The sequence below is a fragment of the Pelmatolapia mariae genome, linkage group LG10_11 (genome assembly GCF_036321145.2).
Source record: "Pelmatolapia mariae isolate MD_Pm_ZW linkage group LG10_11, Pm_UMD_F_2, whole genome shotgun sequence".
Lineage (NCBI taxonomy): Eukaryota > Metazoa > Chordata > Actinopteri > Cichliformes > Cichlidae > Pelmatolapia > Pelmatolapia mariae.
The window spans coordinates 129,575-271,527 of record NC_086236.1 but is presented as its reverse complement, the minus strand read 5'-3'; the positions used below and the strand labels follow the sequence as shown (position 1 = coordinate 271,527).

The following is a 141,953-nucleotide window of genomic DNA, read 5'->3' as shown; positions in this document are numbered from 1 at the left end:
GGGGGCGTGGCTCCAGACAGGCGAGCACAAGCATAGTAATCTCCGATTGACTCCACGATGCCCGCCATCGTCGCACTCAGCATGCCCAACACCCCAGCAACCGTTATCACAGGCAACCCCCACTGGCCTATCAGAGAGAGACAGGAAGTCAGAGAACGTCATGGTGATCATCATGATCCTTCATTCACTGATGCTCAGCTTAGCGTTAAAAACACGCCCAGACTGTACACATAAAGTCTGAAGTTACACAAAGTAGTTTTCATAAAGTGACCACACCCCCTCTGAGAGCTCCACCCCCTTGCTCTGGGCCCCGACTCAGTGATTTTACAGGTTTTATGTGTTTATGTCGACGTTTTTGTTTAAGTCCCAAGGTCAAACCGACTAACCAATCAAAGCAGTACAAACTGGCGTTCCTGCTGTGGAACTTTCAGTGTTTACTAAAAGTCTGGTGTAGAACATTTCTTTTAAATATGGCATCAACATGGGCCCACACAGCAGGGGCGGGGCCTAGTGCTACCTGCTGCAGGTAACACAGTGACTGTGGATCAGAACCTCAGAGAAACTGAAGTGATCCACCTCACCACCAACTCACAGTCGGCGCTGAAACAACCTCGTAACGGTGACACGGTGTCATTCAAACCTCAAACCACCTGGATACAAAGCTATTACATGACTGTCATTGGTTGCTGCCTTACATGGGTAAGGCATCCTGAACCAGGGCGACAATGTCATGATGTCCCCTCGGGCATCAGTGCGGCCTTTGTGTCCATAGTGATCAGGGTCTCTTGGCAACAGGTCGGTCAGAGTGAGGACATAACAGATGAGCCACACCAACATGATGGCAAGGATGATCTGAAAGAGGGCGGAGCAAAAATTCAAATTACGTCATCACGGACATCATCATCGATTTGTGTTTATCTTTATTTACAGGAAACATCTTGAAGATCTGCACTCTGGTGGCCCTCAGGCCTTTCTTCCTGCTATACACAGGAACAGGAAGTGATGTCGCCCTTAGGTACTGCGCAAACAGCACGATCAGCAAAATACACCTGCAGAGAGAGAGAGAGACAACTGTTTGTCACCCCAGTGTGCTATATTCATGGATATGTAGTTCACTACAGCAGAACAGAAACATCTGTGTCCACACAGGTGTGTCCACATATCTCACAGTGCTGAGAGGCCCCAGTGGGACCCAGCTCGGTCTCCAGCGGTTGTGAAGACTGAGAGGCCGATCAGTGAGATGGTCGGCGTGATGGTAAGCGGGCCGATGTACTCCAGCAGTAACCCAGGTAACCCACACAGACCAATCACGAGCTCCACCAGGCTGGACATAATGATGGCACCCTGAATCTGCAAACAAATAACTCTGTTGTAAAGCAAGTAAACAAAAAAAAATCCACTCCACAGACATGACGACCTGGATCCAACCACGAGGTGCTGGTACTGATGAGTCCTAGAGAATTCTGAAACAGGTGGTACCTGCGGGTGTGGCTCTGGGTTCTCAGGAATTAAAGTGCTTTAATTTCATAGCGAAGCCTGTGAAGGAAAACACATCCTGGATTTGTAGAAGTGGTTCAGAATTCAAAAGGTCCAAGACCAAGCGCAGAGTCCTCCTGAACAAGGTTCCACCTGATTCAGGGGTCTGACTTCCAAAATCAGAAACTTTCTTTGAGCTGGAAGTTCACAGGGCCACAGGATTCTGACAGACCAGCACTGTCCAGACTGCTGGTGTCTTCCAGGAACCAGTTCAGGTTTAGGTCTGGCCTCTCACTGCCCTCAACCCACTGTGCCCACTTCAACCCACCTGGACCCACTGGAAACTACTTGCTGAGGAGCAGTGGCCGTACCTCTCTGATTCGAGGCTTCCAGATGTGTGAGGTGTTCAGGGGAAGACTCCAGTTCCCATAAATCTCCTCTGTAGAGGAAAAAACAAATCACATGAGAGCATGTTGTTTATTTACAAAAACCAGTAACAATCAGAGAGACTCCCACCTTCACTGGGACACCTCCACCTGTCCAGACTGAGGATTGCCTGAGCAGGAATGAGGAACGCAAATGCACTCGCCTGAAAGAGAGGAAGTCTACACACAAACACATATAACTGTCAGACTCCGCCCACTCGCCTGACTCCTTAAGTCTCACCTGACTCCCTCAGACTCACCTGACACCCACGGTGGTCTGGATGAGAGTCGTGATGCCAACGGTCGTGAAAATGGTTCCAATCAGCTGACTGATGGTGTTTTGGTCTCGACCGACACACATGGCCTCAGCCAGAAGAAACGGCACAGCCACTGTACCACTGAAGCACGTCAGGTAATGCTGCACAAGGTAAAGCAGGTAACATTCACCTGTCACAAACTTCAGACTGGAGTCAACAAGGTAGCGATCCTAAAAATGTTTCATCTAACCACCACCAAACCTGCACCTGTGATCAAACTACAAACAACCCCATCCAGTATTCCAGTTTAAACCAGTGTAGAAACAGTTTTACTTTCTTTCCTTTTTCTGGTTTCCTTTTCACTGAATAGTACAGCAAATAATTCAGTCGTGCTTTTGGCATAATGACAATAAAACATTCTTATTCTTACTGTTTAAACCAGTAGAATCCCAGGTTAAACCCAGTAATCATTGTTTAAACCAGTATAATGCCAGGTTAAACACAATAATCCCAGTATAAACCCAGTTTAAACCAGTGTAACCCCAGGTTAAACCAGTATAATCACAGGTTAATCACAGTAATCCCAGTTTAAACCAGTATAGTCCCCGGTTAAACCAGTATAATCCCAGGTTAAACCCAGTAATCCCATGTTAAACCAGTGTAACCCCAGGTTAAACCAGTATAATCACAGGTTAATCACAGTAATCCCAGTTTAAACCAGTATAGTCCCCGGTTAAACCAGCATAGTCCCCGGTTAAACCCAGTAATCCCATGTTAAACCAGTATAACCTCCGGTTAAACTAGTATAATCCCAGTTTGAACCTAGTAATCCAGTTTAAACCAATAATCCATGTTTAAAAGTCTTAATCCCACAGTAGTCACATTTTCACCTGTAATTCCAGTCTCACCTGTAATCCCAGTAGAATACACAGGTACCATGGTGGGACATCTTCAATGGTGTAAATCATGTCTGACCCCACCCTCTGCGCATCCATTGGTTGCCTCTTTTTGCTCTCTTCTGTCCTTGGCAGGTTAGGGTTATTGGGTTTGTAGCCCCTCCCCTCATGACTCTGATTGGACAGACAGAAACACCTGGTTATCAGGTGCAGCAAACATCATGATTCACTTATTAACCATTATCGATTATATATTTGTTGCTATCATTAAACAGATGTCAGAAGTCAAAACAACACAACACCAAAGAAGAAGAAAAAACAGAAGATGTCCTTTCTCTGCATATCACTCCAGGTCCACACATGGAAGTTAAACGCACACACACACACATTCTATCTGAGACAGGTCACAGTGACCCTGATGAACCCGTAGACACAAAAACACCCAGTAAATTAGTCTGAAAGGATCCAGGTGTTTCCAGGTGTGCGTCAGTACTTGTAGCTGTATGGAGGTCAGTTTACCACACCTGCTGTTTGTAGGTCAGTGCTCACTGTGTGTTATCACAGTTCAGTATACCCTTCCTTTAGCAAACCTGCCCTACTCTACTTGTCCTACACCCCACCTGCTAAACTCAGTAAAACAAAACTCAGTGATCAGTAATGACTTTACCTGAATGTCGGCTTCCATTTCACCTGCGGCTGTTTGACTTCGAGCAGCAAACAGAGACAGAAAGTTCAGTTTTAGAGTCTCAGGTGAAAGTCCACACAGATTAACAGAGATTATTAACCATCACACACACACGAGGACTCCTGTCTGTGAAAGCCCTGACCTGATTATAAACCTGTCTGTGTGTGGACCCCCACCTGATTCTACACCTGTCTGTGTGTGGACCCCCACCTGATTATACACCAGTCTGTGTGTGGACCCCCACCTGATTCTACACCTGTCTGTGTGTGGACCCCCACATGATTATACACCTGTCTGTGTGTGGACCCCCACATGATTATACACCAGTCTGTGTGTGGACCCCCACCTGATTATACACCAGTCTGTGTGTGGACCCCCACCTGATTAGAAACCTGTCTGTGTGTGGACCCCCACCTGATTAGAAACCTGTCTGAGTGTGGACCCCCACCTGATTAGAAACCTGTCTGTGTGTGGACCCCCACCTGATTAGAAACCTGTCTGAGTGTGGACCCCCACCTGATTAGAAACCTGTCTGTGTGTGGACCCCCACCTGATTATAAACCTGTCTGTGTGTGGACCCCCACCTGATTACAGCCCAGACCTATAAAACTGGTCTGGCAGAAGACAACCAGAGTCATAGAACCAAATGCACCCAGTATAACCAGTAAAACTAGCAGTATAAGAAGTACGTTACTTAACATAACCAGTAACAACTGGTAACTAGATATTTCTTCAGCTAACGTATAGGTAAGACACCCAGTATAACCATTAATTATAACTGCCTGTACAACTTCAGACTCACCTGTACAGCTGCTGCTGCTCAGCTGTAGGTTTGAATGTTTCACATTAAATGCTTGCATTGATGAAATGTGGCATTTATTTTGAAAAGAAAAGGCACTTCCTGCAGATTGCGTCCAATAACCCAGTGAGAGCAGACAGTTTGACACATGCAACCTTTTATTGCATTTTGTTTACAACTTTACAAGAAGAAGAATAATTTCCTGTTTGCATCATTTTAAAGACATAAAAACATGTGAGAAGCAAACCTCCAGGTAAAACACAGGTGTACCTGTGGTCATCGTGGAGACGCTGTCACAGCATTACACTGTTTCTGTTTCGTCACCTGATCATTAACCAATCAGAACTGAGCACACCACCTGTTACAGCTGCTATGCTAGCAGTGTCCATCTGCTTGCAGCCTCTGTGGCAAGCTAAGCTAACACATCTCTGCTTCAGGTGTGTGGAGGGGTGGAGTCTCATTGCCAGGTGAGGCTTCCAGAGGACAGTGCATTCACGTGCAGCAGTAAAGTCTGTAAATCTCGGTGACATCACTCCTTAAGCTACGAGCTGATTAGTTACTGGCTGATTGTGGAATGACAGCTGATTGGAGGACGCAAATTATAGCATTTGATGTCACTGATCTAAACCAGGTATCCACGGAAACGGGCAGTGTTCAGACCAGATCAATACATTTCTTATAAATATAAACTCTTCACTTAAATAATTATTGATTATTAATCATCTGTATCCATGTGACGATCCAGGCCCACCCACAGCCTCTCAGCCAATCACAGCGCAGGATTCTCAGTGTCAGCAGCTCTTCAGCGTTGTGCTGCAGAGAGAGAGAGAGAGTATTGATTAGGATCACCTGGTCAGACAGGTCAGCTCCCCTGTGATGTTAAGCAGGTGTTACACATCTGTGCTGATTGGCAAACAGCGTGGACACGCCCACCAAACGCTTTTAGCACCTGTGTCACATTCTCAGGTGAACAAGTGAGTGCCTGACACAGGTGATCATCAGCCTCACTGACCTGTGATATTGCTACTGATTAACTATTCGGACAGAAGGCGCTCGTTTTTCACTTCCTGTTAATAAACCTGGATTCACAAACAGGAAGTGACCTCATTGTTATGAACATTTTCACTTATTGCATGGATCAATATGTTAATGATCAGTGATTGGCTGAGTGGCTCGTTAAGGACATGCAGTGACTGAGAGTCACCTGCAGGTGGCGCCTCCTCGTTGTGGCGAGTCAGACACAAAATGACAAATCGATTCCAGCAGAGCTGGTCTCTGAGTAAAGTCACATCTGGATCTCGTGTTTTATTCACAATAGCACAGAAAACACGTCCGAGGTGTAAAGTGAGGACATTTGAATAGAACTGTGGAGGCAGGACAGTCCGTGTGTCCCCTCTAACATCAGCCTGTGAGCCGAGGACAGCGGCTGGTCTGAGGTTCCAGCTGCTCAGCAGGCCTGATGCTGCAGCTGGACTCTTTGTATAGATACAGTCGGCGGGTTAGCATCGTCCTGCTGTTTTTATTGTGAATAAAATACGAGACCATGAGACTCTATTTAACTGCCATTTTACTCAGAGAACTTTGGTTCTACATAAAAACCAGTCCCGGTGTGTCTGTGGGAACCAGTTTTTACTGGTTAACCAGCTCTGGGCTTTAGAGAGTCAATAATGCTAATCATGTGATCAAACTGAGACAGGTGAGCTGAAACCTGCAGAGTCAGAGGACGTGGACACAGATGAAGAGTGACTATGTTTTCTTTCAATCAATAATGATTCAAATCAATAACAGTTATTAATCTTTGATAACAGCTAACACTAGCAACACACTTCAGCTTGAGTAGCGGTTGTAGTTTTTGACAGGATCAGAAATAAGTCCATCCGAGTGAGAGAAGCTGATGGTCTGAGCATGTGCAGAGGAGGGAGGGTGGAGGATGAAGGTGGAGCTGCAGGCAGGAGGAGAGGAGGAGCTCAGAGGAGGTTCATGGATGCAGTGAAGGAGGACATGCAGAGGGGCGGTGTGACAGAGGAGGTGGATGAGCCTCCTATCCTGTGAACTAAAGGAATTAACCACCACCTGACCAGCGAATGGACCAATCAGCCAGAGGCAGATTAGAAAACAAGAGGCAAATGTGGGCGGAGTCTGGGGGCAGCTGAAGGACAAAGAAGAATGAGAAGATCAAAGAATCAGCTGATTAGTTTACCATAGTGTAGCCGGACCCACCTGTCCAGCATTTAGCCTGAGCCTGGCCTGTCAATCTGCTTATCGATCAGTGGTTTAGTCTGTTGATTGGTTGATTGATCAGCTTATTGATTGGAGTATCTGCTGTGGTCCCAAAGGTGACCCCGACCACACAGGTGTGTTTTTAAATGTGACTGTGGTTTTTCAACCTGCTGGCAGAGTCTGTGGTGATGATGCGATACTGTTAGTTGTCATGGTGAAGCTGGTGGTCTGTGTTCTACCCTGGTCTGTGAGGGGTGGGTGCTGACTGACAGAAGACTGACACTGTGACCCCTGACCTCTCTGGGAGCAGCGCCCTCTCACGGGGTCAAAGGTGGACGTGGCTTCAGTGACATCACCTGGCGGTCTCTGAAGTCCTGTCGGAGGTGTGCTGAGTGTCACCATCTTCATTTTTAAAACTGAACGGATGTGACACTGCTCGCTGATTGGCTAATGATTCGTCAATCACATCGTATTAAAAGGCTGAAGGAAAGCAACTGGACTATTAATAAGTTGTTACTATTATTAGCATCAATACTAATATTAAGATGATAGTGGATGAACAACCTGCCTATGGCACCAGCCCCAGAGCTTTACACGCTTAAAGAAGTCCAGTCTCTTACACCAACAGGAACCCGCCCAGCCACACGCCATCCACATCGTTAGCCAATGAGCTTTCCACAGATAATCCTTTTTAAACATAGTGACACTAACCCCCATAAACTGAGCCGGGAAGAGTTCACAGAGGTCAGAAAGCTGTTTACCCCCAGATGTAACGTCATTAGCTGTTTCCAGGTCCAATCTCCACTGCAGGTCCCAAAGTCAAACGAACACTGCGGCATCACTGAGAGTTACAAACTGTCTAAATTCTTTCATCTTTAATAAAACGATCAGCGTTGCTGCTTTACCAGGTGTAACAATTAAGTTTAACATCCATGAAAACAGAATGTATTAAATTTAAAAGAGTTAGAAGTTAGCAGGAAGTTAGCACGCTAGTTTCCACGTAAGCATAAAAAATTCAAACGTACAGCTCTGCTATCACTTCCAACATAAATGAAGACAGAAAACTAAACAGGGTTTGTAGGGTTACTGAAGTTGGGCTAACTGGTATATAATGATGTGCTACATGATTGCTAGCAAGACAGCTATGTTAGCATAGCATAAATGCAGTGAAGCTGGAGGATGAACGCTAACTTCTTTCCACTCGATGGTTAGGGACAAATGCAGTCGCATGTCAGGATGCTGTAAACGGACCAAACTTAAGTCAGGAGAACAACTGAGATAATCCATCCACAATACGAGGTTAGTCATTATATACTGCTGCATGGGCTGGGCTGTAGTTACATCGGAGGGGTTTAAACGGAGCTTTAAAATGAACAGTGGTAATAAAAACCGAGAGAGGCCGACAGTGATCACTGACTGTTTTTAGGGGCTTGTTCAGATTAAACAGAACAAAATACAAAGCACATTAAAAACACAACAGGCTTAATAAACGCAGAGGAGTTTGGACCCGGAGTTCATACATCGCCACATAAAGACCGGATAAGTGATGACGTATGAACCATAAATAGTTTTGTAACCACGGCTGTCACCATCAGGTGGGCTCCAGAAGAAACGCGGGTTGAAGAACTTCGTCACTGACGTTGTTTTTCAGAAGCAGATGCTGTTTTTTCAGTGTAGGCGGAGCTCAGTGATTGGATGCTACAGGTAACTGTGCCGACCTCTCAAACACTGACCCAGACCAGAACCAGGAACCCGATCAGCTTTATCTACACTGAGTCTGACTGATAACAGCTGATGGTTAATAACACGTGAGGACGCTGTGTTCACCTGCTGCTACCTGCTTCACCAGCCGGGCTGGTCCTGCCTCAGGTTTGATCTAGAGCAGGGGTGCCCAATCCCAGTCCTCGAGAGCTACCGTCCTGCAGTTTTAGATGGATCCTTGTTCCGACACACCTGAATCAAATGAATGGCTTGTTATCAGGGATTTGCCAAACTTGATGGCATGCTGAAGAGGCAATCAAACCATTTGATTCAGCTGTGTTGGAGTAGGGATGCATCTAAAAGCTGCAGGACAGTGGCTCTCGAGGACTGGGATTGGGCACCCCTGATCTAGAGGCACCTGCTCTAATGCTAACGGACCTGAGCGGCACACTCACGGGAACAAGGGCGTTTAGGAGATCACAGTCCTGGATTTTAGTTTCAGGGTCTGCGGGACCTGTGAACTAAACGAATTAACCACCACCACCTGACCAGCGAACGGACCAATCAGCCAGAGGCAGATTAGAAAACAAAAGGCAAATGTGGGCGGAGTCTGTGAGCAGCTGTGGAGACCCGTTTACCAAACATCTGTTTGCAGGTGAGAAAGTCCAAGGTCTCCGCCAGAGAAACACCACAGAAGAAGAGTGGAAATGATGAGGCCGAAGGTCAGAGAAGTTTGAGCGTTTATTCAGATTCAAACAGGAAGCAACACATGTACACACTGTTCCCGTTATTTTGTCCAGCAGGACTCTCTGATCTGCAAACAGACGGTAAACAGTCTGACAGCAGAGAACCTTCATCACCAGCATCATCATCATCAGAGAGCGTTGGGCCGCCCAAGCAGCCCGGGGCCTCGAACGCACCGTCCTGACAGCGGCTCAGCACGGCCACGTTTGGGGCCCCGGGCTGTGGGTTGGACCTCACTTTGTTCACAGTTTATTCAATTCTGTACGGAAACGAAGTTTCTAGAAAAAAAACAAAACAAGTTTTCAGTCTGTTTTATCAACAGGAAGTGACATCACACCGCCAGCCACCACCAGCCAATCAGATCAGTCAATCACTACGAGGAGCTTAATTAGTGTTTATTAATACTGTGACATCATCGCTCTGTCAGCCAACCATCAGGCTAAATTATCTACAAAACATTTCCCACGGTGCGGAAAACTGAAACGCCGCCAGTGACTGAAGATAGCCCCGCCCCCGACAGATTTCCCCCCCCCTCATAAATGTGAAACACACTCATCATTGTCCATCAGTCATTTTTAGCTCCTCCCACCTCCTCTGAAAGGGCGGGGCCTGTCTGAAAGGGGTGGGCAGTGAGGATAGGGCGAGTGGGCGGCGGCCGATGCTACGTCTCAAACTGCGTAAGCAGCGCCCGCACCTCCGGTGTGAGCTGCTTGGCAGCGCTGGCGGCCTCGGCGATGGCGCGGCGGTACGGGCCCTTCCGCTTCCTGTCGAAACGCGACTGGAACGTCTCCAGGAAGGGCGACAGCTGTGCGAGCGGCAGGAAGGACGTGGTGGGCGAGCCGAACCACGACACACGCGCCTCCTGCTGCACCGCCAGCCCCGTATCGCCGCGCCGCGACACCGTAATGCCGAGCACGCGCGCCGGCCACCACGGGAAGCCGTAGATCTTCGCCCACACGATATCGCCGACGCACACGGTGCGGCCGTCCGGGAGCGGACATTTTGAAACGGCCTTGGAGAAGACGGAGGATGACGATGACGAGGAGGAGGAGGAAGACGACGTGGAAGACTTACGGCGCCTCTTCAGGTCGTTGCCCTCCTCCCCAACGCCACACTGCACTTCCTCGCCATCAGCTCTGAGGGGAGGGCCAGCGGGCGGAGAGGAGGGTGGGCACTGTGGAGCTGAGGAGGGGGAGTTATGGGAGGGAGAAGAGGAAGAGGGAGGGTCTCCGGGTGGGGGGAGTTCAAAATTGTCTGTGGAGCTACACTCTGAGGGGGTGGAGTCTAGAGAGGAGGAGGAGGGAGGACCTCCTACTCTCCCCTCAGACGCTGCCTGCATCTCCGCGGCAACGCTTCCCATACAGGATGGCGTTGGGGGAGGAGCAGTTACTTGAAGTGGGGGCGGGGCTGTGGATGGGTTGGGTGTTGAGGCGGGGCTTAGTTCTGGTTTGGGAGGTGATGAGCGAGCGCTGAGTTTGGGCGGGGACGAGGAGGAGGAGGAGGAGCTCTGTGCCTGGCTGTCGTCGGTACGATACCTTTGGGGTTTGAGGCGCATTCTGGGCGGAAGCGGCGTGCTGGTGGCGGCGCTGAGGTGCTGCAGGCGGCGGGTGAAGTGGACCTTCTGGTTGTGGTTCTGCAGGGTGGCGGCTCGGGTCACAGCCTTGGGGCGGTCCTGGTCCTGGTCTTTGGGCCGGCGCGGCGGTGGCGTTTGCGAGCTCCTTACCAGCGTCTTGAGCACCTGCCGCGCCTTGGAGCGGTCAGCTGACCCTTTGGTCAGAACCTTCTTAGAGTTCAGCTTCAGGCGCATGCGGCTCGAGGTCGCCGAGGATGAGGATGAGGCCACTCCCCTCAAAACGCGGCGGGAAGAGGATGGTGACGAAGATGACACACGTATCCCTGATGACGAGCGCCGGTCGGCAGCCGGGGGCCGTCCTTTGTCGTCGCTCCTCAGACGCTTGACCTCAGCAGAGATCGGTCCTTCTGCCGCCTTCCGCCGCCGCGAAGTCTCGTCGCTCCTCAGGTCCACCGGCCCCCGCCGCGTTTCCCGGTGCCCGCCTGATGCCACCACCCCTTTGCATTTGTCGCAGAGTACCTGTCGGGGGCGGAGCTTAATGGCGTTCATGATGGAAGTGGGCTCTTCGCAGCGGTAGCGCCTCTTCGGCCGCTTAATCTTGCGCGGCGGCGGCTGAGGTAAGGCCTGGTTGTAGGTGTCCCTGATGAACAAAGGAGGCGGGTACGGCGCCCCCTCCTGAAACAGCGGTGGCGGTTTAGAGGTGCAGTCCTGAGGAGGGGGCGGAGCAGCGTTCTCTTCCTTTTTGGTGGGCGGGAAGTCGTTGCTAACCGGCAGCGGCTGCTGGAGAGACGTGGGAGGTCGACTCCGGTCGTCCCGGCGTGGGAACACGGTGATGGGAATCCCGTACGGACCGAACCTGGAAGCAAACATGGCGATCGTGAGACCATGACGCAGCTAGCGCATCACATATGGAAAACAGCCGGCAGTAATCGGTCACATGTTTAATTACTGCTCGTACACATGCAGTACTGTGCAAAAGTCGTGAGTCACCCTCTTTTCCTCATATTCAGACCCCCCCTCCCCCCCACAGTGTTGAGTAAGAATAAACAAACAGTAACTGACAATAATGATTTTTAAGTAATGACGCAGACAAATCTCTGCAGCACAACGCTCAGCAAAGTGTAACGACAAGTGATTCAAGACTTTTGCACAACAACAACACTGTATGTGTTTATATATAAGAAACCACTGTGAAAACACCACTGTGTAACTCTGACTGTGTGACTGTGGTTATGAAGGTTATGGGTGGTTGATTATCCATCAGCACTCATTGCACTGCTGAGGTCAGAGGTCATCACATGTGTTTTATCGCCCCTGGTGAGGCGTCTTAGTCTTGTATACAGTATCAATCCCTGCAGCCGTTTAATGTGGAGCAGGACGAGCGCCAAACCTGCACCCTGCAGGGGTGTTTACCTGACCAATAACCTGTTCATACAGGTGAGCTGGACACATTTAAATCCCTAAAACAATGACAAATAAAAATACTAATCATTTTCGATTGTTTCTAAACTGCCTCACAGATCAGGATCAATCACTAATCAATCACATCCATCCCCTGCTGCTAATAAAGGTTCACCTTTTTGAAACGTCCATCAGGACCCCGGAGAACACCTTCTCTCCCAGCCGGAAAGACACCACCAGCGCGTCATCGATGACGTGGTCCAGGCAGACCCGAACCTCGGACCCGGGACTGAGGTCCAGCACAGAGGCAGCTACGGCTCGATCCTCGGCGGCAGGCTCGGTCAGCAGCCGGCGTTTCGGTGAGCGGCAGGGCGGGGAGGAATCCCTCGGGCCTCGGGCAGCCGGCTCCTCGGGCCCCGCTGGGTCCGGGTCCGGACCGTCCGCCGTCCCGTCCAGCACAGTGTCCGTCGTGGGCCTCCGCTCCGCCTGCTCAAGGCTCGTGTAACCCCGTTCCCGGCCCGCGGTCTCGGCTCGGTCCGTGGTCTCGTTGGTGGTGGGTTCGGCAGGTTCGGCCAGAGACAGGCCGGCCTCGGTGACGGGCGGCGCGGCCGGGAATGAGTGCAAGAAGACAGCTGAGGGCTGCGGGTCCGGGCCGCGGTACGCCTCCTGCGCAGACACGTCTCCGCCGCCCTCCGGGTCCGCGGGCAGTCCGGGGGAGAAGCGGTCCGCGTTGACCCGCTCCGGCGGCCCGGAGCCGCTAGCTTCGTCGCTCTCCGGATGCGCGTTTCCCGCCGCGGGCTCCAGCTCCGGCCTGACATGGCGGCCCTCCGCGTCCCCTCCGTCCTCCGCCCGCATCGCGGCTAGGTCCGATGCCGGCCCGGTCTCCTGCGGTCCCTCGCACTCCGATCGGGCTCCCGGGAGACCCGGTCCCGCCGGGCCCTGCTCTGGCGGGCCCTCGTCGGTCGCTGTTGTTGTCGGAACCGCCGCAGCTCCTGGCTCTGCAGCCACGGCCGCCATTTTCTTCCGCTGTGCTGCCGAGCGGAGCGGTGCCCCTCCCTCCCGCAACACAGGCCAACGGCGCAGGCGCACCGCCATTCGCCGACACCCCTGTCAATCAAACGTGACGTGGCAAAACATCGTCTCTGATTGGCTGATTATGTCAGAGCGTGGTGAGGCTGCCAGAGGCCGCCAGGGGGCGTGTATCTTTGACGAAACAAAAACATGAGGAATAACCAACGCAGAGCGGATCGATGTGTGACCACAGAGGCAGAAAAAGGAGCAGAGACAGCATCATGGACGTCCCAGTAACCACAACACCCGAAACCTGTGATCGATGAGCAGCTGATCACCGAGCAGCTGATCAGCGGGCTCTCTGTTCTGTGTCAGTGACAAACATGACCGTATAGGATCACATCAAACACATTCCTATACTTTAAAGCTCTGAGAGACTTCCGGCCCCTCAGAAACGTCTGCTCTCTCTCTGAAATAAAACTTTCTGTTTTTACGTCCGGAGCCAATCACAGCCCTGATCTAAACACAGTAATCTGCCTTCATGATCCTGAATAACAGCGCCACCGCGTGGCTGCTCCAAGTCTCCCTGAATGCTTGAAAACACTAAGGGTTAAAAGCACAATCACGAACCCTTCAACCTTCCTCCAGCTGTCTCTATACTAACACTGACGTTTCCTGCCTTTTGTGACTTTATATGACTTCTTTGTTCTACTGTGAGTAAAAAAGAAGTTTACCAGACTCTGTTATTTACATTTTGGTTCAATTCAGTGAAACTCACCGTCACTCATCCAAGTTCATGATGAAGGTGACCTCCCAGCCCATTGTTCCTTCAGTGGGCTGGTTTCAGTCATTATGCAAATGTACTGTTTATAAGATTGAAACCTGCAGTCAGCTGAGACTGAAGAAGTCACCTGGATGGGTGACGAAACGTTTCTCCCACTGAAAACGTCCAGATGAACAGAATCAACTTTTGGAGATTTACTTACCTGGATGACAGAATGCATCAAGACATTATGGTCGACAGTATCGAACGCTGCACTAAGGTCTAGCAGGACAAACACAGAGATGAGTCCACTGTCAGAGGCCATAAGAAGATCATTTGTAACCTTCACTAAAGCTGTTTCTGTGCTGTGATGAGCTCTGAAACCTGACTGAAACTCTTCAAATAAGCCATTCCTCTGCAGATGATCTGTTAGCTGTTTGAGATTGGCCTATAATTAGCTAAGACAGCTGGGTGTAGAGATGCTTTTTGAGTAAAGGTTTAACTACAGCCAGCTTGAAGGCCTGTGGTACATAGCTGATTATTAGAGATAGGTTGATCATTGTAGGAATGGGGTCTAAAAGACACGTTGATGGTTTGGAGGAAGTAATTATTGAAGTTAACTCAGAAAGATCGATTGGAGAAAAAGAGTCTAAATGAATATCAATGGTGCTGAAAGTAGCTGTAGATAATATTACATCTGTGGGATGATTATTGGTAATTTTTTCTCTAATGATTCCCCAAAAGTTGATTCTGTTCATCTGGACGTTTTCAGTGGGAGAAACATTTCGTCATCATCCAAGTGACTTCTTCAGTCTCAGCTGACTGCAGGTTTCCAACCTTATAAACAGGACATTTCCAAAATGACTGAAACCAGCACCACTGAAGGAACAATGGGCTGGGAGGTCAGTTCCTTGATCATTAGTATGCAAATTCTCATGACCATTGATCAACAACCACTGATCAATGGCCATGAGTACCATTCACCCACAATAATTATTTTATCAGAGCTGAGCACTAAATCAGATAAAAAAGTCTGAGAAATCAGACAGAAACTCTGTGTAAGGCCCAGGTGGACGATAGATGATAACAAGTAAGACTGGTTTCTGAGTTTTACAGCTGGGGTGGACAAAGTTAAGCATCAGGCTTTCAAATGAATTAAAAGTCTGTGTGAGTCTTTGGTTGACTAATAGGCTGGTGTGGAATTATTCAATTCAATTTTATTTATATAGCACCAAATCACAACAACAGTCGCCTCAAGGTGCTTTATATTGTACAGTAGATCGTACAATAATAGATACAGAGAAAACCCCAACAATCATATGACCCCCTATGAGCAAGCACTTTGGTGACAGTGGGAAGGAAAAACTTCCTTTTAACAGGAAGAAACCTCCGGCAGAACCAGGCTCAGGGAGGGGCGGGGCCATCTGCTGTGATTGGTTGGGGTGAGAGAAGGAAGACAGGATAAAGACATGCTGTGGAAGAGAGACAGAGATTAATAACAGATATGATTCAGTGCAGAGAGGTCTATTAACACATAGTGAGTGAAGAAGAAACACCCAGTGCATCATGGGAATCCCCGGCAGCCTACACCTATTGCAGCATAACTAAGGGAGGATTCAGGGTCACCTGGTCCAGCCCTAACTATATGCTTTAGCAAAAAGGAAAGTTTGAAGCCTAATCTTAAAAGTAGAGATAGTGTCTGTCTCCTGAATCCAAACTGGAAGCTGGTTCCACAGAAGAGGGGCCTGAAAACTGAAGGCTCTGCCTCCCATTCTACTTTTAAATACTCTAGGAACAACAAGTAAGCCTGCAGTGTGAGAGCGAAGTGCTCTAACAGGGTGATATGGTACTACAAGGTCATTAAGATAAGATGGGGCCTGATTATTTCAGACCTTATATGTGAGGAGCAGGATTTTCAATTCTGGATTTAACAGGAATCCCACAGCCTGATGAAAGGTGTGTTCACACCGAACGCGATAGACGCGACCAAAAAGCGCCAGACACCCCTAGCTTGACGCGTGCACATTCGCACCTCGACGCTTGTCCAACGTGAATTATTCGCGCGTCAAAATATGCAATTTTGACGCGTGTGAAGCGGAAATGTGGGAGGAAGTTGTGCCAGACGGTATCTTTGCTAGATGGCGGCTGTCGAGCTAGCGCTTGAAGAGAGAGTCTCCCTTCTCTATTTACTGTGGAGAGCAGAGCAGCAGCGTAAAGGACGTCCTCGCCGTACCTGGGTCCATCAGGTCCTCCAGAGGCGTGAGCAGTTTGGTGAGTTTCACCATTTGCTCCAGGAGCTGCGCCTGGACGACCGCAGCTTTCAGCGGTACCACCGTCTTTCACTTGCCCTGTTTGAGGAGCTGCTGTCCCGCGTCGGCCCAAGCATCACCCGCCTAGACACCAACTACAGGCGCTCAATCCCACCTGCAGAGCGCCTGTCCATCTGCCTGAGGTTAGTAAAAGTGTTTAATACGGTAGTCCTTTATTGACGCCTGTGCTAATATATGCTAAACTATCGTTTATACACTGCTAACATGGCTGTGGTATGCTAACAGTGAATGCTGTCGGTGTTTACTGATAGCAAACTGTGGTATGGAGACGACTGTTCATAATATTTCTAGTGATACTCAGAAGGTCTCATCAAGTCCTGATTTAATTGGATTTATGCTGTTATCAGTGTTTGAATGATAGCATGGCTGTGGTGTCATATCAGTGTATGCTCTCGGTGTTTGCTGATATCAAACTGTGGTATGAGGACCACTGTTGGTTAATCTTTGTAGTGATACTCAGAAGGTCCATCTTATGAAGTCTTTTTGTTTTATTTAGACCTGGTTTAATTCTGGTATAGAACCAGTTGAATATTTGTATATAATCCCTGCAGCTGTCAGACTCTATAACAGGGGTCACCAGCCTTTTTAAAACTGAGAGCTAGATAAAATTGTGAACAGTTTGGTTCATCTTTAGTTATATGATAATAACAATTCTATCTTGATATGCTGTTTTATCACAGGTTAATTTTTCCAAACAGGCCTGTGTCATGTAGCAGCCAACAACTCCTCCAGAGAGGCTGTCCTGGTGAGGGAGAAGTTCGTGGCCCACTTCTCGGTGGAGGGAGCAGCGTCTTGGCCGCCAAAAGAAAAGCCTATTTGAAATCCCAGTGACTTCCCCACAACAGCTCTGAGCCACCCACAAACCTCTAAAGAGCGTTCCTGCCTTTTTAAAATTTTCTTAATAAATGGAGCTCTACTCCAAAATAAACTCACCTCTCTTTATTCTCTTAAATAATTGGTCTTCACTATGTTCCTATATAGCAGTATATTTTGTCATTAGTATAATATGAAATTAATTCTATATGTGCCAATATTTGCTGTGTAGTAGAACCGAGACATTAGTCATTACAAAAATTTATTTGAAATAATATTAAAATTCTCAAACAGAAAAACATTAAACATAAATATATAAAATATAACTATTTACAGAGAGACAGGAATAAAAAGGACCCAGCTTAAAGTGGAAGAGCCTCAGGGAGAAGGAGGAGAAAAATAAGAAGATTGTTTCTGCCCTGGAGAGCTGCTGCCTCATCAGGAAACTACTGATTGCTCCAATGTTTCCAAATTTAACACAGCTGTGCTGTTTTCAAAAACTAATTTATAAATTTGAAATTTCACTAATACTCTCGTGTGAGGCGGCATGCTCTGCAGAGCAGGAACAAGGCTGAGGAGGGAATGCTCCGTTGGAGACTGGCGTGGCCTCTTCAGGGACTCCAGGATGGCCAGCTCCACCGCCGATGGACCGTCCTGGGACCCGTCCCTCGTCCGCCTCGGAGCTGTCCTCCTCTGTGGGCCTGTGAAACAGCACAAAACACAAAGAAATGAGAAGGCTGCTACTAGATTTTCATTTTCAACATTGAAAAAAAACCAGGATATAAACAGCTTGGTTGTAGATATTTAGTAAAGGTGATCACAAGGGAATCCAACAGAGTAAAAAGCTATCAGTGCTGCTGTACATACCTGTGGGTGCAGCAGCAGGAGCTCAGGGACTGGGGAGCCAGGAGAAGCAACAGGGGATGCTCTGCTGCAGAATCAGTTGGTTCTGTCAAGACAATATTAAATGTTAACAGGTTTTAAACAATAGTCATAGAGAAAGTATATACAGTGGTCCCTCATTCACTGCAGCAGGGGTTGTCAGAATAACTAGCCCCTCGCCACGCACTTTATACACTTTTTTCCCCACACACATGAACATTAGTCACAGTTCTCACAAGCTGATTCTCAAAGTGCAAACCTTTGTAGATTTCAAAACGTAAAACTATTATTATGCCGCGTTTTTTCTCCGTCTGCGCGCCACTTTCGTGCGCCTTTTTCCCTCCCAGTGCAGGTGTCTATTTCTGAATGAGGGTCATAGTTATGGGTGTTTTTGTGCTGTTTTTTCTATTGGACGTGATGGTTATCAAAACCAAACATGATAAGTTTGGCAAGCGCAGGAGACACGACACGGAGGAGATTTGTCAATCAGGCTGCAGAATGTAATGCGCACTGTTGAAAGCTGTACGGTGCAATAAAAAACTCGATTCAGTGATGGATGAACAGCGGGACCACTGTGTGCTGTTTATTAATAAACAAAATATTCCTATATGACAGCACGCATAAATTAACTGCCTACATTAATTCATTGTAAAAATACCTTCTGACTGGGACTCCCCTGCTGCCTCTGCGGGCTGTCCCTGGTCCTTGGGGGGGATGTTCTCCACGGTCCCCACCATATTGCTGCTAGTCTCCCGCGGGGTGAGGAAGGGGTCCAGAAACCCCATGACCGCGAAGAACTCCCGATCCTGCTGCAGACCCGCTCCTCTTCTCCTTCTCCGTCCTCTTCTTGTATGTGTCCCTGAGGCTCTTCCACTTTCTCCTGCAGATGTCCTCTGAATAAACACATTATCTTGTTAGCGGAAAGGTATTTGTATGTCAGTGGGAAAATAGCGGGGCAGTAGGCGGGCTTGCTAGCTTTTGCGCGGCTTCATCAGGTCAGTCAAAAATTTCAAAAGAGAAATGAATGAACTTACCAGGTTGCCCGATCTCCTCACTTATGTGCCTCCAAGCTCGGTCCTTTTTATTCCTGTCTCGGTACAGAAAGCAGATGGCGTCGTAAAGCTCTGGATGGTTAGCAACGGCGTTGATGAGCCTTTCCTCCATATTGAATGAAGAATGAAGGGATTTGGCTGGACCTGCCCCTTTGACCTAGGTCAGAGCCACGTCACCAGGCTCCTGATTGGTTGTCGCGGCACGAATTGACGCTGGAGTTCAGATTTTTCCAACTCGAGCGGTAGAGGCGATACGCGCGAATGCACAAAATGCAACACAAAAACTGATGCATGTATTTTTATTCACTCGTCAAATGCGCCAGACGCGCTACTTTGACGTGCTACTTTGACGTGCTACTTTGACGTGCTACTTTGACGCGCTACTTTGACGCGCGTTTGACGCGTTTTCACGACACAAATCTGCTTCTGAATTTTCGTGGGACCCCCAGTCGCGTGTCATCGCGCTTCTCCATTGACTTTACATGTAAACCTAAAACTCTGGTCGCGTCTATCGCGTTCGGTGTGAACGCACCGCTGCAGACAGTCTGAAAGTAATCAGATTACATTCGATTATGATTTTACACATTGAGATTCAGCCAGTACACTTTTAAAAGGTACAGTTTGAATTTTAATGTCTGAACGTTGAATGTCCTCTGGAAACCACCTGACTCAGTCTCAGAGGGTCTGACCAACACCTCCACCACCCTCATCACCTGCCTGTTGCACACTTTTCAGGGGTGTTTTGTCCAGTCAGGTTAAACTCAATGAATGTCACGGTTTGACATGTCTTCATGGACACTTTGCTCTTTGTTTACCTGTTGCCATGCTGACCTGTGCTATCACAGCTCCACTGATGATGGCTTTTGTGGTTGTAGCTCAGGAAGTAGAGCAGGTCATCAACTAATTAGAAGGTTGGTGGGTCGATCTTTGATTGCTCAAGTCTGCATGCCAAATATCTTTGGGCAAGATCCTAACCCCGAGTTTCTCTGCGATGGATGCATCACAGTGTCACTGTTACATAGAGAACACGTAAGCATAGAAAAGGAGCTTGAGGACAGTTGAATAAAGCTTCGTACACTATATAAGAACCACTTCCATTTCCAAATTAGTTTAGCCTAGGTGAGCAGTCGGAGTGGATTAAATGGATCTTTTCTTGCCCTGTAGTAAAAACTTTATCTTACCCAGCAGTGCTGGTGTACAAAGCTGGCAGCTTTCTTCCTGAGTGTCAGCTAATCAATATTCTTATATTAAATGTATATTGATGAGGAAGAGCTTCCCACACAGGAGCTCATTCCTGAAGCCTGATAGTCAAAACTCAGGAGCAGATTAACATCTTTATTAATGATGGTTCAATACAACAATAATGAGAGTGTTATTAATTATTGATCATCATCACTGTCTGCTGTTTTGATCTGATCAATTACATGAGATCAATCAATAATCACCAGTTAATTTACTCTAGATATCTTCATTGGTCTGTATCTTAAAACACCTGATTGGTCAACAGTCAGTCCCCTTTTGATTGGTCCTGATGGTGTGATGCGGCAGCGTCTTGTTGGTCAGAGCGCATTGAGGCCACTTTCTTCTGCTTCCTTGAGCTCCTTTAAAGCCACGCACTCCTGCTGTGAGGCGCTGCGTCTGCCAGACCTTTACAAAGACAGACATGTGATTACTCATCTTTAATTATCAGGTGATTGATCAGTCTATGAGAGAGCAACAGTAGGATGTTAGCATTGCAGCTAATTAACCTAACACAGCTAGTGATGCTAACACAGCCACTGAAGCTAATTTAGGTACCAGAACTCAGAATTGTGATTCCACCAGTGGAATGTACTTTTTCACACAAGTTCGCCTTGATAATGGAGTAAATGGAGAGAGATGGTCCTTTGGGTTTGAAAACTCATCAGGTTGACCTCTATCATTGCCCCCCTAACCTGCAGAGTTCCACAGGGCTCAGTTTTGGGTCCATTATTGTTTTCTTTTTACATGCTTCCATTAGCTGGCATCATTCAATCTTTTAGTGACATTATTTTGTATCATTTCTATGCTGATGACATTCAGCTGCACATTTCCTTTAAGCCTCATCAGCTGGACAGGCTGTCCAATCTAGTCTAGTGCTTAACCCAGGTTTCTGATTGGCTTTCTAGCAACTACTGTTTCTTTCATTTAAGGAACAATCTGAAGACCAAAGGGGGCGGAGCCTTTAAGTCTGTGGAACAGTCTACCACCACAACTATGTTTGGTTGACAATGTGGATTCTTTTAAAAAGCAGTTAAAACTTTTCTGTTAAACAGGCCTTCTGTTGATCAATGCTTGTTTTGTTTTTTAAGCTTACATTTTTATCTACGTGTAACCTTTTGTATTGTCTGTATCAGGGGCCACAACTGGCCCCCGCCTTAATATGAAAATTTAATGTTAGTGCGGCCCACGAGTTTGATATGTACGACACTTTACAGTGTTGTGTGCGGAGCTGAACGAACCTGCCAATCACGGTGGGATATGGATCTCGGGGGCGGGACATCGGCCGGACTTGATGCAAGCAGAGAAACATTTCTCATTGAGTGAAAGTTACAGCAGTGTTGCCCTGGACTGTTTTCTTTTCTGTGCCTGGCTGACTGCCTCGTTTGGGCACACGCGGACATTACCCCCAGCGTGCTGCGTTCACAACACTTCAAAAAAGTTGTTTTTTAAGTTGCTGCCCAGCGGGACATTATGGTAAAAAATGGTAAATGGCCTGCATTTGTATAGCACTTTACTTAGTCCCTAAGGACCCCAAAGCACTTCACACTACATTCAGTCATTCACACACTGGTGATGGCAAGCTACATTGTAGCCACAGCTGCCCTGGGGCGCACTGATAGAGGCGAGGCTGCCGGACACTGGCGCCACCGGGCCCTCTGACCACTACCAGTAGGCAAACATGGGGTTAGTATCTTGCCCAAGGATATTTGGCATGCAGCCTGGAGAAGCCTGGGATCGAACCACCGACCTTCTGGTTAGTGGCTGACCTGCTCTGCCACCTGAGCTACAGCCACCCCTATACATATATACATATATATATTTATACACGCATGTCATTGGGAATTTGAGAGTTAATATGAGGTCTCTTTCTGTGACAAAATAAATCAAAGTGATGCGCAAGCTGCATGATAAAAGAAAAGTAAGGATGCAGCCTAATTTACTCTGCAGCCACATAGCGACACCTGTTTATTGGCAATAACAGTCCGCGGTAACCCGGACTAATTACAGGGTCGCACCGTAATGTGTGGGTCGATGTTTTTTATTTGCATCACTCTGTTTGCATTGCCTCACACATGAACATTACATATATTGCAATATAATGTAAAAGTAGTACAAATAACATCAACAACAGCTGATGTTGCCAGTCTTAAAACAGATCTACTGAGGCAGCAAGATTTTTTCAAGAAAGCAACCAAAGAGAATAATGCAGCAGTCGGAGCCAGCCACGTGGTTAGTGAGATGGTTGCTAAAGCAGGAAAGCCATTCACAGAAGGGGAATTTGTCAAAAATGCATATTGCAGGCCGCAAATATAGTCTGTCCGGGAAAGAAAGGTCAGCTTAGCAACATCATCTTTTCTGCCAACACTGCAGCAGATCGCATTTCTGACCTGTGACTTATGACCAACTGTGTGAGAAAGCCAAATGTTTCAGTGCATACTCAGTCGCTCCTGATGAGACCACAGACACCACCGACACTGCCCAGCTCCCAATGTATGTCCGTGGTGTTGATGACAGTTCTGAAGTGATGGAGGAGCTGCTCACAGTAATTCCAATGCATGGCCAGACCACCGCTCAGCAAATATTTCACAAGCTGTGTGATGTCCTTGAGAATGTTGGTTTGTCATGGAGAAGGTTTGTTGGGATAACAACAGATGGAGCGCCATCAATGACAGGGAGGAAACATGGACTGGTGGCACTTATAAAACTGCACTGAATTATCCATCAGCAGGTCGTTTGCAGCAAGTGCCTGAAGTTTGACAGCGTGATGTCTATTGTTGTGAAATGTATCAACCAAATCAGATCCAGGGGCTTAAAGCACCAAAGGTTCAATTCTTTTTTAGAGGAAATGGAGTCAGAATATGGGAACGTGCTCTGCTTCACTGAGGTACGTTGGCTCAGCAAACGTATTGAAGAGATTTTTTGAGATGAGAGCAGAAGTGAAGCCTTCATGGAGATGGATGGAGTTGGTGTTCCTGTGCTAAGTGATCCCAAATGGCTCATGGACTTAGCTTTTCTTGTTGATATAACACATGAGCTTAATGTACTGAACAAGACGTTACAGGGCCAGGGGCAACTTGTCAGTGCTGCCTATGACAACGTGAGAGCATTCTCCACAAACCTGCGCTATGGAAAGCCCGGCTCTCTCAGACAAACCTTTGCCATTTCCCAGCATGCAAGGCACTCGTGGATGCAGGAAAAAAAGTATGTTGATGTCATTTTGAGGCTACAGGAGGAATTTGATCACAGATTTGCAGACTTCAAGACGAACAGAGCCACATTTCACATTTTTGCCGACCCCTTCTCCTCTGATGTGCAAGATGCCCCTTCTGTGCTTCAGTGGAGCTCATTGAGCTGCAGTGCAACTCTGAACTCAAAGCGAAGTTCAGGGAGGTGAGTGGAAAAGCAGACAAGCTTGGGCAACCTTTGAGAGAACTGAGCCCTAGTTTCCCTCGGCTTTCCCGAATGTTCGAGCGGACCATGTGCCTTTGTGGGAGCACATACTTGTGCGAAAAGCTCTTCTCCACCTTGGACTTCAGTAAGTCCAAGTACAGGTCCAGACTTACGGATGATCATCTTCAAGACATACTGAGGGTCTCATCTGCTTCCTCCCTCAGGCCAAATCTGGCTCGGCTATGCAAAGCGCTGCCAGGTCTCTAGCAGCAAGGAAGCCATGTTCAGAAGAGCAGTTCATGTTCTTCATGTTCCATTCATACAAAATACAACGACTAGTGACATAAAACAAATGGTTTTAATTACTTTTTTCTTGATGTTGGTCCTGGCTTGGCTAAAGAAACTTTAAAAACTGGACACCCTCCTAAAACTAAAACTATTAATGTAGCAAACTCAATGTTTTTGAGGGGTGTAGATGAAGAGGAAATTATTGATATAGTTACATCCTTTAACTCTAAGAAATCGACTGTGATGGCATAGAAAAGAACGATTGATAACTTTTTTGTTAAGTTAAGGCCTGATTCTGGAAGCTGGAGCTGAACACTCTTATAACTGTAGAGATGACAGTGGACTTCAGGAGACATCCCTCAACTCTGCCCCCCCCCCCCCCCCCCCCCCCCCCCTACCATATCAGACAACCCCGTGTCGACTGTGAAGATCACCATCTCCCAGGACCTGAAGTGGGAGACCAACATCAACTCCATCCTCAAAAAGACCCAGCAGAGGATGTACTTCCTGAGACAACTGGGGAAGTACAGTCTCCCACAGCAGCTGCTGATCCAGTTCTACACTGCAGTCATTGAGTCTGTCCTGTGCTCCTCCATCACAGTCTGGTATGGTGCAGCCACTAAACAGGACAGGAGCAGACTGCAGCGGACTGTACGGGCAGCAGAAAGGATCATCGGCGCCCCCCTGCCCTCCATCCAGGACCTGTACCTCTCAAGAAGCAGGAACCGGGCAGGGAAAATCATCACAGACCCCTCACACCTTGGACACAGACTTTTTGACCTGCTGCCCTCTGGCAGACGGTACACGAGCCTGCAGACCAGGACCCCCCGACACAGGAACAGTTTCTTTCCCCTCGCCATCTCCCTCATAAACAGTTGACCTGTCACACTGCTCCCACTGCCAGACTGCAGCTGCACCTTATGCACATTCTGTGGTATTCATTCCACTTCATCTCATTTCTGTCATCCTGTAGTTTATGTATATAAGTTTAGACTGGTTATTTATGGTTGGTTTACACAGCTTTGTGTATGTTTGTGTATGCATGTGTAATGTATAAATAGACACGTGTGTGTGTGTGTGTGTGTGTGTGTGTGTGTGTGTGTGTGTGTGTGTGTGTGTGTGTGTGTGTGTGTGTGTGTGATTTACATCGCTGTGCTTGAGAGTCACCAGGAACCAAATTCCTTGTATGTGTCTGCACATATACTTGGCCAATAAATACGATTCTGATTCTGATCCGTCTGAAATTCATAGCCAGCTCTGACACGGAGCCATCAATCTCTGAATGCTGAAAAACCAGCAGTGTGTCCAGAAACACTTTATATGCAGCGATAAATGCCCAAGTGTCCCCTCTCCCCACTGCCTCTCAGCAGCAAACAGGTGGTCAGAGGAGCCGATGTGATGATTAAGTTTAACATTGTCTGCAATATTACCAAAGAGTGCCAACGCACTTTCAGCACAAGCACTTTTTCACTAACTTATCTTTAATTAGAAATGTGCTCTAAATAAAGAACTTTGTGTTGACAAGATTGTTAGTTAATCATTTACAAATCAATATTGTCTGTATGGACAGCAATTTAAAGATCTGGTCGACCTCAGAACTGCACAAACAGTGTACAAAGCAGCAAATAAATCTTTGCCCCACAATAAGACCAAATACTCCTGATCTGAGAGGAATTCTTATGCTCAGCAAGCCAGTAGTAAGGACAAATGTAAAATATCACAGCATTACACTCAGAGGAGTTAGTGTGTGCAACACCCTACAGGTGAGATCAAGACAAGTACAGAAAACTCACACGCCTGTTTAAAAATAATAAATTGCATGAATATAGGAAATGTTCCTGTCAGTGACTGAGTCGTCTCATTGTGTCCTCATTTATAGATCGAGGTCAGAGTGGATTAAGTGTTCATTCAGGTGTTTGTCACATAGACATGAAATAAGCTCAAAGATTAAGCGGGTGTTAAACACAGGGTGCTTAGTTTATGTAAACATGTAGTTTGTTGTTGTTGTTGTTTTGTATGTTCATGTGTTACACGTGTACACAGTGAAACATGTATGGATCCATTAATGTTAATTCTGGATTTGGATTTGAAAGCAATGAAATTTGAAATCAGGAAAAGTGTAAACTTCATCCTGTTCAAGCGCTCACATTGTGTAAACATACTGTAGATATATACATGAAAACTTGATGAGTTTTAAGTTTGGTTTTTGTTTTTTCTCTTGTTATTTCACTTATATTTGCATGTCCGAAATAAAAACTCTATGTTCAGGAGGTTAAAGAACTGTTAATACAAACATTTGAATGTGAATACAGCAGATACAGAAGACTGAAGAAACCACATAAGGTCACTGACTAGAAAAATTGTATTATTATTATTTTATTTATTCATTACAGATTCATTTATTCTCTTAATCATTCGTAATTTGTTTATTTATTTTTCATCTTATTTTGTGTTAAAAAACAAAGAGATTTGAGAAGAATTTGTTAACAACGCCTTTCTTGTGGAAAACCTGATGCGGCCCAGCCTCACCCAGACTCCCCCTTCAGCGCCCCCCAGCTTATTGAGTTTGAGACTCTGGTCCATATTGTTGGTTTTGTTACCTAACGGTTTATTTTCACCTTTGTGTACAGCGCTTTGTGACTGCCTGTCTATAAAAAGCACTTAATAAATAAACCTTACTTACTTCCTTTTACACCTTGGGCGTCCAAGCTCCTTTGACCTTTGACCTCTGACAGAGAGCAAAGACTGCCACCACCTGCAGCGGTCGTGGTTCCTGTGACTCAGTGTTTGAGTTTGGTGGGTTTGAGATTTATTTTGGGTTTATGAAGTGATTTACGTTCTAGTTCTGTCACCTTTAAGTACATTTCTATGTTTCTAGTTCTGTTCTCTGGTTAATCTTAGCTCCCTTCTGTTAGATTGAAATTGTTAAATGTTGTCATTGTGTTACTTAAATTTGTAAACCGTGCCTTAAACTGCACGGTTAGATATTCTTCTGTTCGTCCGCTACACATCTATGATGCTGGGGGAGGTAATTAGCTGTAGCTGTTTAACTGCAGGCACGTTCCACGTGAGATCCTGGTTTCTTTATCTTCTGAGGGATGGTCACTCCCGGCCATTTAGGGGCTCGCCTATGCTTGCATATGGTGAACCATTAAAGTTAAGCCGTATACGGGTGTGGGGAGATGACCTTTGGATAACCAGGAAATGTGGTTAACAGTTGTAAGCATATATTGTGTGGCAGGAAGTCATGTATACACACACACACACACACACACACAGAATACAGACACTGATGTTGTTCAGATATGCCTGCTCAGGAATGTCACATGTAGTTGTAAAATGCATATTCATGAGTGTAACCAATAAAAGCAGCCTGCAGAGGGAAGCTAGTTGAAGTAGTTCGGAGGAAGCTACTTGCAACAAAGAGCGCTGTGCGATCTCGTTCCTGAGTGAGTGTCTGTTTATCCAGCAGTTTCAGGAATATATCCCTGACACCTTCTGTGATCCCTGTCTGTCTTCAGTGTTTGTCTTTGTTTTGATTTAGTGTAAGCTAAAACATGGCAGTACTACCCAGAATGCATTATGGTTCCCAAGCTCTATGCAGCTACCCCAGTGAGCAAAGCTAACCAGCCAATGAAGGTGGCTCTGGTAAAGCTAGCAGATAGCCGGTAGCTTACCACTTGGTCTCCACATCCTCGATGGTGTCGGGCAGCGGCACGTTGAGCGTCTCTGGCAGGAAGCAGGCGAAGCAGCCGGCGAGCACGGCCGAGCCACCGTATACCAAGCTAGGCAGAGCAGGGAGCACCTGGGAAATGTCGTCCCATCAGTAAAGTGTTTGCCTGTATTGATGACCTCCATCATATTCAAAGGACGGTTAGATTAGTGACATTACTTCATCTAGGATGAGGACGGCGGGCGCTGCCATGCTGCCAATTCTTGCCATGGTGGAGACGAAGCCCATTCCCGTCTGCCTGAAAGCACATGCACACATCACATGATCTAAATGTCCGCCATAAAACAGACATGCAAACAGGAAATGACATGATGTAGCAAGGAACCAAACCATTTAGCTTATCAGGGTAAGAAGAATTAAAAGTTCACGTCCTCAAAGAGCAGCTTCTTATGTTTGGCATTATGCTAGCAGAGGAGAGTCGTCTTCACACACTGAGGTTAATTATGGAGGTCCACGCGGTTCTGAGCCTCACCATCTGCGGGGTTTGTTCACCTGTGCAAGCTAATGTTAGCTCTGCTCCATGCTAATCCCAAAAGCTAACCAGCATTAGAATCATAAACACACGTTAGCCGTTAGTAATTACAGCTCAGTGCACTCATCTTTAACGTGCTGGTGTTTATTTTTAACCAATCACCGCGTTACACAGACAGTGTGAAAAAGTTTATATAAAGTTTGTGATTGAACAGGCTGCAGCACTTACGCCCGTGTTCTCATTATTAAAGCAACTCGACCCTCCACAACAGAAAAAACAACAATAAACTAAACAGCAAACAAACAAACAAACATGTAACTTCATAAAAACTGATACCGCATTCATTTAAAAACCAAAAGAGAATTACACATTTTCATACTTATTACTCTGTCGTTTAATTCAATTCAATTCAATTCAATTTTATTTATATAGCGCCAAATCACAACAAAAGTCGCCTCAAGGCGCTTTATATTGTACAGTAGATAGCACAATATTAAATACAGAGAAAAACCCAACAATCATATCATATGACCCCCTATGAGCAAGCACTTTGGCGACAGTGGGAAGGAAAAACTCCCTTTTAACAGGAAGAAACCTCCGGCAGAACCAGGCTCAGGGAGGGGCGGGGTCATCTGCTGTGATTGGTTGGGGTGAGAGAAGGAAGACAGGATAAAGACATGCTGTGGAAGAGAGACAGAGATTAATAACAGATATGATTCGATGCAGAGAGGTCTGTTAACACATAGTGAGTGAGAAGGTGACTGGAAAGGAAAAACTCGATGCATCATGGGAATCCCCGGCAGCCTACGTCTATTGCAGCATAACTAAGGGAGGATTCAGGGTCACCTGGTCCAGCTCTAACTATATGCTTTAGCAAAAAGGAAAGTTTGAAGCCTAATCTTAAAAGTAGAGATAGTGTCTGTCTCCTGAATCCAAACTGGAAGCTGGTTCCACAGAAGAGGGGCCTGAAAACTGAAGGCTCTCCCTCCCATTCTACTTTTAAATACTCTAGGGACAACAAGTAAGCCTGCAGTGTGAGAGCGAAGTGCTCTAATAGGGTGATATGGTACTACAAGGTCATTAAGATAAGATGGGGCCTGATTATTTAAGACCTTGTAAGTGAGGAGCAGGATTTTGAATTCTGGATTTAACAGGAAGCCAATGAAGGGAAGCCAATACAGGAGAAATCTGCTCTCTCTTTCTAGTCCCTGTCAGGACTCTTGCTGCAGCATTTTGGATTAGCTGAAGACTTTTCAGCAAGTTTTTAGGACATCCTGATAATAAAGAATTACAGTAGTCCAGCCTGGAATTAATGAAGGCATGAACTAGTTTTTCAGCATCACTCTGAGACAGGATATTTCTAACTTTAGAGATGTTGCGCAAATGGAAGAAAGCAGTTTAAGCCCAACAACAGAAACACATTTTTGTCTGATTCCTGCACTGAAAAAACACAAAGAAAACAAATTTTATACACAGTTTTGACTGTGTAATTTTCACTGTGCTTAGAGATAATAGTAATAGTAACTCGTTTAAGTTTCATAATGTGGACTATAGAAACAGCGTGATGGTAACAGCCAGCAGGTTAATAATTTGTATTGCACTTCTTTGTAACATAACTTTGAATTATTATTCAAAATGTCAAAGTTCCACACAGTAAGAAAAATAAGGAAGCACAGGTCAGCATTAAATGATAATAAAACAACAGCGCTCTCCCCCCGTCAGCTGGTCATTTGGTTTATAGAGTGCAAGGCAACATGTCTGAAGGTTCTCGGCCATCAGGTCATCGCAGTCTGAGGAGCTCGGAAAGAAAAGCGTCTGCAGGAGAGGTGGTCACACCTGATCTTTCAACTGAGAAGCTTCTTCAGTTCTCAGATGAAATGTTGGAGAATCCCAGTTTTTAAGCCCCGTGGGAGCGTCCCCTAAGATGGTCCTGGACCCACTATTGATCATGTGCCTCATCACATGAGTCAAGGCAGGGGTCGGCAGCGTGCGGCCCTTTAGTCTTTATACTGCGGCTCCGTGGTTTGGAAAAATAAATTGTAAAAGTATTTAGCTGAAGTGTATTTTATTTGCGTTAGTTCTTTTTTTTACTTGTAGTCCTAAATTGGAAGATTATCATGATCTTGAAATATAAAAATAAAATGATATTTTATTATTTTTCGTTGCTCAAAATAAGAGTCACACTCGCGGAAGCCGGTATACCTGCCAAAACGGCATGCATTTATCGAGCTCCTCAACCCCAGGTAGCCCAAGTATGGAGAAATGTAAGAAAAGAAAAATATCTGAAGAAAATAGAACATTTAATGACTTTAAGGCAGTGATTGCAGATGATGCTCAGGTGTGACCACCTCTCCTGCAGCAGCACTGCAGACCACGCCCCACCGTACACATTAACCAGGTAAAATAAATATTTATGCAGATATTTTGCAAATATTTAGGAGCATAGTGCTTTTTTCCAATTAGTTTTAAAATTCAGGTCAAAGCCCAAAGGGGATATAAGGATGACGGCTCAGCTTTGTTTGCTACATGGATCATTTAAGTTCATCTTTTTAATTAATTTAAAAGAGACCTTCACCTGGATGTTTTTCTTTTTAAGAGTTCAAAATGTGTTCATTACATAAATAAAATTTCATTTTCTTTGTAGCACTTCATGAATTTCATAAGCAACACACTATAGTTGTTTACACAAAGCATAACGGTAAAAAACAACGTGTGCAGTGTTATCTTCATTTTAGAAAGTTAAAGTATTTGCGGCTCCCAGTTTTCTTTTCCGTGTAAACCGGCTCCAAATGGCTCTTTGGGTCTTAAAGGTTGCTGACCCCTGAGTCAAGGTGTGAAAAAGGGTGTGGGTTATTTTTAGCAGAGGTTTCGGGTGAAACCATCGTGAGACCCTGCCTCATCCTATCAGTGAGCTATTGAGATGAGTCACATGACCCTGGCCTAGCTGCGATGTTTAGTATTCAGACCAGTGGTTATGAAGTCATCGGAACAAGAATATTACTCAAACTCATTAATTCGTTGTTTCAGCAATTTGATCCTGTAGATACGTGTTTTTTTGTTAGGTAAATTAACAATATTGGATATTAAATATGAGCCATTGGTTTTATTTAATCACCTGATAACAGTTGGGTACAGCTCACCGGTGTACAGGTAAACGGTGGTGAAGGAGGCTGAGGTGAAAGCTTTACCCAGGCAGGCCAGCGTGGTCCTCAGAGTCTGCATGTCTGCGGGGTTAGAAACGGGATTGGGAATAGGACCAGGATCAGAATTCAAGGGTTCAGGTTCACGATAGGACATAAGGTCAGAATTAGGATTAGGATTAAAGACCTAGATCAGTGCCAGAATCAAAGACTTGGAGAGGAATTAGAATTAGTATTGAAATTAGAATTGGGATCATGGTCCACATTAGGATCAGGGTCAAAATCAAGACCCAGACTTCAATAGAGATTGGGACTTAGATCAGGATAAAGATCAGAATCCAAAATTAGACTCTGGGTCGGAGTCAGGTTCATATTCAGGATCAGGAATAGGATCTGGATTAGAATTAGTTTTAGACCAGGATCAGAATCTGAACTGAAATCAGAGTCAGCATTAGGATTGTGACTGGGATCCTAATTAAGATCAGGGTCATGATCAAATTCAGGACAGGGAATAGGAATGGATTGGGGTTATGTTCATATCAGGGTCAGAATCAGGATTCGAATTCAGATCGGGTCGTTGTCAGAATCGAGGACCGTGATTTGAATTAGGATTCTTTAAAAAATATATATATTTTATTCAAATTGGAATTAGAATTGGGAACAGGGCAGTATCACAATCGGGATTAAGATTACAGTTCAGATTGGATCAGGATCAGATTCTGGATCAGGATTAGGGTTGAATCAGAATCAGATTTGGGATCACAATCCTAAATCAGTGTTATGATAAATTTGGGGATTTGGAATAGGATCTAAATTAAGATTGTGGTCAGAATACGGATTGGGATCAGTTTCCAAATTAGAATCGGGGCCAGGATCTCAAACAGATTCAGAATCGGGATCAGGATTAGGATGTACCTGTGGGGACAAAGATGTTGGCAAAGATGATGGCGGCAGAGAAGAAGAGACAAACTGCCTGAGAGACCCGCCTCCCCAGGTAACTGAGTATTCCCAATGCAAACAGTTTGGCGGGAATATCTACAGCTCCAAAGATGATCTGCATCAGGTAAATACTCACCTGCAACAACAAACAACCAATAGGAAGGAAGCACAGTAGATCCAACCAATAGGATGGGAGAAGAAGTTTAAACAGGTGTACTGAAACTTCAGCAGGTAAGTAGGAAGACAGGTATCGGGTTGCTCACCCCAAACTTCTGGAGGTCCATCGCCAGGCCATAGTATGCAAAACTAGTAGAGAACCTGCACACAGGTGAGTACACAGGTTTACAGGTGGATACAGGAGCTTCATTTTATTACATAAAAAAATAAAACAGATAGAAGAACCAGGTAAACAGAAGAGCAGGTAAATGGGTGAACAGGTAAACAAGTAAGCAGGTGAGACAGGTGAGCATATGAGCAGGTGTATGTCTGACCAGACGGCCATCAGACAAATGGAGATGCGTCTCATCCCCGGGGTCCTCAGCAGGTCGAACACCGTGAATGTTGAATGAGCCGACTCAATCTCTTTGCTCATGTGAGTGTGGAGCACCTGCAGTCACATGGTACAGAGCTCATAATCTGATTGGACAAATTGCACTTTTACACAGGTGGCCAGGTTACCTCAACAGTGATCTTATCGATCATCTCTGATTTCCCGTTGATCCGAGCAACTCGGTGAAGACTCTTCAATGCGTCCTCAGAGCGCTGGTTCAAAACAAGCCATCGAGCTGACTCTGAGTACCACCTGACCAATCAGAGCACAGAGAGAACTACCTGACCAATCGGAGAGCAGAGAGAAACACCTGACCAATCACTGTCTTTTTTTTAAGTCTGACTGACCAGCTGTAGGCGAAGGACAGGAAGTGAGGTGCAGAGACAACCATCTGCAGCTTCCTCCAGTCTCTCAGCCAATAGGCAAGCCCGGCCAGGACCATTTGACCAAAGGTGAAGAAGAAGGAACTGAGTGTGCCGACTACTGTCCTCGTCTTGGTTGGGATCCACTCAACCTCTGAGGAGACACTCAGTTAGGAAGACAGACAAGTGCCCAGGTGGACAGGTAAATAGGAAACCAGGTAGACGGGTACTTAGGGAAACTCCGTTGATGATGACCCCGGACACCGCCATCCCACTCAGAAACCTGAAGATGCAGTAGGCGGAGTATGTGGGGGAAAGGGCGGAGCTACAGCCAAGCACAGCAAGTTGCAGGTATGACCAAATCAGAACGGACCGCCTCCCAAACCTGAGAGATAGACAGAAGGGGTCTGATTGCACTGCTCACCTGAGACAATGAACAGGTATACACAGGTAACTCTCACCTGTCAGATAAGCTGCCGTAGACTATGGCTCCCGTTAAAACTCCGCCCATATAAATGGTTTGAATCATTTGTTTGAGAGGACGGAGGGAGCAGACCAGACTCCACTGTGACACACACACAGGTGAGAGATTGATAGGTAAGAGACAGGCGACCTCATTAACATATCTGTGGCAATGCGTGCTAATAGGCTCGCAGTGTGCCTGCCGCTACCTCGGAGACGGTGGTGGCAAGAAAGTCTGATTGCTCAAAGGTCCATCCGTCAATGCAGTCTTCAGTCTCTAGGTGGCTAACATTAGTGGAACTGTTAGCAGCTAACAGCTGCCACTGAGGATTCACATACCTGGACAACAGGTGCAACAGGAAATGATGTGACGGTCAGGTTAATTATTTAAACAACTGAGGAGAAGGAAGGAAACCTTACCTCCTGCAGCGGGCCAGTCTATTTCCTGAAGAATCAGGAGGGATAAACATTTTCAGCAGCTGCTTCTCATCCACCTGAAACAACCAATCACATTCATCTATCCCACTGAGTAGCCAATCAGAGCAAGGGACTGATTCATTGTTCTGACTAGCAGATTTATTGATTTAAGGAAGTAAAATTGAGAAAACTGAAGAAATGGGATCATAGTGCCTGCACTAAAATGCCCAGACAGGTAGACAGTCAGGCTGACAGGTCACCTGGTGAAGGTGCGACAGGTTGCTCAAGCTGTGATTGGCTGGTATGCTGCAGTAGTGAGTGGGGACTCCAGAGACAAAGTTGTTTAGCAGGTTCTGACTCGCCATCAGCAAACCAGGTAAACTGATCAGGGTCACATGGATCCACTGGTACCTGCCAAACCCACCAACCTTGCCATAACAACAGGAAACACATTAACCCTAACCCTACACACCTGTATGACACACCTGGACAGTGAAGTTATTTCTTGTATAGGAGGAATTTAAGTGTCTCACCTCATCCAGCAGCTCAGTGAACCCCATCTCAGCAACAACAACAAATAGCAGCAGGTATCTTCAGGTGCTTCCAGGTGTTCTCAGGATCTGAACTTTTGTTCCATCAGAACAAACCTGACAAGAAACCAAACAGCAGCCCTGAGCAGGTGTTTGGGTCAAAGGTCAGAGTGAAAAACATGAAAACGACTGCTCCGAGTTTCTTCTCGAGTCTAAAATTGTGAAATATTTGCATGGAGTCTGGTAAGAGCTCTTAAAGGATTACAGTCTGCAGCTGAGGAGAATGCAGAGGCAGAAAGAGGATTTACTCAGAGTACTTACAGAGGCTGCCGGACGGCCCGCTGACGGAGGGGCGACTGACGGAGCAGGCAGAAGACAGACTGAGAGGAAATGAGTGACTGGACATTAATCAGTGACTTTAGGACACTGTATGCTTTCCTAACTTTGTGTTTGTGTTAATATTTGTGAGACACTGGCGACATCGTCAAGGTCACCACCAACCAAACAGCCACCTTCAGCAGGGAGGAAACACTCACGATCACACTGTAGCACTCCATCAGAGAGAACTAATGCGGTCTGTGCTCTGACAGCGACCCGAGTACTTTAATAAAGAACAGGAAGACTGGAGCAGAAGATCAGGAACAGGAATATAATCATGTATCAGTAATAATAAGTTTGTATCTGAACGTCTTGAGACAGAAAACTGGATAGAACACAAAAATTAGACAACAATTAGACATTTAGATTTTCAAAATAAAAGACTTTATTGTGGCTATCTTAGTCATACTGTCGTGATTTCAAAAGAAAAGTCCATAACAGTTCATCAGGAAGTGTTCAAAACATCTGAAAACTGTGGAAACTTGTCCTCTGACCCCCCCCCGTGGAGTCATCTGTTTTCATGTCCTCGCTCCTCACTGAGATTCTCGCTGGAATTTGTCCAGCAGTTTTTGTAAACAATCATCTCAGCAGGTTTCCGAATGGTGGCGGCGGCAACTCATGAACACGCTGTGACATGTGTGTCAGTGTCCCAATCAGGGCACAGCAGAGAAGGCGACTTTAGAGTGTTTATGAAGCTGCAGAAAGACTGACACAGGTCAGAGGTCACAGCGTGAGATGTTTCTTCAGTCACAGGCTGAAGAAACAGGCTTCAGGCTTGAAAAGCCTTAAAATGAAACAGTCAGTGTGCCACACCAGACTCCATTTAAAAACTGTCTGATTTTAGATTCTATTCAAGCTCAAACTGCTCCTTCCTGTCAGTCTTAGTTCACATTCAGGCTCTGATCAAACAGACCAGACTCCATTTAAAATCTGTCTAATTTTAGACTTTGAATTGAAAATAAATTGAATTGTTCAGTTCTTGTTTGGCTGTTTCTCTCTGTGACAAAGTTTCTCTTTGGAAATACAAAATGTCTCAAACATGAAACTGTTTCTACTGAGTTTCTACTGATCAACAAGTCAACCAACCAATCATAAATCAGTCTGTGAACTACAGATCAAAAGAAATGTTTAGTGAACATCCCAGTGTGTGTGTGTGTGTGTGTGTGTTCCTGTCTAGCTATTTTTGTGAGGACCGAAATCTGCATTCTACTATACTTGTGAGGACACACAACCCGGTCCTCACATTTTTGAAGGTATTTAAAGGCATTTTTGAGGCTCAAAATGGGGTTTTAGTGTCAGGGTTACAATTAGGTTATGGTTAGGTTTAGGCACTCATTTTTAATGGTTAGGGTTAGGGGCTAGGGAAACCATTATGTCAATGAGGGTCCTCACTAAGATAGCTGAACGGGGTTGTGTGTGTGTGTGTGGGTCATTAGTGAATCTGCCTTGTTCACGATGACTCGACGTTGTTCCCGTCACGCTTCGCCGTCTCTCAGTTGAACATTACCGACCTCTGTAATCCATCACGCCCAGTCTGAGTAACCCTCAGAGGTCAAAGGCCAGACAGGCCCTCCTCACTGTGAACGTGTGCTTTTTGAACATCTGTATCATACTGAACACGGGTAGCCTACACACCTCTCAGGTGTGTCCCCTCCAGGTACGCCTCACTCACAGCTGGAGCAGCTGTGACGTCTCTGTGACCACTGACAACAAATCGCGCTTAAATATCCGGTTGACTGCTGCAGAGTGGCGAGCGTTCAAGGCTGGCTAATCAATGACAGAGACAGCAGGTACCTGAAACCAGCTGGTCACAGCACCGATGCTCAGGTGTGCAACCAGAACGCTGAGCGTGGTGAACGTGAAACATACGTGTTCAGGTTCGTTTCCAGCACGGAGCCCTGCTTTGACACAGTCACAGGTTTGACTGCGGCACGGCGTTTAAAGGAGTGTGGATAGCGCCATCCTGTGGCAGTACAGAACATGACGTCACCTGGTTGGCGCTAACTAACGACTGAACCAATAACTGAGAGGTAAATAAGAACTGTAGAGGCTCGTCGTTGTGCTGCCGCGGTCAGCCTCTCTGATGCCGTCGGTGGTTTCTCGCTGTGGCGAGCTGCAGTGAAACAGGTGAATCCACTCATTAGCTGTGATGTTCGGGTCTGTAGACACTTTCTGAATGAATCAGTGTGGAGGGGAGCCTGTTTGAGTCAGGTGACCCGCTGGTTAACCTGACTACACTGTCACGTCCTTTACCGCCACAAGACGGCGCTAAACATGCTCCAATAACTAGTTATAGTTATTTCTTAAATCCAGCTTCACAGAGTTAAACCTCCAAGCTGTAAGTGAGCCTGAGCACACACACACACACTTGTTTTACTGACATGTTGGACTTTGGTCTTTAAAAAAAAACTCAGCGTGCTCATTCAGTTTGACTTTATTCACACAGGAACCAGGAAACCAACGGTCCCTGAAGGCATCGTGGTGGGTTCAACAACACCTCACTGTCAGGACAAACGGGAATGATCAGACTGAAGGATAAATATGAAGCTAATTAGAGCAAGTAAATATATCATGGTCTCTCTCACACACACACACACACACACACACACACACACACACACACACACACACACACACACACACACACACACAGAGTTAAACTACAAAAATATAAAAAGTTTAAAAAACAACAACAACAACAACAAAAACAAAAAACAAAACATCAGTCGTCCAATCAGATGCTCCACCACTTCTCCCAGCAGCCCTCATTGGTGGACAAGCTTCACAGTGTGGTGAGAAACTCTCTGACCTGCAGATAAAATAAAAGTCCTGTTAACAGATTACAAAAGACTTTCAAAATAAAACCACCAGGTGAAAGTTAAATGAGAATTACATACAAGCACAGAAACATGTAAGCAGCACATACATGAACAAACAGCCAAACATGGAAGAATCTGACATATTTTACTGTCACAGAGTTTATAGTTTATTCAGTTAATTTTAGGAACGATGTTCAAAAACATTACACACATCTTAGACGTGTTACTTTATATAAACAGGCACATGTCAGAATATAAAATACAGGAAAGACTGCGATTTCTATTAAGAATTAAGATAATGATTGTTTGACGGTGGTTTGACGGTGCCCCTTTCCTCTCGTGGTGATTGTTGGGTCTTCAGCAGCCCCCCTAGTTCACAGACTCATCACCCCCCCACTGTTTCCTAGCCAACTTCCAAGAAACAGCCTTTTATTCAGTGAATACAAGCACCACCCATTGTAACACCCATATAGTCACAAAAGGTTAAAAGAGTGTGTGTGTGTATATACATGACTTCCTGCCACACAATATATGCTTACAACTGTTAACCACATTTCCTGGTTATCCAAAGGTCATCTCCCCGCACCCGTATGCGGCTTAACTTTAATGGTTCACCATATGCAAGCATAGGTGACCATCCTTCACAAGATAAAGAAACCAGAATCTCACGTGGAACGTGCCTGCAATTAAACAGCTACAGCTAATTACCTCCTCCAGCATCATAGATGTGTAGCGGACGAACAGAAGAATATCTAACCGTGCAGTTTAAGGCACAGTTTACAAATTTAAGTGCAACAATGGCAACATTTAACAATTTACTCTGACAGTGACGGTACTCCTGACAAACAGAGTCACTCATTATACAGACGAGGAGTCAATAACTTCTACATAAAAGCAAACAAGAAGTGGTTCATTGGTTGTTTGTAACCAAGAGATGAAACAGAGTGGTTTGGGACGTGTATGAAAAACAAATAAAACCACCATCATCAGAAGGAAAACCTTCAAAATAAAAGCTCAGACTGACCTTGTCGATGATGGCTTCCTGTTTGATGCGGTCGTTCTTGAAGTCGTCGTTGACGTCCAGGACGAGAACAGGAAGTTCGCTCAAATAATCAAAGTCCAACCTTAATGCAAACACACAGGTTAACAAGGCGCTCCTGAATGCACCGCTGAGGCTCTGAGCACGCTCAGTGGCATAGTTACCTGAGGTTCCTGTGGTGGAGCCAGGCTTCGTGTTTGAAGTGCAGCTGCTCGAGGTACTCCAGAGGAATTCCCTGCTCCTCCTGCCGGCCGCGATGGAGCAGCCGCTGCATGCAGCGCTGGAAAATACACACACAAACACGGCACCTGAAGGCAGCCGAAGGAAGGAGAGCCAATCACAGAGGGCGATGAGTTTACCCTGAGGTGGCAGGACTCTCCAGGTTCTCCTGTACGTCTCTACCTGTCTGTATGAGTCACCTGTAGGACTCTTACCTGTGGCGGGGCTCTGAGGTAGATGATGGCGTCGAGAGCGATGTCGGACTCAAACTGGTTCAGTAACCAGGTGTGCCAGTCCTGATACACACTCCACTCCGTCTCCGACAGGTCGCCACTCTCAAACAGGTTTGACGCAAACACGTACCTGTACACACAGGAGTCACATGTCTACACACCTGTCTGTGTTAAATGCGTGTGAGTTACCTGTCAGGTGATCAATGGTCATGAGAATTTGCATAATCAAGATTAAGGAACTGACCTCCCAGCCCATTGTTCCTTCAGTGGGCTGGTTTCAGTCATTATGCAAATGTCCTGTTTATAAACCTGCAGTCAGCTGAGACTGAAGAAGTCACCTGATGATGACGAAACGCTTCTCCCACTAAACGCTACGTCCAGATGAACAGAATCAAACTTTGGAGACCTGTCAGGTGAGTTACCTGTCGGAGTAGACGGAGCGCTCGTAGAACTGGACGGGGTTTTCTGCCTGCTGAAGTTTGATTGATGGAGGCTGAAGCTGAGCTCGAACTCTGCTCAGACACGCGTAGCTCTGCACACAGGTGAGACTCACTTGAGACAGGTACACATATGTCTGACACACAGTGCTGCTATCTTAGGGGATGAAGCCAGGTGTGTTACCTGGAAGGTGTAGGACCAGCGGCTGGGTTTATCGTACAGCATCTGCAGCAGGTTTCCTCCACTCTTTTGAGATGAGCTCAGCTCCTGCAGGTAAACAAGCAGGTAAACAAGAAGGTAAACACAGACTTTAGAGAATGCGTGCTGCATTCAGCTCACCAGGTAAACGTCATCGCTGTCATTCTGCACGTTGCACCACTTGCCGATGGGTTCAGGGATGACCTCCCAGTCCTCTGAAGCTGCCTGAAGGATGCGCACAAACGTCGACTTTCCTGCAGCTGGAGGCACGGGTGAGACACGGGTGAGACACACGGGTGAGAGACAGAAATGTGACAGATCTCTGGTCCTGCCTGATTGGAGGAATCACACCTGTTCAGGTAACCCTGACATGACACAATCTCAGGTTACCTGTTCCACAAAGAGAGCCAAGTTAAACTCTGAGTCAGTTACTGTGGTAACATTAGCTCTGGTAACGATGACCCACTTCCTGTTATTCTTCCTGAGCTCGCCTTTTCCCTCTTTGTCAGCTGGACCCAAGGTGGCGTGCAGTGTGGAGCTACTGATGCTCCACACACTTATACAGGAAATCAGCATTAACGCTGATGCAGTAAGGACTTCCTGTGTGGGTGGGGCTTAAGAAAAGGACCAAAACGGCTGACTTTTGCAGGAAGTCATGTGACCGCAGGATCAAGTAAAACCATGGCAACCATGAGCAGCTGATTCAACCTCTGATTGTCTCTGCTCACGCTGTCACCTGACCCCAACCTCAGTGATGAGGTCACATCCTCCTCTGGAGATCAAAACTCTGACCTGGACTTGCAAACCTCCATCAGTCTGGCTCACCTGAGCTCCGCCCACAGACGCCACATGACTAGCGTTCACCTTCAAACACCTGAAGGAGCAAGCTCCACCCAAATTTAAACCTCCACCTTCTAACCCCAGCAGCACAGCTCCATTAAAAACTGTTGATTATTGATCACAAACAGCTGATTTTCAACAAGCAGCTTATAATTGAGTTCAAACAGCTGATGATCAATCGATTATCGATCATAAACAGGTAAGAGACTGAAGAAGTCACTCGGATGATGATGATTACTGACTGTTGACAGCTAATTTTGACTATAAACAGCTGGTTATCGATCATCAACAGCTGATTATTGAACACACGCAGCCGTTTGTTCAATAATCAGCTGCTTATTGAACACAGGGCTGAGTATTGACTACAAACAATTGATTTGCGATATAAACAGCTGATTATTGAATGAACAGCAGATCATTGACAAAAAACAGCTGGTAATTGACCATGGACAGCTAATTGTGACTATAAACAGCTGTTTATCGATCACAAACAGCTGATTATTGACAATAAGCGGGCGGTTTTGGCGCCACTTGTTTCCGTGAAGGCGGGAGGCTCACGGACTTACAGACCCGGGCCTGAGAGCTCGGTAACCGGCGGTCCGGGTCGGTCCCCCGGGTCCGTTTGCCCCGGTCGGTCCGGGTCAGTCGGGGTCCGTGAGCGTCCCGCCGGTCCGGGGGGCGCGCGCCCCGGTGAGCTCACCTATGTTTCCTTCGATGGAGATCTTCTTCTCCTTCCTTTGGCGGGAAAAGCTGCCGTCCAGCGGCGGGCTGCGGGGAGGGGGGCACGGCCTCTTCGGGGGGGTCGCCATGTTCACCGATCGATCGCTGATTATCGATTATTGCTCGCCGCTCGCTGCTGTTTTGAAACCCACTGACCGGCGCGCGAGATGCTGCTCAAATTAAACTCCGCGCGCATACAGACTTCCGTTTCCGGGGGCGGAGTCACGCATGAGCAGAGGAGGAGGAGGAGGCCTCCGTCAGCGCTCGTGCAGACACAAACACCTCCATCAGTTTCCTTCATGTCCAACGTCACCTGCCTCGCTCCACCTGCCTCGCTCCACCTTCTGTTACCTGTGTTCACAGCAGCCTTTCATCTCATCCACAGAGGAGAGGAACACAGTGGGTGGAAAGGGCGGATGTAGAGAAGTGATTTCCGGTTTATCAGGACAGGTGACTGCAACAAAAAGAATGCGGGCTGTTAGAAATGCAGGAAAAGAGCATCATCAGTGCTGCTGGGTTTGATGGTGATAGTAGGGATGCAACAATACCAATGTTTTCAAACCGATACAATAGCGATACTTGGATCTGAGTACTTAACGATACCGAGTACAAAAACCGATACTTCCACCACACACACACAAAAAATGCAGTGAATTGGAAGACAGGTTTTATTTTATTCTCTGCTGATAAAAAAAAATAAAATATTAATAAAAATGACCACAAAAATAAAAGTTCAAGTAAAAAAAAAAATAAAGGCCTGTATTTGTATAGCACTTCTGTTAAATTATTGCCGAGTGTCCACGTTGTAATTCAACAAAATATTGTGAACTATTTGGCACTGTCTCCAGCTTTCAGAATAGTAAATAAACACTTCTGTTTGGAATAAAGTAAATAAAAATTAGGTTTCAGAATAAAATAAACAATGGACACAGAATGTCCATATTGTTTGTTTGTTTGTTAATTTATTTCAAACATGTAAACAATATACAGGTACATTTAGTAAAGAAAATAAGAGAGAGAAAAAATACTAAAGTCAATACATTTCAATATTGCTACCGTTCTGATTCATTTACATGTTGAAAGGGAGCGGGAAGAAGTACACACTTATTTAATCCCACAGCTTTGCCATAAGTTATCAGTTAATATTTAGTCAGCTTCCTTACTGATATAATCTGTAATAAAAATAGTGAACAGATTTCTGATATAATATATACTATAATATCACATCATGAAATTTTTTAAATAGACACACTCACTTAATATCAATATTTTCCCTTTCTTTATAGTTTGAGAAGATCATATTTTATAACTCTTTTTGAACTGTTTTGTGTTTGGACGTTGCTTTAATTCCATATTCAAACTGTTCCAGTTTCACTCCATGCACACAAACACAAAAGCTTTTTCTTGTAGTACAAACCTTCCCTGTTTTGAAGTTACAAAAAGCCCTTAAATTATAACTTCCTTCTATCAAAAAAACCATACTCTGAATATTACCTGGCAGTTCTTTATTTTTTGCTTTGAATAGAATTTGTGCTGTTTGGAATTTTATTAGATCTGCAGTTTTCAATATTTCAGACTGCAAAAATAGTGAGTTTGTATGTTCCTGTAACCTGCAGTGTGGATGATTCGCTTTTTTTTTCTTTTTTTTTTTTGATCACACTTTTTTGGCTATTTCAGCGTTGTGTTTGGTTAGATGTTCATTGATAAAGACATTAAATCCTTTTCATTTTCTTCCTTGTTTCAGCAGCGTGTTCTTGTGCTTTCGATTAATAGCCGGTTTGTTGGGAAGAGGGTGGCATGCTTGGACAGAGTTACAGTCCAGGTCGATCCCTTTGGACTGCAGGAAAGCAGCCTCCTGTTGTCCCGTTGTGCTAATGTCAAGCTCTCCAGGTTCCTCACTGCTGTCAGCGGTCACCTCCTGAGCGTATGACCGGGGTTAAATATAGAGCTCAGTGATGATGACGTTGTTTATCCTGGAGTATTGTTCCAGGTCAGCGACCCTACTTTCCAGGTATGCAATCTTTTTATCTAATCATGCTTTTAATTTGTTTTTGTTTTTAATGTCTCTGTAAAGTACTTTGAATCACCTTGTTGTTGAATTGTGCTATATAAATAAACTTGCCTTGCCTTTTTCTGCATTTTGGATGCGGAGGAACTTACTCCTCCACAATTTCAATGATACTTTTCTGCTGCAACCTGATAGTGGAAATTTCCTCCATTAGGAAGTCAGGAGACTTTTTAATGTCCTCGACTTCCTCAGGTGTCGGTTTCCTCTTCAGCCCCATTTTATCTGGTTCCACTGGTAGCAGGTTCAGTCAGCTGTTTCCTCAGTCAGCTGTTAGCTTTGTCAGCTGTTAGCCTGGTAGTGTATTGGCTAGCCTGCAATTACCTCTTTAACTTTGTTAGTCCAGTCCAATATCCTGTATTAAAGTCGTAATCCAGACAGGGTTATACCAAAAGTTCCAACAATTTGAATAATGTCCTTGCTCCAGAATTTGATGGCCAAAATTAAAAAATCCATAGGACACGATCAAAATACAACTACTTGCAAACAAATGGCAAACAAACAAACAAAATAACTAAAGTATTTTGAACTGTCTCCAGCTTTCAGATAGACATAACATTAATGAGCCTTATGTTTTTATCTTATAGCCGTTTGAGGGGGCTCATATTTTTCATCTTATAGCCCCAGAAAAGGCCGCAGGCCCTTGCTTTGCAGCCATCCAAACGACTGCATGCCTCCGTTGTACAGCCAGTTAAAGGGCACCACACGCCGTGAAGCAGACCAGTTAAACACAGCTGCATGCTTCTGCTGTACAGTTAAATGCAGCTGCATGCCGAGAAGGGTCCTATGCACATACTTTAGCAGTGCCAAGTTGAATTAACCCTTTGTTGGACTAGTCACAGTAGGCCATAACACTATCAAAGGTTTCTTACTGATCCTCGTTGTTACATTTTAAACAGTATTAATCAACATGTGTTCATACAACAAGTGACACAACTTTTTCATTAATATAGTGGGAGATATATACGACCTAAATACATGGGTCATGTGATTTGAAGATACGGGTTAAATGTTTAACACAGTGACTCCACTTTATAAACACTTCATTGTGAGTATGCATAGTATATATGAGTATATATGATTACACACAATTTATGAAAGTAACTATGATTACATGTCTAGTAGGGGTGCAATGATACACAAAATTCATGGTTCGGTTCGTTTCGATACTTTGGTGTCACGGTTCGATACTTTTTCGATTCAAAAAAATGCTCGTGCCTTTTTTAAGTTATTAAAATTATAAATATTTCTTTTAACTCAAAAGTACAGTTTTTAAATTAAATGTTGCTGAGACAACAAAATAATAAAGAAATAAATGTATCTGATGGAGAAATCCCTCATCTGTGGAAAAGAGAGTTTATTACAGAGAAATGTCTCTTTCCAAAATAAAACCTGTTTTGTCGAGAGCAATAAAAGTAGCAGTTGCCCTGTCTCTCTTTTGCCCTCTTAGAATCATGTGCTAACGGCTGTCTAAATGCCTCAGGTAAGGTTTGTAGCATGCGTGCTTGTTGTTGTTTTTGTCTGCTTTCACTTGTCTTTGCATTAGCGTGATGTCGCCGTAAATGTGCAGGCATATTCGTTGTGTTCCGACCGATGTAATTGAGCATTGCGTGCTTTTGTCCACGGCGCGCTCAAATAGAGTCATACTTCACATGAGAACCAAAATAGTTCCAAACGCTAAATCTGAATGACGGTGGATGAGGTTCAATTTCGGGTAGCGTTGAGGCAGTTGCCATGTTAACTTGACTCAATACATATGGGCAGCGCTCAGTGGATCTGCACTCGACAATGCAGCCTAGGCGGAGTTATCGAACGCAGATCCACTGAGCCCTCAACACAGACAGCATGGTCAGAGTAAAAGTTGATCAAATAAATTAAACATTTTGTATCGTTCAATACATATGCGTACCGAACTGAAAGCACTTTATCGAACGGTCCAATACAGATACATGTATTGTTGCACCCCTAATGTCTACTGTATACAGGTATATATGTCATAATAAAATCCACAACAGTTTGGAAAAGGTGCAGCGAGAAGAAGTCACGTAGATATGAATATAAAATAGAGTACAGGTGTCAGACACAGTGGGACAGAGAGGCTAGTTTTATTATAGTACACAGGGCAGAGGGACACTGTGGGAGAAGGTATAGAAGAAGGTGTAATGTGAAGACTAAGATTTGGTCACACAGTTTAAATAACAGTGTCAAACCAATGACTGTAGAAAACATGGACGACGCGACCCTGCCTCCTCCCATTGTGCAAAAATGAAGCCAAAATATCCCGCTTGTGGAGGCTGCCATCTTGCATTTTTGGAGCCAGAGTCTGCGTAGTAGTGACTTGAGGTGGAGCGACTGTGTAACGCTCCCGCCCACACACCCGCTGGACGTGACCGCAAACACACACCCCTACACTTTTTACGTAAAAAAAGACACACAGCTTATCATCTTATAGTTCTACAACATCTAAAATCACTCTGTTGTTAATTTGTTTGCTAGATTAGCCGCTAGCATACGCACTGTGTTGGGGGCTTGTTGCTAGCTAGTTAGCGATGCTACACACCTGTTACTCTAATAGTCTGTATTATTGAAGGATTCAGCACTTCTTATGTTTTTTTAATCCATTTTTAGACAGCGATGAGATCAGCTGCACACTCTACAGAGGCCCAGAGTTACTGTTAATATCAGAAATATAATGCTGTCCTTTGAGATTTTAACATAAGACTGTGAGTGTAATGGATCTAAAACTGTGTAAATCTTCAGAGCCCTCTACAGCCTGGTAACATGGAGACTTTAAAAACAGCAGCAGAACGTTTCAGTAGTGTAGTCTAATTTGTTCTTTTCATTTAATAATAGAGTCCATAGTATATCCACAGCTACATTCACCCTGGAGAGAAACTAGTGAGGGAGCCCATCAGGACCAAGCTGGGTTTCTGGGTCCAGAGGTTTGGAGAAACTTCTTGCCTTTCTTTCATTACAGCTGTCCTGTGCCAGAAGTTCTGTTGACCCACTGAGAGAGGCATCATTTAAGAAACACCAGGAACACTGAAGCTCTTCGCATTGATCAAGCAGGACTCATGATCTTCACCAGCAGCTCCCTCACAGGGAAATCTTCAGCACTCCTCCGTAGGCCCGCCCCAGGAGATGGATAAACCCAGCATTTCATGAACACTGTGATGGAGACCTTTGGTTTGTGTAATGTTATAAATACTCGGATACTCCCCAGAGGCTCCGGACTTTTACATAAAGATATTATATTCAGTCCTGTAGAAAGTTATATATTTAAAAATATATGATCCTCTCTGGTTACTCAGGTATGAATAACTCTGTTATTTACCATAAAGTGATTCACACTATATGCAAACTCACTAACTTACCGAAAAAGTGCAGCGGGGCCTCGGGTCCTTCTGTCGGGTAGTCCAGTTTTCTGAAGAACACCTCAGGCTGTCAGGTTAAAACAGTCGGTCGTGTTTTCGTAGCGTAAACGCTGGCCCTCCTCTCAGAGCCTACGCTCTATCTGCTATTCCCGAACAGAGATGACTGCAGCTGTCAGTCAAAGCTGTTATGATGACGTTTCACCCCAATTTAACATCACCGCGGTAGGAATTAGAATCAAACTTATGGGAAAGGAGACCCCTTGGACATCAATCAGCATGATGTGATAGAATCTTTGGAAAAAAATTATCTGAGGAGAATTAATTTATTTTAGTCTGACCCCAGTCCCATCCGCTAACATGGAGGAGGCGGGGTTTATGACCAATACTGCAGCCAGACACCAGGGGGCGATAGAGACATTTTGGCATTGTGCCAAACAGACGAATAGGCACGAAACAGGAAGTGTGAATGTCGTGGAGTAGACATCTGAACAGTAGCTGGTCGTGTCCAAATTCATGGGCTGCATCCTCCTGAGGACCCGGCCTTCGCGGTCTACGTGGACCGTTTCCTTTGAAGACCGGAAGTAAACGGCTGTGAAATTAGACGATCCAGCCTTCAGATCTGCGTCACCGCTGTCTCGGTTTATTTTAATAAACTCGGCCGTCTGCTCCTTGCTATCTAAAATATAACAGGACACTGGAGTAAACTCGACCGTCTCACACTTCTGTTTAATCAGTTTTCTGTTTGACGTTTATTCAGCTGTGTGAAAACCACCCGAGGGATTAATAAAGTTTAATCTAATCTAATCTAATAACTTTAATCTCAGCCAAACCGATTTACTCCGGAACAAATAAAACAAAAAGCCAAACAATAACATGTTTAGGTTGTCTAAGTGACTTATATATTACGTTTAACCTGAGTGGCGAAAGACCGCGGTGATCTGAAAATGATGTGCCGGGAGTTGTGCCGTTCTCGGCGGCTCTAGTGACCCTCGATCTCCCGGCTAGCTATCGAGCTGGTGGGTAACAGACGTCTCTGAAAACGTCGGAGCACTTTTGCAAATATGTGATATCTTGATAAACCGAGCAGATATTTGAAGTTTAAATTCTCGCCTGAAAATATGTTAAAAGTTTATTTTGTGACCCTATGAATTCTGGGATATGGTGGGCCACGAAGGACACACACGACCCATCCTTCAAATTCGGGGAAAAGGAGGATGCATTTGTTGGCTGCATTCGGAGGCTCGATAGCTAGCCGGGGGGTTCAATGGTCACTGGAGCCGGCAAGAGCAGCGGACTCCCAGCTTCATCGTTTTCAGACCCCCCGCTGTCTTTCGCTACTCAGGTTAAACATGATGTATAAGTCACTTAGATAACTTAAAAATGTAATTTTTTGGCTTTTTTCTGTGTTTTATTTGTTCCGGAGTAAATCGGTTTGGCTGAGATCAAAGTTATTAGATTAGATTAAACTTTGTTAATCCCCCGGGTGGTTTTCACACAGCTGAATAAACGTCAAACAGAAAACTGATTAAACAGAAGTGTGAGACGGTCGAGTTTACTCCAGTGTCCTGTTATATTTTAGATAGCAAGGAGCAGATGGCCGAGTTTATTAAACGCCACCGAGACGGCGGTGACGCAAATCTGAAGGCTAGACCGTCCCATTTCACAGCCTCGCACTTCCGGCCTTCTCGGTCTTCGGAGGACCCGGCCCACGTAGACCGCGAAGGCCGGGTCCTCCGAAGGATGCGGCCTACATTTTGGGACACAGTTAATGTGGTAAATAAAGGCATGAAATATTGAAAATACACATCACAGAGGAGGACAAATGATGGAGTTCACAGGGCGGACACTCCAGTCCAGCAGGTGGCGGTAGCGCACCTGACGCTCTTTGCTACCCCCATAAAAAGAAAGAAGAAGAAGGCGGCTCTCGCGCGTGCGCAGTGAGTCCTCAGAGTCGGGAGCAGAAAGAAGATGGCGGCGCCCGTAGACCTGGAGCTGAAAAAGGTAGGAGCTCCTCACCTGTGTGTGTGGCATGTGTTTTGTGTGTGTGACTAGCGCGGCTGTTTCACACGTGGTCGAGTGTTTTTTCCACAGTCTCCGGTTTAAACTGCCTACGACCTCCGTCTGTGTCTGTGCCGGCGGGACACCGAGACCGTCACGCTCGTGACTTTAACACAGCTGCGCTCAGGCCTTGTGTCGTCACCGTGATGTAGTTAGAGCCCCTAATGTCATAGTGACGCAGCGGAATCGTGTGCGAGTGGGTTGTGGGTCTATGGTGTGACGCCATGACGTAGAGCTAAAGGGGGCGGGTACTTCAGAGTGGGCATTCTCTGTTACCATGGGGACTAACCGTCAGGTGCGCTCCGCAGGCCTTCTCCGAGCTGCAGGTGAAGATGATCGATACGCAGCAGAAAGTCAAGATGGCCGATCTGCAGATCGATCAGCTGACGCGCGTTCAGAAGCACGCCAAACTGACGCACGCCGAGATCGCCACGCTGCCCGACAACACGCGACTCTACGAGGGTGTGGGACGCATGTGAGTCACCTACCTTTAACCTTAACACACCTGAACGTCACGCAGATGTCAGCCAATCACATTGGTTCAATCATGATGTGTTTCAGGTTCATCCTGCAGTCCAAGGAGGAGATCAACAACCTGCTGACAGACAAACAGAAGACGGCTGACGAGAAGATCAAAGAGTTGGAGGTGCGCACACGCCTCTTCTCATTGGCTAACTACTGATTGACATCACGCGTGTGGGCGTGTTCTGCGCAGGGTTAGGGAAACCTGGAGGAAACCTGGTCTTGTTAGGAGAGACGGCATCCATCCCACTTTGGATGGAGCAGCTCTCCAAATATGACTATCCAGAGTTGGGAGCAGGAAGCAGAGTTGCAGTCTTACACACCTCTCTGCAGCTTCTCTCCTCCTGCTACCCCCCCAAACCCATCTCCATAGAGACTGTGTCAGCTCCCAAACAGACAAAAAACACAAAAAAAATCACAAAGAAAGAACAAACCAGTAGGGCTGCACGATTTTGCATAAAATGAGAATCACGATTTTTTTTGCTTAGAATCGAGATCACGATTCTCTTTTCCAATATAAATATTTATTGCACTTATTAACTGCACATCAACTTCGTAACAGTTTAAACTGAACATAAAAACAATAAATAAACATAAAGACAATAAATGCCTCACATTTTGTGGTTGCCGCAAAATGTTGTACTGCTTGAAATTCCTCCTCCACCGTTGCTCGACACTGCGTGTATAGAGCAGGTAGTGCAACAATAGAAAAATAGTTGCGGGACGGCACTGTGTAGCGTTTGTCTAGGGTGTTGATCATTTTCCTAAATCCCTCGTTTTGCACAGTGTTGATATATCTTTGGTCAGGTGATAAGTAATAGCCTCCGTAATTTCTTTGTGCCTGCGGGAGTTAGACGTGTATAGGGAAGCGCTGTATAAGGTTCCCTGACCGGGACGAATTTTCTCCTGTCACTTTCTCGTCATCCCTGACGTGCTCTCCATTGTTTTTTTCCTGCCAATTTGAGCATCACGGCACAGCTTCTGTATCACGTGGTATAAGGCTCCGCCCTTGTCATTTGTTGAGCAGGAAGAGTGAGCGCTTGTTTTCATGCAGATTACGTCCCGGATCAAAAATGCGGTACAATCGTCGTCGTCTTTTTTTTTTTTTTTTTTTTGTTAATCGTTGTCATTTGGAAATGAGATCGCACATAAGTATGAATCGAGATCGCGATTTTCTAACGATTAATCATGCAGCCCTACAAACCAGTATCCACAACAGCACCAAAGAGTAAAACAGTGAAATGTAACCATCATGTCTCTGTTAGTTAACCCTCTGGAGTCGATCACATGACCGATTTAAGGCGACGTAGCAGCAGCATGCACCCTCGCCGAGTCCCTGTTTCACCTTAAACTTACAGAACACTTTCTCCTGAACACTGTTGTCAAAAGTTTAACACTGGTTAAAAGGGAGTTTTTCCTTCTCACTGTTGCCAGGTGCTTATAGAGGGGCCCTTGGCAACAATCTCAACTATCATGTGACCCCCCCCCCCCCCCCCCCCCCCCCCCACACACACACACAGAGGGTCACATGACAGTTGGGGTTAGAGTCTTTACTTTCAAAAATGAAACACGTTGATGTAACTGTTGTTGTGATTTATACAAAAAAATGAATGAATTATCCTGTAGTCTGATTTCAGGAGGTTGGAACAGTGTTGGTGTGCGACGCACGCACACACACACACACACACACACACACACGCACGCACACACACACACACACACACACACACACACACACACCTAACCACTCACTGTATGTTTGTGCTTGTGATTTCCAGCAGAGGAAGGTGTACCTTGAACGCAGCGTGAAGGAAGCTGAGGACAACATAAGAGAGATGCTGCTGTCCCGGAGAGCCCACTGACCATCATCATCATCACACACACTATAATTACACTGTAATACACACACACACACACACACACACACACACACACACACTGTTTCCCGTGTGAGTTTTTCACAATAAAAGCTTGAAGACGCTCTGCCTGCTTTTGGGTTTTTTCAGTCTGAGATTTAAATCTTTACTTTGAATTTGATGAAGATGAAGACGCCCCTGTTCTCAGTGGCTGGTCTGATGATTAAAACCAGCAGACGATCGTGTGACTGTATGGAACTACGTTTGCCCAAAGGAGGCGGGGTCATAATGTGATTGGTCACTTTGAATCCTTCCGTTTTAAAGGATTCAAAGAGCTGATCTGAGGTCTGTGCCCTGAGGTTGATCAGGACATGAAGCGTGCATCAGGGTCCAGCAATTATAACTTACCACAGATATTTAAAGCTGCGTGTCTAACACATGCTTAACACACACGTGTAACTGCACCATGAGTGGATGCAGCGCTAAGAACAGGCCCTGTATTTCTCTGGTTTTATGATGTTCTCAGTGTTGAGGTGATAAATCAGCACATGACTGAGCAGCAGCAGAAATAACAGCTGCAGGTAAACAGCAGCGACCTGATTCATTTGGTCAGAGATTCATCCGAACAGGGAAAATCCTCTAAACCCTGAACGTCGAAGGTCAAAGGTCAGATAAGCTGCCGGTGTAAGATGAAGCTGAAAGAAACGCACATTTACCTGGACAGGTGAGTGACATCAGAGCCCCGACTGTATGAAACTTCCTGAGAGCCGGCCCATTAGTTCATGTACATTTCACCTGTGTATCCTCGGACTGTGACGCCCACCCAGCCCACATCCTGGGCTTTCCACTGATGTCATGTGACCAGTTTACCTTCTTCTTTCAATCAAAACGGCCGACACACCAACAAGAGGAGAGGTTAGCAAAATACTCTCCTTCTACTACTATTGTTACCATAGTAACTACATGTAGTGTTTATTACACGGTTATTACCTGTGAAATTGACTTTCTTTGAATGTGGGCTGCAGCGGACACCAGGACAGGTTCAGTGCTGCTGTTGGAGTACAAAGGTGAAGCAGAGGGTTTTGTACACAGCAGCAGAGGGAGGTTCAGACTGGGTGAAGAGGAGGAGTAACGCCTGGTCTAGGAGAACACGACGAAGAGGAGGAAGACACAGGACTACCTGACGAGGAGACTGACTCGGGCGGGGCGGTGCTCGGTGGGCCAGCGCGAGCTGTGTGTATCATTTAGTTCCAGGATAACGTATCCAGCGTAGTATCACATTACTGTGTTGAGAGTATCCAGTACTTCAGCACTTGTGTGAGCCTGAAGTCCGAGAACACTGGAGTCCGATTAAGCATATGGATGACAAACTGAAGGTTTGCCAGCTGCTACCCCTCAGACCCCGCTGTCAACAACAAACACCACCTGCCAACACATAAAGGTTTTCTTTGCCACGTCAGTACATGTCGCCTCCACCAACCAGCATTATCAGTAGGACGACGATGGTAGGTCAGCAGACAAAACCTCCTTGCCTACAAGTCTCTGCCCTCACTGCTGCTAATGGTCTGGGGCTGGATTGTCTGTGGAGTGACCAGAGACTGGTGCTGCAGTCGACTTGTGATTGGTTGGATCGGTTCCCACAGGAACTCACATAATCTTTGATCTATATTTCACAGCCATCGATCTCAGAGTCTTCTAACAACTGGAACCACAGTGAAGGACCAAGTGTCACAGCCAACCAGGCACCAGGAGAGGAGCATCAGTGATGGTGGAAGAACTACGTCTGTTCAGCTAAATACACAGGTTAATATCGTCCTGGCAACAAACAGCAGAAAACAAGAATAATGAAGATTTTTGTGTTTTCATCTAATTAAAGGTTTTTAATGACACCCTAACACGGGTGGGGAACTCCAGGTCTCGAGAGCCGGTGTCCTGCAGGTTTTAGATGTGTCCTTGATCCAACACAGCTGATTTAAATGGATAAATGACCTCCTCAACATGTGTTGTAGTTCTCCAGAGGCCTGGTAATGAACTAATGATGTGATTCAGGTGTGTTGACCCAGGGTGAGATCTAAAACCTGCAGGACACTGACCCTCGAGGTCTGGAGTTCCCCACCTCTGCTCTAAAGCCGTAAAGTGGTCCAGCTTGATTTTCTAAATTCAGCTGTAATTTCAAACCAAAGTTGTCCTTTTGTCCACTATAGTCGACATCCTGTGTATTTGAAAAAATAAATTATAAGCAGTTTTTAGGCTCAAAAAGAAATCACACAAAAAAGAAAGTGGAAGGTACTCTTCTTCTTTGGTTTCCAGGAGCTAATACTGCTGTTAGAGGCGGGGCTTGATGTCAGACAGGAAGTCACCTGCTGTCAGGATAATTAAGTCTAATCAGGTTATTGTGTCACAAACAGCTGATCCATCAGAGCGCTGACACTGAGGTCAGCGAGCGCTCTGTACCCGGCTTCATGACCGCAGTCTGTGGCCACGCCCCTCTGTAGGACATGTATAGGAATTTCTTTTATTTATGTATTAATCACATTATTTTATTGTACAGGGTGGCCCATTTATATGGATACACCGTAATGGGAATGGTTGGTGATGTTAAAGTGCTGTTTGTGGCACATTAGTATATGTGAGGGGGCAAACTCCTCAAGATGGGTGGTGACCATGGTGGCCATTTAGAAGTCGGCCATCTTGGATACAACTTTTCAATAGAGATTGAAAATGTGACGTCATTCAGGGGTAAAACCGCAAAGGATTCTGGGAGGTGGTGGCAGGAGGTACTAGCGGGCACTGGCTTTCAATAGAAATCAGTTAAACAGCGATAAAAAGAAACATAAAATGGCAAGAAGCTGTTGTATTATTAACTGCACAAGCCGGGCGAATGACAGCCGCGTGAAGTCGACGGGAAATGCGATTGGTTTTTATCGGATTCCAGCGTGGAAGAGTGATAAACGAATAGCTGAAACATCTGGCTTTCTACAGAAGCTTTCACCTGGGGACATAGTGCTCGCAGACCGGGGTTTTGATATCATATTAATGGGTGCCACTTTAAAAATTCCAGCATTTACACGGGGTCGCAGTCAGCTACAAGCAAAAGATGTGGAGGACACACGAAAACTGGCACGTCAGGATCCATGTTGAACGCGTTATAGGCTGTCTACGGTCCAAGTACACTATCCTAAACGACACCATCCGTTTAGGTTTTGTGGTGCCATGTGAAGGTGAGAACATGACTTTGCTGGATAAGATAGTCGCTGTATCATGTGCGCTCACAAATATGTGCCCAAGTGTTGTTATGAAGCAAGCAAGTGATGAATAACTGTTTTCCAATTTGCTCTTGTTTTGTTGTGCAGCTGTGTTTTTAAACAAATCAACTAAAAATGCACAACGGCATACTATTTTACCTTTGTCCTGTAAGCTTCAATAGTAACATGTAACACTGTTGTCAGTTATAAATAAAGACAGTCCTGATGAAAGACTTGTGCAACACTTACTTTATTTGTATTGGTTCTGACACTGTATATTAGTACAGACTGAAAAGAAAGATTGCGTTGGCCCATTATGGACATAAAGAGATAATTTACAGCACAGCTGTAAAGTGCAGTGGTGTGACAGACATTTATAGCAATTTAAACACGTTCTAATAATTCACTGTGCGTAACAGATCAACAGATAACAAACCATAAAGTGCAGAGTACAGGAAGATGGGTCCACCTTAATGTGACACTAAACATGAAATCACAAGAAATTCCTTCAATATAAGAGTTGTCTCTGAATGGGTGTAACTGAAATACTTTCTGGTTAGTTTTCTATGCAAGCTTTTGTCTTTCTTTCTTTTTTTTGTCACGGTAACATCCATGGAAGGTGGCCCTTGTGAAACACTGGTTTCTGGATCACTGTAGTGATTGGTCAAGAGCTCAGGCATCACAACTTTGTAGAAGAAATCCTGAGCGACAGGCAACATTTTAGTCCAGACGTTCACAGTGCTGCAGAAGGACAGATAGCTGACAGCCCTTCATCTGTCAACTTTGTAAAGGAGAGCCGCCACATGCACACACTTCTCTGCCACACCAGCCATGCATGTGCAATGTGCACTTTCAACGTCCCCATTAGATTGCAGAATAACCCAGGGCTGAAGAGGCTTTTGGCTGAGGCGCATGGAGTGATTTACCTGAAACAGTCAATGCAGAAAAACGTGTTTGTGAGGACAGAATGTACAGTAAATGTGCAGCTTTGCATGAATGGTAAATTGTCCTGACAGAATATTGCGTTTCTCTTCTGTTATTACCATGGTACACAGACAACAACATATACTTTTATTCACAGGAAATCTCACTGATTGCCCAGTACGATTACAGCATACAATATTATTGTCACTGCTACATTTCTGTAATGCGTACCAGAAATTATTTCCACTACTAATTAATTACCGTGAGCTCAAAGGTTATATTAATAAACGGTTAACAAATGTGTATTTATGAAGACGTTTTGTGAGACTGGTAAACTTACCTTTGTTCGTACGATGGTCTTGTGTTCCACACGGTGCATTTCAAGGTCCTGTACCCATCCGTCCGTAAACTGCACCTGGGCTTGTTGCAGTGACCTGAAGTTACTAAACTTCATGAGTGTATGCACTCACTCCAAGAACCATATAATTATAAATCTGAGCGTGGTGAAAGTTGGGCAGCACGCTGACGTCTTTTGTCCACTCTGTGTGCTCGTAAGGGTCTGACCCTTTCACTCCTTTGATTTTTTCCTCGTACCTTTTCTTTGCCTTTTCGTCGAGTCTGTCTTTGTACGGTCCGGCATTGTTCTCCTTCGTTTTGTACATTCCCTTTTTGGTGAGGAAAGAAAAAGCAAGACGGTATTGGAACGTGAGAATAAACGTTTTGCGGTGCTGCAAATGCTTGCATTTAATGCGGTAATTTGGATGTTTTGCCATCACCTACCGGCATGCAATGCGCGAAAGTCACGTGGTCTGTCAATCTCTATAGGAAGAGGGCCATGTGACACATCAAACTTATTGGTAATGTCACAAGAAAAACAATGGTGTGCTTGGTTTCAACGTAACTTTATTCTTTCATGAGTTATTTACAAGTTTCTCTGTGTTCACAGCCATTGACATGTCGAAGAGGTTAACACGTGAGGAGCGGAATTGTGTTGATATCTGGTGAACGCAGTAACCGGGTCATTGCAGCAGATTTCAATGCGAGACACCCTACGAGACCACCCATCTCCCAGCTACAGTTAGCAAACTGCTTGCTAAGTTTCGTGAAACTGGTTCAGTGCTGGATTTGCCAAAATGTGGACGCAAGAAAACTGTCACTAATGAAGAAACATCAGTGGCTGTCCTAGCTTCATTCAGCAAGAGCCCACAGCGTAGCACTCGCCGCATGTCACTGGAGAGTGGCATTAGTCGAACATCCCTTCGGCGGATATTAGCTACTCACAAATGGCACCCTTACAAACTCCAGCTACTGCAGCATCTCAACGAGGATGACCCAGATCGGCGCACAGAATTTGCAGAATGGGCAAAACAAAAATTGGAACAGGACCCTCAGTTCACGCAGAAGATTTTGTTCAGTGATGAGGCAAACTTTTATGTGAATGGTGAAGTTAACAAACAAAACCACCGCTATTGGTCTGACACTAACCCACATTGGATGGATCCCTCCAAGACTGTTGGAACAACAAAAGTGATGGTTTGGTGTGGTACATGGGGCACAACGATAGTGGGTCCATTCTTCATCAATGGAAACCTCAAGGCCACTGGATATTTGAAATTGCTACATGATGATGTGTTTCCCTCTTTGTGCACTGAAGCTGGCACGTTCCCTGAGTTTTTCCAGCAAGATGGTGCACCACCACATTATGGGTGCCAGGTCCGAGCATTCCTAGATGAACAGTTTCCTGGAAAGTGGATTGGTCGTCGTGGGCCAGTTGAACGGCCCCCAAGGTCTCCCGATCTGACCCCCTTAGACTTTTATCTTTGGGGTCATCTGACGGCAATTGTCTATGGTGTGAAGATACGAGATGTGCAGCACCTGAAACTACGGATACTGGATGCCTGTGCTGGCATTTCTCCTGCGGTGTTGCTATCAGTGTGTGAAGAGTGGGAGAAGAGGGTTGCATTGACAATCCAACACAATGGGCAGCACATTGAACACATTTTATAAGTGGTCAGAAACTTGTAAATAACTCATGGAAGAATAAAGTTACGTTGAAACCAAGCACACCATTGTTTTTCTTGTGACATTACCAATAAGTTTGATGTGTCACATGGCCCTCTTCCTATTGAAAAAACAAAAGTTGTATCCAAGATGGCTGACTTCTAAATGGCCACCATGGTCACCACCCATCTTGAGGAGTTTGCCCCCTCACATATACTAATGTGCCACAAACAGGACTTTAATATCACCAACCATTCCCATGTTATTACAGTGTATCCATATAAATGGCCCACCCCGTAGAATGCCTTGGTGCCACTGGATTTTAGCATGTCTCACACTCATGCAGTTAGACAAATGGTGGGGGTCTAGTAAGGAAGTTGGGGGGAAGCAGAAAACTCCACAGGAGTCTTTTCTCTCTTCAACGACTCTGGGAGGTAGCAAGGGAGTGTGAACCTTAAGGTGTGAAACAGCTGTGTACTGCCTTTTGTTCCTGGAGACGGTACTTAACTGAGAGCCATGCTAGGCTCGGGGAGACTCTGCTGACCGTCTGCCCCGCGATCATGCAGGCTCCACCAAGCTTGGTTTTTCTGTTCTTTGTGTTTTGATTAAAGAATGTTAGCTACCGCTCACCACTTGTCTGCAGGCTTTATTTAATGGAAAATTTTCACAACAGACTGTCTGCTTACTTTATTAATAAAGACTCACAGCTGCACAGCTGCATAAAAGCTCCGAGTTTCATCAGAGCAGCTTAAATCAGACAGAAAATGAATGGAGTCTGGTTGGAACAGATCACCTTTCAGAGGTTTTTTATTCCTCTTCATTAAGAGTCAATCACCAATCAATAACCAGTCCATACCGGCTTCTTCATGATCAGTAACTAAACTGATCAGCAGACAGGTGAACCGCTGCTCTGTGGTGTGATGTCACGGCTGTGAGCAACGACATCACTGTGACATCATCACCTGTTGTTGTTGTTGGGGTTCTGGATGAAGTTGATGGAGTAGGCACCGCTGGCGGCGTCCTGGTTCACCTGGAAGTTGTTGGTGGAGAGTCCGAACGGCCGCAGGATCATGTTACCTAGGTCCTTCAGCTTACCTGTGGGTCAGAGGTCACACAGAGATCACAGCTCCATTGTATGTCTAATGTATGGCTTTTATTGTGAAAGGACTCCAGGCCCTGAGCTATCAGGCTGCAGGCTTTTATTGTTTAAGTCGCATCTCTGTAATGTGAACAATCAGAGCCAACAGCTGATCAGAGTTCATGTCTGATCTGTGTGCTTTAAAATCATGTGGATCGATCATGTGATTTCATTTCCTCCTTGTCACCGATTGGCTCCTCTCACCTGTCACAGGTGATGTTATGGCTGAAAAACACTGTCTCCACCTGAACAGGTACCAAAGCTGCATGTCGCACCGACAGGTACGTACCAGACATTCATGGATGATTGATTAATGGTGTGTTCAGGTGCAGTACGTACTAAGCATCTCCTCCTTCAGCTTCTCGTTCCTCTCCTGGATCTGCTGAGGCAGCCTCTGATGGAGACACACAGGTGGACACACAGGTGGAGACAGGGTGGGAGACACAGGTGGAGACACACAGGTGGAGGCAGGGTGGGAGACACAGGTGGACATGCACAGGTGGAGGGAGAGAGAGAGAGAGAGAGGTCAGCTGTGTAAGTCTGTTTTTCGTCCTTTTCACGCCTCCTTAGCGCTGACCCCTGACCTCAGAGGGGGCTGAACCTGAATAAGCACAGAAGGCCCTGGTAAACCCTCCCTACTAGTCGCTCTGCACGCCGCTGTGACACCATCAGACTGGCACAGGAAGCTACTGCAGTCGCCACGTTAGACGGAGGAGAAGAAGAAGTCAGAACTAGAAGCAAAGTTTGAAGATCTGAGACACTGTCGAGTGTTTGTTTCAAGGATTTTTCCACAGACTGCTGCAGCAGCTCTGACCGAATAGGAAATGAGGCATTTCTCTTTTACTGACTGAGGTGTTTTTGCAGGAGGTGGCACAGAGCCATTGCAGGGGGGGTCGTGGTATGAATGAAAACAAACAAACTAACTAACTAACTAACTAACCAACCCAGAATGTTTGGACACAGCGAGCATAATGAACAGTTTTTTGATGGGGCTCCCACACAAACACAAAGCAGAGGATGAAGCATCACCAGATATGCTTCCAAACCAGCTTCCTTCCAGGCCAAAGACTAGAACATATGATGAAGCATATCTCGCTTTAATACAGATTTTACTTGCTGTCAAATCTTGTTTATTTTGGGTTTTTTTGTTTTGTTTTCATTTGTTGTTTTTTGTATTTTAATTTATTAGAATCTATTTGAATCTACTGTTTTATTGCTCTCTCTTTTTCTTTGTAAGGTGACCTTGGGTTTTAGAAAGGCGCTCTCAAATAAAATGTATTATTATTATTATTTTTGTTATTGCCTTTAGCTTCACCTGCACAACAGCTGTCGTCCACGGTAGGTCTCCCGCAGGGGAACAAATTCTGTCAGTGACACCGACCTTGGCACAACACTGATCCTGCCACAGTTTGTTCCCTCGGTTCAAATCACAGACAAACAGTATCCCACAGTTGTTTATGTTTTTAAACCCATTTTGCACAGAGAGACATTCCTCAAAAATGTATTAATAGCAGTGTTGAATATTCTTACAGTAAAAACAACAACTACAAAATAATTAAAGATGGTTTGTTTTTCTGTTTATTAAAAGAGGTAGTGGCTCATTTAATCACAACCTGTGATTTAGTGCAGTTAACTTTTATTTAATTTACAAAAGGTTTGAGGTGTGAAATAAACTGCAATGAAGTCTGAAAGCAAAATATGCGTGCGTGTGTGTGTGCGTGCGCGTTCTCGTGTACTCATGATACGTCATCAGTCGAAGACCAAGTACTGTTCCAATTCGAAGTACGCATCAAGCCGAGAACGCGAAAAATTTCCGCTCCGCCTGTTTTATCGAGCATGCATCGGTGGTGACTTGTGTGGACTTGGTACAGCTAAGTATCCCAGAATGCATTTTGTCCAAACTCAAACATGGCAATGATGGACGAGCGGGGCTAAAAACTTTTAAATATTACTCTTTCTAGGTCACAAAATAAACTTTTAAGTTATTTTCAAGCGAGAATGTAGCTGTGTAAGCTTCAAATATCTGCTCGATTTATCAAGATATCATATATTTCCAAACGTGCTCCGACGTTTTCGGAGACGTCTGTGACCCGCCAGCTCCATAGCAGACCGCGAGGTCGAGGATCACTAGAGCCGGCGACAACAGCGGACTCCTGGCACATCGTTTTGAACCCACCCCGCAGTCCTTCGCTACTCAGGTTAAACATGATATATAAGTCTCTTAGATCACTTCTAAATGTTACTGTTTGGTTTATTTCAGTTTTATTTGTTCCTGACTAAATCGGTTTGGCTGAGATTAAAGTTAGGCTTCATAACATGTTACTCACAGTTAAATTAAGAGGGGACGGCAGTAAAAACTCCGGACCTGTGACATCATCAAGTACGCTGGTGTTCCAAATGTACAAATCGCGAGTCCGTGCTCGCGTTCTCAGCAAGTCCGTACTCCCGTGCGTTCTCGGCAAGTCCGAACTCGCGTACTTGAGAATTGAGAAAGGGTCATTGTACCGGTATTACCGTGAACTGTACAATATGGCCCAGCCCTAGCAGGGAGGCGGTTTATGTAAGGTGTGGTTACAGGGGGCGGGAGCCTGCAGTACAGGTGAGGCGATGTGACACCATACATACGTACACGTTTCTTTCTAAACACGACTGAATCCACAGAGGAACATCCTCACAAAAACAAGCCGAGTTAGACGATGACTGACGGTGTCAAACAGATGGTGCAGGTGATTCCAGCTGTTCTCCCTCACAGCAGGTGTTTGATGTCACTTCCTGACAGCGCTCACATCGTCTGAGGCATGCCCAGAGTGTGTTCTCCAAGCATCAGTTAATCGCCACAGGAAGTCTATAAGATCAGCACCAACACGAGCGCTCTTCTTCTACAGAGAAGTAACCTCAGCAGGGCTCTGAGAACACTCTGACCTGCCGCCGTCATGAACACACTACAGCGGTTACCATGGTGACCTGCCTACACGACAGACAAACTGTAACAGCCCACAGACGTCCTTAGTTTGAGAACTTTCATCATGATTTCACCTACAGAGTACTCCATCAGCCGGGCCATCTCTTTAACGGGTTCACTTCCTGTTTCTAAAACTCCGCTAACGTTAACTGGCATCACAATTTAAAGACTGATGAATTATACAAATGAAATGGAGATTTCATGTGAACTCCAGCTTCTTCGGCTTTTAGCTCACATTTTAGATTTTAACAATAAACAGAGCTTGCCTGGTTCTGCTTTGTCCCACAGTCAGTGAACTCACCATGGCCGCCTGCCTGGCAGCAACGTTATTTGGGTCTCGTTCCAGAACCTTCTGGTAGTCCTCCAGAGCCTCGTCCAGCTTCTCTGTCTGCTCGTAAAGCTCCGCCCTCCTCAGCAGCGCCCGCAGGTAGTCAGGATCCAGCGCTATTGCTATGGGAACCACAAAGCCAATCAGTCAGTACAATGGATAATCATTACGCAGCCGCTGCTACCCAGGAGGGGTGTGATGTCATCACTCACCTCTGCTGCAGTCTGAGATCGCCTGCTCCTTCAGATCCTGACAGAGACACACACTGTAAGCACGCCGCTAACCTGTTAGCACGCAGCTAATGGCATTACTGATAACTGATCATTGCTAACATGCAGTGTTTAGCACGTTTCAAACTTTTGCTCTCATTGGTCGATCAGGAGGAAACGCCCACCTGCTGCAGCACGAACCTGGTGACTCGAGCAAACTGCAGTCGCAACATTAAATGTCCAGCGGCCTAATTTGGGGCTGTGTCAGCTTACCCACGCACAGGGCATCGCACAGGGCATCACACGGGAAGTGACACAGGAAGTAGAAACCGTTAGGGGGTACCCAAGTTTCAGAGGGAAACGAGCGATGTTTACAGCGTGTGGACGCTTCCTCCTGATTGGATGAGGTGTATCTGTGTGCAGAGCCACAAAAGGACTAACCAACACAAAGCTGTGTTAGAGGTGAAGCAGGTACTCATAGAACCAGACTTCTGTCACACCGACGGCTCTACATCCTTCATGTTAGCAACGATACCAGCATAGAGCTAGCATGTTTATAGCATGTTACCAGGTGCAGCCTCGCGGCGGCTCTGTTGGAGAACAGCACGGCTCGCTCTCTGCTGAAACAGACGGGGCACACAGACAGCGCATCCGTGTAGCTTCGCCCCGCCTCCGCCCAGTCTGTGGGAACAACAAGCAAATGTTATACACAGAGCCCACCTGGCATCTGTACCGCCAGGTCACCACGGTTACAGATCAACATGTATGACATCACCATTTCTGAAGACGGCTCAGTTTCCTGATGAGCAACAGTAATAAATAATATTGATTGTTCCAGCAGGTCAGCCTGAAAGTGATCATGTGATCAAGTCTCTGTCATTCAGCTGCAAACACAGAGCACACACCTGAACACGTGTTCATCCAATCACATCTGATTTCACGTCTCCTTCATCAGGCCGTGGGAGAGGAATCTTTCATGTTTCCATGGATACAGGTTAAAGTCTCACAGTACAGGCGGCAGTGCTGAGCATGCTCAGACACAAAATCATTCACTGCAATCAAAATTTATTTTCCCGCCACAGATCACCAGATTCTGCTGGTCGGAGTCAGAGGTCGTTCAGGGTCAGAGGTCACACAGACTCTTACCTGTGGTTTAGGCGGCTCTCAGGGTTCTTGTTTGTGTGAGATGAGTCACATGATCCATAGTGCCCTTTTTAAATTGGTCAGAAGCAGCTAGCCCCGCCCCTTTCATTTGACCATGTACGGGAAACCCTGATAGTGTGACCTCTGACCCCTTGCAGTATGCAGGACGAGCTCCACAGTGCTGATCTCACAGACTCACCTCCCCTCTTAAAGTGGGCGTTTCCCGCCTCCTTCAGACTGATGCTCTGCTGCCTTCGACTCTGAAAAAGAAGAACTCTGATTTACCACCGTGTGCCGACACCTAAATGCCTCTCAATGCAGGTACCGGTCAGCAGGTATTACCTCCTTCTCCTCCTCGGTCAGCTCCTTTTCCACCTCCCTCAGGTAATCATCATCAAACTCTACGGCTGGGCTCACCTCCTCCTTCAGCTCCGAGTCAGAGTCATGCAGGGAGTCTCCATCTTGTTGCTCCTTCACCTCCTCCTCTTCCTTCACCCCGTCTACCCCCTCCTCCCCCTGCTCCACATCCTCTGTCTCCAGCGGAGCTTTCACCTCCTTCTTGTCCTCCTCTTCCTTCAGTCTGTCTCCCCGCTCCTCGCCCTGGTGTCCTTCTGCTGCCTCCCTCTCTGTGTCTCCTCGTTCAGTCTGTGTGTGTTTAAAATGAACGTCCTGCTGGCTCTCCTCTCCTCCTTCTCCTGCAGTGGGGTCAGGAGGCTCCAGCGTGTCCGGACAGTCATAGAAGTCCTCCTCGTGCTCCTCCTCCTCCTCCTCGGCCCTGCTGTGTCTCTGTATGCCTCCTCCGCTCATTCTGAAACTCTGAGCTAAAATAAAAATTTAACAAACTGATTAGAGGCCTGACCTTTGACGTCACACAGAGCCAGTGTTAGCCAGCTAGCTGTCACTGAGCTAACAGCTTCAGTTCCTGCTGAGCCTCACTCTTCTTCTGTGGCGATCAGCTGATCAGCCACCGAAGGATCAGCGCGATTCGCGTCTGCGTCACTTCCTGTTGATCAGCCGGTATTGATCACTGGTCAGGTTTCTGTTTGTTTACTAAGGAGCTACATGCTAACAGCTAAGCTAACGGTCAGCTGGGACTCTACACGCACGTGTCAGCCGTAACTACGTCACGGCTCTGCCTGACGTCATCGAGGTGACGGTCCGTTGCATATCGATAACCACAGAAACGTTAAAATCAGCTGCTTTTCGGTCTCACCTGTAAACACCGGTGAATCTGCGCGACCACGCTCACTGACGTTACTTCCTATACGAGGAACGCTTCCGCTTCTTATTTAAAGTGTCCTGTAGGTACCGCCCCCTGCCGGAGGAGTAGTTTGTTTGTTTTTTTTATTTTGATATGAACTTTATTTGACTATCCAGAGTTGGGACCAGGAAGCAGAGTTGCAGTCTTACTCGCCTCTCTGCAGCTTCTCTCCTCCTGTTACCCCCCAAAAACCCATCTCCATAGAGACTGTGTCAGCTCCCAAACAGACAAAAACAAACCAGCAACAAACAACTTAAACATAAAAAATCACAAAGAAAGAACAATACAGTATCCACATCTGAACCAAAGAGTAAAACAGTGAAATGTGGATTATTAAATATTAGGTCTCTCTCCTCCAAGTCTCTGTTAGTACATGACTTAATAATTGATCAACAAATTGATTTACTCTGCCTTACAGAAACCTGGTTGCAGCAGGATGATTATGTTAGTTTAAATGAATCAACACTAGGGTTGCCAACTCCCTGAAAAATAAATAAGGGACACCTCGTGGCCAGGGCCGGGCAACCCAGTTGTCTTCACCCTTCCCAGTGTGGTGAATTTTGTAGCTCTTTTTTTTGTGTGTGAAATTATTTTTTTAACCATTTGACTTGAATTTGATTTAAGTAGATGCATATTCTTTGTGATATGACCATATGGGAAACAAATGATCATTTAGCCATTTATTTTTAGCTCAAAATGACAACATTAACACAATAAAACAGGTCTCTTTCTTAAACAGAAGCCTGTCATGCTTAACTTTTGAGAATATAAGTAAATCTTTCTTTAAAAGAACTCTGTCCTGCTTAACTTAAAATTATATAAATTAATAGAAAACAATAGAACGAAAAACATTCTTGTAACAGTGCACATATAGTGCATTTAGTACAACTGGCTTCAGTTGAGGCATTATTTCAGCTTTTCTAATGCTAATCAGCTGCTGCCGTTTGTAAACCCGCTTGTTCCCATGATTACGCATCATAACTCATCATCATTATTCATCTATGTATTACTTTTATGTATTAGTCATCTATTTGTTGTAATCATCTATCCTTGCAGTTGTTTATTACACAAAATAAATTATATTATCACACTTCTGGCCACATAGCGCTGATATTCACTGCACATGCCCATATTAACCTTAACCAGAGGGTTTAAAAAAACAAACCAGTGTTTACATACCATATCTGCTTCTGCCGTGGCCTGGTGGACAAAAAATTGGTTAAGGGTTCCCCGAGCTTTCACGCCCCTCATGTTCTTCATGTGCCCACCATTAGAAGCATGCCTATGGAAAAAGTGCGCCGGCACACAGTGCAGTGCGCTTTATAGGTGTTATCGTGCACTTTTCCAGCCAGGTGTTTTCCTTTTCCCATTCCTCCCTGTGCTTTTGCAGCCTTTTTTTCTTTCTCTGAGGGGAACAAACATTGCTGGTCTAATGCTGGGCTTACACTGTGCGATTTTTGGCTCATTTTGAGCCGATTTTTGAGTCGTGCGACCGATTTGGTGATCGGCCCGATTTTGGCCTTCATCGTGTAGTATACGTGGGGTAACGAGAAGCGATTAACACCTCAGGACCAGCTCCCGATCATCAATCGCTCGTGAGGGTGTCACCGCAGCCGCTCACACTGCTCACGCGCAAACACGTAAACGTCGGTGAAAAAGACGGAGCAGCGCGGCTGTGCAGCGCGTGATCTGGACACAAGTGATGGAGGCACAACTTGTAGAACTTTGGAAAGCTCATCCGAGCCTTTTCGATGTGGCCTCACAAAATTATCACAACCACAACAACCGTGAAAATAGTTGGATCTACATTGCTGCTCAATCACAGCTGCCTGATCAATGTTTTTCATTAGCAATTTAGCAAAGTTGATGGTGGTGGTGTGCGTGTCTGTGTGAGTGAAAGACAGAGAGGGAGAGCGAGCGACAGATTTTCTGTTATAACCTTCATTTTATGGAGGCACAGTGTGAGCACTCAGGTCGCATCAGAGCATCGGGCGGTATAGTGTGAGACCCTGCATCGTGACCTACCAACTTATAACCCTGCGAGTGCAGTTTGAGCAGAGCTGAATAACGTGACTGAAAAATCGCACAGTGTCTGCCCAGCTTTAGGTGTACTGTCGTCCGAGACTTGCACCGCAGTGTCGGCGTTTGTTTCCCTGTTGGCCATGCTTCTTGTTGTGGTCATCTGTTGTCTTCCGGTATTTTCTCCGTAAGCGACCTTTCCTCGACCAATGAGATAAGCGGTAATCTGAATGGTCATACTCGAATTGTCATAAGTGTGCTGTCAGCTCATTGGTCACAAAGCAGGAGAGGGGCTGGGAATTATGTTTTCAAACAAAGCGTTAATTCCTTTAACATTTATAGACTACTTTTGATTCTCACTGTATTACGGGACAAAGTGCGTCCCTTATTAGCTCAATACGGGACGTGTACTTTTGTTTCTAAATACGGGACGATTCCGTTTTCTAAGGGACGGTTGGCAACCCTAATCAACACCCCCGAGTCATTCTAACTACCAGAAACCTCGAAGCACAGGCCGAGGGGGCGGTGTGGCAGCAATGTTTCACACCAGCCTATTAATCAACCAAAGACCCAGACAGACTTTTAATTCATTTGAAAGCCTGATGCTTAGCCTTGTCCACCCCAGCTGTAAAACTCAGAAACCAGTCTTACTTGTTATCATCTATCGTCCACCTGGGCCTTACACAGAGTTTCTCTCTGATTTCTCAGACTTTTTATCTGATTTAGTGCTCAGCTCAGATAAAATAATTATTGTGGGTGATTTTAACATCCATGTAGATGCTAAAAATGACAGCCTCAACATGGCATTTAATCTGTTATTAGACTCAATTGGCTTCTGTCAAAATGTAAAAGAACCCACCCACCACTTTAATCACACTCTAGATCTTGTTTTAACATATGGCATAGAAACTGAACATTTAACAGTGTTTCCTGAAAACCCTCTGCTGTCTGATCATTTCCTGATAACATTTACATTTACAATGATTGATTACACAGCAGTGGAGAGTAGACTTTATCACAGTAGATGTCTTTCTGAAAGTGCTGTAACTAAGTTTAAGAATATAATCGTTCATTTAGCCTGGAGAAATAGTTTGTTGCTTTATAAGAAAGCCCTCCGCAAAGCCAGAACATCTTACTATTCGTCACTGATTGAAGAAAATAAGAACAACCCCAGGTTTCTCTTCAGCACTGTAGCCAGGCTGACAAACAGTCAGAGCTCTGTTGAGCCAACAATCCCTTTAACGTTAACTAGTAATGACTTCATGAACTTCTTCACAAATAAAATTTTAATCATTAGAGAAAAAATGACCCATAAATAGAGCCAAAAATATTTAAAAATATTTATCATGATATACATTTGAAAATTTGCGATAACGATATAACTGACGATATAATTGACACGAGACAAAATACTTTAAACTTTAAACTCCACAACTTTATTAGTGCAAAAAAAAAAAACAAAAAAAAAAACATCAATGTATTTTCACTTAAACAAGCAGCTGTTTTTTATGTGCATTAAAGTTATATAAAAATGTAACAGTGCAAATGCAAATTCCTCACTGACAGTTTAACCAAAAGGCATTTCCAGTGGAAACTGGCCGACATATCCGTATTTTCCAAAAAACACGGTAATAACGACGGCCCGCTAGCATGCTCTACCAAAAATAGTGCTTTGTTGTGTATCTGATGGACGAAGGCTAAACCAGTTCCACACCACTGAAGTTGCAGCATTTTTACAAACCAGTTCTGGTTCATCCGTTTCATTCAACGATCTGCTTTCGCCCTTCTCATTCTCCGTCACCGCCATGCTTTTTTTGCCATGTGCGTATGAAAACAAAGGCACTGCGCATGCGCGTTTTACCCATATTCTATCGCCATATTTTACTTTCTTATCATTGCCCAACATTATACCGGTATTACCGTGAACAGTATGATCTGGCCCAGCCCTACTCATAATCATCACACAGATGTAATATTATCTACAGCTACTTTCAGTACCATTGATATTCATTTAGACTCTTTTTCTCCAATTGATCTTTCTGAGTTAACTTCAATAATTACTTCCTCCAAACCATCAACGTGTCTTTTAGACCCCATTCCTACAAAACTGCTCAAAGAAGTCCTGCCATTAATTAATGCTTCAATCTTAAATATGATCAACCTATCTCTAATAATCGGCTATGTACCACAGGCCTTCAAGCTGGCTGTAGTTAAACCTTTACTTAAAAAGCATCTCTAGACCCAGCAGTCTTAGCTAATTATAGGCCAATCTCCAACCTTCCTTTCATATCAAACATCCTTGAAAGAGTAGTTGTCAAACAGCTAACAGATCATCTGCAGAGGAATGGCTTATTGAAGAGTTTCAGTCAGGTTTCAGAGCTCATCACAGCACAGAAACAGCTTTAGTGAAGGTTACAAATGATCTTCTTATGGCCTCTGACAGTGGACTCATCTCTGTGCTTGTCCTGCTAGACCTCAGTGCAGCGTTCCATACTGTCGACCATAATATCCTATTAGAGCGATTAGAACACGCTGTAGGTATTACAGGTACTTACTGCAGTGGTTTGTATCATATCTATCTAATAGACTCCAGTTTGTACATGTAAATGGAGAGTCCTCTTCACACACTGAGGTTAATTATGGTGTTCCACAGGGTTCAGTGCTAGGACCAATTCTGTTTACATTATACATGCTTCCCTTAGGCAGCATCATTAGAAGACATAGCATACATTTAGATTCAGGAGACAAACACTATCTCTACTTTTAAGATTAGGCTTCAAACTTTCGTTTTTGCTAAAGCATATAGTTAGGGATGGACCAGGTGACTCTGAATCCTCTTTTAGTTATGCTGCAATGACTGTAGAAAACATGGACGACGCGACAGCGCCTCCTCCCATTGTGCAAAAATGAAGCCAAAATATCCCGCTTGTGGAGGCTGCCATTAGGGATGGGTATCGAAACCCGGTTCTTGTGGAGAACCGGTTCCCACTGTTTCAATTCCTTGGAATTGTTTGCCATTTTTGCAAACGATTCCCTTATCGATTCCAGTCGCCCCGAGTGACGTCACCGCGTTGCGGAGCGTCATTTACCTGGCAGGAAACACAGCGACTCAAACGCTCAAAAGTTTGGTTATACTTTACGAGAACGGATGACAACAGGGCAACTTGCAATACTTGCAAAGTAGATATTTAATTTAAAGGAGGAAACACTACGAATATGCAAAAGCATTTGCTCACAAAACACGCGATGACCTTAAATGAATGTCGTGTTTTTAATTCCGCTCCGGACTCGTGAATCTCAACCCAGCAGCAGCGGTAACGTTTGCACGTCCTCTCCCGTTAATGCGGCAGGTAAATAATCAACTAACAGTGCATATTATGTTAGCGCGATCTGCCTTATTACAAAACCTGCCATTACTGTGCATTTAGGTGACCATGATGAGACAGACAGAGTCTGGTTGGCTCAGATGCTGGCAGTTCTCGCTGCAGTCTACCGGTAGCGTCTCCTTTCAGGCCAGGATAGACGAATGTCACCGAGCAGTGACTAAGTTTGTGGTAAAAGGCTTGCACCCGTTTGCCACAGCAGATGCCCCCGATTTTCGGTAAGTGAATGTGTTTAATTGTAGGCAGGGACATTACTGGATATTCTTGTGTGATTGCTGCAGAATAATTTATGTTATACTTTGTTATTGCTACAGAAGAATATTTATTTTATTATTTTACATTTACAATTTTTTCCCCGGGGACCCTGTGACACCCCATTGAAGAGCCGTAGGCTGTGGATCTCTTAAGATCTCACTGTTGGGTTTGTAAGGCCATGTTACTCCTAAATTTCTATCTTGTTCAAAGAGAAGATATAAAACAAAGTTCTAAGCTAATCGACCTCAGTGTTCTCCTTTTTTAAAAAGAATCGATAAAGAATCGAATCGTTAAACAGAATCGAAAATGGAATCGGAATCGTGAAAATCTTATCAATACCCATCCCTAGCTGCCATCTTGCATTTTTGGAGCCAGAGTCTGCGCAGTAGTGACTTGAGGTGGAGCGACTGTGTAACGCTCCCACCCACACACCCGCTGGACGTGACTGCAAACACGCCCCCCTACACTTTTTACGTAGCCCGGCTGCTCCATTTTCTTGCTGATGGGTTTACCGCGACTGACGACTTGTTAAATTAAGGTAAATACAACCACGTCACTGTTATGAAAAAGACACACAGCTTATCATCTTATAGTTCTACAACATCTAAAATCACTCTGTTGTTAATTTGTTTGCTAGATTACCCGCTAGCATACGCGCTGTGTTGGAGGCTTGTTGCTAGCTAGTTAGCGATGCTACACACCTGTTACTCTAATAGTCTGTGTTATTGAAGGATTCAGCACTGCTTAGGTTTTGTTATCCATTTTTAGACAGTGATGAGATCATCTGCACACTCCACAGAGGCCCAGAGTTACTGTTAATATCAGAAATATAATGCTGTCCTTTGAGATTTTAACATAAGACTGTGAGTGTGATGGATCTAAAACGGTTTAAATCTTCAGAGCCCTCTACAGCCTGGTAACATGGAGACTTTAAAAACAGGAGCAGAAGGTTTCAGTAGTCTAATTTGTTCTTTTCATTTAATAATAGAGTCCATATTATATCCAGATGCCAGATGTTCTGTTGACCCACTGAGAGAGGCTTCATTTAAGAAACACCAGGAACACTGAAGCTCATCGCATTGATCAAGCAGGACTCATGATGTTCACCAGCAGCTCCCTCACAGGGAAATCTTCAGCACTCCTCCGTAGGCCCGCCCCAGGAGATGGATAAACCCAGCATTTCATGAACACTGTGATGGAGACCTTTGGTTTGTGTAATGTTATAAATACTCGGATACTCCCCAGAGGCTCCGGACTTTTACATAAAGATATTATATTCAGTCCTGTAGAAAGTTATATATTTAAAAATATATGATCCTCTCTGGTTACTCAGGTATGAATAACTGTTATTTACCATAAAGTGATTCACACTATATGCAAACTCACTAACTTACTGAAAAAGTGCAGCGGGGCCTCGGGTCCTTCTGTCGGGTAGTCCAGTTTACTGAAGAACACCTCAGGCTGTCAGGTTAAACACTCGGTCGTGTTTTCGTAGCGTAAACGCTGGCCCTCCTCTCAGAGCCTACGCTCTATCTGCTATTCCCGAACAGAGATACGCAAGTTTCTCCGTAACTGCAGCTGTCAGTCAAAGCTGTTATGATGACGTTTCACCCCAATTTAACATCACCGCGGTAGGAATTAGAATCAAAGTTATGGGAAAGGAGACCCCTTGGACATCAATCAGCGTGGTGAGAACTATTGATAACAAAAGAAAGAATCTTTGTTTTGAGAATTTGAGAATTTGCATAATTATGATTAAGGAACTGACCTCCCAGCCCATTGTTCCTTCAGTGGGCTGGTTTCAGTCATTATGCAAATGTACTGTTTATAAGATTGAAACCTGCAGTCAGCTGAGACTGAAGAAGTCACCTGGATGAGTGACGAAACGTTTCTCCCACAAAACGCTACGTCCAGATGAACAGAATCAACTTTTGGAGATTTATGACCTATACTGCAGCCAGACACCAGGGGGCGATAGAGATGTTTTGGCTTCATTTTTGGGGAGCTGTCGCGTCGTCCATGTTTTCTACAGTCATTGGTTATGCTGCAATAGGTGTAGGCTGCCGGGGGACTCCCATGATGCATTGAGTTTTTCCTTTCCAATCACCTTTCTCACTCCCTATGTGTTAATAGACCTCTCTGCATTGAATCATAGGGTTAAATGCCAGTTCACATACCGTCAGAACAGGATCACAGAGGATGCAGTCTCCATCGCACTGCACTCTGTCCTCTCACACCTGGACAATAACAACACCTACGCCAGAATGCTGTTTATAGACTTCAGTTCAGCATTCAATACAATCCTCCCCTCACAACTCACCAGGAAACTGACAGACCTGGGCATCAGTTCCCTCATGTGTAAATGGTTACTGGACTTCCTGATCAACCGGCCCCAACATGTCCGGCTGGATAACCACTGCTCATCTACAATCACGATGAACACCGGTGTACCACAAGGCTGTGTGATGAGCCCTTTCCTCTACTCCCTCTTCACCCACGACTGCAGACCTGCTGATGGTTCCAACACCATCATTAAGTTTGCAGATGACACCACGGTGATTGGCCTCATCAGTGACAACGATGAGACCGCCTACAGGGAGGAGGTGGATCGTCTGGCTGAGTGGTGCAACACAAACAACCTGCTGCTTAACACTGAGAAGACCAAGGAGCTCATCGTGGACTACAGGAGGAATGCTGACCCACATCCACCCATCTACATTAAAGAGACAGCCGTGGAGCATGTGAGCAGCTTCAAGTTACTGAGTGTCCACATCTCCGAGGATCTGGACGACCAACTGCTCCAAGCTGGTCAAGAAGGCTCACCAGCACCTCTTCTTCCTGAGGACTCTGAGGAAGAACCACCTGTCCTCAGACATCCTGGTGAACTTCTATCGCTGCACCATCGAGAGCATCCTGACCAACTGTATAACAGTCTGGTACGGGAACTGCTCTGCCTCGGACCGGAAGCCGTTGCAGAGGGTCGTGAAAATGGCCCAGCGCATCACTGGAGCACCACTTCCTGCCATAAATGACATTTACAGGAAGCAGTGTCTGAAAAGGGCTGGGAAAATCATCAGAGACCCCAGTCACCCATCACACAGACTCTTCACCCTCCTGCCCTCTGGGAGGCGCTACAGGAGCCTCCGGACTAAGACCACCAGGTACTGGAACAGCTTCTTCCCCACAGCTGTCAGACTCCTGAACTCTGCCTCCTGATATCTGACTCACATTAAACTCATGGACTGAACACACACCCACAACCACTAGCACTTTATATAGCCTCTGTAGAAAGTAGCCACATATTTCACTTATCTTAACTGCACTACTGTATAATTCTGTATAAACAATCATTCTGTACAATACGATAATTATAATTCTACAACTGTTTACAACTTGCATATTTCTGTATAGCTTTATATTTATATCCTATTCATAGCCTGTACATAGCTTGTACTCACTACAGCCTGTATACACTTATAGTTATACCATATTCATAACATACCTTCATACCGTGTACATTGTAACATACCTATAACAGACCCATTTCTGTAATATATCTATATACCTGTATTATTGCTAATATATATTTTGTAATATATCTATATCATGGCTAAAGCACTTCTGGATGGATGCAAACTGCATTTCGTTGCCTTGTACCTGTGACATGTGCAATGACAATAAAGTTGAATTCTATTCTAATTCTATCATACTTGTTATTAATCTCTGTCTCTCTTCCACAGCATGTCTTTATCCTGTCTTCCTTCTCTCTCCCCAACCAATCACAGCAGATGGCCCCGCCCCTCCCTGAGCCTGGTTCTGCCGGAGGTTTCTTCCTGTTAAAAGGGAGTTTTTCCTTCCCACTGTCGCCAAAGTGCTTGCTCATAGGGGGTCATATGATTGTTGGGTTTTTCTCTGCATGTATAATTGTAGGATCTACCTTACAATATAAAGCGCCTTGAGGTGACTGTTGTTGTGATTTGGTGCTATTATAAATAAAATTGAATTGAAATACAGTTATACCCTCGCTATAACATGGTTCACTTTTCATGGCCTATTCATTGAATATTTGTCAACAACAGTGTGTGGATACAGATTTCTTTTCTGTTTGTATTAATCACATATTTTAATCATATCACATTAGCAAGAGCACTCATGTCACTTAGTTGTATGCATGTGCCCTACAAGTGGGCCTTATGCTCTACACACACAGTGAGGCGGTGTCCATCCTCAGAAAAACTGGTGTTTGATCTGAGCGTTTTTCTCCACTGCAGTGTTTTTCTTTTTCTTTTCCTTTTTCTTTAATAAACCTCACTTTAAAAGACACGCTCACCTGGTAGTTGCAATTTTATTTAAGATTTTCCATAACAATTGTAACATATAAGACACCATTGCCACCCAGGCAAAAGAAAGATAGAGCTATATCACATTATAATGTGAAAACTTTATTGTTCTAACAATATACTTTTCACTTTTGAACAACATAATATCATATTGTTACAGTATACATAATTATTACGTTCATACAATATATCATTTATACTGTAAGAACGTGAAAGGTTTTTTGTTATAACGTGGTAATTATGCATATTGTAATAACGTGATATTATGTTGTACAAAAACAATATCTACCCTTCTGTACACCAGTGCTTATTCATGCATCTAAATATGCTGAGCATTACAACAAGAGAAAATGAAACATAAAAGACAAGAGAAAAGAAAAGAAACAAACAAAACAAAAAAGGAAATAGAAAAACAGGCAATGTAGAATTTGAGAACATAGGAACAAACAGTGTGAACAGAAAGGGAAATCATGATCCACATCTCAGATAGGGAGGAGGCCTCCACTTAACATAAACTGAACTTATTGAAAGGAACAACAAGTTCATGGCCTTTCTTGTCATTTACAAGTTTCAGCGACTTACTCCAGACTTCCAGAAAGTCATTCACCAAGTCTAAATTTGAATTCTCAGCAAACAACCCAAATTTAACTGCAGTTACCGTCAAGTGTGCTAACTGGAATCCCCTGGACTGTAGCCAGCTCCACACGTCTGTCCAGGTCCAGCTCCGTTGGTTGGGTAAATCTCACTTTCTTTGTAACGCCTTAACCTCCTTGGACTCAGATTGTTTTAAAATATAATTTCTTTTAACCAGGTTAGGATTTATCACAATATTTCTGATGGCCTTGTTTGTAAAACTGCTGTCACCAAAGTGAACTCTGAGTCTGCAGAGCTGTCTCAGTCCAGGAGAGATGTCAGAGTGCACAACGTCTTCTTCAGTCATTGATCTCAGAGGGGCTGGGACGGCTTTGGTTAGTGTTTTACAACTCTTAGTAGCCTCTTATGTCAAACTTCTCACAGAACATCTCATGTTTTAATTGGCCCCATTCTCATCCATAAAATGAGCTACAGCCCAAATCCCTTTGGATCTCCACTAATCCATGTACACAGATTTTTTTACACAGACAGATATACCTGCTTTGCCATACTGGGGTATTGTGAGGAGTAAAGTTATGTTTATAAATTCATTTCTAATAGAGAAGGACCTGCTGAGAGTTTAACAGGTAACGAGCTGCAGTCAAAGTCACAACGCAACAAAACGTCTGCTCCACCCATTTCACCCAAAACCACAATGGGAATATCGTTCCAAAAGGAATCTTAACCATTATCTTAACCATTTCAATTTTACCACACCATTCATAGCATCAAAGTCAATGGCATTCGCCCCGCCCTCTTCATAATGTTTAATCATATCATTATTCTTTATATAATGACATGTGTTCCTCCATATGAGCTAGAGTGGTGCCTCACAGCAGAAAGGTTCCACGCCCACTCTGTGGAGGGTAAACTGCCCACAGCTGTGAATGGTTATCTGTGTGCTAGCCCTGCGTCAGGGTGGCAACCTGTCCAGGTGTGCCCCACCTCCTGCCCTGCGGAAGCTGAGATAAGCTACACCCTCTGATGAAGAAAGAGCAGCCTGTGAGCCAAAGCTGAGGGTGAAGCTAAGCTGAGAAATGTCACGTGTCACAAATGTGTTTAAATCCTGCCTGTTTATTTAAACAGGCAGGAGGAGGTGCAGTGGGTCGGAGTAACAGAGGAGGTGCAGAGGGTCGGAGTAACAGAGGAGGTGCAGAGGGTCGGAGTAACAGAGGAGGTGCAGTGGGTCGGAGTAACAGAGGAGGTGCAGAGGGTCGGAGTAACAGAGGAGGTGCAGAGGATTGGAGTAGCAGAGGAGTGCAGAGGGTCGGAGTAGCAGAGGAGGACGCAAGGACAGGAGAAGGTGCAGAGGGTCGGAGTAACAGAGGAGGTGCAGAGGGTCTTAGTAACAGAGGAGGACAATGGGACAGGAGGAGGTGCAGAGGGTTGGAGTAACAGAGGAGGACGCAAGGACAGGAGGAGGTGCAGAGGGTCAGAGTAACAGAGGAGGATGCTGGTACAGGAGGAGGTGCAGAGGGTCGGAGTAACAGAGGAGGTGCAGAGGGTCTTAGTAACAGAGGAGGACGCTGGGACAGAAGGAGGTGCAGAGGGTCGGAGTAACAGAGGAGGTGCAGAGGGTCGGAGTAACAGAGGAGGTGCAGAGGGTCTTAGTAACAGAGGGGGGCACTGGGACAGGAGGAGGTGCAGAGGGTCTGAGTAACAGAGGAGGTGCAGAGGGTCTTAGTAACAGAGGAGGACGCTGGTACAGGAGGAGGTGCAGAGGGTCGGAGTAACAGAGGAGGACGCTGGGAGAGGAGGAGGTGCAGAGGGTCGGAGTAACAGAGGAGGTGCAGAGGGTCTTAGTAACAGAGGAGGACACTGGGACAGGAGGAGGTGCAGAGGGTCTTAGTAACAGAGGAGGTGCAGAGGGTCTTAGTAACAGAGGAGGACACTGGGACAGGAGGAGGTGCAGAGGGTCTGAGTAACAGAGGAGGGCACTGGGGCAGGAGGAGGTGCAGAGGGTCGGAGTAACAGAGGAGGTGCAGAGGGTCTTAGTAACAGAGGAGGACACTGGGACAGGAGGAGGTGCAGAGGGTCGGAGTAACAGAGGAGGTGCAGAGGGTCTTAGTAACAGAGGAGGGCACTGGGGCAGGAGGAGGTGCAGAGGGTCGGAGTAACAGAGGAGGTGCAGAGGGTCTTAGTAACAGAGGAGGACACTGGGACAGGAGGAGGTGCAGAGGGTTGGAGTAACAGAGGAGGACGCAAGGACAGGAGGAGGTGCAGAGGGTCAGAGTAACAGAGGAGGACGCAGGTACAGGAGGAGGTGCAGAGGGTCGGAGTAACAGAGGAGGTGCAGAGGGTCTTAGTAACAGAGGAGGACGCTGGGACAGAAGGAGGTGCAGAGGGTCGGAGTAACAGAGGAGGTGCAGAGGGTCGGCGTAACAGAGGAGGTGCAGAGGGTCGGCGTAACAGAGGAGGACACTGGGACAGGAGGAGGTGCAGAGGGTTGGAGTAACAGAGGAGGACGCAAGGACAGGAGGAGGTGCAGAGGGTCAGAGTAAAAGAGGAGGACGCTGGGACAGAAGGAGGTGCAGAGGGTCGGAGTAACAGAGGAGGTGCAGAGGGTCGGCGTAACAGAGGAGGTGCAGAGGGTCTGAGTAACAGAGGAGGGCACTGGGGCAGGAGGAGGTGCAGAGGGTCTGAGTAACAGAGGAGGTGCAGAGGGTCGGAGTAACAGAGGAGGTGCAGAGGGTCTTAGTAACAGAGGAGGGCACTGGGACAGGAGGAGGTGCAGAGGGTCTGAGTAACAGAGGAGGTGCAGAGGGTCAGAGTAACAGAGGAGGGCACTGGGACAGGAGGAGGTGCAGAGGGTCAGAGTAACAGAGGAGGTGCAGAGGGTCAGAGTAACAGAGGAGGGCACTGGGACAGGAGGAGGTGCAGAGGGTCGGAGTAACAGAGGAGGTGCAGAGGGTCTTAGTAACAGAGGAGGACACTGGGACAGGAGGAGGTGCAGAGGGTCTGAGTAACAGAGGAGGGCACTGGGGCAGGAGGAGGTGCAGAGGGTCGGAGTAACAGAGGAGGTGCAGAGGGTCGGAGTAACAGAGGAGGTGCAGAGGGTCTTAGTAACAGAGGAGGGCACTGGGGCAGGAGGAGGTGCAGAGGGTCGGAGTAACAGAGGAGGTGCAGTGGGTCGGAGTAACAGAGGAGGTGCAGAGGGTCGGAGTAACAGAGGAGGTGCAGAGGGTCTTAGTAACAGAGGAGGACACTGGGACAGGAGGAGGTGCAGAGGGTCGGAGTAACAGAGGAGGTGCAGAGGGTCTTAGTAACAGAGGAGGACACTGGGACAGGAGGAGGTGCAGAGGGTCTGAGTAACAGAGGAGGTGCAGAGGGTCAGAGTAACAGAGGAGGGCACTGGGACAGGAGGAGGTGCAGAGGGTCAGAGTAACAGAGGAGGTGCAGAGGGTCAGAGTAACAGAGGAGGGCACTGGGACAGGAGGAGGTGCAGAGGGTCGGAGTAACAGAGGAGGTGCAGAGGGTCAGAGTAACAGAGGAGGGCACTGGGACAGGAGGAGGTGCAGAGGGTCAGAGTAACAGAGGAGGTGCAGAGGGTCAGAGTAACAGAGGAGGGCACTGGGACAGGAGGAGGTGCAGAGGGTCGGAGTAACAGAGGAGGTGCAGAGGGTCAGAGTAACAGAGGAGGGCACTGGGACAGGAGGAGGTGCAGAGGGTCAGAGTAACAGAGGAGGTGCAGAGGGTCGGAGTAACAGAGGAGGACGCTCTGCTTGTTTGTGATGACGGTGGAGTTGAAGGTTGTTTGTAAACGTTGATCAGGAAGGAAACGTAAATATGATCCGCCTCCTCTGCTGTGTTCAGGTGTCTGTGGTAATCATTAGCTTCCCCTCACAATGAGATCCACAGAGTCACCTCCTGGGGTGTATAAAAGGTGCTTCTATGTAAGAGGAGATTCATTTATTGAACTAAGAAATAAAACAAAATACAGGACAGATACTGAGTGGCTCCCCTCTAGGGCATACCAAACCAGTTATTGTCATTCATCACAAGGATTCGATTTGTTGAGTTTCATTTATTTTGTTTAGACTGATACAAACAGAGAAGAGATTTTAGAATCACAGATTTGATATTTTCTCTACATTCAACACATTTCTGTTCTTGTTGTTACTGATAAACATAAAAAGCTGAAAGCATCTTTTTGGTCACTGTGTTCTGCTGCCACCTGCTGACAGAGTTGGATATTACGCCATAATGAAAGTTTTAGAATAAAATCTTTATTTCATAGACTTGATTAATCAGATCTTTATTTGAAACAATCAAACTTGATTGATTTCTCTTTGGAAATGTGTTTCCATCTAGTCAGCTGACACCGTTAGTGTGTCATGTGACTCTTTTATAATCGGAACACGTGGAAGGTCACAGTGGATCTTTAAAGTGTGATGAAGAGGAGGAACGTCGGGTCTGAGCGACCCAGGAAGCAAAGGCCGAGACTCGAGCATAGACTCCGGGTTTCTGAGGAAGTCCACAGCCTGCGCCAAATGAGGTCACACCTGTGAGGAACCAATCAGAGAGCAGCGTTCCGTCAAACCTAATGTGAGGCTTATATCTATATTCTGTGTGTGTGTGTGTGTGTGTGTGTGTGTGTGTGTGTGTGTGTGTGTGTGTGTGTGTGAAACACCAACCAATCAGAGTCCAGCTTCCATCATCCAGACACATCAGAGGACCACCAGAGTCGCCCTGAAAACACCACATTTAAACTTACACACTTACAGCTTACACACCCATCAGCACTGAGAGCACAGCCTGAGAGGCACACCTGATGTCTGCGTTACACCCATGTTACAGGTTCATCCTTTACTCAGTACGACATGCAAAAGAATCAGAGTCTGAACACTTTATGAATCCCTGAAGAAATGATGTGTTTACAGTCACTCTGAGACGATAAGAGTAACAGGCTGAATTATATAATACAATGTGTTATAAAGTTACAAAATATAAGAAAGAGCTCTAATATATACAAATAAGTCAATTATAAATATCCAGAATATTACTGTGTGACTGACATTTGACTCTAACCTGTAAAACTTTGTTATTGTATTGTAGAGCGTGTACAGATAGTGAGGTTGTAACTACTGCACTGTGTGCTGTGCATTGGATGGAGAAGTTGTACAGCCACAGGCAGGAATGATTTCCTGTGTTGTTCAGTAGTGTATTATGGGTAATCTCAGTCTCCCACTGAGCGTGCTCCTGTGAGTGGCCAGCATGTCATGGAGTGGGTGGGAGATCCAGCATTGTCCTTATCTTGGACAACATCCACCTCTTAGACACCACCCTAAGGGAGTCTGGCCCCACAACGTTACTAGGTTTGTGATCAGTTTATTGAGCCTGTTGGCATCGGCGACCCCCAACTTGCTGCTCCAGCATGCAACAGCAGAGAGGAAAGCACTGACCACAACAGACTCATAGAAAATCCTTTTTTTTTATTGCCTGTCCCGTTTGGTTCTTTTGCCATCAGAATTGTTGTCTAAAGGTGAAGAAAGATGCCCAACGGATTTACTTTACCAAATGGACCATCCCAGCCTTGCCGTAATGGTCTATTTGATTCACCTTTTATTATTTATTTTATTTTCATTTGCTGAATACGGGACAGACTTGATTGGGGGAAAGAAAGGGGAGAAAGAAAGAGGGAAAGAAAAACAACTGAGAGGAGGGACGGGGAAAAATGGGCAAAAAACAAAAACCAACAGAATAAGCAGACAAAAAATACATATATCGATCACCTGGATCACCTGTTGAGAAAGAAAAAAGAAAACAAGCAGAAGAAAACAAGAGCAACATAATAAACAACATCACAATGATATATGGGAATATGACAGTAAATACTTAATATTAAACATTATTGTGCAGCACGTAAGATCAACAGCGCACAGTGTGCTTTGAGGTAGGAGCCAAAAAGGGTGTAGTTTGTGTGTGTGATCACCCGTGTGTACACCTGTGAGCATGAGCGCGCTTGTTTTTTTAAAAGGTTCCTTCATGTAATGATCTGCTAGAGGGTGTGGGGGGCCACAGCCCCGTCCTCCAGGGCATGAAGCAGGTATGGAGGAGATCAAGACTCCAGACATCCAGAGGCCCCCAAGAACACAAGAGACCAAGGAAGACCAACAGAGGGGCAGCCGCGCCACTGTCCCAGAAAGAGCTGAGGAGAGTCCCAGATGAGGGGTCACTCAGCGGAGCAGGAGCCAGGGGGGGTTGCAGTGACGTGCCCGTGAGCTCCGCCGGCAGCCAGCTGTGCCTGAGTGACCGAGCCCCAGGCCGAGAGGCCGAGGGCACCCCACCCCCAAAGTGGCCCGAGCGAGCCCCAGGTTCCAGGCCCCGATAAGCAGCCACCAGGAGTGAGGTGGTACCTGGTGTGTACCTGGACGCCCATCCCCGGACACAAAGAACCACCAACGCACCGATGTCTGAGGGCGTCCGCCACCGGCAGGGGAAGTGGTGGGGGGAGATAGGCCTCCAAACCTTGGAGGACCTGAGATGTCCCCAGAGAGGTGGCGTCTGATACCCGACCTGACATATAGACACAGACATACAGGCACACACAGACACAAACATCCATTCCCACCCTCATGCTCTCATAGGCAATTACTCCACACTCAACCAACGTGGAGACAGACATAAAGAGACACTGTACACACAATCACACTCCCCAAGCGTACTCTAGGAACCGGGTCTAGGTACCCTTGCCCCTGGAGGGGGAAACTTCACCCAAACCTAGGTGGTGTTACCCTTTTCCCTGGGGTGGAGAGAAGCAGACCGCCCCGACTCCGCAGCAGCAGGGAGGCCCCACATTCCAGAACCCAGTCGGACGGCCAGCTCCTCCTCCTAGCCCCCCCGCTCCAGCAGGCCGCAGAGACCGGGGGTGTGAGAAGACTCCAAACCTCCCTCCACCCGCTCATATGTAGTGTTGATGTATGTGTGTTCTAAGGTGCATTTAAAACCCAGGAGGGCATGGAGCTACCTGCCAGAGCAGCAGGTAAGCGCATAGCCCCTCCTGATAGTCCTCAATGTCTACGTGTATTTAAAATTGAGAGGTGGGCAACGACGCCAGGGGTGAGGTGTACACCCTGATGGTAATTTGGAGTCCGTGTTGTGAGCCCACCCCCAAGATCCTATATGTATGTGTTATGAGAGTGTGAGTAATGTGAATGTCTAAGTTGTGAGATAAAATTGAGGCAGAGGCAGCCAGAAGGGGACAGAGGGGGGGGGGATGCCTCCTCTGCACCCTGGTGACACACCCCTACCCCAAGGCCCTGCATGTGTGGGTGATTGTGGTGGAGCGGGAAGAGGGAGGCAGCTGGAGATGGGGAGGGAAGGAAGGGAGGGGCAAGTGACCCCTCCCTGGGGCCAGCTCCCCCACTGACCCCAGTAGGCACCCCCATACTCCGCAACCCGCCAGGGAAAGGGGGCCCAGGCCCATCCGGACCGGGGCCCAGTGCAGCAGCGCCGCCCGGCCCCACAGAGCCCGGGACAGCCCACCTGACCCCACCACAGAGAAAACTGCACCCACCCCATCATCCACTCATCTTCCAGACTACACAAGACAATAGACGCCCAGGCTGAGATCTTCCTCCACCTCTCCTGTATCTCCCCCTCCTGCAGAGAGAGTTCCTGAAGAGAGGAAAGCTCCTGCAAGATGTGACTACCTCCCCCACCAGTTGAAGAGCCCCCCAGGTGGCTCGATGCACTGGCGGCACCCTGCGCCAGGGATGGGCCCCCATACACCCACCCGCCCACAACCCCGGCAACACACCAACTAGGACCCAAGCGCCCGAGGCCCGGCCAGGGCGCTTGGGCTCATAGAAAATCCTGAGCGTTGTCGGACAGATGTTGAAGGACTTTAGAGACTCTGGCCCTTCCTTTATAGTGCAACGGTGTTTTAAACCCAGTACAGTTTGTTATCTACGTGTGCTCTAAGGCATTTATAGTCCTCCACCATAACCACATTGACCCCCTGGATTGAAACAGGGGTCATAGGTTTGCCTCCAAAGACTGAACTATACAAACTGAAGTGAATGCTGCAGTACTTCTGTATAAAGAACTGCAGTTAGGTTCAGACGCTGCAGATGTACCTTCATCTGTCCCTGCAGTCTAAAGAACAGCTGAGGAGGTGACATGCAGAGTGTGTTGTTCAGATATGAATGGTGCCCTCCTTCGGTGTACAGTAACGTGATGACATGGGGTGGATGTTTAAGGGTTTCTGACTCAGCCCAGCACAGAGTAACCACCATTCAGGTGGATACTGTGGGTGAGAGTGTGTGAACATCTGCATGAGCTGAATAATGAAACACTTCTTTGGTATTGTTGGAAAGGTTTTTTTTGCATGAGTTTGAACTATCTGAACGGTAAGTACTGGGTAACACCTTCTCCTCTGTCAGTAAGTTTTCATCAGTGAGCTGAGAGTTATTCAGGGTCTGTTTGGACGGCTCCGGTTGGTTCTTCCTGATAAAGGCTCTGAGCTCTGGTCACTGATGAAAATTGATGATGTTTAGTTCAGGACCTCTGAGGGTAAAACCTTCATTCTTTTAGCTGGTTGACCTCAGAGGTTCTTCTCACCTGTCTAACAGCTCTCCACCTTCCTTCTCTGTCTCCACCTGTTTACTGAGGTGATGAAAACTCTTTTTAAAGTTTTTACAGCTTCTCCTACTCTGCGACATTGAGTTGAATGTTTGGGCTGTTGTTGGAGTCAGAGGATCTAGAACTTTCCTAGCTTTGAATAACCTGAAGATTTAGGCCCAAGACTTCAAGCTCTGCTCTTTTGGTGCCCAAACTTTAGCATTACCCTGTCTGCGTTATGGTGGATGTTTGGAGTCCAGGTGAGAGGCTACCTGACAGGAGTCGACCCCTCCCTCTTGGTATCCGGCACAGAGCATGCTGGAGGTGATGGTGTACTCGGGTAACTGCTGTTGACACATATCCTGATCCACCAGTGGAATCTCGGCTTCCTGGAGAACATTGGGGAGAGAACCTGAGAGAGAGAGAGATAGGAAGTGAGAGTGACTGCTAACATGGACTCTACAATAAAGATGACTGCAGTGGTGTCATCCAGTGGTTTTTAAAGTGCAACAGCCCCAACATTTTGGGTTTTTTTGCTTCAGGGAGCAGACATATTTGTACAAGAGGGTAGCATGTGTTACGAAATAAATATATATTCTTAGTGCTTATTTTCTGTTAATATTGTTTTATAGAGGCCAGTATAGAAGAAACGCCACTTTGAGTTATAATGTGTGGTAAAGGTCACAGAGTACTGTGTAAAACAGGAACTCTGCACACTTTGTGCAGGCCTGCAGAGTACAGGAAGTGAAACTAGGTAGAGTGCAGAGCAGGAGTTGTTTTGATCGAAACTATGTGTGACTATGTGTGACGTATAACAGAACTATATTATACGCATTTGGCTTGTAATGCTTTAGATTTGCTCAGGATTTGGCCTGTGCTCATCCCTTTCCGGAAAGTAATGCTTGAATAAAATAATAATTATTTTTGACCACACTGAGTCGGGGTCTTTCTCTGTCAGTAAAAGAATATCAAAGAACCGAATTTGATACGTGCTAACTCATCAGCTGCTAACTTAGTCGGCATCCACAGACTGTACGTGAGCATGACATCACTTGCTCAGCAGTAACATCCATTGCTTCAGTCTTAGCTGCTGCAGGTTAAACCACTCCAGCTCCTTTTTGCTTGTGTTAATGCTAGCACCATTTTGCTGTGTCAACCTGCCTTTACCATACTATAAGACTAATCCTTATCTCCTATAATAACACTTAGTTCACAGGTGACCCCTTTCACTCCGCCCACCACCTGTTTGACCTGCTGGTTGGTGCCTCAGGTCAATCAGCTCATGTCCCTCCAGACTCACCAACAGCTTCTTCCCCTGAGCCATTCGGACTGTTAACAAACACGATTCCCCACACCTTCTCCTGCCCACCAATCTGAGCCATGGTCTGAGTAACTCTCATCACTCAGGCCACTAAGTGGTTAGGGCAAGTCCTTTTGCACTACTTTCAAGCACTTTGCAACTTGTTCTGTATTTTGTGCCTTTCAATTGTTTTTTTTTCTTTTTTTAGGAAATATATTTCTCTTGATTGTTCCCTAATCCTGATTGGATCTATTTTGAATTGTCTGAATTACATCTTGTTATAATAACCAGTACAGTTCTGTTTCATTCATTCCTATTAAATTTTATCAGTAGGGAGAATATTGGAGAATATGTAAGTCAAAATACTATCTTCCAAGCAGAGACAGAATTCACAATTAACCTGAATAAAGCGTTTGTTTAGAGTTTGTGCTGCAGATGTGAAAGCATTGTACATCCCAATCCAGTATCATAACTATCTATGAAGCCCATACGTTTTTGGACACCACTCAGACAGCCAGCAATTTAAGGAGAACATGCGGCTAAACATGTCACTCCTGGTCTGATTGGGGAGGGGACCAGAGAAAACTACAGAGTCCGACATTGTTTTGGCAAAGAATTATAAGAATTATAATTTTACTGAATTTACGTTTACCCTTAGCCAGCAGTTTTAAATTTCCCTCAGTGTCGCCTGCTCTGGCCCCTGGAAGATAAGTGACTATGGTTGCCGGTGTCTCTAGCTTCACATGTCTGAGAACAGAATCACCAATTACCAGAGTTAGTACGCTACCTTCGGCTGCACCAGCTACAGGAGCCTGGCTAGCTACGGGTGAATGAAGGGTGCGAAGCCGAGTCTCCAATTCAGTAATCCTGGCCTCCAGAACAGCAAATATGCTACATTTGTTACAGGTATCATTACTGCTAAAGGAGGCTGAGGAGTAGCTAAACATCTGACACAATGAGCAGGAAAGTGCAGGAGGGACAGGTGAAGAGGCCATGCTGCTAGCGAGTTGGCTACGAGCTAAGCTAAGCTAGCGAAACAGTACCGACACAGTGAGTGAATACCTTGGCTATAAATTAGGGAGTGAGCACACAGAGAGTGTGCTTCGGATGAAGCACGTGAAGATTATACTATGAAACAACAATTTATCTATAAGTTTTTAATTAAATTGCTACACAGACGAGCTACACAAAAACACCATTGTGTGTTGGAACAGAAACAGGAAGTGATACTCTACTGCAGAGAGAGCGAAAACCAAGTGACAGCGCCACCCAAAAAGGTAATCATAATAATAAGCCTTAATTTAATTTAAATACGCAAGTTATAAAAGCATCCTCCCCCTGTACAGGTGTTATGAAGAAGTTCATTGGTAATGAACTTTATGATAGAGAACAGGTGGACCTGTACAGGACGAGACTGTGGAGGTCAAAGGTTGTGCAACATGGTGCTAGGTTACCGTCAGTGTCTCGTCCCCAGCCAGCAATGACACATTTTCTTCCTGCTGTGAAATTCTGACCTTCAGGTGGTAAACACACCGGCTGGACCCACTCTGAAACACACATGCACATTTATCAGCGCCCTGCAGCCTGCCTCCACCCATACCTGTGTTTTCGTGCCGTTACTGACGGGTGAAGTTGATTGGCTGCTGCAGATGCATCATGGCGATGTCGGCCTGTTTGGTCCGTCTGTTGTACTGCTCATTGAAGATGATGCGATCGACTTGTCGGGTCTGAACAGCCTCTGAGGTTTGATCATTCTGAGCGTGAAGACCGAGAACCGCCGACCATGATTGGAGGTCAACGTTCTTCCTGCAGAGACAGACGTGTACCTACGTCTTCATGTCCAACATCAACATTAACACTCGTTAGCGCCCCATGCAGGCAGCAGCTGTGAGCCTCTCACCCATAAACGCAGTGAGCCGCAGTCAGCAGCCAGTCACTGCCAATCACTGAGGCTCCACAGGCATGACGTCCCCTCCACTGAAGAGACACTATCCACGGCCATGCACCCTCCTCAGCATTAACCCCGCCCACCACTCGGCCAGCACCTGACAGTTAGCACAAGACCATGTGATTACAGTCAGGCTGAAACACGATCAGGATCATCTGAGTTCAGGTCATTCATGCTCTAACCTTCATCACCAGGTGTCCTGTGTTCTGATTGGTCTGCCTCCCTTGAGACATTTGTGACCTGACGGACTCCACACGCTGAAACACATGTTTCATTTCATACATAAACATAAATTCACTGAGCCTGAAACACGTCTGCAGTTCTGAGAGTACTCACGCTGGTTATTACAGGCCAGTGACATCACTTCCTCTCTGTGGCAAGTTTCACTGTAACAACACAACAAGCATTAACATCCACAAAGAAGGTCATGAAAACGACCTGACCCAAGAGCGTGTTTTGTGAGGTCAAAGGTTAGGGAAAAGGGGCAGAGTCCCTGTACATCATATTTCTTGAAAAACTTGTCGTCCCCCAGCTTCACTTACACCTCAATAACCATAATCTCTATGAACAATTTCAGTCTGGTTTCCACCCCAATCATAGCACAGAAACTGCTCTGTTAAGGATAACCTATGACCTTCTGATGGCAGCTGATTCTGGTCTCCTATCCATCCTCATTTTTCCTGATCTTAGTGCGGCGTTTGATACCATTTCTCACAATATCCTGCTGAACCGGTTAGCATCCATTAGCATTAGTCATACCCCCCTTGCTTGGTTTGCCTCATATCTCTCAGACCGCACTCAGTTTATCCAATTTAAATCACACTCTTCATGTCTCTATCCTGTTTCTGCTGGTGTGCCCCAGGGTTCAGTATTAGGGCCTCTTTTATTCATTATCTACATGCTCCCTCTTGGTCATACACTGTAAAATGTAATATTGTGTTTAATTAAAAATATTAAATAGGCTGAACTCAATTTTTATCAATTTGTTATTAGAACTCAATTTAAATAACTTACCAGTACTTTTTATGCAAAAATGCTGATAAACTCGATTAATTTGAGTTGTCCTAACTTAGAAAAACTAAGTAAGCTGGAAGTTTTGCTTCTCAGGGCGGAAGGATGAAAGATGTGTTTTGAAAATGCCACGTGACTGCCGTTCTCCTCCCTCCCGGATCAGTCCGCATGTTCATGGCGCCAGCATTTGTTATGGAATATATTGAGCAAACCTGGAGATATTATTGTTGTCATTGCTGTGGATCTTTACTGACTTGGTGAGTAAATGTTTACTCTTATTCAAACTGATTTTGTGGCTTCTCTTAGTTTAGCACCAGGTTTATAATCTTGCTAGCTAGTTAGTGTTAGCCTAGCGTTGCTGCTGCCGCTGTGCTCATGTTACTTAAAAATTAACACCACAGCCTTAAAAACCTTACATAAAACTACGTCGGTGAATTTTTTTGTTGATTGTTTGAAATAAATAAGTGAGATAAGAGCCCAGACAAAATTCTTTGGGAGGTGCAGCCGTTAGGGGTGGGGTGGGTGTGGGTGTGGGGGGTGGATAACGGAGCTCTCCGAAAACGTGGAAGCACTTTTGCAAATATGTGATATTTTGATAAATTAAGTAGATATTTGAGCATTACACAGCTACATTCTCGCCTGAAAATATCTTAAAATGTTATTTTGTGACCCAGAAAGGGTAGTCTGGTGAAAAAGAGGATCGCATTTGTCGGCCACGGTTGTCGGAGCCTGTGCGCACTTGTAAGCGCGGCAATGGCGGAGGAGCACTGCTGAAAAACGTATTACTTTTTCTGGGTCACAAAATAAACTTTTAAGATATTTTCAGGCAAGAATGTAGCTGTGTGAATTTCAAATATCTGCTCGATTTATCAAGACATCACATATTTGCAAAAATGCTCCGACGTTTTCGGAGACGTCTATTTTTTCATGCTTTGTGGCAGCTTTAGAACATCTGTGGCATCTATTAATGTCAAATCTAGCCTTTATTTAACAACATAAGCGAACTCTATGTTACAATGATTGCACAGCCATTAAGGATCAAATCAGTTTCTGAAATATGTTCTGTTTTTTCTCCCTCTGCTTGCTTCTTACTGTCTTTGAGGCTCGGGACCAGCACTCCTGCTGTTGGACAGAAAGACATCAACTCAGTGGTAAGTATTTTGGTTTTCCAATATATTAGCAACTGTCAGTGACATTTATATTAATCAGGCTGAACTTTAATCATACTTTAGATCAGCCTGTCTTACTTATTGTTTTATTTGTGCTTTGGTTTGGGGAAGTTGTTTCTTTACTGATCTTTTCCTGTCTTCTGTTATTAGACTTGAGATATGACCGCACTGTGCTGTTGCTGTGACTCCAGTTAATTCTACAAGACATGCTGTGTAAGTAAACAAACAACAACAGTTTGGTCTGCATTTCTTGAAAGATCACATCCCCCAAACTTAGTTTAGAGAGTCTACACTGTATATAGTGAAGTCTGCAAGTTTTCTAACAGCAAAATTTGTTTTGTGCCCAAAATCATTTTGCACATCATTAGAATGAAAGTTATTGCCCATGTTTGCATAGCCCTTTTTAAAATTATTCTTTCATGACATTATTGTATGTTGGGTGGTGGTCAGGGCTATCCAGACTGACAATTGAGACATTGAATGTCACCTCTCCGGTGGGGATGGAGCCTGAGATTGTCTAAATTGGAGTCTGTTTTATACCAAATGCAGAAAAAATGTTTTAAGAAAGCAATTAAGTTCATGTTCCAAAAAATATGATTGTTTGCTTGCAGGACACCAGGAGAGATGAGTCCCCCGTCACAGATGGTGTGGTCAGTGAAGATGGTCGCCTGCAGGTTCAAGCTCATTGCATCTCCAACCCACATCCACTGCCACTGTACTTAAGGGAAGTTAAAGACTTTCTTCTGCACTTACATTTGGATCACCTCGATCCATGACAGTCATTCAGGCAGTAATGCCTGGACTGGAAACAAGCCATCCTTAAAATATTACAACATTCCAGCTCCTGTGTTGGAATGAAAAACGAATGTGTTGTTTAAATTAGAGACTGCACTTGTGACAGAACAATAAATATTTTATGTTGATTATATAAATAATGTAAGTACAAAACAAACTTGTGGTAGGCCTAAACTTATTTTCAGAATAATTACATCTAAGACTTTGTTTCGTTGTAAGATTATAACAGTGATGGCAATATCATTTTTATTCAGCAGAACAGTGTCCAGTATGTTGGCTGTTGTACTTTGTTGTGTTTGAAAATAAAAGTTGTGCTCATTTTAACATCATTACAAAAGTGTTGTTAATTATTTTTAATGATATTCATGGTACCACAAATTGTTTTTTCATTTAGTTGAACTTGAAATGTTTGTCAGTAGGTAAAAAATTAGTATTGTCAGAAAGTCAGAAATATCAAGTTATTCTTAATACTGCAGACTTGCAATGTATAAGTTGTCCTAACAGTCATCCTAAGTAAGCTTTACTTAGTTTTTTTGAGGCAACGAGTTTCCATAATTTTTTTGAGTTCTGGGAACTAACACGGCTGTGTACATTTTGAGTAGGGTGTACTCAAAATGAGTAAGTTGCCCTAACTTGGTCATCTTACGTAAACTTGATCCAATTTTTTTGAGTTCTGGGAACAAATGAGCTTGTACAGAATACTCAAAATAAATACGTTGTCCTAACTTAGTCATTTTTAGCTAAGCTTTACTCAATTTTTTTGAGGCAACGAGTTTCCATAATTTTTTTGAGTTCTGGGAACTAATTAGATTTTACAGTGTATATTCCAAAAATATAATATCAATTTTCATTGTTATGCTGATGACACCCAGCTCTACATTTCTTCTAAAGCCGATTCATCCCTCCCACCTACCTCCCTCTCAAACTGTCTTATTGAGATTAGATCATTGTTCTCCTCCAATTTTCTTAAACCTAACAGTAATAAAACAGGTTTTACTTGTTGGTACGGCCTCTATCTTAACCAAATCCCACAGTTTTTCCATTAACACTGAAAATTCTCCTACCCTTCCCCGGTCTGCATACTTCCACTTACGTAATATTAACCAACTCCGTCCCTTCCTTCCTCCCCATGCTGCTGCCATCCTCGTCCATAGTCTTAGTACTTCCCGGACTGATTACTGTAGTTCCCTCTTATTTGGTCTCCCTAATAAATCCCTTCATAAACTACAACTTGCAGCTCGGGTCTATTACCCCAATTCTTCAGCAGCTTCACTGGTTATCCATAGAAGCCAGGATAAACTTTAAAATCTTACTTCTCACTTACATTTAGGAAAACTCACCTAAATGTTCATCTCCTCTACCTAAAGGACCTTTTAGCTTCTTTTAATAATGCTATCAGAGATGCAAGGGCTGCCTATTCCTCACATTTGGTTACAAAGAGCAGAGGTAATCCTAAAGTGCTATTTAACACCATTAGTGACATTGTTACTCCTGCTCTACCTGTGGCTCCTATTTCATCTAATGAAGACTGAACATTTTCTTTCTTTTCTGCTTGCAAAGATTAATAACATAGGAATGAATTTTTCTCATTCAGCACCTGTTATGTCGATCTCCACCCCATCTCGGCCCGTCATCTAGGATACTTTCTCTCCTGTTTCACTACCTGAGCTGGTAAAACTAGTGAATTCCTCTTGACACTGTACCTGCATCATTAATCAAAAATGTCTTCCAGGTTATTGGTCCATGTGTGCTCACTCTAATCAACTCTTCACTGGTGTCTGGTATAGTTCCGGTTTATTTTAAAAATGCTGCTATTCTCCCGCCTTTAAAAAAACCTCAGCTAGACCCGTCTCTTTGGAGCAGCTACAGACCTATCTCTAAATTACCATTAATTGCTAAACTTCTAGAAAAGGTTGTGGCTAAGCAACTTATAGCGGCTCTGGACAAACATAGCATTTGTGATAAGTTTCAGTCCGGCTTTCGTAGAGCTCACTCCACAGAAACAGCCCTTCTTAGTGTCTCATGTGACATTTTGATGAATAATGATGCAGGAAAATGCTCGGTCCTACTTATGTTGGACTTCACATCGGCTTTTGACACTGTTGACCACCACATCCTCCTCAAAAGGCTTAAACACTGGGTTGGTGTATCGGGTACTGCCTTGGAGTGGTTCTCCTCATATCTACATAACTGATCTTTTTCTGTGGTGGTCTCCGACTTTAGGCCATCCTCTACCTCCCTTACTTGTGGTGTCCCTCAGGGTTCGGTTTTGGGGCTTTTATTGTTTTTAATATATCTTCTCCCCCTCCAGCATATAATGGGCTCTTTTGAGGACATTTCTTATCACTGTTATGCTGATGATATTCAGTTGTACATCTCTTTTAAACCCCATGATTTATCTAAGCTTCAGCTTCTGAATGACTGCTTAGATTCCATCAAACGTTGGATGGATGCAAATTTCCTCCAACTCAACGAGGGGAAAACTGAAGTCCTCGTATGCGCTCCGGACAGATTTTTATCCCAGATAGTGAAAGCCTTTGGTCCTCTCTCAGTGTATGTTAAATCCTCTATCGGGAATTTAGGTGTCACTTTTGACTCGACTCTCATATTCGATGTGAAGTCTCTGGTTTGGTCTTGTTTTTATCATTTAAGAAATGTGGCTAAGTTAAGCCCTATTTTATCTCGCCCTGAACTGGAGATAGCTATACATGCATTTATTTCCTCACGCTTGGACTATTGTAACTCACTGTTTGTGTGTCTAAGCAAAGGTTCTCTGCAGGTTGTGCAAAACGCTGCAGCGAGGCTGTTGACAACATCCTCCAAGTATTCACATGTGACACCGTTGTTATTTCAGCTACACTGGCTTCCTGTTAAATTTAGAGTACATTTTAAGATCCTGGTCTTGACATTTAGAGCCTTGTATGGACTGGCACCAGACTACATCTCCGATCTGCTACAGCCCGATGTCCCTAGCAGGTCCCTGGGGTCATCTGATCAGGGCTTACGTGCTATAAAACAGACTAAGATGAGAACTAAGGGTGATATGGCTGATTGTGACCCACACCTGTTTTCACACCTTGGCTCTCATCAGGGGGTCCTTTTGTCCCTCTTTGGGGGGATACTCCCACTGGGTTTAAATCTGGGACTCTCCACCATTTGACCCTAGAACTGAAGAAGCTTCTCGGATGAGAGGTGAAACGTCTGCAAGCAACTCAAAGAAGTCCAGACGCTTTTCTTTCCAAGCTCCTTAGACTACGATGACCTGGATGACTGAGAACCTTCACAGACATAAGGGTGATAGAGCTTTTGCCACTGTGGCCCCAAGACTCTGGAACTTTCTGTGGACTCGGTAGTTGTTTTTAAAAAACAACTCAAAACTCACCTTTTTAAAACTGTTTTTGGTTAAATTTCTGCCTGCTTTATATTGAGTGTTTTACCTTTTTATTTATTTGTTATCTTATGTGCAGCACTTTGTGATTCTGTCTAGAAAGGTGCTATATAAATAAAATTTTATTTATTATTTATTTATTATTTATAAGTGTATCCAAAAATCTTGTCCTTCCTATCTGTGTGATCTGCTTCATATCACCACTGTTTCCCGCCCTCTCAGATCCTCATCTCCTACTCATCTTGTTGTTCCTTCTGCTCGTCTCACCACTATAGAAACAGAGCCTTCAGTTCTGCTCATCGGCTCTAGAACTCTCCTCCTCCAGCCATAAGAAATGTAGACTCTCTTCTCTTATCTACAGCTCAAAACACATCTGTTCAAACGTGCTTATTCGCTTTAGTGCTGATTTTATCTGTTGTCGAGCAATTTTAACTTATTTTATGTATTTTAATAACTATTTTCCTTTTTATTTTTTCTTATGTAAGGTGACCTTGGGTTTCTGAAAGGCGCCCTCAAATAAAATGTATAATAATAATAATAATAATAATAACAGTAATAATAATAATAATTATTATTATTTCTGGTTCTAGTTCTGGTTTGGTTCTGGTACCTGATGTTGGTTTTCAGTGTCCCATCATTGCTGATTGTGATGAGAGCAAACGGCGAGTCTTGTGGCCGAGCCGGCAGGAACGAGGCCTTCCCGGACCTGCAGGAAACAAATACCAGATCTGAGTCTACGGGCCTCTTCAACATTTCCTGTTTCTGTTGGAACCTTCAGTCCAGCTGGAACAATCAGGCTCACCTGACAGACAGATGTAAGAAACAATTAGCTGTTCTTCAAAGTTTCCAGGATTTCTGTATTTAAAAATCAAACAGTTTGACTAAAGTCCTCAAGCATCCAGAGAGAAGTAGTTACCTGTATCCGAGGTACTGACAGGTGAAGTTAGACAGTTGAGAGCTCCAGGTGTCAGCGCACACCGTGAACAGAGAAGAGACAATTTGAACCTGAAGCCGACTGGAACCATTTACCTGCAATATAACTGATACACAAATTTCTTAAAACCTGAAGCAGAACAGGTGCTGTGGACAAACTGAGGTCACGTGACTAATTTAAGAAGATGTTAGAGAACTTCCTTGTCACTGACTTTAGTGAACATCTGTTCTGAGTCGATGAGCTCATGCACCAACACCCTCCAACACCAATCCACAAACACAAAAAACTCCTACTGACATTAAATTATATAAAATATTTACAGATTATTAGATTCTGTTTTGATTCACACACTTTGGGGGCAGCATGAAATCAAAATGACCTGATACTGTGTATTTATTATCAGTATTGATTATGAGTGACTTACCACATTTGGCTTCATCAGAGCTGTCGGGACAGTCGACCACACCATCACACTGATTGTTACCATGGATGCAACTTCCTGTCTGACACTGGAACTGACCATCAGCACACGGAGCTGTTCAAACGTCACACGAGCTGTCAGTAATCAATCAGTACATCTTTACTGTCTCTTCACGTGTGATGAGCTCACCTGGTGACCCCAGGTTGACCCCAGAGGTGAAGTTGGCTCTGAATCCTTTCCCAGAAACTGAACTGTCTGTATAGAACCACACTGTAACTTGATTGGCTGTTGAGAACAAGTCATGGGTGGGGCCATTTCCTGTGAGGACAGCTAGGAAAGACAAAAAGAGAGAAGTTATCACTTGGGTCAGCGTAAAATTCACTTGGACGTCTTCTGGTGAGGATAAAACTGCAGAGGATTGTGGGTAAAACACAACCTCACCCAGTAAGGTGGAGTTAGGCCCCGCCCCATCCCGCACTTCCACCATATCACTGGATGCTTCAATGTCAAAGTCCAGGAAGTGGAGCTGAATATTGTGACCTTCCCCAGCATGCAGAGTCCACAGACCTGCAACAGAACAGCATTATGAGTAATTACAACCTGCTGCCAGGTAAAAACGTCACACGTACTCAAGTGAAACCAGTGATCATGTGTAAATACAGGTCGGCTGAAAGCAGACAGGTTTACTCACACTCTGCCCCATTCCCATAGGATTCCGGGTAGTTTGGTGTGTTGAACGTAGAGTTTGGCTCCCAGAGGTCAAACGGGCCTCCACAGTCAGCTGGACCAATCAGAGAACAGAGGTAGCAGAGTTAAAGAGTATCAGCATCACAGGTGTGTCATTTGATTGTTGGGTTTTTCTCTGTATGTATTACTGTAGGGTCTACCTTACAATATAAAGCGCCTTGAGGTGACTGTTGTTGTGATTTGGCGCTGTATAAATAAAATTGAATTGAATTGAATTGACTGGTACAAAGGACAATTACTGACATCATTAAATTATCAGACAAAAGATTCAGTTCACCTGCTATATCTTATCTGTATGGAAGTATGGTTATTTCTCACGTAGTCTGTGGTGGGGGGTTCTCACCTGGTATGTGGGTGGGGTTTGTTTCTCACTGCAAGCTCTGCATGCAGCACTGCGGGGGCTTTCCTCTGCTGGGATAACTTGTTTGGACACACCTCATTTAATGTTTTTTCTTTATTTTCATGACTGTCTACATTGTAGATTCTCACTGAAGGCATTAAAACTATGAATGAACACATATGGAATTATGTAGTAAACAAAAGTATGAAGCAACTCCAAACATGTTTTATGTTTTAGATTCTTCCAAATAGCCACCCTTTGCTTTGATCACTGCTTTGCACACTCTTTGGCATTCTCTCAAGGAACTTGAGGTGACTGTATATCAAAAAAATTCTGGTACTCTACCAGAGGCCTGAGAGCTTCAGTATCTTACCTGTTCCTAGGACAGAGATCTCTGATGTTGTTTCTGGGATCTGTTGGAGCCACTCGCCCAGTTTGGGGATCACTGAATGGTCTGATAACCACTGGGACCACTGTTACCTTCACCCTCCACATCTTCTCCAGCTCTTCTCTGAGCCCTTGGTATTTCTCCAGCTTCTCGCGTTCCTTTTTCTTGACGTTGCTAAAATTTGGTATAGCTACATCTATCACTTGGGATGTCTTCCTCTGCATGTCTACCACCACTATGTCCGGTTGGTTAGCCATCACCATTTTGTCCGCCTGTATCTGGAAGTCCCACAGGATCTTAGCTCGGTCATTCTCCACCACCCTTGGGGGTGTCCTCTGGACCTCCAGGCCATATTTGGCACAGATGTTCCTGTACACTATGCCGGCCACTTGGTTATGGTGTTCCATGTATGCCCTGCCTGCTAGCATCTTACACCCTGCTGTTATGTGCTGGATTGTCTCAGGGGCATCTTTACACAGCCTGTACCTGGGGTCTTGCCTGGTGTGATAGATCCAGCCTCTATGAATCTTGTGCTCACAGCTTGTTCCTGTGCTGCCATGATTAGTGCCTCCGTGGTGTCTTTCAGTCCAGCTTTGTCCAGCCACTGGTAGGATTCCTGGATATCAGCCACCTCCGCTATCTGCCGGTGGTACATACCGTGCAGGGGCCTGTCCTTCCATGAAGGCGCCTCCTCGTCCTCCTCAATCTTGGGTTTCTGCTGCCTGAGGTATTCACTGAGCACGGCTGGGGCCATCTTACTGATGTATTTGTGGATGTTTGTTGTCTCATCCTGGACTGTGGTGCTGACACTCACCAGTCCCCGGCCTCCTTCCTTTCACTTAGCGTACAGCCTCAGGATGCTGAACTTGGGGTGAAACCCTCCATGCATGGTCAGGAGCTTTTTTGTCTTGATGTCAGTGGCTTCTATCTCCTCCTTTGGCCAACTTATTAGCCCAGCAGGGTACCTGATCACGGGCAGGGCGTAGGTGTGCTGACTTCTCGGGACTTGCCTGACCCTCTGCATGTGCCTGTTCATCTTAGCCGCTATGACAGGAGCTTCCACATGGTACTGAGGCAGGTTATTGGTCGGTAGTTGGAGGGGACCGGTCCCTTCTTGGGGTCAGGACTGTCTGGCCTCTCGTCAACTAGCAGCTGGTTCATTTGGGCTGCCAGGTGCTCGAAGTGAGTGCAGTCAGCTTCTTTAGACAGTAGGCGTGAACCATGTCAGGGCCTGGTGCTGTCCAACTCTTCATACTGGAGACCCTTTCTTGGATGTCTGCCACTGTGATGGTTACTGGACCCTGTTCAGGGAGGTTTTCATGGTCTGCCCTCAGATCCACTAGCCACTGAGCATTGCCGTTATGGGTTGTGTCCTTCTCCCATAAGCTCTTCCAGTATTGCTCTGTTTCCAGCCTTGCTCTGTTTCCAGCCTTGGTGGTGCTGTTCTCATATTGTTCCCTTGCCACTGAGAGTACACCTTTGCTGGTTCTGTGGAGAACAGCTGGTTTATTCTCCTGCCTTCTATCTCTCTAGTGTACCTCTTCAAGCGGCTGGCCAAGGCTGTGAGTCTTTGCTTGGTAGTTTCCAAGGCCTCAGGTATGGACAGCTTGCTGTACTTCTTAGGCACTTTCTTCATTGCACCTTTCTGTAACTCTGATAGTTGGCTGACCTCCCTCTGTGCTACCTTGATGTTAGCCTCTAGCCTCCTTCTCCATGGAGGGTACTGCCCCTTGTGGCTGTTCAACTTGTAGCCCAGCATCTCACTGATCACTGCTGCCGTATTGTAGATCAGCTTGTTAGTGTCGGTAATCGTGGTTGTAGGTATCATCCGTAGTGCTGCATTAACATCATCTAGCAGACCTTCTGAGGGTACTTCATGTAATCTTGGTAACCGGCTACGGGGGATCCAGGTTTCAAGCTTGGCCATGATCCTATCTTTCAGGTCAGTTCCTCTCACACTCAACGATCCTTCTTTTGTCGCAATTGGGGCTATGTACCCAATCTCGGTTGGGGGTGATGATATCTCCCCCCTGACCTGCCGTCCTGGCTTTCCCTTGCAGTAGCATTTGTGTTGTACTGTGAGATTATTATATTATCTTATGCCATGTTATACCCCTAATTAAAGATTGTGAAATCAGTATGTAATTTTAGTTTGCATTATTCTCCTGACTTAGAAGAAGGAGATAACTATTACATTTATTAAACTGATTTGTATTACATTAGATTGCCGATTTATGGTGAATGAATGATATTGTTTTATGATGCATTATACTGCTGCGTTAGAAGAAATATTGTTTTCAGAGAATCATGGCCTTATTTTTCTGATTAGAAAAGAACAGAACATACTGCACAGGAAGCCAAGGTCATAACTTAGGCTCACTGAGAGAGAAAAAGAATGTAGATGTTTAGGTTTTATGACTTTGGAGGGGGGCTGAAGCTATAAGAATGTGAGAAATGCTCAGACACTTCGAGATCAGGAGGACACCCTCCCGCGCTCATCTCCCATCCGGATGGTTTATGCTCAAAAGTGTTGTATGGAACAATGAGAATTGTATGGAATAAAATGATTGTTGATTGAGCATTTAGACACCGAGTGCTGTCCTTCCTTCAGCCCAAAGAACTGGGAGAATTTAACAGTACCTTGTCAGTCTCTAGCTGTGAGAGCAGTCCCTTCTTTTGAATGTTAGAACACTGAGCTACTAGTCTATCTAGCTATCATCCATAAATATAGATAGATAAATACACAGGCCATCAAACGGTTTAACTCCTTGCTGCAGGTGCAGGGGAGGGGAAACAGGAGGACAAAGGGGGGCGGGAACAACTAAGCTGCTGTGTTTTTTTCACTGTGCAATAGACTTAGTTGAAACAATAGTTGAAATGTGCAACAAACTTTAGCTGTCTACATCTCATCAATGAGTATATTTCACTAGTATTCTGATTTATTCCTGTTATATATTCTGTATTTATATATGTGTGTGTGTGTGTATATGCTATAGTTTTATGCCAATGTTCGTACTCTCTCATTCACCTTTATTTGACATTCTAACTCTGCAACTTCTGTCGGTGTTCTGCTAATCTAATCTAACCTAATCTGATCTAAGCTACTTGGTATGGGGAGGGGGGGATTTTTTCTCACCTGGTATGGGGGGTGTGGTTGTTGGAGGTGGTACATTGGTGGGTTCAGGGGGGGCGGGTCCACAGGCATCAGAGGTCAGTGTGATGTCATCCAGAGCAATGTCATTCAACATCCCTCCTTTCTTCAGAGCTTCAAACGCCACCTTTAGAGGTCAGAGGTCATGCCAATGAATCACTTATTGATCACCTGACTGATCTGTGGACTTCCTGTGTGATTTCACTGACCATAGCCTCTGATGTCAGGTTAAGGGTCACCTGGCCATAGTTCCAGGTGTCGCCATAGTCACCATCTTTCTGGAACATGGTAACATCAGATTCCATCAGCAGCCGGACTCTGAGCTGGTGAACATCCTGTCCAAACATGTGGTACCTGCCCACAGAGTTATGCACCATAATCAGATCACATCTGTACGCTGATTGTGCAGTTTAATTCAGAGCAGCTTAAAATACTATGTAAGGCTGCCACGAAATTAACAGATTGCTTGGACAGGTTGAACACTTAGAAATGTAAAAATACATAAAAATGTTAAGTAGAACTGTGAGGATCACTCTCTAAACCTTTGATCTGATTTAAATAAACACAAGGTAATTAGGAAGATAGAACCCAGCTGGGGAAAAAAAGCACAGGTGAACTAAATCAGACTAATGAGACAGGGGAAGGAAAGCAGAACACAATGCACACTGGACAAGAGACTATCAAAATAAGACAGGAAGTAATGAACACAGTGACCCAGGCTTAGAGACACAAACTTGACCAGAGACAGAAGCCAAAAACACAGAGACAAGACTGAGGAGCGATCCAGGGACCATGACAATGCCAGCCCACTCAGCTGAACCCACTCACCTGATACCCTCTTATTAGCAATCAAGAGGCGCTCTATTTAAAGAGTTTCAGCATGCATAAACTCACTGCTGCCTCTGCAAACTGCTGTACTACACCAAACTGACTGGAGGAACGAGCAACATCTCTTTTTTTTAGGGATGCACCAACAACTGATACTGGTATCGGTATCGGGGCCGATATAGTTAAATGTGTGCATACTCATACTCATAAAAGTTAACCGATACCATGAACCGATACCAACTTATTTCATGAGTCAGAGGGTGGCTTGTCATTTCTGTTGTAATTTTTTAGATTGGCCGCTAGGGGGACATGTCGCTCTAAACAGGAACAGGGTTAGGTGAGTGAGACTAGTGGCTCCAGATAAAAAACAAACAAACTGGAGGCTACCGTAGCTTCCCTAAACAAAATGTCAACAGTGTGGACTTTACTTCATAATATGTGAAGAAGACAGAAGCAAGGTCAAGTGCAAACTGTGTACTGGTAAGGTGACCAGGGGAGAGAAGGAGAGTACATCATTCAATACAAGCAATTTAATAAAACATCTGAGGACACATCATGTGCTGGAGTACATGATGTGTCTTCAGTTTGCTAAGGCTAACTCAAGACCAGAACAGCCAACTTTAACTGAGATTTTGGAAAAGCGAAAGAAATGTCAAGAGAAAATCCACGGGCGTTTAAAATAACAGAGGCTCTGACTCAGTTTGTCGCTCTGGATGATCAGCCACTGTCAGTCGTGGAAAACGTAGGATTTTGCCGTCTTCTCAGCATACTCGAGCCGCGATATGAGATTCCCAGCCGCCCATACATCACAGACATAATGGTGCCAAAACATTTTGAAAAGGTAAAAAAACACATGCATAATCTCATGCAGGAGGTTTCAGCCTTAAGTTTCACTACAGACATTTGGACAAGCAGTGTGCGCTCGATGTCACTCCTCAGTTTAACGGCGCAGTGGATTGATGAGGAGTTTGTTCGTCATCAAGTCACAATACATGCAAAGTCGTTCAGGGGCTTGCACACTAGCCAAACTATTGCAGCTGCTTTTCAATAGCATGCCCCAGACTGTCACGGTACTGGGTCGTGTGACCCAGTGTTTGAGTTTTATGTATTTTTGTATTCATTTTTGTTCTAGTTAATTTCTAGGTTGCTGTTTAGACCTTATTTCTTAGTTGTTTCTGTCATCTCCCCCTGTACTCAGTCTCCCTGGTTCGTGCGTCTACCTGTCATGTTTCATGTCTATGTATTTATGTTAAGTTTATGTCATGTTTTATCTCCATGTCTACGTCTCCGTGTTTCCTGTTTTATTTTGGAAGTCTGGTGTTCTTTGTTCATTGTCGTTAGTGTTACTCTGTATTGTCATTATGTTTCATTCTGGTCAGCTGTGTTCTCATGTGTCTCCACTTCTCCTGATCACCTCATGTGTGTATTTAAGTCCTCAGTCTTCCTTTGTTCGTCATCGTGTCGTCTGTGTTCCTCCCCTCTGGTCAAGTTAAGTGTTTTTCAGGGTTCTGTGCAGTTCATGTTTGCCATTTGGTTTATGTTGTTTTTCATGCAGCCGCACGATGAGGTTCCGTGCAGGTCATGTTCATGTCTGTTTCGTCACGCCATTTGGTTCACAGTTTCCATGCATCTGCACAGCGTTCTGTTCACAGTGATCATAGTTATTCCTTTCAGTCAGGTTAGTGTTTCTCCAGTTTAGGTTTTTGGTTAGTTGCAGTCTCTGTCCCTGTTATGTTTTGTCTACTCCCCTCTGCTTCAGCCCAAATAAAGGCTCGCTTTCAGTTTAAGTTAACTCCCGTCTCCTCGACTGTGTTCGCGCCTGGGTCCACCACACACACTCTACACACGGTCTGCCCCCGCTGGCCGTGACACAGACGTGGGATATACTGAAGACGTCCATCCACGTAGTGCTCCGGGACACCGCAAGAAATATGATAAAGGCCATGAGTAATGGTGAGCTGCCCAGCCTACCTTGTACTGCTCACACTCTCCAGCTGGTTGTTCATAAGGGCCTTCTGTCACTGAAAAGTGGCAGAGTGCTGATGCGGTGGCAGTTTGCCGCAAAATAGTTTGGACCTTTTAAACATTCTGCTCTGGCCAGCTCCTGTCTCAAATACATTCAATTACAGATCAGCCAGCCTGAGAAACAGCTCCAGCAAGATGTTCAGACCCGCTGGAACAGCACCTTTTATATGATACAGTCATTGATTGAGCAGAAACGGGCTCTGGGAATATATTAGTGTCTGAATATGGACTCCCTGATACGCTCATGGCTCACCAGTGGACACTGCTGGAGAAAGTGATATCTGTTCTGGGTCCATTCGAGGAGTTAACTGGAAAAGTCAGCTCTGCAGATGCAGACATCACTCCAGCAGTCACAGTGCTCCACAGATTTCTAACAAGGGAGACTGATGAGGACCATGGGATCAAAGCAATGAAAGGAACCTTGGCTGCAGCTGTCAGGACGCGGCTCACTGATGTGGAGGAAAACCCACTCTATAGCATCGCCACTCTACTCGATCCCAGGTGAGTGTGTGCCTGTGTGTTTACCTTTGACTGTGTGTGAATATGACTCTATGCAACTGTGTGTATCTGTGACTGTGTAGTTAACTGTGTGAGACTCCAGCTTTCAGATTGGCTATCTATGTGTGAATATGAGTGTGTATGTATCTGTGTGTGACTGCAAAAAAATAGGATGCTAACCTATTGTCAGCTAACTTTTTTCTTTCTCTGTTTTAAATATAAAAACCTTTTTTTTCCCAGCACCATAGCTGCTGCAAATGCCAAAGAGATTCTGAAACTTGAGCTGCTAAGGTTGCCTGGAGACAAGCAGGAGCATCATGACCTGAATGAACCACCTTCAAGAAACGCACGCAGTAACCAGCCCACTACTAGTCTGGACAGCATGTTTGATGAAATTGCTGATTAGGCACCAGCATCAGTGGGCAGAGTTGTGGTAGGTTCTAGTGTAGACTTAGAGACATATCTTGGAGAGGCCGCAATTTTACGAGAAGACAAATCACAACAATAAAAAATGTGATGTGGATCTGAAAGCTGTAGACAGCACTAAATTGTTCACTGTTATTTTGTTTGGATATAATATGGATATTCTGCAATCATTTAACAGAAGTGTTTATTTTATTCTGAAACATAATTTTTATTTATTTTATTCTGAATAGAAGTGTTTATTTTTTCAATCTGAAAGCTGGAGACAGTGCTAGATAGTTTACTGAAATTTTGGTGAAATACAATGTGGACACCCCGCAATAATTTAACAGAAGTGCTTATTTTTTAATTGAAATTTTATTTTTCTGGTCATTTTTATTAATATTTTATTTTTTATCGGCAGAGAATAAAATAAAACCTGTCTTCCAATTCATTGCATTTTTTTTTCATGTGTGTGGTGGAAGTATTGGTTTTTGTACTCATTTTTGGCAAGTAGTCAGATCCAATTATCCGTATCGTATCGGTTTAAAAAAATTAGTACTTTTTTTCTACAGTTCATCCTGGCTTTTTTAGCTTTTCAAAATGAAGCTTTAATGAGCTTCTGTAGTGTAAAAGGTCTCTTTGTAGTCAACAGGTTGCCTTTGCCAGTGGTGTCATGTTTGCTGGAGTTAGATGATACATTTAAAGTCTGCATTTTTCTCTCTGAAGTTTGGAATTTGCAGACTTTAACTAGCAGACTCGTTTGAATTACTTGTTCTCTTTGAAAGAACTGTCATCCTTGCAGGCTGATTCTACATAAATAGATGATATCACATGAGTGCCCAGTGGTGTAATTTAACAATGATATTTTGTTACCAGAAGCTCAGACACATGGGCTGCATGGATGGAGTCAGAGGAAGGCTGTCGAGCCTGAAGCTCTTCTCCCATTGGCCAGGACTCTTAGAAGTGACAATGTAGAAACCTGATGGCATTCAATACAAACTGATTAATTGGAATCAATCTTTAAATCATACTGACTGATGATTCAGTAGTAATGATCTCCACGTGAAACTCACCTGAGCTGTTACCCAGCGTGTGGTCGACACTTGGGCCAGTTAAAGTCGGAAGAGTGGGGCCTCTGATTCGAAACCAGTCCCCGTTATCATCTTGCTGCTGCCTCCAGAAACACATGCCCTGCTCGAAGTTGCAGGTGAGCTTCTCCTCGTCTACACACAAAAACACATCAGGTAAAGGGAACACTCAGAGAACATGTAATGGTCTGTTTATCACATCTTACTGGACAGCGTGGAAATGTTGGCGGTACTGTACGTGGCTATGAACCCTGACAGATTGTTCATATCATCAGAGGTGAACTCCACAGTTGATTGGTCGGTCAGCAGCCACACATTTCCAGGAGAGGTGGAGCCTGAGAACTGAGCTGCCAATCATTAAAACAGGAGGTGAGCCAACGGGTTAAGGATAGCAGTGGAGGTCTGTTCAGACTGACTGTGGGATTCACCTGTGAAGACTTTGTTTGGTCCCACACCTTCATAAAGCCTCAGAGTGTCGCTGTTTTCTTCAGTTTCAAAATGAGGGAAGGTAACCTGAACTGAAAGTCCATCATCAACCCTGAAAACAACACAACTCTTTATTAGTGAATGAAAGAGCTTGTTTTAATGTCTGTTTTACAAAGAACTCGCCATTCATGTGTTGGGGTGTGTCTGTTACACTGAGTGTTATAGTGTGAATGTTACTGTGTGTGTGTTACAGGGACTTTTTATGACATCCTGATAATAATGAATTACAGTAAATGGTCTGTATTTGTATAGCACTTTACTTAGTCCCTATGGACCCCAAAGCGCTTTACACTACATTCAGTCATCCACCCATTCACACACACTGGTGATGGCAAGCTACATTGTAGCCAGAGCTGCCCTGGGGCGCACTGACAGAGGCGAGGCTGCTGGACACTGGCACCACCAGGCCCTCTGACCAGTAGGCAACGGGTGAAGTGTCTTGCCCAAGGACACAATGACCGAGACTGTCGGAGCCGGGACTTGAACCGGCAACCTTCCGATTACGAGTCGAACTGCCAACTCTTGAGCCACGATCGCCCAGTAGTCCCACCTAGAATTAATAAATGCATGAACTAGTTTTTCAACATCATTCTCTATAATTAGGATGTTTCTAATTATAGAGACTTTCCTACATATTTGTTTAATATGTGCATTGAAGGACATGTCCTGGTCAATCTTCTTTATGCCTGTTTACAAACAAAGGCTAAAGCAGCAAGCACCAATCCGGAGAGAGGTCGCACACTGGACGGACCTCTCAGTGACGCACTGGATGATGCAGAATGGGATATGTTTCGGTGCAGCTCTGATGACATTAACATGTTTACAGAAGCTGTTGTGGGATTTATCGGGAAACGACCTGATGACACAGCAGAAAGAACTATTATCCGAACGTTTCCCAACCAGAAGCCGTGGGTGGATAAAAACATCCACGACGCTCTGAGATCGCGCACCGCTGCCGACAATGAAGCGCTTGTCTCCAGTAATATGGACCAATACAAGGCTGTGTCTTACAACGTGTGCAGCGTGGTCAGAAAGACAAAGTGGAGCTAGGGGGAAAAAATAAAGTCACAGCTACAACAGTGCAACTCTGGGAGCCTGTGGAAGGGACTGTGGACAATAACGGACTCTAAAAAACCACCTTCTTCAATTATGAATGGCTTCACTGGCTGATGAGCTGAACGCGTTTTATGCTCGCTTCGACACTGCAGCAATTAAACCAACAAATGGCTGCGCGCGCATGGGGTGCACCAGTGAAGACAACGCTTTCATCATCACAGAGCATGCCGTGAGGAAAGCGTTCAGCAGGGTGAACACCAGGAAGGCAGCAGGACCAGGTACAATCCCTGGTCCGGTCCTGAGAGCCTGCGCTGACCAGCTAGCACCAGTGTTCACTGAGATCTTCAACCTTTCCCTGGCCCAAGCAGTGGTCCCCACATGCTTCAGAGAGTACATCATTGTCCCTGTCCCGAAGAAACAACAGCATGCTTGCCACAATGATTACCGCCCAGTAGCACTGACTCCAATAGTGATGAAGTGTTTGTGTTTGTGCTGCTACGGTTTCCGAAATATTAAAAGTTATATTATTTGCTGATGATGTCACCATCCCCCCAGACTGCTCCAAAACAAACCAAAATGGTCTACTTTTTTAGTGCTACGTTTAATAAGTTTAATATCTCGGAAATCGTAGCAACACAAATGCTCATTTTACCTGCACAAATCTGCACAAACGTAGCACTAACCGCTCCGCCTATTTGCCTTTACGTTTCAAGTGGGTGGGGGGTCAGCTTCACTCTGCTTAATAGATCACATTAGTCTTGATACAGCCTCTGCTACCACATAAGATCAATCCCTCTGGGCTCCTTTGATCAGCTCCATCAAAGGACTTCCGGCGCCCCCCGTGTGCAGCAGCCTGTTACAGCAGCTCTGCTCATTCTGAGTTTCTTTCTTTCTCATCTTTTTTCTTCTCGTAATCTTTATAACTAAAGTATTAGTAATTAGACTCTGCAACCATGTTCTACCGTTTTGTGCTAGTCCTGGTCGTTTTTCTTAGTTTTTTTCCCACTTTTTTCACCCGTGTCTGGGGACCCAGAGCAGGGATCCTTTGTTAACAGTAGGGATCAGCTGTTAGTGCTACGTCCTGGAGCAGTACTGCCGGCAGACAGACTCGACATTCCCAGCGAGCTGAGGAAGAAAAGACGGGGGTGTCGTGCTGGGAAGGAGCGCCGTCGCCCGACAAGGAGACGTTATCAACCATCTCTTCCTTCTGTAATTATTGATGGATGAGCTCACGTCGCTAACCTGGTCACAGAGGGAGTACCGGCAATGTAGCATCATGATGCTAACGGAGTCGTGGCTAACACCGCTAACTCTGGACACGAGCGTGACGCTACCGGGATTCCAGCTGCTTCGAGCGGACAGGACAAGAGAGAGCGGTAAGAGGAAAGGAGGGGGACTGGCAGTGTTTGTGAATGACAGATGGTGTAACCCTGGGCACATCACTGTGAAAGAACAACTCTGCAGCAGAGACATTGAGCTGTTAGCCGTTAGCATGCGTCCGTACTACCTGCCCCGGGAATTCTCGCATGTTATCGCGATAACAGCGTATGTCCCCCCCTCAGCCAACGCGGATGCAGCCTGTGACACTCTCCACTCAGTGGTCAGCAGACTGCAAACACAATCTCCGAGAGCCCTCCTCATAATATCAGGGGACTTTAATCATGCCTCACTGGACTCCACACTGCCCACCTTCACCCAGTATGTGACCTGCCCAACCAGAGACAATAAAACACTGGACTTACTGTATGCCAATGCAGAAGAGGCATACAGTTCATCATCTCTCCCTCCCCTGGGCAGATCTGATCACAACCTGGTGCACCTTGTCCCTGTGTATGAGCCCTTAGTGCGCAGGGAGCCACCAGCCACCCGCACAGTACAGAGATGGTCGGAGGAGAGCGAGGAGGCTCTTAAGGACTGTTTTGAGTCGACTGTGTGGGAGGTGATCTGTGACGACCACGGAGAGGACATCGACAGCCTTACTACATGCATTACTGACTATATTAATTTCTGTGTGGATAACACCGTACCTACCAGGACTGTACGGTGTTTCTCCAACAACAAACCTTGGATTACCCCAGAAATTAAAGCTGTCCTCAAGCAGAAGAGGAGGGCCTTCAAATCCAAAGACAAAGAGGAGCTGAAAAGGGTGCAGAGAGAGTTGAGGGGACTGATAAGGAATGGGAAGGACAGCTACAGGCAGAAGATGGAGAACCAGCTTCAGCAAAACAATGTTGGCAAAGTCTGGAGAGGCCTCAGAACCATCTCAGGCCACAAACATCAGAACTCTCTGCCTGGGAGGGATGTGAGGTGGGCAAATGAACTGAATCATTTCTTCAACAGATTTGATTCAGCCATGAGGCAGTCTCCAACATCGGCTGCAGACTCACCCACCCCCACTGCTGCTGTTCCACCTCTGACACCTCAGACACTTCACACCTCTTCTATTCACCCTGCTCACTCCTCCCCACCCCCAACAACAGCATCCAATACAGACTCAACACAAGGCTCCAGCCTGTCTCTCTCAACCACCCAGGTTAGGAGGGAACTGAGGAGGATTAAAGCCAAGAAGGCAGCGGGTCCAGATGGCATCAGCTCGAGGGTCGTCAGGTCCTGCGCGGACCAACGGTGTGGGGTGATGGAGCGCATCTTCAACCTAAGCCTGAGGCTGGGGAGACTCCCACAGCTCTGGAAAACCTCCTGTGTCGTACCAGTGCCAAAGACTTCACGCCCCAAGGACCTCAACAGCTACAGGCCGGTGGCTCTGACATCCCACCTGATGAAGACCCTGGAGTGGCTGGTCCTGGCTCAGCTTCGGCGCCTTGTGAGCTCATCACTGGACCCACTTCAGTTTGCCTACCAGCCTGGCATTGGAGCGGATGATGCCGTCATTCACCTCCTACATCGTTCCCTCGCTCACCTGGAGACCGCTGGAAGCACTGTGAGAATCATGTTCTTTGATTTCTCCAGTGCCTTCAACACTATTCTTCCCTCGGTTCTGAAGGACAAGCTGGAGAACTCAGGAGTGGACCATCACCTCACTACCTGGATACTGGACTACCTCACCGACCGACCACAGTATGTGAGGACTCAGGGCTGTGTGTCGGACAGGGTCGTCTGCAGTACAGGGGCCCCACAGGGAACGGTTCTGGCTCCATTCCTCTTCACCATCTACACTGCAGACTTCTCCCACAACTCCACCCAGTGCTTCCTGCAGGAGTTCTCTGATGACTCTGCTATAGTCGGCCTCATCACTGATGGGGACGACAAGGAGTACAGAGGACTGACTCAGGACTTTGTGGACTGGTGCCAGCTGAACTACCTCCAGATCAACACTAATAAAACCAAGGAGCTGGTGGTAGACTTCCGCAGGCACAAACATCCTCCACTGCAACCACTGAACATCCAAGGTATGGACATTGAGACTGTGGACAGCTACAGGTACCTTGGTGTTCATCTGAACAACAAACTGGACTGGACTCATAACTCAGACGCCCTCTACAGGAAAGGGCAGAGCAGGCTGTACCTGCTGCGGAGACTCAGGTCGTTTGGAGTGGAGGGCCCACTCCTGAAGACCTTCTATGACTCTGTGGTGGCCTCAGCCATCTTTTATGGTGTGGTCTGCTGGGGTGGCAGCATCTCTGCCGGGGACAGGAAGAGACTGAACAGGCTGATCAGAAGGGCCAGCTCTGTTCTAGGATGCCCTCTGGACCCAGTGGAGGTTGTGAGTGACAGGAGAATGGTGGCTAAGCTGTCATCCCTGCTGGACAACATCTCCCACCCCATGCAGGAGACTGTGACAGCACTGAGCAGCTCCTTCAGTGGCTGCAGCACCCACGGTGTGGGACGGAGAGATTTCACAGGTCTTTCCTCCCCACTGCTGTCAGACTCCACAACAAAGACTTTAACTGATCAAACACACACACCCACACGTGCAATAACACTAAGTGCAATACTCTTTTTCTGACAAAGTTGTATTTTTACTCAGTTGTATACAGCATTTGTATTCTATTTTTATCCTATTGTATATTTCATTCTATTTATTCTACTGTATATAGTATTTTATTTTATTCTGTACAGTTGTGTACAGTATTTTATTCTTATTATATTCAAATTTTTGCTACATAACTTTTGCACTGTCCACTTCCTGCTGTGACAAAACAAATTTCCCACGTGTGGGACTAATAAAGGTTATCTTATCTTATCACCTAGCGGGGGTGGGGGGTTGTAGTTTGGTCCCGCCTTTGCTATTGTGGTTGATGTGGAGGTAGGGATGGGCTTAGGACATCTGGTTCAACCCGGGGGTTGTGGTCATGACCTTGTTAGGGCCTCTGGTGGCTTTTAGATGGTGTTTTCCTCATGGCTGCGTGCAGCAGGGCTGGGGGAGGCCCCGTGCTGGGGCTCTGGCTGGGCTTTGGGGGCTTCGGTCCTTGTTGGTGTGTCGCCAAGGTTGCGGGTGGGTGGGTGCACAGGGGCTCAGTCCTGGCGCAGGGGGCCTCTGGTGCATCGGCCAAACTTGGGGGCTCTTCAACTGGCAGGGAGGTTGTTTTATCCTTGCAGAAGTTCACCCTTCAGGTGGGGGAGAGACATAGGAGAGGTGGAGAATGGACTTAACCTGGGTGTCTATTGTCTTGTGTAGCCTGGGAGATGATTGAATGATGGGGTGGGTACAGTGTCCTCTGCGGTGGGGTTAGGTGGGCTGCCCTGGGTCCTGTGGGGCTTCGCGGTGCTGCTGCCGTGGGCCCCGGTCTGGATGGGCCTGGGCCCCCTTGCCTTGGTGGGTTCCAGAGGGCAGGGGTGCCTACTGGGGTCAGCGGGGGAGCTGGCCCCAGGGAGGGGCTGCTTGCCCTTCTCTTCCTTTCCTCCCCATCCCCGACTGCCTCCCTCTTCCCGCTCCACCACACCCACACACACATGCAAGGCATTGGTGTGCAGGCGTGTCACTAGGGTGCAGGGGAGGCATCCTCTGTTTTTCTTTTCCTTCATCCTTCTTTCTCCCTTTCCTATCCCCCAGCCATGTCTGTCCCGTCTGTAACAACTGAAAATAAAATAAAATAAAATAAATAATAACAACAAAGGTCAATCAAATGGACCAAAACGGCAAGGCTGTGATGATCCCCTTGGCAAAGTAAATCCGTTGGGTATCTTTGTTGGCTTTCAGACATCAATTCTGATGCCTAAAAAACCAAACGGGACAGGCAAAAACAAAAGACCAAAGCCGGAAGATCATGATGGACCTCTTCGATCCTAACAATAGATGGGAGAGGTCTGGGAAGTGCTTCCGCTCCCTTAAGGCCAAAACAGAGAGAATGAGGAGGAGCTTCTTCCCTCAGGGCCCTGAACCAGGTGTAGGACTGGACTCTCCCACACACATCACATCACCACACTCACTCCGGTTTTTTTGCACACTTCTTATAATTTATAATTTCTTTTTATTCATATTTTCTGCACAGCAATAAGCACTTCACCACATGTAATAATGTGTATGGTTGTGTGTGTGACAAATAAAATTTGAATTTGAATTTGAATTTGAAACCAGATCATGTCAAACTCCAAGATCCTGCTGTGTGGGGTACTACAGGGCTCAGTCTTGGGAACTATTCTCTTTCTTTTGTATATTTTCCCCCTAGGCCAAATAATCAGGAAGTTTTCGATGTGTCTTATTGTTTCTATGCTGATGATTTTCAGCTCTACTGATCTTTTATAAGAATTGAATATTTAATGTTGTCCTCCTTGATAACTGCTTTGGTAATATCAAACAGTGGCTCTCTGACAACTACTTGCAGGTGAATTCTGATGAGACAGAAACCTTAATTGTTGCCCCTGAGAACCGAAAAATGCCTCTTCTGTTAAACCAAACCTCAGAAAACTTGGTATTATATTTTTCTAGCCATGTCTTTGAAGAGTTATTCTCTTTGATTAATCAGAAACTGATGTTTGCCGGCTAAGAAATATTTCAAAGCTTTGAACTCTGGTGTCAACAGCTGAGTGAGAGATGACTATTCATGCCTTTCTTTAATCTCATCTTGATTATTGTAACAGCTTTTTATAGGATCTTGACCGCCTGCATCTGGTACAGAATGCTGCTGCTAAGCTTTTGATCCACACATGAAAAAGACATCATATTATCCCAGTTTTAATCTCTTTACATTTCCTACCAGTACATTTTAGAATTTATTTTAAAAATGTAATCCTTGGTGGTCAAGCCCCAGCCTGTATTTCTGAACTTCAAGAACCCTACATCTCTTGCAGTTTGAGATCTTCCAGTCAGAAACTGTTACAAGGTGTGAAAAAAGGTCATTATCAGCAGAGGTTTCAGGTAAAACCATTGTGAGACCCTGACTCACCCTATCATGACACTTATGATAGTGTCTGGGATGGCATCTCAAAACCGGATTGTAGGAGGCAGGCCTCTTTCAATCCATCTGTCTTCTCTGTCCAAAATCTTGTCCTGTTGAGGTGGCTCTTCTATCTTGTGGCTGTTTGGTCTCTCCAATGTAGAGTTCTGAGCATTCCTCGCTGCACTGCACATACACTGCGTTGTATACTGCGAGTTTGTGTTTGGGATAAACCAGTTTGTGTCTGAGTGTGTGGCTAGGTCTGAAGTACACTGGGATGTCGTGCTTGGAGAAGACTCTCCTGAGTTTCTCTGATAAACCTGCTAGATCAGGGATGATGATGTTGTTCTGTTTGTCCTTCTGATCCTCCCTCGTTGGTGTCTGGTGTTCTTTTCTGTGCCTCTTTGCTGATTTGAATGCCTTGGAATGCCTCGCCTCAAGGCTTAGAGTGAACATTTTCTGCCCAGTGTTATAGGGTCCTGATTATTCCAAGTTTGTGGCACAGTCCAGAAACAGCAAACTGTTATCCTTTGTGTCTCACCTGGTGAACTTTATGTTTTTATCCACTGAGTTGATGTGAGCAGTGAAGGATTCCACTTCTTGGGTTTTGATTTTGACCCAGGTTTAAAAGGGAGTTTTTCCTTCCCACTGGGGGGGCAGCTTTTTGTCTCTGAGCCAGAGAGGACATCCATGGCTCCATGTAAAACAATTTAAAATTCTAACAATTTTCATACTAAGTTGTGAAAATAATTGGAGCATATTTTTCTTCTCTATTATAAAAAACCTAACACGGTCAGTGCCTTTATCCTCTTCAAGTTGTTGTAGGCAACTGATGACTGTCTTTTTGTGGGATGCTGTTTTAAGGCTTCATAGTTATTGTTGTCACTGGGGAGTGTAGTATTTTCTGTGTGATTATCAGTTTTGTTTGGTGCACCTCCCACGCTCAGGGAAGTGACAGCTTTCTTTTCTTGAATTGTGAGGTTAGACAGAAGAATTTTTGCAGTGGAGAGAGTAGCTGAAACCTTCATCGTGATTTGCTCTGTTCAGGTTGTGTTCATTTATTACTCCCTATGGCTGTGACAAGATCCACTCTGACCAACTGTTTTTGTTTGCAGTGTATAACATTTCCAAAGTTGCCCTTCTTTTCCTTTAATGTCTTGGACCATCCAAGCCTTGATCCGAACTCTTCCATGGCATGCATTTTTAATTTCTCTTTGATATTTGGGCATATTGGGACCCGATGAATGTAAAAACAAAGAATTACCAGATTTTTTTTTTTTTTACCTTATTTTTGTTTTTAAGAAAAATAAGAGCCACATATGAGGAAATTCGTTTAAAATTTTGATAGAACAGTAGCAGTATAATGTCCTCGTAAGTGGATATCAGGCCCATGTAGAGAAAAATTAGGTATTTTGGTCTAAATAACCAAAATGTGATATCCACATATGTGGACGCCAGGTCCTAGGAGGTTAAAAATGTAGGGGAGGGGAGGAGTGTTTTAAGGCTGATTTATCTTGTTCTGGAGTACATCTATTGTGAAATGGGCCTGTCTTATCCTTTTTCTGAAACTTTTCAAATAAGCCATTCCTCTGCAAATGATCTGTTAGCAATTACCCTTTCAAGAATGTTTGATATGAAAGGAAGGTTGGAGATTGGCATATAATTAGCTAATAATTATAATTGGTATAATTGCCGGGTCTAGAGATGCTTTTTAAGTAAAGGTTTAACTACAGCCAGCTTGAAGGCCTGTGGTACATAGCCGATTATTAGAGATAGGTTGATCATATTTAAGATTGAAGCATTAATTAATGGCAGGACTTCTTTGAGACCCAGACCGAGGACACGCTAGAGAGAGTGTGTAACACAATGTGTGTTACAGTGTGTGTGTGTTACAGTGTGTGCTACAGTGTGTGTTACAAAGTGTGTTACAGTGTGTGTGTTACACAGTGTGTGTTAAAGAGTGTGTGTTACACAGTGTGTGTTAAAGAGTGTGTTACCGTGTGTGTGTTACAGTGTGTGCTACAGTGTGTGTTACACAGTGTGTTAAAGAGTGTGTTACAGTGTGTGTTACAACGTGTTTTACAGAGTGTGTTACACAGTGTGTTACAGAGTGTGTTACACAGTGTGTTACAGAGTGTGTTACACAATGTGTTACAGAGTGTGTTACATTGTGTGTTACAACGTGTTTTACAGAGTGTTACACAGTGTGTTACAGAGTGTGTTACACAGTGTGTTACAGAGTATGTTACACAATGTGTTACAGAGTGTGTTACATTGTGTGTTACAACGTGTTTTACAGAGTGTGTTACACAGTGTGTTACCGTGTGTGTATACCAGTCTAACCTGATGATCCAGCGACAGAAGCTGCTGCTGTTGTATTTGTCTGCCTTTGATGAACTGAACAACCCGCTCGGGCCCCTCAGCACAAACTGTCCGTCACATGCTGTTGCTATAAAGACAAGGGTGATGACATCATCACAGGAAGTTAAATGTTTTTAATGAACACTGTGCCCAACCACGTCTATCCCATGTGTACAGGAAAACATTTGTGGAGATTTTTCTTTACGAGAGCTTCTGCTTGTGCTGCTTACTGTTTGGGAATAAACTGGGTAGTTTCAATCAGAGATCCATGGTTACAGTGTAACAGTACAGTCTATTCTAGGCTCTGGAAACAAGTGGACCTTTTACATCAACACAACAGACACTAAACTGACCAAAGAGACAGCAAACACAGGAAAAGAGCCCAGTGACGTACTGATGAGTTACACACAGCTGCTGTTATTAAACCAGTGAGGCAACCTGGTCTTAGAGCTAAAGCACAGGAGACGCTGATGGTCTTCAGTGCTCTGAATGCACCACAGCAAAGCCCAGTGCTAGTCATCCTCCTGATCATCTCCAGACCATCACACAGACACACACACTCACTCTCAGTGATTCTGCACCTGCACAGGAGCTCTACAGGTAAACCTCACCACAAACGTCAGATATAAAGAGAAATCGTCACTGACCACAGAGAGCATCAGTTTCATCAGAGGCATCGGGACAGTCGTCCACTCCATCACATAGCTGACTAGTCAGAATACACGTCACCTCATCAGCACAGGAAGTTTGATAAGGGCCACATGTTACTGCAGACAGAGAGCAGAAAAATGCTAAAATGTCTGCATGAACATCTGGAAGGATGCAGCTGAAGGGGCATCACCTCCTGTAGGGTTGATGCTGGTCCCTGCAGAGGCTGTTGTTCCAGATGTTCGAGATGCAGTTATAGCTGCAGATGTTGTTGCTGCAGATGTTGTTCCAGATGCAGATGTTGTTTCAGATGCAGTTATTTCTGTAGATGTTGTTCCAGATGGAAAAGAATAAAATACAATACAATAGCACTGTATTGCCAACAAAATTATGGTTGCTCCACACCAATTGTGCTGGAGTAAAGTATAAATAGGAGACAGGAGAAATATATGGTATCAAGAGAAAGGCACACATTGCAGAACAAACTGCTTGGAAGCAGCGTGGAGAAAAGACTTTGACTGAGTATTGAGTCTGTGTGTGAGTGTCCTGCGTGATGAGGGTTACGCAGACCATGGCTCAGATCGGTGGTGGGTTTGACACGGGTGTGGTGTGGGGAGGTAGTGTTTGTTAACAGTCTGAATGGCTCAGGGTAAGAAGCTGTTTGAGTCTGGAGGTGTGGGACTTGACTGACATAAGGCACCAACCGGAGGGCAGTGGGTCAAACAGGTGGTGGACCTCACCTCTGATGGTCCTGGTTTTCCTGAGAAAGGAGGCTCTGGGGTGTCAGAGGGCAGCCAGTGAATTTTTGGGCAATGTTATGACCCTCTGCACTACCTTTCTGTTCTCAGTTGAGGCCCCTGAGTACCAAACACCAGGCAGGAGGAGAGCACGCTCTCCACTGAGGAGCAGAAGGCCAGCAGCAGCTCCTGGTTATTCTTCCTCAGAACACAGAGGAGGTGCAGCCACTGCTGGGCCTTCTTCACCAGGGCGATGGTGTTGTGGGTCCAGGTGAGATCGGCAGGGAAGTGGGTGCCCAGAAACCTGAAGGTTCAATTCAATTTAATTTTATTTACACAGCGCCAAATCACAACACCAGTCGCCTCAAGGCACTTTATATTGTAAGGTAGACCCTACAATAATAAATACAGAGAAAAAACAATCATATGACCCCCTATAAGCAAGCACTTTGGTGATAGTGGGAAGGAAAAACTCCCCTTTAAAAGGAAGACACCAGCTCCTCTGTGAGTTTGAAGCTGCTGTTGGGCGTTGCGTTGTATTTAGTGAGGGCTTGGATGCCTCTCCACCCCGGCAGGGGTTGTTATCAGTCAGGAAGCACTTGTCATCCACAGTTTTCAGTTAGGAAAAACCCAGATGACTTGGTTGCTGTTACATTTTCTATACAACACTTCATGGAGAAAAGAACAGACCGAGTGAAGGTCTCCAGGTCCTGCTCCTGAGATCATCATCTGGCCATGATTTAATGACCCGGGTGCTGGGAGGAGTCTGTTTCCTGAGGGGGTGTAGGCAGGGATGAGGAGCAGAGAGAGGTGGTCAGATTGTCCCACGTGGGGAGGGATGTCGCTCTGTAGGCTTTGTTGCTCTGCATCGCTTCGTAGATGCAGATGTTGTTGTGTTGTCAGGGCTCTCTGTAGAGACACAGTCAGAGCTTCACTCTGAAATCACGTTGTTTGGATGTGAATCAGAACCTGGTTCAAAGTCTAATTTGAGCAGCTGAAGAGGAATAACCCATGACTGAGGAGGAATAAACACATGAAGCCGTCCCCACCAGACTGAGACTTTTCTCTGCAGTCAGGGAATCCCGAACATGAACCTGTGAGAACCTGTGCAGGTGAGTCGTGCTGTCAGTGTTTTAGTTTAATGTGTCTGAATGTGAACATGGGTACAGCATTATTACCCTTCCTGTGAGAAATGTTTGTTTTACTCGTTTGTGTTTAGTGCAGAGGTGCTTGTTCTTTGTTCTTCTGCTCAGGTAGTTCAGGGTTGGAGGTGGGGGGTGGAGCCTATCCCAGCTGTCACAGGGAGGGAAGCAGAGCATAACAACCCACTGCATAATAATCATCATTAAAAAAAGTAAACTTAAAGTTAACCTTCAGTTATTTACTGGTAAACAACAATAAAATAATCCTTATTGGAGACATGTGTGTCAGGTTTGTTTGGGTTAAAGTATGATGGAAATCATCTCAGTGGAAGCATCACAGGGCGGATGCCAAGCACGCTGAAGTCTCCAATACAATAAAAAATATTGGTATTATACAAACTAATGACATAAACAAAAACATCAGCAAACATCACACGTGTCCCGTTTAACTCGCTGTTGGGTTGTTTTTGTTGCCTTAAAGCTCAGCAGACCTGCACAGGTGTTCTGTTTTTATCTTTTATGTTCAGCACGTTGAGTGTTTGTGTGCATTTCTACTTTTAAGATTAGGCTTCAAACTTTCCTTTTTGCTAAAGCATATAGTTAGGGTTGGAGCTGAATCCTCCCTTAGTTATGCTGCAATAGGTGTAGACTGCTGGGGGATTCCCATGATGCATTGAGTTTTTCCTTTCCAGTCACCTTCTTCTCTCACTATGTGTTAATAGACCTCTCTGCATTGCACTGTTATTAATCTCTGTCTCTCTTCCACAGCATGTCTTTATCCTGTCTTCCTTCTCTCACCCCAACCAATCGCAACAGATGGCCCCGCCCCTCCCTGATGCTGGTTCTGCCGGAGGTTTCTTCCTGCTAAAAGGGAGTTGTTCCTTCCCACTGTCGCCAAAGTGCTTGCTCACAGGGGGTCATATGATTGTTGGGTTTTTCTCTGTATCTATTATTGTACCATCTACTGTACAATATAAAGTGCCTTGAAGCGACTGTTGTTGTGATTTGGCGCTGTATAAATAAAATTGAATTGAAAATTGAACTGAATTGAAATTGAGTGTGATGGAATAAAACTGATATGAAATGTTTGGAGGTCTGCGAAACCACCAGAACGTGTAAACTTAGGCTTCACATCTTTCACCTCCAAATGAACAGCTGTTACCTCTGTGACATCACACACTCACCTGTGATGCTGATACTCTTTGTGTCGATAACCAAAACTCCACCTTTGATCCCCTGAAGCCCTGCCCCCAGCTGCTGCTCTGCCTCCTTCACATCAATCAGCTGATTGAACCGGAGGGAGAAGGTCACGACCACGCTGCCCCGACTGAAGACACAGATCAATAACGAGCATCAATAAACTCGTCATCAGATTTATTAACAGCAGATTAAACGAACTGATCGATAAAATCAGTTGGGTCGACCAGACATCTGACCTGAAGTGCTGAACCCAACACGACTCGTACAGCTGCTGGAGCTCGCTGGTGCTGAACGCCTCAGACACCTGCCGACCAATCAGAGGTGTGTGTTATTTTTCAAGATAAAACACAATAGCTGCTCCATGAACCTGCTGCCTTTCTACAATACACGCCACTGGCATCTGATTTTTCAGGAAAAAAGCCACTGACAACTGTTTTTTCAAAATAAAAGCCTGGGGTCTGACCAGCTGCTGCACGTCGTAGGCCAGAGATTTGAACTGCGGGCTGCTGGAGTTCTTCAACTCTTCGGAGAACACGGCTCCCTCCACGATCGCCATCCGTCCCATCAGCTGCACGGGCTTGGTGGCGCCTTTGCACACAAACAGGAACATGATCGTTATAAAACTTGTGGAATGATCAGCTGGTTCAAAGCAGACTGCGAGTTTACCTTTGGGCTTCAGGCTCAGCGATGAGACCACGGCCAGGCCGATGCAACAGATGAGCAGAAGTGACGAAACGACGATGAGGAGGATCTCCAGAGATGACAGGCGCCTCTTCATCCTGCACGATCGATACACAATCAATACTCGATCAAACCTATCGATATGCCCACCGGGTCACGAGCCACCTCTCTGAGCTCAAGTGTTTCACACTAAAAATGAAGACTTTCCTTTCAAATTAAAACTCCTGCGTTTGTCCGCAGACTCACACAAAACCATTTTATTCAGACCGTGTACACACAGGAAACAGAAAACAGAGTGGCGAGCTGCGGTCTGGCCCACAGAATATTACAGCATACATATTTATACACAGAATAAGCTGCATATAACCTGTGCTGCTGTCTGCTGATGGGTTTTATCATTTTAAACTTCCTGGTTCAGGCTCTCTGGTGTTATCAGCTGCCGTGTTCACTGTTTGAATGAGTGACGCTGTGACTTATTCAACTAAATTCATTCACACAGTAAACAGTAAAGACCGAGATCTGTGTCTGCTACTCTTTGTGTGTAGTACATGTCAGAAACACAGATTCATGGGTATGAAGTTCCCGCGGTCACAGTTTAAACTGTTTAGAGGTAAAAGATCTCACCTGCTGCAGACCTCAGATCAGCTGCTCCTTCTCTTCTTCTTCAGGCGTGCAATGACTCGGAATCACAGTGAACATCTGACTGTAAATCTGATCTGTGATCAGCTTTTATCCATCTGGAAATGACTAATGACTCATTATCAATACGACAGCTGATAATTAATGATCAACAACACGGGTGCTGTTTGGAGTGCAGAGCCAGAGGAGAAAACACACGCACATGCACGCACGCACGCACGCATGCGCGCGCGCGCGCACACACACACACACGCGCGCGCGCGCGCACACACACGCACACACACACACGCGCGCACACACACACACACACGCGCGCGCGCGCGCACACACACACACACGCACACACACTCACACACACACACACACGCACACACACTCACACACACACACGCACACACACGCACACACACTCACACGCACACACACACTCACACACACACACGCACACACACGCACACACACACACACGCACACACACACACACGCGCGCACACACACACACACACACACGCACACACACAAAGAGTGTGACCTCTGCTAACCCTGGACTCAGGCATTCTAGGTTATTACCATACTCCGGTTCTCTGAAGCAGAGGGGCTGCTGTGGACCTTTACAGCTTCCACAGGCCTCAGGAGAACAACATGAACCTGCAACATGATCAGTGAAGAACAGAGCTTCATCAGTGAGACCCTGTCTGTAGGTGGATGAGGTTCAGGACTGTAAAACCTGATAAATGATCACCCTACAGTCCTGAAACAGTCCTGAAACAGCTGATATCATATGAAAAACAGTTTGTGTGTCCATTGTAAGAGAAAGAAGAACGATGCTAATAAAGGCACAACAGAAAGGAGACACTGCAGCATGACTCAGGCTTTGGAAGAGGCCAAAAGAGGCTCTGCACACCAACACCTGAAGTAGCTGTGAAGTCAGCCAGGTGGATGCTACCTAGCTGACTTCACAGCTGACCAGAAGAAGAGAGGTCAGCTAACTCTGACACAGCACCACAAAGAGCCAAAGGTCACAAACCAACGACAGGAGGAAGTTCATGCAGAGATCTGACTTTAATGACCCCGCAGAGGGCTGATCCACCAATCAGCTCACAAACACTAATGAAGTTTGTAGTAGGCAGACTTCGTCATCATCATCATCAGGAAACGTGTGAGGTCTGAAGGAGCTTCAGGAGTTTCTCCCTCCTGACACAGATAACTCAGAGGACGCTGACACTGGCTCCTTCCTCCTGTGACTTTATCACAGTCTAAAGTCCAGCTGCTGTAAACCTGTCAGGTAATCTACCTTAATCTGGCCCCGCCCCCGCACTTACCTGACAGCTGGAACAGAGACTCATTAATCATCAGCAAATAAAGATGTAATTAATGAAAGCGGTGTGATGAAGCTGTTCAACGACTGTTAAAGTTTTACTTTATTGTTCGTTACCTGTTCACACAATAGGCTCTGCCCATCAACACTGAACACTGTCTCTGTGCTTATCACAGGTAAAAACAGGTAAACAGAATCACTGACAGCACTCGTGTGTGTTTCCTCCTCTAGCTGCTCCTTGTCAAATCATCCAGAGCAGGTGACAGGTGAACTAAATCATCACAGAAACTTTATTGTTACACAAACATCAGACGAGCATCGGCAGGTTTGCCACAAAATACACAGCGAGCACTCAGAATGCGCACGGAAACAGCAAACAACCCAACACGCTTAGAAATGTGGCTCACAAGACGTTACGCACAGCTGTGAGGTTGGACGAGTTTCACACCAAACATTTTATTTGATAAAGAAAACAAATGAAAGCAAAACTAATTTCAGATATTTTACAACCAGAAACATCAGAAGAATCAGAAACAGGACGGTTTGCATAAAAATGATCATCCACCATCACGACTCGACTCTCAGCATCAGAGATAAAAAACGCCCACATCTGGAAACGTTCAATGTAAGTTTAAAAAACAAAATCAGAATCAGAAGATTACACAGAGTTTAAAGCTTTGATCCGCTGGTGTGACACAGAGTTTGGTTGGCGCTGCAGTTTGTCCATAAAGTTTTCAGCAGTGAGGACGAGTGTCCTCAGCCAGGAGATATGACCGGGTTCTCAGTTCTGATTGGACGAGAGCTTCAGGACAGCTGGTAGATGTTCGGCATCTTTGACTCCTTCCCCTCGCCGTCGTCCTGCTCTGAAATCGGGACATTTTATTGTGATGTCATGGTTTCATCTCAGAGTCACACACAGTTCAACCAATCAGGACAGACTGTGACTGAAATCCCGAGGGAGAAGTCAGAGGTCATGGCATGGTCTCATCAGAGGTGAAGGTGTTTCTCACATTAAAACTGAGTCATCCTATCAAATATGTGAACACCTGATTCACAAGTTCAACAGTCAGGTGTCATTTTACTGACACGACACGTGAAGGAAACTTTAGAGACCTCTCTCTCATCCCTTCATTAACCAGGAGACAGTCTGAGCAGATCTCAGATCTGCCGAATTAAAACCTGTTTGGAGCTGCATCATAATGTTCCACATAACTTTATTTATAAGTATACGTTTTCATGAAAACCAAAGGAAAGCCTGGGTTCAGACTTCATTCTTATTTCTGTTTTACAGGCGCTTCAGATCCTCCATGCATGCCTTTACTGGTAATAATACACCCACAGCTCAGATTAATTTATTTATACAGAGCCAGCTCACCTCAAGCTGCTCAACCCTGGGAAGACCCAACAATCAGCTGATCGCTATCAGCTCTGAGCCTCCATGTTAGCATCAAAACATCAGCATGACTGAGGACCACAAACACACGGCTCACGTATCACAGATAAGCTCCAGTGAAGAGCCGCAGGACAGAAGTGAAGCCTGGAGCACAACACCAGGGTCTGTAGTTTGAAACTCCCAGCTTCTCCGAGGGCACCATGAAGGCACCGCAGGTGTGTGTAAAACCTTTATTTACCTTCTGATGGAGAAGGTGATCTGACTGAACACAGAGAGGACTGTGACATTTACTGCCTCTCTTATCGTCACAGCAGTTCTTAGCTGAGCTAACATAACAAGGGTTTTCCTAATAACCTGATACACCTGATACACCTGTGTCAGGTAACAACACAGTGAGGCTCTGACTCACTACAAACACACACTGTTAATGATTAATGACTGCATTAATCACAACATTTCTGATCGACTTCAGTTCTAAAAACTCATCTCTATAAACAAATAACAGTCCCAGAAGGCTTTGTTTGTGGTCTTTGGACCAATCAGGCTTTGGCTTCAAACCTGTGAGAAGCTCAAAAGACATCATTAATGCGCCCAAACTCATCTGACTGGGACTCAGCTTTTTACTCGTTAAACACTGATCACGTGATTACATCTGCACCCCAGGTGTCTGCTTGCCGCACGACTTCATGATGGTTAAAGATTCTGACCCTGCAGCTCTATCACAGAAACAGGTGAGCTCACCTGGCTTCTCATCCTCTCTCTTCATTGTTTCTTCTTCTTCTTCTTCTCTGCACTCGTCGATGTTCCTGTAAGTCGGCTGAGGACACAAGAAGAAGAAAGATGATGAGGCACAGCCTGTTAGAGACACCGAGGGCTCGTAGGCCCTTCACATCCTCACCTGGTCACTGTAACGTGATGACGTATCATTGGTGGAGGGGAGAAGTCTGCTGATGAGCTGACCAATGGTTTTGAAGGTGGGTCTGTAGGTGGGCTCAAGGCTCCAGCAGAGCTTCATCAGCTGATACCTGCAGAGACAGGTGAGCGTCACTTTCAAAACAACTTTATGAGCACTGACACGAGCATCTGTGAACTCACATCTCAGCCGGGGCGAAGTCAGGCTGCTCCATGTGGCCGCCATCTTTGATCATCTTGTAGAAGTTGGTGTCCACGGCAATGTTTGGGTATGGGCTCTTTCCTGGACAGGTGAACAGAAGACTGTCTCAGAGAATGGCTGCTGAATGTCACGTACTGCTCATCACCAGAGCTGAAATGTGACTGGCTGAGGTGGTGCGTGGTGTTGCCATGGTTACCCAGAGAGAAGATCTCCCAGAGTAAGACTCCGTAGGACCAGACGTCGCTCTGCACTGTGTAGACGCACTGAAAGATGCTCTCTGGAGCCATCCACTTCACTGGGAGGCGGGCCTGTCACAATAAAACAGCGAGTATCAAAATAAAACACAGTGATTGTTAAAATAAACAGCAACGAGTATCAAAATAAAATATGAACACTGACATTTCCTTGAACGATGTAACTGTCATCATTGCGAATGTCTCGGGCCAAACCGAAGTCGCAGATCTTTGCAACATGACGATCAGTCAGCAGGACATTCCTCGCTGCTACGTCTCTGTGGATACACTGAACCACACAGGTGAGACGCACAGGTGAGACACTGGTGATTGTTCTGAAAAATGATCCCATGTGAGTGTTTCCTTACATTCCTGGTGGACAGGAAGTCCAGACCCTGAGACACCTGGTAGGAAAAACTCATGAGGTCCCTGACTGAAAGACCATCTGTCTGCACACCTGTGAGAAAGACAGTGAGATGAGTTCTTTAATTGCCATAAATGTAAATTATGTCAATTTGTTTAATTTATTGTGATTATGTATGTTATTTATTTCCTTTATTTATTGTTGTTCCTTTTTGGGTAGGAACCATGTTACATTCTATGTTGCGCACAGGCCCCTTTAGTGGCACAAAGGGAAGTTAAGAAAGCATGTACAAAGAAGCTAAGCTATAACTTAACTAAGTCACGAGAAGGATTAAATAAGCTGTTTCAAAGTGAAAGGCAGCTGCAAAGAAGAGAAAAAGAAGTCTGGAAGTGTTTTGTTCAGTTTTTGTTCCTGAAGCGGACTCATCCCCTCATGGTTGTGTGTAGCCAGTGAGGTATATTCACTGTGCTTTGTTTATTGTGCATTTGTTAACTTTGGTTTAAACGTTTACTTGCAATATTTATGTTTGATCATTCAGTGCATTTATGTAATGACAGTTTGATGGTAGATTTTATGGTGGTTTGGAGGAGAAGTGTGACTGAAGAATAAATCCATCTGTGAACGAAGAACCGTGGTGTCGTGTATTACCTGGAGGGAGTGATAAGTTCTTTATGGGGCAGAGTCAAGAAGTACCTGTGAGTTCAGGTGAGTTCAGGTTCTTACCCTGGTGTGTTTGCCCTGGACTCAGAATTGGCTGCATCTCCTGATACTCCGAGCAGCATGAGATCCCGCTGTCACTGCAACGCATATTGGATGTTACACATCAACTGGGGTTTGAACAGGTAATGGTGAGGCTGCAATGAAACCTAACCTGAACTTCTCAACAAGCATACCTGCCAAATACGGAATACACTAACCGTAGAGCGTACAGGTGTTAGAGCTGGCTGATCTGTCAGTGTGAAGCAGCGCGATCTGCCTCCGACTGTTTGTTTTACTGTTTACTTTGGTATTAACATCTGATCTGTTCTAAGTGATTCACAATCAGTAACTGTAGGGTTGCTGAGGCACACTCAGCCTTTCCTTTCCTCTAAAAGGCTGTGATGATAATAAAGTGCACAGGTGTGAGCAGCATGAAAGACAGATGCTCTGAAACTGAGAGGCGTCACACCTGCGGAGCCTGGCGTGCTGGGCCGCCATGTTCTTATAGAAAGCCTCTTCCTGTACTTCATCCACAGTCACCATGGACGCCATGATGTCCTGAGCATGACCCCGCAGGAAGTTGAGCAGGTCGCCATGGCTACAGTACTCTGTGATCATCAGCATAGGCCCTGGATAGTCAAAGGTCAGAAAACCACAAGTTGAAATGACTGTCTTTTATTCAGGCTTTTCTTTTTCTTCTTCGAGTCTAACAGCTGAAATGATGTCCACGTGATAGACCCCCCAGGAACTATGCGCTTCATTTGAAGCACACTTTGGCTTAAGTTGATGAGCGGCTTATTTCCAGACTGCAGAGGACGGCAACCACACAGCAGGGAGTGCTATATTTTTAGTGTAATACAGAGCATCAGCCTCTGAGATGGAAATCAGACCAAACCTGCAGTTCCTCTGGCATCCAGCAGAAGCAGCAGTGAGTCACTCCCCATAGACTCACATGTTAAAATTTTACAGCAGAAATAAACATGTTTACAGCCTGATACACAGACGTCATAACACCTGTATGAGGGCAGATTGTTTCTATAACTCACCTGTTTTAACTGTATTCAGAGCTTAAGTTTGCAAATTTTCACAATGAACCTAGTCTACAATCAGTATTCACTAAACATCATCATCACCTCCACGAGTACAGGCTCCCAGCAGGTTAACGATGTTGTCATGGTAGCCAAGATGGCTGAGAATCTTAAGCTCAGACATCAAAGCCTCCCGTTCCTCCGAGTGAGCGCTTGCTGTGGACAAACAGGTGATACATTGGATCATACAACACGAACAATACGATGATGATAATGATGATAATGATGAGGATGGTGATTATGAAACTCTGTGTACTAACGTTTAAGCATCTTGACAGCGACTCTGGTGATCTTGTTGTCAGTTTCCAAACCATACGCCGTGGCCTCAACAACCTTCCCGAAAGCCCCAGAGCCCAGGATGGGACCTGAAAGACAGAAAGTCGAGAACATGAAGAAGAAGCCGGAGAGAGGAAGGTTGAGGAGTCAGATCCTCAGTTTGAAGGTTAAAGTGAGCGTGAGCCTGATTCTGTTTGAACTTTCTTCATGTTAAAAAGGGGGTTCTCCTTTCCCACTGTCACCGAATGCTTCACATTACAATACAAAACCTCAAGACGGCCATCGTTGTGAATGCTCCCTGATTAAAACCCAATGTTTCGTACCGAGGCGAAGTTTGTCTCGGGGAAACTCCCACTTCTGATTGTATGGCAGCTGGGTGGGGTCAACAAAGGTGTAGTTGTTTCCATCAGTGCTTTCGATGATCTTCCAGCGGATCTCATACTTGGGTTTCTGGCAGAAGAAGAACAGCAGGTGAAGACTGTTTATTAGTCATCAAGCTGTCAGTCCAACAAGCCTCTGATAGGCTTCACCCACTCACCCACCTCCCTGCTTAGCTACAACAAAAATGACTGATCTCTGACCTGGTGAGCTCTACAGGAGGATCAGTAAATTTACCTGTCTGCACTTGTAGAAGATGACCAATAGGAGCAGGAAGAGGACAGCGGTGGCACTCAGAACTCCAATCAGAGGCGGAGTGAAGATGGTTGGATTCCCTGTAGAAAAGAGGAACTCTGAGGAATCTTTATTTAAACCAGTTTGATAATGAAAGATCAGTTTAACTGCTACACGTCTGATTAATCCAGTTTTATTCCCCCACACTTACGATGATGGAAGACCCGCAGAGACTCTCCCATGAGGTTGGAGGCAACACACTCCACAGTGACATCATCATCAGCTGATAGGACGAAGTGGGACCTCACCTCCTCGCCATCCTGTGAGGTCACACTGGCCTGAGAAACCTCATTGGTAGCAATGTGTGCACACCTGTAAGAGAAGCAACATTTTTATTTTTAAAACAGCGCCTCCCTCAGGACAGATTTCACATGATTCTGCAGCCTGTAGCTGGCAGCGCCAGCATACGTACGAGGGCTGGATGCCAGGACAGGTGAACCAGAGAATTGTGGGTAGTGGATATCCTGAGCTGTTGCACGTCAGAGTACTGTTCTCCAAAGTGACATCAGTAGTTGGAAAACCTAAAATAACAAAGCTGTTTTCTCAGACTTCAGAAAAGACAAAAACAGAGGTATAAACATCAGCTGAGAGCTTCTTTCGGGATCATGTGATCAGAAGAGGATGAGAAAACAGCACAGACCATGCCATCTGGAATGTTTCAGACATTCAGCGACTTCTGTTAAAGTAGATTAGACTGCCCTCAACATCAGAAAATACCACTAAAAGGAGAAACTGTGTATTCAGGTGTCTTATAGTATAGCATGCGACCAGATGTCAGACTGTGAGAAGCTTGAGGTGAGGAAGAACATGATTACAAAAGCTTTCTTACGGTAGACCTTGAGGTCGATGGTGTGTGAGCCACTGAAGAAGGAGTTAGAGAAATGAAACAAGTATTGCCCCCGATCCTCCGGACGCATGCGATGCAGCAGCAGGGTGGCTTCCGAGCTGCAACATAAAAAATATCGCCTTAAAAAATGTTTACACCATCACTACCACCTTAACAAACCCTCGTACCAACACTACCACCTCAAAGGATCACAGAATATTCCACCGAGGAAATACCACCTTAAAACACTGAGGCGCTCCTGACAATGGAGTGGGAGTAGCCTGTAGCCATTACTCACCTGTAGCTGTTAGCAGCGTAGCTCTCCTGGTACACCGTACTGTCATTGTTGATGAGGTGTGTGGGTGTGGTCCAGCGCTGGCTTGTGATTGGAGGATAGGCCTTCAGCAGGAAGGTGAGGGCCACATCACAACCTTCGTAAACCTCAACCCTGCTGCTGCCATTAACTTTAGCGCTGCTAGCTCTGTAAGCACTAACATTAGTGATGGGTTCCAGTGACCCACCGCTAACGTTAACCTGTATTTCATCTGCTGCAGACAGGTGTCCTCTGACCTGTACGTGCTCACTCGTCTGAAGGTAGATTCTCAGGTAAGGGCGTTCTGAGGAAGAGGAGAAACTGTTGTTGGATGTGTGTGACTTTGAACCTGCATTCTCATTCTAAGGCAATGAGTGTACGAACATTAGGTTAGAAACGGTGCAACCAAAATGACCAAAAGTGTTTAGAGAGGTCAGAGGTCAGGAAGTGTTTTTGTAAACACGGCTATTGCCCCTAGATAGAACACAGGGTGATGGCACTTTGGTTCCTAGAGTATTCAAAAGTAGAATGGGAGGGAGAGCCTTCAGTTTTCAGGCCCCCAAACCTACCCCCACCCACACACATATTTATTTTTCAAACTCCATTGCAGTTTATTTCACACCTCAAACCTTTTGTAAACAATTAAACTAGTGCTGTCAGCGTTAATCTCATTAAAATTACGCTAATGCCATAACCGCATTAACGCGGCAAAACTCTGTTAGCAAGTTAATGCGGATCACTCCGTGTGTGGGGCTGCACGGCGTCAAAGCGTTAGCACGATTAGCTCATTAACGCGTTGGCGCCGTCCAGCCCCATGCACGGAGTGATCTGTGTTAACTCGCTAATGGAGATTTGTCATGTTAATGCGGTCATAGCATTGACGCAATTTTAACAAGATTAACGCTGACCTCACTAAATTAAACAAACAAAAGTTAACTGCAATAAATTAAAGGTTGTAATTAAATACACCACTACCTCTTTTGAAAACAGAAAAACAAACCATCTTTAATTATTTTACGTATAGTTGTTGTTTTTTGTTTTGTTTTGTTTTACTGTGTGAGAATATTCAATACTGCTATCAATACATTTTTTAAAAATGTCTCTCTGTGCAAAATGGGTTTAAAAACATAAACAACTGTGGGATACTGTTTGTCTGTGTTTTGAACCGGGGGAACAAACTGTGGCAGGATCAGTGTTGTGCCAAGGTCGGTGTCACTGACAGAATTTGTTCCCCTGCGCCGCAAGGATTCGCTGGGCACGGAGTGCAGATCCAGTTTACTCCATTAGACATGGAAGTAGTGATGTTTTAGTTTATCAGTAAATGTCTTAACCAGAGATGGGCGGTAACGCATTACTGTAATCGGATTACTTTTTTCAGGTAACGAGTAAAGTAAGGGATTACTATTGCAAAAACGGTAATTAGATTACTGTTACTTTCCCGTAAGCACGCTGCGTTACTGCGTTACTAAAACCGTGATTTTTCTGCGAGAGTGTCTCATGACAGTGACATAAGCGACTGCGACGTTCGTGGCAACAGCTGTGTGCAGATCAACAATGGATAATATATCGAGTGCAGGAGAGAGTATGAGCGTGCAGCGTTTAAAGCGTGGAAGTACCGACCTTACTTTGAGTTTGATTCCATAAAAAGTGACAAAAACATTAGCGTTCGCTGTGCGTGGGAGGAAAACTTCTTTTTACAGCGAAAAAACCCCTAAACTTCCGAGCAAGCACCGAGTGCGCTGCCACGTAATGGGAAACTCACAGAGAAACTCGCGGAGTCTTCCACTGACCGCTGCGGCACACCTGCACCAGGGTAAACCTCCGCCTGCCCCACTCCTGCTTCACAGGTGAAAATAGAGCAACAGGACCGCTGAGTCTTTGATTTTATTTATTTTCTGCTGTGTTTTACTTGCATCTATTTGAAAGACTGAGTGTAAACACAAAAAACTTTTTTATTTTATGTGCTGGAATGTGCAGAAAATAGGTTTAAATGTTAAACAAATTTCTTCCAGTCAGAGAATGTTGCAGATAATTTAATGTTTGCTTGATGCATAAAGTTAAAAGATTAAAACTAATAAAACGAGTTTTAAAAAGAGACTTTTTCATTTGATTACATTTTGTATGATGGATTATGCAGAAAAAGTAGAATTAGGCTGAAAGATCTATCGCTTTATTACCTGTTCAGGTTGTAAATCGTGTTTTTAAAAAGTAACTAAGTAATTAAGTAATTAATTACTTTTGAAAATAAGTAATCAGTAAAGTAACGAGATTACTTTTTGGGGGAAGTAATCTGTAATTAGTTACTGATTACTTTTTTCAAGTAACTTGATCAACACTGGTCTTAACTTACCTAGCACCTTGAGCTGGATGGTTGCTGTGGTGACCCCGGCCTCGTTAATTGCCGTACACATGTACTGTCCACTGTCCGTTTGGGTGACCTCAGAGATGCTCAGAGTGCTGTTGATGTACAGCCGCCTGTTACCATAGTAACGACTGTAAGTGGCTTCCAGTTTCTGAAATGAACCAAACAACCAATCAGCACTTGGAATATTAGGACTGAAAATGCACAGGTGACCTCTGATCTCTCACCTGCTTTCTTGGGTCTGTCCAGGTAACGTTATAGAAGTGGGTGGGGTTACTGCAGAGACAGGTAACCTCAAAACGCTCTCCTACCAGACGGACAAATTCATCCTGACTAACAGACAGGGAGGGGGGGTGGTGCGACACTGCATACAGACAGGTAAAGTCAAACAGGTAATCAGATAGGTATACAGACAGACAGGTGTATAGATAAAGAAGTGTAGAGATAGACAGGTGTTACCAGGGAGCACCAGCAGGTTCACAGGCCTGGATTTGAACTGTCTGCCATCCTTCCAGCCTGAACACACGTAGCGGCCATTGAACAAAGTCTTCGGGTCTCGGATTAGGGCTCCTCTTCGAGGATCAAAGGTCACGTTCATGGCGGTTGGCAGGTTCCTCCCGTCCTCTGATTGAAGGGTGAGATTTGTTACCAAGGGGTCAGTCAGTAGACACTTGAACAGGAAATCCTCACCCTCCTTGACACTGAGGATGCCCAGAGGGGTTTCAAACACTTTGGAGGGATCTGCTGGGTCTGAGAGAGGGGGATTATGGAAAACTGGAGGTCATTTTCTAAATGAGTTCAGTCTGGTCACATTTGTATTAAAAGTATAAGGAAAAACCAATATCACTAACTAAAGGAACTTCAGGAGGACTACTGATCTTACCTGTGACATACAGGTGGATCCAGCTGTTCAGGTGCGCCAGGCTCTCGTTGGTGTATCTGCAGGTGTATGTTCCAGTGTGCCTGGGTGTAGCACGTTTGACCTCCACAGGGTCTGGTAGGTTGCCCCGATACCCCAGTGGAAATGCAGTGCTGGTCCAGTGAACTGACCCATTACCATGGCAACTGAGGCTGAAATCGGTGCCAGCAGTAAGAACTCGATCAGATTTACTTGGAAGGAAGTCAGAATTTAGACGGATCGATGGTGGATCAGGAGGTTCTGAAACAAACAGAAAGACACCTGAACCCATCAAACACAGCGGTCACAGAGCACACACCTGAATATACCTGAATAGTACAACTGTAATTACCCTTAACCTGTAATTTTCAATTTTGTATATTTATATTAATCTGTAAATTAGCAACTTTTCTACATATCATGATTTTGCATACTCTGTATATATTATTACTGTGACAGTGTTGAAACCACTTGCACTTTAAACTCTGATTACACCCACACATAAGCAATGTTTTACTTATTTATTACTTTCTTTTTAGTTGTGTGAAGGGAACCTGCAAAGTAAGAACTTCATTCCTCTGCATAACCATCTGTGTTTTGTGGTGTACATGACAATAAACTTCTTCAATCTTGAATCAGAGCTGAGTCACCTGATTGGACCTGAAGTGTCTTTTAAGAGATTGGCCACCCAGCAGGTGAGTTTGGACACTAACACTTCCAGTCCGCGGTTTGTTTGAAAACAGAGCTCCAGTCCTGACATTCGCCAAACACAGATGAGGAAACACAGATGCCTCAGACAGTTGATACTGAAATGAACACGCAACTTCTGTGAAACATCATTTACAGCTCGGGGATGGGAACAGCAGAGCTCACGGATTCCACGTGGATCTATCCCTAATCCTTTATTGGTCAGATTTTGTGTCAGCTCCCATAACCTGGAACATCTAGCTCTGTGTCACTGTGTCACATTTACGTAGTTTTTCATTAGTGAGACGAACGCGCTACGGTTTGATGAGTTACAGTGGCTTGCAAAAGTATACGGCCCCCTTGAACTTTTCCACATTTTGTCACATTACAGCCACAAACATGAATCAATTTTATTGGAATTCCACGTGAAAGACCAATACAAAGTGGTGTACACGTGAGAAGTGGAACGAAAATCATACATGATTCCAAACATTTTTTACAAATAAATAACTGCAAAGTGGGGTGTGCGTAATTATTCAGCCCCCTGAGTCAATACTTTGTAGAACCACCTTTTGCTGCAGTTCCAGCTGCCAGTCTTTTAGGGTATGTCTCTACCAGCTTTGCACATCTACAGACTGAAATCCTTGCCCATTCTTCTTTGCAAAACAGCTCCAGCTCAGTCAGATTAGATGGACAGTGTTTGTGAACAGCAGTTTTCAGATTTTGCCACAGATTCTCAATTGGAGTTAGACACCAGACAGGTCAGGGATAAAGTTATTGAGAAATTTAAAGCAGGCTTAGGCTACAAAAAGATTTCCCAAGCCTTGAACATCCCACGCAGCACTGTTCAAGCCATCATTCAGAAATGGAAGGAGTATGGCACAACTGTAAACCTACCAAGACAAGGCCGTCCACCTAAACTCACAGGCCGAACAAGGAGAGCGCTGATCAGAAATGCAGCCAAGAGGCCCATGGTGACTCTGGACAAGCTGCAGAGATCTACAGCTCAGGTGGGGGAATCTGTCCATAGGACAACTATTAGTCGTGCACTGCACAAAGTTGGCCTTTATGGAAGAGTGGCAAGAAGAAAGCCATTGTTAACAGAAAACCATAAGAAGTCCCGTTTGCAGTTTGCCACAAGCCATGTGGGGGACACAGCAAACATGTGGAAGAAGGTGCTCTGGTCAGATGAGACCAAAATGCAAAACGCTATGTGTGGCAGAAAACTAACACTGCACATCACTCTGAACACACCATCCCCACTGTCAAATATGGTGGTGGCAGCATCATGCTCTGGGGGTGCTTCTCTTCAGCAGGGACAGGGAAGCTGGTCAGAGTTGATGGGAAGATGGATGGAGCCAAATACAGGGCAATCTTGGAAGAAAACCTCTTGGAGTCTGCAAAAGACTTGAGACTGGGGCGGAGGTTCACCTTCCAGCAGGACAACGACCCTAAACATAAAGCCAGGGCAACAATGGAATGGTTTAAAACAAAACATATCCATGTGTTAGAATGGCCCAGTCAAAGTCCAGATCTAAATCCAATCCAGAATCTGTGGCAAGATCTGAAAACTGCTGTTCACAAACGCTGTCCATCTAATCTGACTGAGCTGGAGCTGTTTTGCAAAGAAGAATGGGCAAGGATTTCAGTCTGTAGATGTGCAAAGCTGGTAGAGACATACCCTAAAAGACTGGCAGCTGGAACTGCAGCAAAAGGTGGTTCTACAAAGTATTGACTCAGGGGGCTGAATAATTACGCACACCCCACTTTGCAGTTATTTATTTGTAAAAAATGTTTGGAATCATGTCTGATTTTCGTTCCACTTCTCACGTGTACACCACTTTGTATTGGTCTTTCACGTGGAATTCCAATAACATTGATTCATGTTTGTCGCTGTAATGTGACAAAATGTGGGAAAGTTCAAGGGGGCCGAATACTTTTGCTAACCACTGTATGTGTATAAACTGACCTGCTCGACATTAACATGCAAATAAAACCAGAGTGAAACCCTGAGAAACGTTCATGAGACAACGATGCACTTCTGAGTCTCTTCAGGGCGTGCAGATGTTACAGATGTTAGCAACATCAGTTTAAAGTGGGTCTCAATAAAAGTATAAACACTGAGAAGAGGATACAACACAACTTTATTTAAATTCAGAGAAGATAAAATCAGAGAGGAAACCACCGAAATCATCTGATTTAACACACAGGAGGTCTGTTAGCTGACTGATCCACTGATTGACTGACAGCAGGTTTGTTAGAGCGTTACTGGTTAATTTGTGATGTTATTCAACTAGAACATAAATCAAAGTCATTGGTTGTTTGATAGGACTCTTATTGGCTGTTTAACAATGTGTAATTTTATCAGAAAAGATGATGTCACAAAGGGTCAGAGAATCTCATTGGCTGGCTGGTTTCTTGGTGGTCTCCTGCAGGTGTGTGGCGATGCGAGATGTCTGCAGCAGTAAAGCTTGATGGTTTTCAACCAGCAGGCTCTGGTGACGAGCCAGGTTCTGCAGATCCTGGATCTGCTGCAACCCCTGAGACATGCAGACAAGGTTAGACTGATCTCCTCAGCAGATATTGAGATGAAAAATGGCTAATCAATGCTTCTGAACGACTTAATCTGGGTGGCTCTTTGCATACTCGGTCTATAAATCTTAAACAATGCAGAACCAGAACTTCCAGCACTTAGACAAGCTGTATTAATTTAGTTTAAACTAATATTAATAAGAGTGCATCTGAACTAAATCTGAGATATACTAATCTAAAATCAGCTAAACCCGAGTTAGAACTGTGATGACCGTATCTGTAAAAATCCTTGGCTAAACTTATGATATACCGAACGTATGCTAATCTCATCTCAAATAAACTCAACAACATTAAGCCCAAGATAAATTAAACTAAAGCCGGGCTAAAGCTGGACTCGCCTGAGTTCCCAGGGTGCCAAGCTGATCGACCACCTGGGCCTGCTGTTTGGCTGCCTCCGTCTGGATCTGGACCAGTTGGGTCAGCAGATTCAGGACCTCCTTCCTCCACGTGTCCTCATGTTGCTGAGTCTGGATTAACTCCAGCAGTTTTGAGGTGGAGCCTGGACCGGCAGGGTCAGTGTCTGATTGGCCAGGAGACTGGGCTGCGCCCATCATGATACCAGCGGGTGGGATGTCATGGAGATCACCTGGAGTGAAGACGCCTGAAGTCAAAACTTCAGTTTTTTTGTAGAGCAATCCTATTCCTGTGACTTTCAAAATAAAAGCCCTATTTCATTAAAAGTTACAGTGTGAGGAAAAATTGGAGGACACGCTGCTCTTCCTGTGATGACCCCCCCCCCCTTTCATCCGGAACATTATGGCTAACAGGTGGATTTTCCCGTTTGAGTGCAGCTAGCTGAACAGCAAACAGCCACTTACTGCTAAAGACAAGGTGGACAGTATATCCTGGTTTAACATGAACTCACTGCTGCAGCACTACAGTGATGGCCATTCACTGGTGTTTAGTTTCAGTGTCCTTATTTTCCTCTGAGGTATCAATTCTGTCACTAGTGACAAGAGGTGGGCAGGTAATCCGATTACTTTATTCAAGTAACGAGTAAAGTAAGATTCAAGATTCAAAGCGTTTATTGTCATGTGTACAAAGAAAAGCATTTGTCTGTACAATGAAATTCTCTGCTGTCCACACACAGATCCCGGTTAATGTGTACAATAGGACTAGGACAGATAAAATACAAATAAATAAATAAATGGAGACAAAAAATTGAAGTATTAAAAAGATTTGCGTGCAAAAAGAGCTATGTAAGGCATTACTATTGCAAAAAAGTAATTAGATTACTAATTTTTTCCCATAAGAACACTGCGTTACTGCGTTACTAAACCGTGATTTTGTTAGTGAGAGTGTCTCATGACAATGACGTACAAGTGTGTGACGTTTGTGGCAGCAACAGACGTGTGCAGATCAGCAATGGATAATATGGAGTGCAGGAGAGAGTACGACCATGTAGAATTTAAAGCGCGGATGTACTCACATTACTTTGAGTTTGATTCTGTAAAAAGTGAGAAAAACATTAGCGTCCGCTGTACACTCTGCGTGGGAAGAAAACTTCTTTCTACAGCAAAAAGTTAAACTTCAAATCTGAGCAAGTACTGAGCACGCTGCCACGGGAATGTGACATTCACAGAGAAACCCCCGGATCCCCCCACTGACATGACCGCTGTGGTACTGCTGTGGCAAACCTCCACCCACCCCACTCCTGCTAAACAGGTGACAATAGATTTCAGAGCTGCTGAGTCTTTGATTTTATTCATTTTTTGCTGTGTTTTACTTGCATCTATTTGAAAGAGCGAGTGTAAACACAAAACATGATTTTATTTTATGTGCTGGAATATGCAGAAAATAGATTTAAATGTCAAAGACTGTTACATATAATTTAATTTCTGCTTGATGCAATGTGCATGAAGTTAAAAGATTAAAGTTAATAAAATAATTTTAAAAAAGAGACTTTTTCATTTGATTACATGTTATATGATGGATTATGCAGATAGAACTGAGCAGAAAGGACTATTGCTTTGTTACGTATTCAGGTTGTGTACCATGTTTTTAAAAAGTAACTAAGTAATAAAGTAACTAATTACTTTTGAAAATAAGTAATCAGTAAAGTAACGGGATTCTATTCTTGGAGAAGTAATCAGTAATTAGTTACTAATTACTATTTTCAAGTTACTTGACCAACACTGCTAGTGACTAGATAACATAAACTAAAGTAAGTCTGTTAGCCACAACCAACCAATCACATGACATCACGTTCGTGCTGACAGAAGATGGCGCTGCACGGTTTTAAAACTTGAAGCACTTTTTTCTTAAACCAAGCTTCACACACAGTTACATCTGTGTTAGTGTTTGAGAGCAGGGCTCAGTGGGGTAAACTAGCCTTTGTGTAGCATCTTATGCACCCTTTAACTTCAGGCAGGTTGCCTCCACTGTGTGTGTCTTCATGCTGTGCACTCTGATTTAAAGGTAAAAAGCACCTGAGCAGGTGAGCAGAGCTGCAGAGTCCAGAATCAGCTGACACGGGTGTGTCACTGTGAGCTCTGAACCCTAACCCCCATTGTCAGCACACACAACAGTGTGCACAATCAAAATCAGAATCAGAATCACGTTTGTTGGCCATGTATATGCGCAGACACTACAAGGAATTTGGTTCCGGTAGACGGTGACTCTCAAGCACAGCAATGTAAATCTCAACAATGTAAGCAACACAATACACCCACCCACCCACCCACTCACTCACACACACACACACACACACACACACACACACACACACACACACACACACACACACACACACACACACGTGTGGATATATACATGGTACACATGCATACACAAACATACACAAAGCTGTGTAAACCAACCATAAATAACCAGTCTAAACTTATATACATAAACTACAGGATGACAGAAATGAGATGAGGTGGAATGAATACTACAGAATGTGCATAAGGTGCAGCTGCAGTCTGGCAGTGGGAGCAGTGTGACAGGTCAGCTGTTTATGAGGGAGATGGTGAGGGGAAAGAAACTGTTCCTGTGTCGGGGGGTCCTGGTCTGCAGGCTTCTGTACCATCTGCCAGAGGGCAGCAGGTCAAAGAGTCTGTGTCCAAGGTGTGAGGGGTCTGTGATGATTTTCCCTGCCCAGTTCCTGCTTCTTGAGAGGTACAGGTCCTGGATGGAGGGCAGGGGGGCGCCGATGATCCTTTCTGCTGCCCGTACAGTCCGCTGCAGCCTGCTCCTGTCCTGTTTAGTGGCTGCACCATACCAGACTGTGATGGAGGAGCACAGGACAGACTCAATGACTGCAGTGTAGAACTGGATCAGCAGCTGCTGTGGGAGACTGTACTTCCCCAGTTGTCTCAGGACAACCAGCACACACTGCAACGTGTGCTTCATAGGGACAAACACAATATGAAAAAATGTCTTTTAAATAGTAAAGGCAGACTGAGTTTGGTGTCACGTTTAACCCTTTATGACCAACCACAGAGCTCATCTTTGCATCTTTACATGTTTACATGCTGTAAAATGCTGCAGCAAGAGTCCTGACAGGGACTAGAAAGAGAGAGCAGATTTCTCCTGTTTTGGCTTCCCTTCATTGGCTTCCTGTTAAATCCAGAATTCAAAATCCTGCTCCTCACATACAAGGTCTTAAATAATCAGGCCCCATCTTATCTTAATGACCTTGTAGTACCATATCACCCCATTAGAGCACTTCGCTCTCACATTGCAGGCTTACTAAAGCATATAGTTAGGGCTGGATCAGGTGACCCTGTGCTGCAATAGGTGGCAGCAGATGGCCACCCCTCCCTGAGCCTGGTTCTGCTGAACATTTGTAATTGTCTGAGCTCATCCACTCCACACCATGGAATCCTCGACCACCTTATTGAGGGCTGATCATCTTCACTAACCTGCCACCAGTTGTGTTCCTCTCCTTTGAGTGGCGATATCACTTGGCGTTCGCTCTCTCTGCGCCTGTCTTCATCCTGTCTTCCTTCTCTCACCCCAACCAATCACAGCAGATGGCCCCGCCCCTCCCTGAGCCTGGTTCTGCCGGAGGTTTCTTCCTGTTAAAAGGGAGTTTTTCCTTCCCACTGTCGCCAAAGTGCTTGCTCATAGGGGGTCATATGATTGTTGGGTTTTTCTCTGTATGATTTATTGTAGGGTCTACTGTACAATATAAAGCACCTTGAGGCGACTGTTGTTGTGATTTGGTGCTGTATAAATGAAATTGAATTGAAATACAGTTATACCCTCGCTATAACGTGGTTCACTTTTCATGGCCTAGCTGTGTTGCTGATTTTTATTTGCATGCTTTGTTTTTTTGCTTACAGCGCATTGTGTTCTGCATGCTGATTGGCTGTAGACCATTGTTAATCAATCTCCTCTGTGCCGTGTCTGCTGTCCAGCACAGAATGTGTTCAGCTTGTCAAATAAAGTGTGACTCTGAAGTGCTGTAAGTGTGTTTGTAAGTTTTCTCCCCAACAAACACGACAATGTCGATGAAATGTTTTGCAAAAAGCACCTGCAGTATCACCCAAAAGGCTGAGGAAGATGCTAACCATCGCACAAAAAGTTGGACTTCTGGACATGCTAAAGGAAGGTAGATTTTACCGGGGTTTTTTTTCGGATTATGAGGCGCATTACACGAAACAAAACAGTCAGATAAGTCAAACTTTACTCAACTCATTCTTCTTGCTTCCTCTACTTCCGTACGATTGATTCATTAATGTTGTATTCACTGGCAGCTGTTCTATTCCCATGTTCTGGACCTGAAAACAGGGTTTGATCTTTGGTTTCATTCTTTAATACTGGACTTATTTTTCTATGAAGGTTTGAACTTTGAGAGTGTTTAAACATAAGAAAAGTGTGAAAATGTTGATGAGAGAAGTGTATAAAGTGTGTAGTGAGGGGTTTTACAGCCTTAAAACATCTATAATAATTGTAAAAAATAAACTTCGCAGATTTCACATATCGCAAGTTATTTTTAGAATGTAACTCCCGCGATAAACGAGGGGTCACTGTAATCCCATTTTGAGCGTTTCAGCTTTGTACAACCTTTATAACTGAAAGTGTGAAAGAAGTAACTACATAAAATGCTAAAAAGTGAATAAACCACACAAAACAATGTCCACACTTTTAAACAGAGGAAGTTTGATTGTTCACAACTTCATTTTTATAAAATGTAGCAAAACCAAAAACACAATGCAGAACAATGAATGTGATCAGTGCCGTGACACAGGCACAGCCTCAGGGGGCTGTTTCCTGTACAGGTGTGTTCCCAGACCCTGACTCATCCTGGTCTCCGACCCAAACACCACCGACACCACCCAGAGACTCAAAACAAAACTGAGCGGCGAGTGAAACAGGACGTGAAGTCGAGGCCTGCGGTCACATGATTTACACGAACATCACCTGCTCGCCGTCACGAACATAGCCTCATGTCCACAGCCTCACGTCCACCGCACGTTACAGACCATAGTAATTATAATTCAGCGCTGATGATTTTACACATCTGTCTGTATCACACCTGTGACCCAAGAACAATGCAGTTTTTCCAGATGTGCTGCTTAGATTGTCTCCGTGTGTTTTACAGCCTGACAGTGTACACCACCTCAGCTCTGCTCATTTAATCTATACACTCAGGTATCAGAACATTAGGAACACGCCCTGATCCAGCAGGCCGGAGCTGCTGGATCAGGGCGTGTTCCTAATGTTCTGTCCTAATAATCGATCGATGCTCTGATCGATAAACAAAGAAGGACATTTGTCAAGCTTCATGTGACAGTTGGAGACTCACATCATCGAGTTTCACAATCAGAGCGAAAAACAAGAAGTGAAACTTTGAGTGTGTGTGTGTCTGTGTGTGTTTGTGTGTGTGCCTGTGTGTGTGTGTGTGTCTGTGTGTGTTTGTGTGTGTGCCTGTGTGTGTGTGTGTGTGTGTCTGTTTGTGTGTGTGTGCGTATGTGTGTGTGTGTCTGTTTGTGTGTGTGTGCGTATGTGTGTGCGTATGTGTGTGTCTGTTCGTGTGTGTGTGTGTGCGTGGGTGTGTCTGTGTGTGTGTGTTTGTGTGTGTCTGTCTGTGTGTGTGTGTGCGTGTGTGTTTGTGTGTGTCTGTGTGTGTGTGTGTGCCTGTGTGTGTGTGTGTGTGTGTGAGCGTATGTGTGTGTCTGTTCGTGTGTGTGTGTGTGAGTGGGTGTTTGTGTGTGTGTCTGTGTATGTCTGTTTGTGTATGTGTGTGTGCCTGTGTGTGTGTGTCTGTCTGTTTTTGTGGGTGTTTGTGTGTGTGTCTGTGTATGTCTGTTTGTGTGTGTGTGTGTGTGTGCCTGTGTGTGTGCATATGTGTGTGTCTGTTCGTGTGTGTGTGTGTGAGTGGGTGTTTGTGTGTGTGTCTGTGTGTGTGTCTGTGTGTGTGTGTCTGTATCTGTTTGTGTGTGTGCGTGGGTGTTTGTGTGTGTGTGCGTGTGTGTCTGTTTGTGTGTGTGTGTGTGCGTGTGTCTGTTCATGTGTGTGTGTCTGTGTGTGTGTGTCTGTATCTGTTTGTGTGTGTCTGTGTGTGTCTGTGTGTGTTTGTGTGTGTGTGCGTGTGTGCGTGTGTGTCTGTGTGTCCGTGTCTGTATCTGTTTGTGTGTGTCTGTTTGTGTGTGTGTCTGTTTTCTCCTCTGGCTCTGAACTCTGAACAGTGTTATTGATCATTAATGTAATTATCAGCTGTCGTTTTGATAATGAGTCATTATTCATCTCTAGCTGGATAAAAGCTGATCACAGATCAGATTTACAGTCAGATGGTGTGTGCATGTGTGTGTGTGTGAGAAGGTCAACACACACTCACACAGTAAAAGCTAACCCTGACAGGAAGTAGAATCCTTCCTGAAGTCTGCTGGTAAAAGTGTTTTTAAACCACACCAACATCCACAGATTGGGCAACTCCAGAGTTTCTGCAGATGGTGTCTCACACCATCATCATCATCACCGCTAACAAAGTTGGATTCCGTTCTTACACCAAACACAGCTTAAAGCAGTGTAAAGCAGCTCCACACTGAGCGCGCTCTGTAACGTGAAATCATTTTGTTTTTCCTCGAGGTTGGAGCAGCCCCTCCTCTCTGGTATAAATGTGAGTTTGGACTGGTTTTACTGGTTTCCTGATCTGAAGGTTTCACTGAGCCTCAGCTCTGAGGACTCGCAGACTTCCTTTAAACCGCTTCTTCACACTGGCTTTTCTTACTTCGATGTGATGTCATCATTTTACCATCACTTTGACGGCTTGCTCTTGGCGTTTCTCTTTACTTTGATACTATTTAGTCACCAGCTGTCGTTAAAGGCGACGTGTAAATAATTTTTTACAGGCTGTGCCCCGCCTTCGTCTGACTATGATGAAGCTCCACAGGTGAGCTCGGCAGGTATGGAAATAGCTGTGCAGTTTGTTGGAGCTCACCCCCACCCCCACTGGGCAGACACGTTTGTGCAGGTGATGAAGAGCGCACGCTGCGTGCTCTTTTAAACACCACTGCAGAAACAATAATGATGCCTGTTGCCTAGCAACCTGCGCCATCTTATATTAAAGAATACAAACTGATCACAAACAAGCAGCTGCAGCGGAGATGACACCTGACGAACTGTTATACTTTTTTAAATATTGCGCTTTTTATCCAATTTTTGGCACGTTGAAATGAATGGACCACATTACAAGTGTGGTTGCCAGTGTAGCTCGCCAGGGTGAGCCATGTTTT

At 45.2% G+C, this 141,953-nt stretch overlaps 8 protein-coding genes across 9 annotated transcripts in view; 1 reads left to right on the top strand and 7 right to left on the bottom strand.

Annotated features, from left to right (window-relative positions):
* slc23a1 (solute carrier family 23 member 1) overlaps window positions 1-3,221 on the bottom strand; it is an 8,481-nt gene extending 5,260 nt beyond the window's left edge. The window contains exons 1-8 of the mRNA XM_063486440.2: window positions 3,067-3,221; window positions 2,162-2,319; window positions 1,993-2,081; window positions 1,848-1,915; window positions 1,169-1,350; window positions 929-1,049; window positions 696-852; window positions 1-127 (exon numbers count right to left, since the gene is read on the bottom strand). The exon at window positions 1-127 is cut by the window's left edge and continues 21 nt beyond it. Of these exons, the coding sequence (XP_063342510.2) occupies window positions 1-127; window positions 696-852; window positions 929-1,049; window positions 1,169-1,350; window positions 1,848-1,915; window positions 1,993-2,081; window positions 2,162-2,319; window positions 3,067-3,153 (989 nt within the window). The 5' untranslated portion in view covers window positions 3,154-3,221. The remainder of the gene's footprint in view (window positions 128-695; window positions 853-928; window positions 1,050-1,168; window positions 1,351-1,847; window positions 1,916-1,992; window positions 2,082-2,161; window positions 2,320-3,066) is intronic.
* A 1,457-nt stretch (window positions 3,222-4,678) lies between these two features.
* pwwp2a (PWWP domain containing 2A) lies at window positions 4,679-13,203 on the bottom strand. The gene is made up of 3 exons (XM_063485948.1): window positions 12,353-13,203; window positions 6,365-11,632; window positions 4,679-5,351 (listed from the first exon to the last, which is right to left on the bottom strand). The coding sequence occupies exons 1-2, from the start codon at window positions 13,192-13,194 to the stop codon at window positions 9,865-9,867; spliced, it is 2,610 nt and encodes an 869-aa protein (XP_063342018.1). The 5' UTR covers window positions 13,195-13,203; the 3' UTR covers window positions 4,679-5,351; window positions 6,365-9,864.
* Window positions 13,204-20,383: 7,180 nt separating this feature from the next.
* Window positions 20,384-34,907, bottom strand: oatx (organic anion transporter X). Of its 2 annotated transcripts, XM_063486606.1 has the most exons (16): window positions 34,875-34,907; window positions 34,557-34,670; window positions 34,284-34,451; window positions 34,027-34,100; window positions 33,816-33,945; window positions 33,606-33,709; window positions 33,375-33,529; window positions 33,130-33,298; window positions 32,911-33,034; window positions 32,724-32,839; window positions 32,496-32,550; window positions 32,209-32,368; window positions 31,269-31,377; window positions 27,841-27,919; window positions 27,626-27,753; window positions 20,384-20,675 (listed from the first exon to the last, which is right to left on the bottom strand). In XM_063486606.1, exons 2-16 carry the CDS (start codon window positions 34,581-34,583, stop codon window positions 20,588-20,590), a joined length of 1,686 nt encoding a protein of 561 aa, XP_063342676.1. In that variant the 5' UTR covers window positions 34,584-34,670; window positions 34,875-34,907; the 3' UTR covers window positions 20,384-20,587. The 2 variants fall into 2 exon arrangements, with proteins under 2 accessions (XP_063342676.1, XP_063342675.1); XM_063486605.1 differs by lacking the exon at window positions 34,875-34,907 and having other exon boundaries at window positions 34,557-34,774.
* A 2,458-nt stretch (window positions 34,908-37,365) lies between these two features.
* Window positions 37,366-41,649, bottom strand: LOC134636861 (deoxycytidine kinase 2-like). The gene is made up of 8 exons (XM_063487090.1): window positions 41,418-41,649; window positions 40,019-40,137; window positions 39,863-39,946; window positions 39,664-39,773; window positions 39,224-39,371; window positions 38,954-39,069; window positions 38,775-38,874; window positions 37,366-37,740 (listed from the first exon to the last, which is right to left on the bottom strand). Exons 1-8 carry the CDS (start codon window positions 41,524-41,526, stop codon window positions 37,714-37,716), a joined length of 813 nt encoding a protein of 270 aa, XP_063343160.1. The 5' UTR covers window positions 41,527-41,649; the 3' UTR covers window positions 37,366-37,713.
* Window positions 41,650-48,768: 7,119 nt separating this feature from the next.
* On the top strand, window positions 48,769-51,439 carry pfdn1 (prefoldin subunit 1). The gene is made up of 4 exons (XM_063486958.1): window positions 48,769-48,877; window positions 49,243-49,409; window positions 49,496-49,580; window positions 51,235-51,439. Exons 1-4 carry the CDS (start codon window positions 48,845-48,847, stop codon window positions 51,316-51,318), a joined length of 369 nt encoding a protein of 122 aa, XP_063343028.1. The 5' UTR covers window positions 48,769-48,844; the 3' UTR covers window positions 51,319-51,439.
* A 6,822-nt stretch (window positions 51,440-58,261) lies between these two features.
* ttc1 (tetratricopeptide repeat domain 1) lies at window positions 58,262-64,541 on the bottom strand. Its single transcript, XM_063486165.1, has 8 exons — window positions 64,476-64,541; window positions 63,605-64,083; window positions 63,462-63,522; window positions 62,688-62,800; window positions 62,123-62,159; window positions 61,884-62,032; window positions 58,960-59,014; window positions 58,262-58,577 (listed from the first exon to the last, which is right to left on the bottom strand). Exons 2-8 carry the CDS (start codon window positions 64,067-64,069, stop codon window positions 58,441-58,443), a joined length of 1,017 nt encoding a protein of 338 aa, XP_063342235.1. The 5' UTR covers window positions 64,070-64,083; window positions 64,476-64,541; the 3' UTR covers window positions 58,262-58,440.
* A 12,119-nt stretch (window positions 64,542-76,660) lies between these two features.
* On the bottom strand, window positions 76,661-118,894 carry tmprss15 (transmembrane serine protease 15). Its single transcript, XM_063487662.1, has 29 exons — window positions 118,783-118,894; window positions 118,580-118,704; window positions 118,353-118,420; window positions 118,110-118,243; window positions 115,231-115,296; window positions 115,037-115,156; window positions 114,372-114,477; window positions 104,580-104,689; window positions 104,358-104,498; window positions 104,137-104,286; window positions 103,937-104,042; window positions 99,517-99,661; window positions 99,293-99,434; window positions 95,373-95,462; window positions 95,123-95,248; window positions 94,871-95,011; window positions 94,685-94,795; window positions 94,243-94,366; window positions 93,937-94,032; window positions 87,300-87,349; window positions 87,146-87,220; window positions 86,916-87,060; window positions 86,640-86,821; window positions 86,470-86,562; window positions 83,988-84,127; window positions 79,788-79,842; window positions 79,526-79,655; window positions 77,464-78,338; window positions 76,661-77,289 (listed from the first exon to the last, which is right to left on the bottom strand). The coding sequence occupies exons 1-29, from the start codon at window positions 118,892-118,894 to the stop codon at window positions 76,661-76,663; spliced, it is 4,587 nt and encodes a 1,528-aa protein (XP_063343732.1).
* A 1,945-nt stretch (window positions 118,895-120,839) lies between these two features.
* csf1rb (colony stimulating factor 1 receptor, b) lies at window positions 120,840-131,284 on the bottom strand. Its single transcript, XM_063487656.1, has 21 exons — window positions 130,978-131,284; window positions 130,554-130,844; window positions 130,322-130,458; window positions 130,083-130,245; window positions 127,718-128,036; window positions 127,423-127,538; window positions 127,006-127,114; window positions 126,745-126,905; window positions 126,537-126,634; window positions 126,245-126,371; window positions 125,906-126,010; window positions 125,691-125,801; window positions 125,027-125,186; window positions 124,582-124,655; window positions 123,863-123,951; window positions 123,661-123,783; window positions 123,458-123,569; window positions 123,243-123,342; window positions 123,046-123,172; window positions 122,889-122,964; window positions 120,840-121,617 (listed from the first exon to the last, which is right to left on the bottom strand). The coding sequence occupies exons 1-21, from the start codon at window positions 131,282-131,284 to the stop codon at window positions 121,559-121,561; spliced, it is 2,964 nt and encodes a 987-aa protein (XP_063343726.1). The 3' UTR covers window positions 120,840-121,558.
* Between the last annotated feature and the right edge of the window lie 10,669 nt (window positions 131,285-141,953).

Bases quoted from the DNA above. Each gene is read 5' to 3' on its own strand.
- LOC134636861 (XM_063487090.1), bottom strand. From the start codon at position 41,526: ATGGCGACCCCCCCGAAGAGGCCGTGCCCCCCTCCCCGCAGCCCGCCG. The intron at 39,372-39,663 runs GTAACTCACCTG...CTGTGTGTACAG, and splicing joins CGCTCCGTCTACTCCGACAG to GTACGTGTTTGCGTCAAACC. The intron at 37,741-38,774 runs GTCAGTCTGAGC...TTTTATCTGCAG, and splicing joins AGGAAGCCATCATCGACAAG to GTCAGAGAGTTTCTCACCAC.
- tmprss15 (XM_063487662.1), bottom strand. From the start codon at position 118,894: ATGAAGAGGCGCCTGTCATCTCTGGAGATCCTCCTCATCGTCGTTTCG. The intron at 115,297-118,109 runs GCATCACAGGTG...CAACATCTGCAG, and splicing joins TATCGACACAAAGAGTATCA to CTATAACTGCATCTCGAACA. The intron at 94,033-94,242 runs GTAACTACTTCT...TGTTTCCTGCAG, and splicing joins TGTCAGTACCTCGGATACAG to GTCCGGGAAGGCCTCGTTCC.
- pfdn1 (XM_063486958.1), top strand. From the start codon at position 48,845: ATGGCGGCGCCCGTAGACCTGGAGCTGAAAAAG. The intron at 49,410-49,495 runs GTGAGTCACCTA...GATGTGTTTCAG, and splicing joins TACGAGGGTGTGGGACGCAT to GTTCATCCTGCAGTCCAAGG. The intron at 49,581-51,234 runs GTGCGCACACGC...TGTGATTTCCAG, and splicing joins AGAAGATCAAAGAGTTGGAG to CAGAGGAAGGTGTACCTTGA.
- ttc1 (XM_063486165.1), bottom strand. From the start codon at position 64,069: ATGAGCGGAGGAGGCATACAGAGACACAGCAGGGCCGAGGAGGAGGAG. The intron at 63,523-63,604 runs GTAATACCTGCT...CTTCTTTTTCAG, and splicing joins TGACCGAGGAGGAGAAGGAG to AGTCGAAGGCAGCAGAGCAT. The intron at 62,160-62,687 runs GTAACATGCTAT...TGTCTCTGTCAG, and splicing joins CCGCCGCGAGGCTGCACCTG to GATCTGAAGGAGCAGGCGAT.
- oatx (XM_063486606.1), bottom strand. From the start codon at position 34,583: ATGGGGTTCACTGAGCTGCTGGATGAG. The intron at 34,452-34,556 runs GTGAGACACTTA...TGTTATGGCAAG, and splicing joins TCACTGAGCTGCTGGATGAG to GTTGGTGGGTTTGGCAGGTA. The intron at 32,551-32,723 runs GTCAGACATACA...ACCTGTGTGCAG, and splicing joins ATTTGTCTGATGGCCGTCTG to GTTCTCTACTAGTTTTGCAT.
- pwwp2a (XM_063485948.1), bottom strand. From the start codon at position 13,194: ATGGCGGCCGTGGCTGCAGAGCCAGGAGCTGCGGCGGTTCCGACAACA. The intron at 11,633-12,352 runs GTGAACCTTTAT...GTTTGCTTCCAG, and splicing joins CTGATGGACGTTTCAAAAAG to GTTCGGTCCGTACGGGATTC.
- csf1rb (XM_063487656.1), bottom strand. From the start codon at position 131,284: ATGGGTTCAGGTGTCTTTCTGTTTGTTTCAGAACCTCCTGATCCACCA. The intron at 130,246-130,321 runs GTGAGAGATCAG...GGTTCATTTCAG, and splicing joins GGACAGACCCAAGAAAGCAG to AAACTGGAAGCCACTTACAG. The intron at 121,618-122,888 runs GTGAGCTCACCT...TCCCGATTTCAG, and splicing joins GAGAGAGGATGAGAAGCCAG to AGCAGGACGACGGCGAGGGG.